Genomic DNA, 144,179 nt, shown 5'->3' on the forward strand with positions numbered 1-144,179 from the left:
TGAAATTCATCAGAGTTCGATGAGGTGGAATTTTTCTAAATCCCTTAACACACATTTTTTCTAAGTCCGTAAGAGAAGAAATTATGAGAGTCACGCCAGTCATGAATCATTCTAAGTGAGAAATTTTCAGAGTCTCCAAAGGTAAAATTTCTCTGAACCCGCAGTCATGATTTCAAATTCTCCGACAATGACACTTATTAGTTAGCTCAAAGCTCCATCCTTCTCTTCTCTGATTATGACAGCATAAGCACAATGCTGGTCTAATATTCGGCACCCTCCAAGTGGTGCACATTGGGCTCCGCTAATGCCGGCGGTATTTACTTTCAGGTTAATCCCTACTGAAGAATTTCAAGAGCATTTAAATTTCACGGAAATTTCACCAATGGACAGAGTCCAGAAACTATACAAGACTTTCACTGAAAATTTTTCCCTATCTCGCTACGTTCTCGAGATACTGGTTACCTGGGAAAGTTGCAATGAAGTGCCCTCTGGCTACAAACCATTGGTTTTTCTAAAAAAATGTTCCCTACAAACTATGCGTTCTTTTCACGAAGAATACGAATATGGAATAAAAAATAGGGGTTACCATTTGCAAAAATGAACTTGACCTTGGTTTGACCTTGAAAACAGGGTTCAAGGACATTTCGAGGTAACCATTCTATGACCCCCTTCAAATCTTACAGTTTTTACTACAGACTATTTTTTTCAGAATTGTGTCGCTCCAGAGATATCGGCCAGTATAGATTAAAATGGGACACCCTGTACATGTGGTGTATAAACTGGCATAAAGCACACTAACGGAAAAAGAATCGCAACACCAAGAAGGGGTGTGCGACATAAATTGAAATTGGTAGCCCGGTTTCTACATCCGAAAGATGATGTCTATTCCATTTTTGCGCTATTCGCATAACAGTGGTGCAAACAGCACCACTATGAGAATGCGAATAAGCTTCGCTTTAAATACACTCTATAATGGTATTGAATGTTAGTTACCTTTGAGATTGGACGTTGTGAGTTAATGTTAGTCAAGAATGTCTTTATGGCGACAAAGACGCTATTATCAATACCTCACTGAGTTTGAACGAGGTCGTGCCATAGAGCTACAAGGAGCTGGAATTTCCTTCAGCGATACTGCAGAACGACTTGGCAGGAATGTATCTGCTGTACACCATTGTTGGCAGTGGTGGTCACGAGAACGTACAGTCTCAAGAAGACCTGTCTCTGGACGGTCACGTGGCATTACCGAGAGGATGGACCACTGTGTTTGGTGAACGGCTCAGGTACATCGCAGCGCATCTGCAGCAGCAATTTGAGCAGTACCTGGCATCTCAGTGACCCAACAGACTGTTACTAATAGCTTACTTCAAGGAGAGCTTCGAGCCAGATGAACTGTAGCGTACATTCCACCGTCCCCAGGCCACCGACATTTGTGACTTTAGTGGTGTCAAGCGAGAGTACATTGGAGGGCAAGGTGGAGGTCTGTTGTGCTTTCTGATGAATGTTGATTCTGCCTCAGTGCCATTGACTGCCGTGCGTTGGTTAGAAGGAGCCCAGTTGAGGGCCTGAAATCAACCTGCCTGTGTGCTAGATACACTGGACCTTCACTTGGAGTTACAGTCTGGGGTGCGATTTCGTGTACAGCAGGAGCACTCTCGTAGTTAACCCACGCGCCCTGACTGCAAATTTGTACGTCAGTATGATGATTCGACCTGCTATGCTGCCATTCATGAGCAGCATTCCATGGGGTTCTTTCCAGAAATATGAAGCTTTCCCACGTGTCGCTTGCCAGCAAGCTCTACGAGCTGTCGGTGTGTTGCCTTGGCCTGTTTGATCACCAGATCTGTCTCCAGTCGAGCATGTGTGTGACATCATTGGACGACAACTGCAGTGGTCGGCACGCCACTTGCGGTTGGTACTGCTTCCTCCTGCGACTCATGGAACATCGCTGGCGAGCAAGGTGTTTAGTTAGCAAGCGCGAAGCAGGAAGTAAGTGTTCCGGCGTAACGACAAGCAACCGCACGAAGGTGAAGAACGCAAGAACAGAGAAGGCTGTGAGACGACGTCAGCCAATAGTTCGCTGACGAGGACCGCGCCACGACAGGAGTGGCCTCTAGTCGAAGACAATATAAGTGCCGCTACTGCCAGCCTCAGGGACACTAGAAGACACACACTAGTAGATCCGGACCAGAAGAGCCGTCATTATAACTGTTAGACTGAGACACGTGCTTTATATTAATTGCTTGTGTGGACATTGTCTATAGCGAAGGACATTGATTATTTGTATGCCGCCCATCGCTTGCGACAACTCGTTGGAAACCAAAGTTAAGTATTGTCAATCTACTTTATTGTAATAGCAACCATTAATGCTTGAACTGTTGTATAGCTATCCAAGAAAGCAGCATCCTTTAGGCACCCCATAAGAGACGAGTTGGCAGGAGCCCACAGTAAGGACTGACAGTTAGGGAACGGAGCCAGCGCATACGTTGTGGCTATAGCATCTATGTGTGAGTCGCACCCGATCAGATGCATGGGATTGGAGTACCAGCTGCCTTCTTATATGCTAAGGCGACCACAATTTCAGCAGGTTTCCTGCCGGAAGATTGTTCTATGGATATACTATGGAAGTGGCTGTACTTCATTGGTGCTCTGTAGTAATACTATTTTAAAGCTTGTGGAATGAGCATAATGCAGAAGCTTTTGTGGAGATGGTGATCTGAGGTTTTGCAAAACTTCGTTTCCTGGAAGTATCAAACTCCAAAAAGCTGATGCATAATGTGCCGAATTTTAGTTAGCTTCAGCTCACGTATTTTGCTGTGGTTTGGTCATGTATCAAAAGGTCATTCCATATTGGAAACGATGTAATGTGATGTGGTGACATTTAGCAAAACAGGCCCGTCTATCAGTGACGACATACGAGAAGACAATTACTGAAGGTACTTTCTTGATAAACTTCATCTAATCCTTCTCGAATTTCTACATTGCTAAGGTTGTAGTCTATTTTAACGGTGTTCAAATTAATATATATTTGGATATCGATCACCTATAATAGTTGAAGCTAGTGAGCTGTTACTAACTTGACTCTTAGGCAATATCTAATTGCATTAGTTGATTGCTGAGCTAACCATTGTTTTCTGCTTGCTATCTCTGAAGACAAATTTACTGGATGGTGCTAAAGTAAACCTCAGCTGGGGATTGGACAAAATATTGTGCTTCATTTAAGGGATCATTTTCATTTGAATTGTATGTGCTCATATGGAAAACTGAATAGAGTATGTTTCAGTTTGCTTAGACGATGTGATGCCATACTCATGTGGGGTCATAGAGAATTGTAATGGCCATCTTTTATGGCTTGAAAGCCATGTGAATGTTGACTATACATTCAGACTTTACATCCAGTTATGATTCTGGAATAAGTGTATCAGTATTTATTTTACTGGTTAAACATGAAATTTTTATATTTATCTGTTTACAATAAATATGATGTGTTTAAATTGGCACCGAAGCTCAATCAATCCCTCCACCCTTTCCTAAGTTCCAGCTTCCTGCTATACATTGATAGCAGAGCGAGCTCGATTGATTGAGTAGGGGTTGGGGTGTTAATATGTGCTACTGGCATTTCTAACTCGATTTACATTTTTCAGAATATCTGGCGTTATAAAGGATACAGCATGCCTGGGGTGTAGTGAACTTGTGTATGAGTTACAATGACGTGGATTAGCAGCCATGGGCATGGTACAAGAATTGATAAACCGATTATGTTAGCACAGTCACTTGCCAGTAACACATAAAATTACTGACCCTAATGAGGTAAGTTTGGCGGCAGCTGCTATTTGTGATGCATTGGTAGAGATGATTGATATTACTCAGAATACAAGCAGTTTAACACCTAGTCAGATTTGTAGGTTACATGTGCGATTTGATCACTATCAGGATAGAATGAGTGACATGGTTGGTGTGGAGAACGAATAGGTCAGGGGTTATTAGGATATGTTAATACCACGTTAGAATGGTTTTGTGCCAGTGGAAGTCCGGTAGCTGATACCATGACAGAAGGGACAATAGGGTATCTTAGTAATGAGAGAGGGCATACAGTTATCGAAAGTATGTTCGCTATGTTACAAAATCCATTACAGAACATGTTAAATCAGTGTCAATGTGGCAGCCGATTCAGTCGATCTGGTAGTTGAATTCTTGTATTTTATGTTAGAATATCAACACAGGGCATATGGTATGAACTTAACAGGTTTCGATGCCTTGAAGTTAATGGTGGTAATGGCAAAGAATAAGCTCCGTGAGGAAATGCTGCAAGCCATTCAACAACAGGAAACTTTGGAATTATTTAGAAGTCGAATACTTAGGTGATTCCAGCTTGAACTGGAAAAGAGGTTTCACTTTAAGGTTCGTGTGTGTATGTGTGTTTGATCAGTGAATGTGTGTGTGTGTGTGTGTGTGTGTGTGTGTGTGTGTGTAAGTAAGAGAGAGAGAGAGAGAGAGAGAGAGAGACTGGATTTTAAGTACAATGATTGACTTAAAACATTCTGTAGTAAAGTGCAACACATTCTTTGCGAATATACACTCCTGGAAATGGAAAAAAGAACACATTGACACCGGTGTGTCAGACCCACCATACTTGCTCCGGACACTGCGAGAGGGCTGTACAAGCAATGATCACACGCACGGCACAGCGGACACACCAGGAACCGCGGTGTTGGCCGTCGAATGGCGCTAGCTGCGCAGCATTTGTGCACCGCCGCCGTCAGTGTCAGCCAGTTTGCCGTGGCATACGGAGCTCCATCGCAGTCTTTAACACTGGTAGCATGCCGCGACAGCGTGGACGTGAACCGTATGTGCAGTTGACGGACTTCGAGCGAGGGCGTATAGTGGGCATGCGGGAGGCCGGGTGGACGTACCGCCGAATTGCTCAACACGTGGGGCGTGAGGTCTCCACAGTACATCGATGTTGTCGCCAGTGGTCGGCGGAAGGTGCACGTGCCCGTCGACCTGGGACCGGACCGCAGCGACGCACGGATGCACGCCAAGACCGTAGGATCCTACGCAGTGCCGTAGGGGACCGCACCGCCACTTCCCAGCAAATTAGGGACACTGTTGCTCCTGGGGTATCGGCGAGGACCATTCGCAACCGTCTCCATGAAGCTGGGCTACGGTCCCGCACACCGTTAGGCCGTCTTCCGCTCACGCCCCAACATCGTGCAGCCCGCCTCCAGTGGTGTCGCGACAGGCGTGAATGGAGGGACGAATGGAGACGTGTCGTCTTCAGCGATGAGAGTCGCTTCTGCCTTGGTGCCAATGATGGTCGTATGCGTGTTTGGCACCGTGCAGGTGAGCGCCACAATCAGGACTGCATACGACCGAGGCACACAGGGCCAACACCCGGCATCATGGTGTGGGGAGCGATCTCCTACACTGGCCGTACACCACTGGTGATCGTCGAGGGGACACTGAATAGTGCACGGTACATCCAAACCGTCATCGAACCCATCGTTCTACCATTCCTAAACCGGCAAGGGAACGTGCTGTTCCAACAGGACAATGCACGTCCGCATGTATCCCGTGCCACCCAACGTGCTCTAGAAGGTGTAAGTCAACTACCCTGGCCAGCAAGATCTCCAGATCTGTCCCCCATTGAGCATGTTTGGGACTGGATGAAGCGTCGTCTCACGCGGTCTGCACGTCGAGCACGAACGCTGGTCCAACTGAGGCGCCAGGTGGAAATGGCATGGCAAGCCGTTCCACAGGACTACATCCAGCATCTCTACGATCGTCTCCATGGGAGAATAGCAGCCTGCATTGCTGCGAAAGGTGGATATACACTGTACTAGTGCCGACATTGTGCATGCTCTGTTGCCTGTGTCTATGTGCCTGTGGTTCTGTCAGTGTGATCATGTGATGTATCTGACCCCAGGAATGTGTCAATAAAGTTTCCCCTTCCTGGGACAATGAATTCACGGTGTTCTTATTTCAATTTCCAGGAGTGTATGTGTGTGTGAAGAAATTTAATGGCGAGACTGAGCGACACTACTTGATAAACAAAATGAATAGTGAAGTATAAAACAATTATTTATGAGTATCGTTTTGACAGAGTGTTACGTCTTTTCTTTTTACAAAAAGTCGAAACGGTACAGTGTGTTGTTAAACTATATTAATCAAACTCTTTTGAGGCCAAAGGTTTGAAGTAATTTAAAGATAACAGAATTACTGAGAGTAGTATTCTTTTAGTATAAAGAGCAAATAATAATCAACAACCCGCCAGGTTAGCCGAGAGCGCTAATGCGCTGCTTCCTGGACTCGAGTAGTCGCGCCGGCCCCGGATCGAATCCGTCCAGCGGCTTAACGACGGAGGCTGGTGTGCCGGCCAGTCTGGATGTGGTTTTTAGGCGATTTTCCACATCCCACTAGGTGAATACTGGGCTGGTCCCCACGTCCCGCCTCAGTTGCACGGCTCGGAGACATCTGAAAACATTCGCACTATTCCATGGCCCAAATCCAATTAACCATGCCACCCTGTGTCATTGCGGGAAAAGGCGCAAGCAAAAGAAAGAAAGTAAATAATAATCAACGAACAGTAACACCATTTGTAATTTTGTGAAACAGAAACGGCAAATACCTGAGAGTCAGTGCCCACAGAGCTGGGTCACTAGAGAGCTGTGTTTCGGCCATAGCACTACAAAGCTGACATCATCAAAGAGCGTTCGGGCCCATAACCGTGGAATACAGGAAGCGAGAAGCAGGAGGCGAAAACGCTACACGTGTGTCGTTAATGTAAGCAAATTCCCAAATCTCCACTTTGAAATAAATAGAATGCAGTTGCTTATTATTTATTCTTCATGCTGGTCGATTTTTTATTCTATGAGTAACAGCAGAAATCATTGTGCTATTGCTGAATGCAAAAATGCTTCGTATAAAACTGTGGATGTCGTTTACCATCGATTTTCAAAAGAACTATATCGCAAATGGATGTCAGGCTGTAACAGAATTGAACCTGTTACTGTGAATAATGCAAGGGTTTGTTGAGATCATTTCCTTTCCGAAAATTATTAACGGGCATTAAAATGAGCTTTTGGAGTTTTCTTTGAATAGATAATCAAAGGGTGACTTATTACCCCATCACAAAAAATTCCAAATTGGCGTGGAGATGCATCCAAGGTTATCACAAGCACCAGCAAGGACAACGTACATGTAATTGCCAGATATTCATCCTCTTTAGAAACACGTTTCTATGTATTGTCAGCTTTGGAATTATTCGCCCATCGTTTTTTAATAGAGATCGGCAATGTCTGCTTTAGAAGCTCTAACTCCGGAGAAAATTGTATTAGATCAGTCGACCAGCGCAGGGGTAGTTCTTGACCCAGATGTTACTGCTAAACACGAAACACACAGATTAAAAACCAAGATGCAACTGCTAAGGAGAGAAAACTACGCTTTCGAAAGAAGTAACGGGGTCTGCAAGCCAAGTATTCGAAATACGTTGTGGGTAAATAGATGTGCTTCTATTACAACCACACGACTATCCTGCAGTTCGCAATTAAGTGCCCGGAAGACGGTTCATCGAACCACCTTCAAACTGTTTCTCTACGATTCCACTCTCAAACGTGGGAATAACGAGCATTTAAAGCTTTCCGTACGAGCTCTGATTTTTCTTATTTTATTACGATGATCATTCTCCCTATCCAGGTGCGTGCCAAAAAAATATTTTCGCATTCGGAGAAAGATGGTGATTGAAATTTCATGAGAAGATCCTACCGCAACGAAAAATGCCTTTGCTTTAATCATTGTCACCGTAATTTGCATATCATATTTGTGGCACTCTCTCCCTGTTTCGTGATAATACAAAACAAGCTGCCCTTCTTTGAACTTTTTCGATGACCCCCGCCAATCTTATGTGACGCGGATCCCACATTACACAGTAGTGCTCCAGAAGAGGACGGACAAGCAGCTTGTATGCAGTCTCTTTAGTAGATCGGTTGCATTTTCTAAATGTTCTACCAATAAATCGCAGTCTATGGTTTGTTTTCCCCACAACATTATTATGTGATCGTTGCAACTGAAGTTATTCGTAACTGTAATCCCCAGGTTCTTAGTTGAATTTAAGCCGTCCGTTGTGGCCGAGCGGTTCTAGTCGCTTCAGTCTGGAACCGCGCGACCGCTATGGTCGCAGGTTCGAATCCTGCCTCGGGCATGAATGTGTGTGATGTCCTTAGGTTAGTTAGGTTTAAGTAGTTCAAAGTTCTAGGGGACTGATGACCTCAGATGTTAAGTCCCGTGGTGTTCAGAGCCATTTGAACCATTTTTGGTTGAATTTAAAGCCTTTAGATTTGTGTGATCAATCGTGTAACCGAAATTTAGCGGATTCATTTTAATATTTACGTGGATGACTTAACAATTTCATTATTTTGAGACAATTGCTAGTTTTCTTTTGCAATAAAACGAGACTTTAGTCAGTGTTTCACACCAAGCCATATTCGACCTTGCATCGACAGTACTGTGGGTTCAGTCTCAGAGAAGCTTCTGGACTCAGATTACTTCACCGGCAATGACTGGATCTCGGTAGTATCCAGAGGGGGCTCGTTTCTCCGTCAATTGACTGGTTCATCAAAATAAACGAGTTTGAAGGGACATTTTGCAGTTTTCATGAGCGACATGTTGCTAAGTGCAACAGAATGATGCAAAAGATAATTTCTACAAAAATGTCAAACTTTCCCGAAATGCGTCACAAAGTGTTTTCTTCCTACATAAGGCCAAGAACCTTCATTAGAATAAGGCATCTGAACATACAAGCTAAAACAGGGAACATACAAATAACTTTCTGCGAAGAAAAATCTTCTGTGGGTTGCTTCGTGATCTTTCTGAGCTACCGTGAGTATTTATGAACGTAGTAAGGTGCTACAGCTCTCAATATTAAGTTTTTAAAGGCGGCTATTATTATAACATACAAGTGTTTATATAATAATTTTAGATTTAAGAGATGCTTAATAACGTGCATCCGCACTAAGGAGAGAATTCCGAGGCCCACGAGCGGAAGTCCGAACAATATTCCCCCTGACGTTGTACGCGTTAGCCAATAGCAGCGAGACACCCCTGAATGGCCCACAGGATTGTTTCTAGTTGCCTTGACGTACCAATGCAGTGTGCCGTAGCCATTGTGAATCTATTGTTGATACGTGTACGACGTTGTTCGTTGCAATTCACAGTGTTATTTACAACAGTTTACAAAAATGAGCGAAAATCCTGCACCTGGACCTCCAGGTCCACATACTCCAAGTACTCATACATGAAAAAGGAGGACTGTTATTCAAAGTAGTGTGAGAAAAGTGATGCTAAATGTCATTCAGCGCTGCGATAGAGAAACGAGACGGAAAATGCTGTTACACCCGCTTAATTAACTCTCTTAAAAGAGCAACGACGTATACCGTAAAAGCGAGCGCAGCATGAAAATGCCGAGGAGTTTTATGAGGACTTGTCCTGGCGAATCACGTGCTATCACTGACAAGAAATGGTAACTTCCAAGTCTTTTTATTTCTTTGCTGCGTAGTGTGCGTAAGATTGTTTGCTGTGTAATGTGTGTAAAGCACAAAAATAATTTACTGGGATAACCATTTTTCCATCTTCGGACAAACACTATAAATCGAATTACTAAGCCAATATAATCCATTAATCAAATTGATACTTCTGTTCCCTGTTACAGTTATACCAGTTTTACCTATTACCATGTTGTTAATCTGAGCTTCATTCCAATATCTTATTGTTGCTGTCAGAGGTACATAAAGGCGTAAAGCAGTTAGGACTTAACACACCTTACGTAGCAAATACAGATTTACACTACTGGCCATTAAAATTGGTACACCAAGAAGAAATGCAGATGATAAACGGATATTCATTGGACAAATATATTATACTAGAACTGACATGTGATTACATTTTCACGCAATTTGGGTGCATAGATCCTGAGAAATCGGTACGCAGAACAACCACCTCTGACCATAATAACGGGTTTGATGCGCCTGGGCATTGAGTCAAACAGAGCTTGGATGGCGTGTACAGGTACAGCTGCCCATGCAGCTTCAACACGATACCACAGTTCATCAAGAGTAGTGACTGGCGTATTGTGACGAGCCAGTTGCTCGACCACCATTGGCCAGCCGTTTTCAGTTGGTTAGAGGTCTGGAGAATGTGCTGGCTAGGGCAGCAGTCGAACATTTTCTGTATCCAGAAAGGCCCGTACAGGACCTGCAACATGCGGTCGTGCATTATCCTGCTGAAATGTAGGGTTTCGCAGGGATCGAATGAAGAGTAGAGCCATGGGTCGTAACACATCTGAAATGTAGCGTCCACTGTTCAAAGTGCCGTCAGTGCGAACAAGAGGTGACCGAGACGTGCAACCAATGGCACCCCATACCATCACGCCGGGTAATACGCCTGTATGGCGATGACGAATACACGCTTCCAATGTGCGTTCACCGCGATGTCGCCAAACACGGATGCGTCCATCATGATGCTGTAAACAGAACCTGAATCCATCCGAAAAAATGACGTTTTGCCATTCGTGCACCCAGGTTCGTCGTTGAGTACACCATCGCAGGCGCTCCTGTCTGTGATGCAGCGTCAAGGGTAACCGCAGCCATGGTCGCCGAGCTGATAGTCCATGCTGATGCAAACGTCGTCGAACTGTTCGTGCAGATGGTTGTTGTCTTGCAAACGTCCCCATCTGTTGACTCAGGGATCGAGACGTGGCTGCACGATCCGTTACAGCCATGCGGATAAGATGTCTGTCATCTCGACTGCTAGTGATACGAGGCCGTTGGGATCCAGCACGGCGTTCCGTATTACCCTCCTGAACCCACCGATTCCATATTTTGCTAACAGTCATTGGATCTCGACCAACGCGAACAGCAATGTCGCGATACGATAAACCGCAATCGCAATAGGCTACAATCCGGCCTTTATCAAAGTCGGAAACGTGATGGTACGCATTTCTCCTCCTTACAAGAGGCATCACAACAACGTTTCACCAGGCAACGTCGGTCAACGCTGTTTGTGTATGAGAAATCGGTTGGGAACTTTCTTCATGTCAGCACGTTGTAGGTGTCGCCACCGGCGCCAACCTTGTGTGAATGCTCTGAAAAGCTAATCATTTGCATATCACAGCATCCTCTTCCTGTCGGTTAAATTTCGCGTCTGTAGCACGTCATCTTCGTGGTGTAGCAGTTTAATGGCCAGTAGTGTATTACGCCAGACAGTTCTTCAAAATATCTCAAGCTTCTCTTAGCATTACCGTACCTTGACATTTCGTGCGTCGACCTCTGGGTGTGAATGAAGGCATGTAGCTGTGAAATACTCTGACAGATGTTTGCTATTACTTTCAAACCATTTTTAACAGAAGCACAACTGTAAATCGTTTGTGACGAGAAATGTAGTTTCACTTCATTTCCATGTATATGGTGCAGAATAGGCGAAGAATTACGAAATTCAGGCTTCAGTCAATGTTTTTAATACATGGGTAATTAAAGAAACAACTGAAGAATTTTTTACCCGTAAGAAGATTGTACCGACCATAAGTAAATTGTTACCTAACAAAAAAAGGCTGCAACTGGAGTGCTACCTCCTTCAGGAAATTAATAAAGCCATTAATAAAGGTCCAAAACAATAGACATTTACTAATCGAACGCCCAAATATTGTTCTGGCAGTCTCCCTTCGTAGCTAAAATAAGAAATGTCAGAGAAGCTGGGACCGAAATTTTCTACCTTGATGAGACATGGGTAGACAATAACACAACCTTTGGAAAATGCAGGCAGAGCCAAGGGAAGTAGTGGGACAAAGTTCATATGGCCCCACACTGCATTGTTGCCAAATTTATTCAAGATGGCGGATCCAAGATAATGGCAATAGGTGCGGCAATGTCACAGTGACGTCATGGTGTGTAGTTAAAATTTCGTTGGAGAAATAGGTCAACTGGGCTACATCCACTAACCTAACCCCCTCCCCTCCCAACCCCCTTTCCAACACCCCATCTGGAAATTGGTGGGAAAAGGACTCAGTGTATACTGGACTGCCAAATATGACAGATGTAAGCCTTTATTTTGTATGCATTGCTCCCCTCCCCTCGCCCATCAGGAAATTGGCGGGTAAAGGACTCAGTCTATGCTGGGCTGCCAGATAGAATGGACATAATTATGCATTGTTTAGTTAAATTATTTTAGTTATCACAGGCAGTAACTCACCATGAGGTTCGGAGTCCATCTGACCTAGTTCACAACACTATCACCAGAGAGCGCTATCGTCTCTCCCCTATCCCCTCCTGGGACGTAATCCAAGATGGTGGTATGGGGAAAATGGCGGGAAAGGGACTCAGTCTTTGTCTAGCTGCTGGACTGGGAGGACAGATGTAATTGTTTACTGTGTTCAATGGACGAGATGTCTGTGCTGGAGTAGAAGGAGTATATTACCATTTGAGGACTGCATCAATAGCAATGATATTTTGTGAAGATGAATAAGCTTCAAGAAATAATGAAGTTGGGACAAAGTTACGCTTCGAAACTCCCACTGATAAATGCATCTGCTGTAACCATAGATCATTTGATAAAAGTCCAGTCAGTCAGTCTTCCGAAGCGCAAGAGGCAAGACCTGCATCCGAGAGTCTCAGCGAAAAGAGAGAGAGAGAGAGAGAGAGAACTTTGCAGATGACACGAGAATATTTAAGCAATAACAAGTTTTATTCTGAGCAATACCAACACCTTCACACTTGAACACGGACTCTAGAAGAAAAAGATTGCGACATCGTCGTGAAGCTGTCCCAGAGACACTTTGCGCGCTTTTGTGTGAAGTACTCTTGGCTTCAAGCACAAGCTACTTCAGGAGTTACTAAATCCAATAGTATATGTCTGTAAATACACTTTCAAAAAGATCGCTGCACAGTAGTTTGCTTCAATTTTGCGTTGTATACCGCCACACTCGAAGACAGACCCTAAAAAATGATCGCTGCACACTTGTCAAACCACCCAGAGGCATCTCACACGCTTTTGTGGGAAACAGCTCCAATATTGATTTTACAAGAGAAAACGATGAAAGTTGGAAGTCGAAATAAATATCTCTGTAACTCTAAACAGGACGCTCACCGCTTCTTGAGTTTTAGTTTTAGCTGCCTGTTTGAAGGCACTGCCAGAGAGAGAGAGAGAGAGAGAGAGAGAGAGAGATAGAGAGAGAGAGAGAAAATTTTGAGTCATACAGCTACTGCGGTGTTCATCACTTTTCTGGAACCCTGAGTGGGCTTAGTTTTATATTTGCTGCTGCTGGAGACAACGACGTTATTTTTTCCTCACTTCTCGAATCACACACTGATGGGAAAAGCAGAACAATTACGCAAACAGAAATCGAAGCACTGTCCTACAGACGAGAAAAATGGCTGGAACTTTCGGTGACCGTCAGCTACTGGTCTGGAGGTGTTCTAAAGCCAGAGTGGTGGGTGGGGGACAGAATCCCACCAGACGTGGATGGTCTACTTGGATTCGTCTCTGAACATTCGAACAAAGAAGACATCAAGTTACTCTCAGAACTCTCCTGAGATACCAAGCCCCCCCCCCCCCCCCCGCCCCCCTCCACCTCTTTTGAACCAGTCTGTAGAGGTTTCTGTTTCTATGCACCACACAAACGATGTCTTGTGAATGGAGTATTCTGATTGGTGCTTACTGAATTTACCCACCAAACTGCTGCTGCTGTCGTTGTGGGAGCACTGTCTGTCATTTTCTGCAGACAAGACTCTCAGTGGCAAAACTATTTTGTGCAGATCAGGAACAGAAACATACAGCAGTCATGTTATGCTCTTCTCGAGTATGCTTCCGGATATGATCATCTTCACTGCATGACATTTCGGCGATCCATCTGGCTTCCATCCTCAGGTGCGATCTCTGAGTACACACTCACCCCGGAACTGAATGAACATCAGAAACTTCGGCTACTTTATACCCCGTGTACAGGCCACTGCACCTGCACGAGAGACCGAGCGAGGTGGCGCAGTGGTAGCACACTGGACTCGCATTCGGGAGGACGACGGTTCAATCCCGCGTCCGGCCATCCTGATTTAGGTTTTCCGTGATTTCCCTAAATCGCTCCAGGCAAATGCTGGGATGGTTCCTTTGAAAGGGCACGGCCGACTTCCTTCCCCATCCTTCCCTAGTCCGATGAGACCGATGACCTCGCAGTTTGGTCTCTTCCCCCAAACAATCCAATCCAATCCTGCACGAGAAGCGGAAGAGCTGCTCTTTGCGAAGCGAAGAATTGCAGCGCCGCCAGCGGTAGAAACTGGCGAAAGTGTTAAATCCCAAATTAAGACGTAAAGGGTCGAAAACCAGACAGTTGTTGTTTTATATTAGATAAAATAGAATTCCATATCTTGCTTAAAGGAAAACCTTTATCTCCATTGATAATGTCATCAGATAACCGTATTTCGATGGATTTCTCAATCACACAGTGCCAGTAACGAGCAGCCGGAGCAATAATTTGCGTCACTTTAAAAGACGTGTTATGCCCTTCATTGAGACAATGTTCGGCGACTGCAGTTTTTCCAAAAAAAATGGCTCTGAGCACTATGGGACTTAACAGCTGTGGTCATCAGTCCCCTAGAACTTAGAACTACTTAAACCTAACTAACCTAAGGACATCACACACATCCATGCCAGAGGCAGGATTCGAACCTGCGACCGTAGCAGTCGCGCGGTTCCGGACTGCGCGCCTAGAACCGCGAGACCACCGCGGCCGGCGCAGTTTTTCCAGGCTGGAGCAAATGTATGTGACGCTGATGTTCCACACATCGGTCACGAACAGTGCGAATAGTCTGTCCTTTCCACAATGACAGGGAATTTTATAAACTCCAGGCTTTCTCAACCCCAAATCATCTTTAACAGATCCAAACAGGGCTCTAGTCCTGGCCAAAGGCAAAAGAACACTTTTAGTATCATTGTTCCTGAGAATTATAAAAATTTTTGAAGTTCTTCCAGCAGAGTATAAAAGCAACTGATTTACTAGTATCCGTTGGGCATGAAGACAGCCTTAAGATGAGCAAGTTCCAGTGTCAAATTTTCGGAATCAGAAATGGCATAAGCTCTCCCGACTAATGTACATAGAACTCCCATGTGCTGATGTGGTGGATGACAACTCGTAGAATGAAGATAGCGGTCTATATTTGTGGATTTATGGCATACGCCATGGCCCAAGGTACCATTTTCTTTTTTGTGTACTAGAATATCCATCTTTTTCAGTTTCAGTCGAAAATTTGATGCATGGATGAAGTCAGTTAAAATGATCTAAAATCCGATTAAGTGCTTCCGTTCCATGAGGCCAAACAATGAAAATATTACCCACGAATCTCCAGAAAGATGTAGGTTGAAGAGAAGAAGTCCTGAGTGCGGTATCTTCAAAATCTTCCATAAAAGGATTGGCGACCATAGGGGAAAAAGGAAACCCCGTAGCTACACCGTCAGTTTGCTCAAAAAATACGTCATTAAATAAAAAATATGTCGATATCAAGGATGCTTAAGGACTCCATCGAAATACGATTATCGGATGACATTATTAATAAAGATAAAGGTTTTCCTTTAAGCAAGATATGGAATTCTGTTTTATCTGATATAAAACAACTCTCTGGTTTTCTACCCGCTGCATCTTAATTTACAATTTATCACTTGCCAGTTTCTACCGCCGGCGGCGCTGCAATTCTTTGCTTCGCAGTGGGCAGCTCTCCTGCTTCTCGCGCAGGTGCCAGTGGCCTGGACCAGGGGGAATAAAGGAGCCCCCGTTTTTGATGTTCGTTCAGTTCCGGCGTGATTGTGTACTCAGAGATCGAAACTGAAGATAGCGACCAGATGGATCACCGAAATATCGTCTAATAAAGGCGATCATATCCGGCAGCATACCTGTGAAGAGCATGAACATGTATGACGCCGGGAAAATCTATGGAATCATATTACAGCATTCATGTTCCACTGACTGTTAAACCCTGCAAAAGTGGTCTACACATCACGAAACATGGAAGTTGTCACCAAAGGCACTTCCTCAATTACACTGCCCTGCCATTGTCGAGCAAAGCTAGAATTTTTCGATACGAAACCCGCCAAACTGCTAGTGCTGTCGGAGTGGGATCACTGTCTGCCATTTTTTTCTGCAGATGGAATAACCAATTCGTATCCTGCACCTTACTAAATCATCACTTCTGCAGCCTACATACAGCTGTAGACCACCAGACTCTGGTACATATACCGCAAAGACAGACATATCTCAAAAAATTAAAAAAAACATAAGCACGTGCACTGTATGTAATCCTCGCAGCACTAGTTACAAGTCAACTGCCCTCGCGCACACACTGGCCCAACGCGGGACCAGAGCGCCCTCAGCAGACTGCGTTCAGTCTCTGAACTGTTGTACAAAGGCTGGGCTGGTTCCCCTGGGCACAAAGGCGTTACTGTTTCTGCCCCCAACCTGTTTGCTTTCTTATTTACTGTCATGCCATCACCATACTCTGGATTGCAGGAACACATGAATTTCCACATGGTTTGCCAGAAAATCATACCATTTACGCAATAAAGCACATAGCAATATCACTTACATATCAGTATCGCTTGCACAGTATAATTCTGAAGATAAAGAGTGGAAATTATTTCTTTAGAAACCCGGACGTATAGCGAGTTGCAGCGAGGTGGAACGTGCTGCAAACCACTGAGTAACTATAAACTTATCCCGTTGCAAAGATCTATATTTGAGAACTCGATAAAATAAAGGAAACTGGTAGTTCCACCCGAAAATTTCGATATCAGTGATATAGCAGATTCAAAATCATCCTTCTGCTTTACAAAGTCAGCAAAGGTGTTTCTGATATCTAGAGAACCAGCAAACGTTTCTTCCAGCTGTCTCCCACCATTTAGATGCACACAACACACACTACAGTCGATGTTCTCTCAACCAAATAATGACTGGAAATGTGAAGTAACGGACAACTGGACAATTTACATGGAAAGTAATAACTGTCCAGCGCAAACACACGCCCATATTGAATCTTCTCTTATTTCCATGGAGAACACATGCGACCACGGAGGCTGCTCAACACATACTATTATTTCACTTTTCACCCGCTTAGAGGACGACAGGGTGAGGTGAACTACATTCCTGAGCCCAGCCGGCTTTTGCAGTCCAGACGGCTCCCACCGTAAGCCGGAAACGTCAATCGTTTCGACGGCAGGCCACCGCTGAAACGCGCTCCTCGCACGCCACGCAGAATCGTCACAGGAAACCAGCCACATATATTTTATCACTGTACCTACAATTAAATATTATGATTGTAGTCTCAATCTAACGACATTCAACAATAAGCGAAGTATTGGAAATATCCCCTCCTGACTACTGTGACTCTGGAAATATAAATATCTATAGCATTCTTATGACAGGGCATAATTTTTAACATAAAAAAATCTTTCATGCTCGTTATGGCTATTGCAGTTTTCCACATCAAATCCATACCTTCCCCACCACAGGACGTAGTCATTTTCTTTGAACATCTCGGAACACACAAGAATTGGGGCAACCTGCGATCTACCCTAAAGTACCATTATCCAATACGGTGGCAATGACATCATCCAAGATGGCGGTGATTACGTCATCCAAGATGATGGACTTTGGTGAGAAGTTTGAATTTTGGCAGGAAGATAGTTCAATTGGGCTACCTCCACTAACCTAAGTCATCCGACCACCACCGCATCCTATGAACTGGCACCAAGTTTGAATTTTGGTGGGAAAATAGGTCAATTGGGGTATCTCTACTAACCTAAGAAAATGGCGGGAAAGAAAGGGCAGTTGAGCTACCTCCACTAACCTAAGTCACCTGACCACCACCTAAGTCTAGGGCCTGGTGGGGGAGGACTCAACCTGTGCTGGTTTTACTGGACACACTTAAGTTCTTTGTTTCAGAAGTCTGCATTCGAAGACATAATAGTATTCTATCTCTTCATCTACATCCATCGAGTAGAAATGTTTCTACACTATATAGGGCTGGCTGTACAATCTCTGGATAAATCCAGGGATAGCTAACCAAGGAATAGGCTAACAACAGGTTAACTGGCGTTGTATGATGCCAGTTTATTCCCCTGTTAGTTATATCTGGAACAGCAGTCCCATCCATTTAAGTTGGCAACAACTGAAGTGTACCTATGGCACACAATCTGGACACTATTGTTATGGTATCTCACCCTAAATGTTTGACGAACAGAAACTATTTCATATGTAATTTTGGCTTGTGCAGTCATCTCTAGCAGCTATATGTAATCTGGGAGGGAAGAAGAAGCAACTGGAGGTGTGACACCTTCACTGTCTCCTACTTTCATTTCTACAGTCATCTTAGTTTAGAACTGTCATTTTTGTTTTCAGAATAAAAATACCTGTACTCAAATGTGAAACACTTAGCAGAGTTGCAGATGGGGCTGCTTAAAACGTAGCTAGACAAGAACCAGAGAAGAGAGGAAAAACTGTATTCATTAAATAGATCATAAAGCTCAAAATTAGGGTCAGAAAATAAAAATTAAAACAAATAATTTCAGAATAAAAATATATTACTCTATATATATTTATTTATTTTCATTTAATTAAGTCATAGAACTGAAATAATGTTAAAAACTGTCTTGTACATGTTATCCAGTGTCATACACATCATTTTAGTAATCCTGCTGGCTGTACCCTTGCCAATACCAGTGAGGTCTCCAATGAACAGAAGGAAGTCACTAGAGGCGAAATATTTGAGAGTCTGGAGTAGCTGGTTCATTGGTGGAACAGACTCATTTCTGAAACAAAAAAGAGAATGATGTGAGACAACTGAAGAAAAATTTAAAAACATAACTTGCCGGCCACTCCATGCACTGTTGTGATTATGTAGCTTCAATAAGTAAAGATTCCTGTAAGATGAATGACAAGTACCTGATTACTTATAACAAAAAGCTAACAATTACTTTATAATAAATATAGACGTGGTTATGTGTATAATACTAACAACTGAGAAATACAACAGCTATCTGCTATAACTTTCTTTTTTTAAACAAAACTGATTTTCCTGTTAATTTTACTGTGTTAAACTTACCTTGAGAAAGCACAAATAATTTACATGTTTATGGGAATAATGCTAGGTGGTGGAAAACTTTGTTGCTCTGAAGCATTTCTCCTAGAAAAGAGTCACACACCTGATTCCACCCATAGCATGGAATGTACCTTTGCTTATCATTGTTGCAGTATTGAAGTCAACATTATCGAAAACGAACTGTGAGAGCGAATCATTTGAAATATTTGGTTTCCAGAACTGAACAGCAGAAGCCTCAAATAAAAGCCACAGTGCTATATGAAGAGCAGAAACCCACATTCGAGACAGTTTCAACAATGTTTTTTGATCCCACTTTACGAGATAAGTACACTACAAGACCAAGTTGCAGTAGGGAGATAAGTGAACGAGGCCTGGTAGCTGACACAATCACATGGGATATGGCTGTACATTTTCTAAAGGCGACTGTTCACGACCTTTCTTTTTTGACAAAACAACGCCCTTCACAAATTCATGTGAAGTGTCAGGAACCATGACATCAGCATTCTCTGTCAAGCCATTGATATCTGGATAATCGGCAATACTGTAAGGAGTCATTCTTATATCTTCACGTATGATAGCTGCTGCTGCTTCTACTATTATCTTTCTCTCATCTTTTTCATTAACAGCTCGTTCATTGTACTATTGATTCAAAAGTTTGTGGCCACTGCCACGAAAACATACAACTGGTGGTTTCTTTTTGGCATTCTGGCAGACAAGACCCCCCTCACTGAAGTGTTCAGTCAGTTTGTTTTTCAGAGTTTTTATAGTCACTGCCTCTCCTTCTGGGAGACATTCATAAACTTTCTGCAACAAATCGAGTAGTGAAAATTGACATTCCTCTGAACTATGTATAAATTTGCACAATTTTTGAAAAGCAGCATCAATGTAGATATCTTGAGAGCTGCCTCTTTTTCGAACAGAGGAGGGGTTCGACACTAATTTAGCATAGCAATCTTGATGATAATATTTCTGCAGCTACTAAACACAAAACACTACTGAAGCGTTTGGCAACCTTTCTAGCGAAATCATCATCGCATTTCTCTGTTTTCTCAAGCATCGTATGTTTCACAGTTAAAGAGCGAACTTCAAACACTCCACAGCGTTTGTGAACATATGAAAGTCTTTTTTGAAATTAATTGATAAGAGGAAGAGGATCTCAAACTTTTATCATCTGCTTATGCAACATTCTGATTAATTAGTTTCCTTATATTACGATCCTTAATATAATCACGTCAGCATACCTTATGCACTTCATTCAGTCCAGCGTTCTGTAGAAGATTATGAGCCCAATCCCTCCGTTCCTTGCCGGTACGTATCAGAGTTTCCAAGCCCTTCGTCGCTATTGATGTCTCTCCTTCCGAAACAGATTTACCACACACAGAACAGGTAGTAGGGTCCAGAATCATTGTTTTCTCAATCCAGACAAGAGAAATGAGAGTAAGATGAAGCACTTCATAACACCACAAACTGATGAATACTGTCACAAAAACAGAACTCTCTTCACTAATTTGACAGTTCACAACATTAAGACAACTTTACTGGACACAGGGTAGGAAGAAACGGCAGCGGCAGTAGTGGTAGGGGAGTTCTGAGTGAATGGGAAAGGGAACTTGACGTTTTCATTGTATTCCAGATTTCAATAATACTGATCACAAAAGAAATACCATTAAGTAGAATATATAGACACTTAACTATGCTTTTCGTTTAAATACTTTGCTAAGCAACAAATCTGCAAACTATTATGTTAACAGAATTCTGCTTCAATTCATACACCTCAAATACCATTCGTATAAATGAAAAGATGTGCAAGATCTTTTTCATGTACAGTTTTGCGAGGAATATATTTGCTAATAAGAGCTCTGTTCGAAAAATGAGCCTTTTTGGTTATAAATTTAAAATATGGTAGAAATTGACTTTTGGAGGGGATAAAAGGGGGACGCCCCCCACCCCCTACGAAGGGGGAACTTTTCTGTTTCTTATTGCTACACCCCATATGAGTATTTTCCTGAAGTTTCAAAACTTTATAATTTTTCCCCAATTTTCTGATTTTCTTACTAATTTGCCAGGGGTATTTCTTGTATTTAACTCTTGTCACAACTCTAAAAGACAATACTGCACTATAACATTCATTTCTGCTCATATGATTTCAATTGGTGCCGTACTGAAAACTGTGCAACAACGTAGAATTTGTGGCTTCCTGTGTGAATGGTAGCTCATGATGCCACAACAGAAAGTCACAAGCCGTGGTGCCACGTTAGATGTGTGTGGGAACCCAGCTTTAGCCTGAGTAAGCATAAATAGTTCACAGGCTTCAGTGGATAATGGGAGATGGGAGACAATGTTGTTGCTCTGAAGCATTGATGAGACTGTGATCCTAGCATTTTCACTAAAAGGCGGAAAGTTGTCCTGACACTGTTGCGGTGTTCACAAAAAGGGCATTCCCAAAAGAAAACAGAATGGAACAATATTTTTTGCTTCTGATGTAATCTGGCTGAGAGAAAACAGGACATTGCCATTTTATCAAAACGTTTTGCAACATGAGAAATAGATGTCTTATCTAAAACAGAAAAAGCTGTGAATATAAATAGTACACATAACTGGTTAGGTTTTTCGATTTGGTTACGTATGTTGTGGCACTTCTGCTAAATGAGACGAAATAGTCCTTTCCACTACTGCAACAATATTAACACACGCCAGATAAACAAGACTATTTTTGCACGAATCGTCATTTTAATGTGCCTGATTTACTTAAATAACACAATGGAATTTGCGAAGTACTGAAATCAAATGCATATTACTCCAAGCAAACAGTATTATTTATGATACAGGATACAGTTTCTCACGTACAAGACTGAAAAGACGAAGTACGGCTTCCTTTGATAAGCGAAATCTGGATATAAATTCGGGATCGGCGTCGTCTTAATTTATCCTCCTTCCTCATTCTTATGAACAGTTCAGCCAAAGTCTCGTCATCGCTGTCTGTATCCGTCACCAGGGGCGATTCTAGAAGTCGGTAAAAAGGGGGCTAATGGGGTAGGGGAGGCGGTTTGGAAGAATGGAATATCGCTTAACAAAAGGAGAATTGGGGTCCTCCACCGACAAATTAGTAAAATTTAGTGTTGCTTAAAGTAGTTTTTGATAACTGTTTTTAAGTTCAGGGTAAAAAAATGTGTATTAATAAATAGTAAGACGGCCATTTTAAGTTAAATGATATTTATTGGTTTTATCCAGTGTAATATGATACTCCATTGCGAGGGGGGGGCTGTAGCGCTCCCATAGCACTCCCCCCCCCCCCCCCCAACCTTGTCACGGCCCCTGTCTGACACTATTCCTGCCTTCTTCAAAACTTATTCCGTGCAATCCCCCTTTAAGTTCTATGACAGACCAGTAATCGCCGATTAAGTTTTCCCAAGTTTATTCTCCGGTTAGGCGTTATTCCAGCTTCGTACAACGTCTTTCAAGAGCTATTCCATCTAATAGAGCTTAACCAGCTGCTAAACAGAGATTGTATAACCGGCCCTATGTCTACATCTAGCACCCCATTTACATGGGTTCCCGAAACCGGATTTTGTAAAAAACGTAAACACTTCAAAATCGATTCTGGAAATCTGCTTGAAGTCGGCCTACCAATTCCGCAATCGATTTTAAATCCCATGTAAACGCAACCAGTTTTGAAACGTGCTTTTGCTGTCAGGTTTCGTCTTGTTTTTAAAAACTTTCGGTTAATATGGACCGAGTGGCTTTTTTTACTTTTCGTCTAACAAGAGAAATAGCGATTGAATAGTGAATAGTGTTTCATTCGTCTCATAACATACAATTTCTAATCATATGATTAGTGTACAGGAGATACGTCAAAAAATGGATAACACAACTTAGGCCTAATTGGTACAAAGAATTTTAACATTAATACAAACTTTTATTTTTCTTTCCTGCCTTTTGTGAAGGACAGCTACATATACACACAAGACTATGTGTAAATTTATACTGCTCAAATGTTCAGTTCATCCTTCATGAACTCCTCAGCAGTGTAGTAGCAGCGTTTGACAAGTATATCATATAGTGTCTCTAGGTTCATACTCAGAACACTCTTTCCTTTTAGCTTGTTATGAATTTTCATTGCCATATACTGAGGAGACTGCGCATATAGGTTTAAGCGATGAGTGGGAAGCATAAAATTGTCTTTGTTTCTCGTGTTATATGTGTGACTGAAATAGTTTTTCTTGAAGAACTCTAAATTGCTGTGTAGGAAGATGATAATATTATAGATGTTTAAGGAGGGAACTGTTAATAGTCGTTGTTTTTCAAATAATGGGCGACATGATGTCCTTGGATGGGCAGTACACATCTTCCTTATTATTCTTTTCTGTAACTTAAGTATGCGCAATATATTGCTTGAATTTCCCCAAAAAATAATACCGTACCTTACAACTGATTGAAAGTAGCTGTGGTATGCAATTTTCCTTGTATTCATGTTTGTTGCACCAGCTAATATTTGCATAGCAAATGCAAAGCTACATAATCTGTTTAACAGGTAGTCAACATGTTTATTCCAATTTAAATTTTTATCTAGGTTTAACCATAAACACTTCACAGAATCAACTTCTTCTATATCCTGATTTTTATGAGTTATTTTAATTTCTTGGGGCTTTGATTGTTTTGTTCTGAATTGGACCATGTGGGTTTTGGGGATGTTCAATCTTAATCCATTCTGTTGGAACCATGCTTCTAATTTCTTCATTGTGTTTATTATGTAGAGAGGGATGTTTTCTCACTCCTGGTTTTCAATTAATACAGATGTGTCATCTGCAAATAAAATCGATGGAGCATTTATATTGTTCGGTAGATCATTAACATAGAACAAAAACAAAATAGGTCCAAGAATCGGGCCTTGAGGGACACCTTGGGCTACTATTTTCCATTTTGAATACTAATTTGCTGCGTTTGATGAGACGATCAATCTTTGTTTCCTATTTGATAAGTATGAAGTAAGCCAACTTAGAACATTACCCTTGATCTCATACTTGTCAAGCTTATAGATGAGCAGTGCATGATTTACAGAGTCAAAGGCTTTTGTGAGATCACAAAAGATTCCTGCAACTTTATTATGGTTGTCTAATGATGTGGTGATCTTGTTGATAAACTTGTTAATTGCATCAATAGTTCTTTTGTCACGCTGGAAACCAAATTGGTTTTCCGTAATAATATCATATTTCTCCATAAAATTTCGAATCTGCATAGCAGTAGCATTTTCAAAGATTTTTGATAGGACTGGAAGGAGGGAGATGGGACGATAATTCCCCATATCCTCTCTTGACCCTTTTTTGAGCAACGGTTTTACTTCTGCATACTTCAGCACCTCTGGGAAGCTTCCTTGTTCAAAGGATTGGTTTATTATTTTAGATAGTTGGTATCCTATTATTTTACATACAAATTTAAGGACTTTTGCTCTAAATCATAAACTGTAACGGCTGTTTCCCAAACGCCATATGTAACTGAACTAGCAAATCAGGTTCAGATCTTAACATGTAAACACGACAGCGAAAAACGGTATCCGAAATTCGGTTTTCGTCTTTCGGAAAATGCACTGGTCGCATGTGAACGTAGTATAGGTACAGCAATAACCTCCATGAGTTTACTGATACAAGGAGGTGATTGTTATAACTTTGTGATATAGGGAGATGAAAGTCTTTGTGTATTGTAGGTTGGTTGTACATGCGTGGTAGTTTACGGTAGTGTGATAAGACTAAAGAAATGAGGGTTCACATTTGTGTGTTTTTAGTATGCAGTGCTATTATTTCTGTAATATCTGCATCAGTTTGTGAGAATTTACAAATAAGGAATGCGGAGAGAGCTATTGACTTAACTTCTCAATTAGTTAAGATTGGACATACAATTACGTTTGAAAACATCGGGAAAGTTACTTGTAACAGTTTTAAGTTTGCCATTGATCCAAAGCTGGCCCCAGGCTTTGCATTTATTTCTGCTCAGGTTCGTATAGTTCATCTGTTTCAGTTTCGTGTAAATACTGTGGAAATGTGTGATGCCGGTTGACAGCGTCCATGCCACGTAATCGCTGTTGCGCTGCTGTATCTTACGTGTTTTCTTAAAAGAATGTGATATGTTTTTCTACGTGGATGTAAATCAAAACAATTCAGTTGTTGAATTTAGTCCTCTCAGTTTTCGTTTCTTACACGTCACGTCACTGGTAGTCCCGTAAACGTAGAACCATGTGACATTAGGTACTTCTGATATTGTTTACTTTGTAATGCGTGTAAATCATTTTTAAGTAGTCACAGAAAAATGCGTTTCCAGATATATCATTTGATACAGCATTTATTTTTCATTGTGCAGCATTTTATAAACTGTGGTTGTATGGTTATGTACCGGTATGTTATGCCACAGAGATTTGAATTAACCATATGTGTATCATGCTTGTATATTTACCTCACTGAATGTGTGTTTACAACTGCACAGTGTAATCAAAGTAAACACAAGCTTCCTTTAACTTCGCACTGCGTGTTGTATTTACCAAATTATTACATTTCCATTTCGTGTTCTCACTAAATAAATAGTGTTTCTAAATATTATTTTCCTTTCACATGTCATTACACTAATGCAAATTGTCTGTTATTGAGGCTGATGCAACCTTCGCTGGCTGAAGCGTAGGAAGACACAAACAATATGATTGCTGTTAGTTTTATTAGGGTTGACATGGCGGCTCCATTTGCATCTTTTGTAGTTCATGTGTGATAATACATACATAAGAAGCAAAATACTTATCAGAGATTTTTCTACTATAAAAGAGAGCATTTCTGAGTTTACCATGCACTCATAGTTATTTATAAGGAAAACTGCTAACTACGAATTGCAGATGTTGGCTGTGGTGATTTTCATAGTGGAAGTAGAAATTACTGATTACTTGTCAGGGTTAATATGTCATACTGGTAATGACTTGTATCAAAATGGAGCAAATGTTGCTAGTGATGAATGTAGGCCCCAAGCTTTGTTACAAATCGTTCCTTTGCCACAGCTTTCATTCCATTTTCATATTCATTGGCTTCACAACCTCTGACCATTATTTTTACCCTCCAGCCTAACTTAGACCTTGGGCTACACTAAGTTAATTTCAATTTGGTGATGCAGTATCACAATCAATCTGTTAGTGCCAATGTGTGTTAATCCTTGATTGATACAAAACTATGGCTGGTTTGGCTTAGCCAAACCTTTAACCTAACATTTTTGCCTGTGCCTAGATTTTTATTTGAGAGTGCAATATGGAGGATTGAGACATAGTGATACATCCAGGTCATATTCATGTGCAGGTGAGAATTATGTAGACGGTGACTACTTTAAATAGGACGGTATATCTTGTATTTACCTATAACAGACAGGATCTGTCAGTTGCATCTCATCCTTCGTACATCTTGTGTTTATGCAGGAAACATTTAATGGTTCCAGAGTAAATCACATTTCTCAGTTCAGCATGTGCGGTAATAGAAATTTGATGCTCTGTCCCAGTGTTATGCTAGCTGTTATTTCATCGTAACTGCCTTGCAGAGAAGGCAAGACATAACTTTGCAAGAAATCTCTCTTGGACAGGTTGGGTAGTGCTTGATTAGTGCTCAACTGCAAGGTTCAGTGAAATGGTTATAATATCCATTTGGAGTTCTCATGTGCATCTAGGAGCACACTTACATGACATCCAGCATATTATAGGATTGCTTAATTGTACTGTATAATGTTCACATCACTATTTATGCTAATCAAATGCTGTTAGGTCTCTGTATATGTAAACACTGCAAATTACTGCAGATTTGTTATGTGCAGATAGTGAGAGATGTTGAGTGCACAGAACTCTTTGATTACTGAGTGAGGCTTGGTTTTCCTAGAGGTTGAGTGTGTGTGTTCTTTTTTTCACTTATTTAGGTATCGATATGTTGTGCAATGCTACTGGTTTGTGCTGACTGGTTATCTTTGCACAGTCCAGTGTTTGTAAACTGTAAACAGTGTTTAATTCTATCAGAAGTGAAGAACCAAGTGTGGTGGCTGGGTACTCAAGATACTGGACTCATATTTGAGACAAGTGGGTTCAAGTCCCCGCATGGCCATCTTGTCTTGGGTTTGAGTTATTTCTATGAATCCCTTTAACTGAAAGCAGATTGTGCGTACTTTCTTCCTCCACAATACTGCAACAGTACTAGTGTGTTTTCTGTCTCTAATGAACTTACTGGCAATGAGCTGAACACCTCTTAATAAGAGAAACAAAGAAACATACAGAGTTAGACATGATCACATTACTGTGCTCTCCCAATGAGATAAACTATAATAACATTGCTGGGGCTTATGGTGTCGTACAGTATCAAATGAGGGTAGTGTGCACCATACATTTTCAGCAGAACTAAGTATTTCTTAAGACATTAAAAATTCAAGGCTTAATTGCATCATGTCCTGTCTTTAGTTGCTTTTTTTCCCATCCTCCTCTGTCAAGTCAGACACAAATAATAGGATATTGCTTTTGATTAAGCCTCAGCTGGTTCCAGCCTATGTTCCGGCTCAGTTGGCCCAATACTCTTTTAATGGCATTCCTGTTGAAAAGAGAGGTTTTTGTTATTGTCATGGGCAAATTTTGTTTTAAAATGTTGAGCAATTTTACTGTTAATACCTTTAGCAAAATACTTGAAATGAGTATTGTTAGATCAAATTGTGTTGTGATATTTACTACTTAATGTATTAATCTCTTTCGCAATCGTGCAAATGACAGTAAAAATCAACTTTGCAGACACACAGTCAGTCACATTTGACATGCAGATCATGTACAAAAATAAAAGAGCCATGGGCAGGAAATATTGTAATACCTCTCACCTACAGTCTAGTTGTTTACTAAAATGGAGGAATACGGTAGGGTGATGCTAACAGATTTCCTGGGTGTACTAAAGAGCCTTAGAAAACCAAACTGGAACAAAATTGTGTTGCCTATTAATTGCTGACATTATTAAAGAAGTCGTTACAAATAAGCAAGCAAGAACATTGACAAATTTCTTGTGGATTACAGGGCACGGGGGCATTGTTTATAATGAGATAATAGACACTGTAGCAAAGTGAACAATGAACTTGCATGAAATTGTAAATAAAAGAGTTCCTTATCAACAATAGTGAACATAATCAATGAAAAAGTGAGAACCGACTGGCAAACACAATGGAACTCAACCGAGATCTCAAAAGGGGTACTATATAGCCAGCTGCAGCCTAAAATAGCATTATCCCTTTGGGGTACTGATTGGAATAGGAGCATGTTATTCATAACAACAAACACACGCTTAAATCGTGGAAAATACCCAAACAATCTGTTCTGCATAGGAGTGAAGGAATCTATGGTATGTGATTTATGCAATGGAGGGGAAGACATGAACCATCTACTACACTTGTGTACCAGATACAATTGACAACAAAAATCCTTTTCCAGCACATCGGTTAACACAGAGATTCCTCTTCCAACATCGGCTGCAGTGTTGTTGTCAACACAAGAGTCCACTAGTTTTAATTGTGATGTTTAGCCACTTAAGTATTTGTGACTTATGTCAACACTCTGTGTACATAATGTGTGAGTTTTTGTATGGTATGTTTTCTTTTATTATTATTATTATTATTGTTAGTAGTAGTGGTAGTAGTAGTGTGGTATAATCACTTGTAGTTTTATAGCGGTGAATGCATCAGTCATTTATTCATACTCCAAATATTTTTTAAAATAGCAATTCTCAAAGTGTATAATAAAGTAACTATTAAGAAAGATACTTTTTTAAATGTGATGGATGGCTGTATGACAGTGGCCACAAGCCAATACGGAAATAACGGTAGCGTCTGATCCCGCCCGTCTGCTTTGACCCATGACGTCACAAATATGGCGGAAACGACCATAAACCACGATTCCAATATGGCGCATATAAAGTCGTTATGTACACATTGTGAGGACGAAAATACATCGAAAAACAAACGCACACACACACTTTCCACAAGAAGCCTAATGACACTAACGGGACAAGCGCGGGAAATGGGGTGCTTTGGGTGGGGGGGCAAACTAAATATAAACAAATTTAGACGCCTTGCGTAGCTACAACGTGTAAGTGAAGAAGTGAAGACAGCCATGCATGAATACCCACCCACCTCCCCAGGGGTCGTAACCCCTGCAACCCATAGAAGATAAAGATGCTTCAGTAGCTGATTAGTGTTTTTTGTCTTTTTTTAAAAAAAAATCTCACGGGATAGAACGAACAGATCAGAAAGATAAATATAATAAACTAAAACAGAAATTGGAGGAAACAAATAATTAAAATAAGTAATAAGTGTTTTTAAATTAAAAAAAAAATCTCACGAGATAGAACGAACAGATCAGAAAAGTAAATAAAATAAGATAAAACAGAACTGGAGACAGCCACACTCAAACCAAACTCCGCGCTGTCATGACGTCACACACGACAACACCCTTACGTCACGGGTCAAAGCCGACGCTTCTGTCGACCTGCCAATACTAATTACAGAGGAGAACAAGCACATACGTGTAATTTCAAGACTACATTTTTATTTAGGAATTTGATACAGTTATTTAAAATGTAGTCTACAACTACACGATTTCTCTGCAATCAACAATTAAGTGCCTGGTGGCAGAAAATTCATCAAACCACCTTCAAGCTATTTCTCTACAGTTCCATTCTTGTACAGTGTGTGGGGTAAAACACTTTCCATACAAGCTCTGGCATATCTATTTTATTATGCTGTTCATTTCTCCCTATGTAGGTGGGCGCCAAAAAAAATTTTCATACTCTAAATAGAAAGTTGGTGATTTTGATCTCGTGGGAAGATCCTGTTGCAATAAGAAAAAACCTTCTGTTTCAATGATTGCCACCCCAATTCGCATGTCATATCCGTGGCACACTCTCCCAATTTTGTGATAACATGAAATGAGCTGCCTTTCTTTGAGCTTTATTGATTTCCTACATCAATTCTGTTTGATGAAAATCCCACACCCACAGCAATACCCCAGAAGAGGACGTACAAACATAGTGTTGTCAGCCTCTTTAGTAGATCTGTTGCATTTTCTAAGTGGTCTTCCAATAAATTGCAGTATTTGGTTCTCTTTCCCTACAACATTATATATGTGATTGTTTCAGTTTAAGTCAACCATAATTGTAATCCCTAAGTAATTAGCTGAATTCACAGCTACACTATGCACATGGGAATTGTCTCTCCAGCACATCCTGCGCACTCGCAATCCCCCTAGCCTAAACCACCTCTAACTTGTTCCCGTTGTCTCACCTTGCCTTCTCGCTTCTCTCCTCTGTCTGTACCACACCCTTCTCTGTCGAGATCCTGTATTGCTGTCTCCCACTACTCCCCCCTCCATGTGGGCATCCCCCCTCCCTCCCCATTCTCTCTCTCTCTCTCTCTCTCTCTCTCTCTCTCTCTCTCTCTCTCTCTTTTTCTCTCTTTCTCTCTCTCTCTCTCTCTGTCTCTCCTCCTCTTTTTCAAACCCTCTTCCTTATCTTTCCCCTACCTCTCTATCTTCACCTTTGTCTCCTTTTTTCACCCCTATCTCTTTTTGTTGTATTTTTTCGTCTCGTTGGGTGGCTGCAAAATCATCTGTACGTAGACTTGCCTCTTTCCTGCTATCCCCTTCTTGTGTCCTTCCCTACCCCATCCCTCACATCCATCAAGTCAGGTGATTGCTTTCAGTAATGAAGTATCAAAATTAGTAATGTTTCCACAAGGTGAGGTTGTTGTTGTTGTGGTCTTCAGTCCTGAGACTGGTTTGATGCAGCTCTCCATGCTACTCTATCCTGTGCAAGCTTCTTCATCTCCCAGTACCTACTGCAGCCTACATCGTTCTGAATCTGCTTAGTGTATTCATCTCTTGGTCTCCCTCTACGATTTTTATCCTCCACGCTGCCCTCCAATACTAAATTGGTGATTCCTTGATGCCTCAGAACATGTCCTACCAATCGGTCCCTTCTTCTTGTCAAGTTGTGCCACAAACTCCTCTTCTCCCCAATTCTATTCAATACCTCCTCATTAGTTATGTGATCTACCCATCTAATCTTCAGCATTCTTCTGTAGCACCACATGTCGAAAGCTTCTATTATTTTCTTGTCTAAACTATTTATCGTCCACGTTTCACTTCCATACATGGCAACACTCCATACAAATACTTTCAGAAACAACTTCCTGACACTTAAATCTATACTCGATGTTAACAAATTTTTCTTCTTCAGAAACGCTTTCCTTGCCATTGCCAGTCTACATTTTATATCCTCTCTACTTCGACCATCATCAGTTATTTTGCTCCCTAAATAGCAAAACTCCTTTACTACTTTAAGTGTCTCATTTCCTAATCTAATTCCCTCAGCATCACCTGAGTTAATTCGACTAAATTCCATTATCCTCGCTTTGCTTTTGTTGATGTTCATCTTATACCCTCCTTTCAAGATGCTGTCCATTCCGTTCAACTGCTCTTCCAAGTCCTTTGCTGTCTCTGACAGAATTACAATGTCATTGGCGAACCTCAAAGTTTTTATTTCTTCTCCATGGATTTCAATACCTACTCTGAACTTTTCTTTTGTTTCCTTTATTGCTTGCTCAATATACAGACTGAATAACATCAGGGAGAGGCTACAACCCTGTCTCACTCCCTTCCCAACCACTGCTTCCCTTTCATACCCCTCAACTCTTATAACTGTCATCTGGTTTCTGTAAAAATTGTAAATAGCCTTTCGCTCCAAGTATTTTACCCCCACCACTTTCAGAATTTGAAAGAGAGTATTCCAGTCAACATTGTCAAAAGCTTTCTGTAAGTCTACAAATGCGAGAAACGTAGGTTTGCCTTTCCTTAATCTTTCTTCTAAGATAAGTCGTAGCGTCAGTATTGCCGCACGTGTTCCAATATTTCTACGGAATCCAAACTGATCTTCCCCGAGGTCAGCTTCTACCAGTTTTTCCATTCGTCTGTAAAGAATTCACGTTAATATTTTGCAGCCGTGACTTATTAAACTGATAGTTCGGTAATTTTCACGTCTGTCAACACCTGCTTTCTTTGGGATTGGAATTATTATATTCTTCTTGAAGTCTGAGGGTATTTCGCCTGTCTCATACATCTTGCTCACTAGATGGTAGAGTTTTGTCAGGACTGGCTCTCCCAAGGCTGTCAGTAGTTCTAATGGAATGTTGTCTACTCCGGGGGCCTTGTTTCGACTCAGGTCTTTCAGTGCTCTGTCAAACTCTTCACGCAGTATCATATCTCCCATTTCATCTTCATCTACATCCTCTTCTATTTCCATAATATTGTCCTCAAGTACATCGCCCTTGTATAGACCCTCTATATACTCCTTCCATCTTTCTGCTTTCCCTTCTTTGCTTAGAACTGGGTTTCCATCAAAGCTCTTGATATTCGTACAAGTGGTTCTCCTTGCTCTAAAGGTCTCTTTAATTTTCCTGTAGGCAGTATCTATCTTACCCCCTAGTGAGATAAGCCTCTACATCCTTACATTTGTCCTCTAGCCGTCCCTGCTTAGCAGTTTTGCACTTCCTGTCGATCTCGTTTTTGAGACGTTTGTATTCCTTTTTGCCTGCTTCATTTACTGCATTTTTATATCTTCTCCTTTCATCAATTAAATTCAATATTTCTTCTGTTACCCAAGGGTTTCTACTATCTCTCGTCCTTTTACCTATTTGATCCTTTGCTGCCTTCACTACTTCATCCCTCAAAGCTACCCATTCTTCTTCTGTTGTATTTCTTTCCCCCATTCGTGACAATTGTTCCCTTATGCTCTCCCTGAAACTCTGTACAACCTCTGGTTCTTTCAGTTTACCCAGGTCCCATCGCCTTAAATTTCCACCTTTTTGCAGTTTCTTCAGTTTTAATCTACAGTTCATAACCAATAGATTGTGGTCAGAGTCGTCATCTGCCCCTGTAAATGTCTTACTATTTAAAACCTGGTTCCTAAATCTCAATCTTACCATTATATAATCTATCTAATTCCTTTTAATATCTCCAGGGTTCTTCCATGTATACAGCTTGAGGTTAACAGTTGAAAAGTATGTTATAAAATGCATTTTAATGCTCAGCTGTTTATTTGTCCAAAATGTTCAAATGTGTGTGAATTCCTAAGGGACCAAACTGCTGATATCATCGGTCCCTAGAATTCCACACTAACTAAATTATGCTAAGAACAACACACACATACCCATGCCCAAGGGAGGACTCGAACCTCCAGCGGGAGGGGCTTTATTTGTCCCATTAGTCGTCAGCAGTTTCAGGTATTAACGTCATCCGGGATGTTGGGTACAACAGATTAGTTAAAAGCATCCCGTATTCCTTTGAAGCTGACCAATATTGAAATTATCCAATGCAGTTGTACAAACAGTTTGTCTTAGAATACTTACAGTCATATCTTATGTCAAACAGGCAGACATCACAGGAGAAATAAGGTCATGCGTCTCCTGTGATGTCTGCCTGTTTGACATGAGATATGACTATCAGTATTATAAGACAAATTGTTTGTACAGTTGCACTGGATAATTTCGATATTGTTCAGCTTCAGAGGTATATGGGATGCTTTTAACTAATCTGTTGTACCCTGCATCCTGGATGATGGTTAATAACAAAATCAAGTAGATGACTAATGGGTCAAATAAAAAGCTGATGCTGAAAATGCATTTTAAAAACCCATCAATTAGTCTTGCCATGGCCATGGGAGTGCGCATTTGAGTATCTGGTTTTGTGTGTGAATGTATGTACTATTGCTGGAAAAAGAGCTAGTGTAAATGCTGTTTTCTTTTGTGTGACTGTGTTGCACACCTACATCCTCAGTGAATAGTTGCCTTTTCCTTATTTTACATATTGCTCCAGCCTTTACCATTGGTGTGCTTCAACATGTAACCGAAATTTGGTGTATTCCTTTTAGTACTTAAGTGGGTGACACCACACTTCACATTACTTAGACTATTGCCCCTTTTTGAACCGTATATACATCTTGGCTAAATCATATTCCAATTGGTTTTGATCATCTGATGACATTACAAAACAGTAAATGACAGCATCATCTGCAGGCAATATAATAAGGCTGCTCAGATTGTCGTCTAAATTGTTTATATAGATCAGGAACAGCAGAGAGCATAAACACTACTTTGGGGATCTCCAGATATTACCTTAGTTTTACTCGATGACTTTCCATCAGTTACTACGAACTGTGATCTTCCTGATAGGAAATCACGAATGCAGTTGCAAAGCTGAGATGACACTCCGTAGGCAAGCAATTTGATTAGAATAAAGAGCCAGTTACGTTTCACATGGGCCCTATCCTTTGTAGCACTACTTTCCTTTCTGTGCTGCATGTCTATCCTCCTATTCTTTTTCCCTGCCTTGGAGACTGAGTCATATGCCTTCTTTGGGAGACCAGAGTTCTTAGTGAAACTGTGTATGGATTCATCCTGTCCACCCATCTTTCTTTCTCTGTCCTTCCGTTTCTTACCCTTCCTCTGCTTTGGCATTTGAGGTCCAGCCTTTCCTTTTCTTCTTTTACCTCCTTGTGCATTCCTGAAGGCCAGCCCATGCCTTTGGCGCGTAAAAGGTGACTGGGTAATGCATAATTCCCAGCCCTGGAAATTACACATGTGAATTTTGAGAAAATGTAGGCCAAACGCATTAGACCAAACGCATAACCTGTGGCAGGGATGCTCCTGAGGGTGAGTGTCCACCTCTTCCCCTCACACTTATCAACTGCAAGTGTGATCATGCTGCTCCTTCTTGTGACTGTCCAATCTACCTCGGAGAGAGCCATTTGGGAGATCCAGCTGAAGGAAAAGGTTCCTACTCTCATTGCTCGGAAAATGTTGGCTAGCTGCAAACCTTGTACCCCATTCTCTGGCAATTATAGTAGAATTCTTGCTGCATCCCGACCTACGAAAGACATGGCTACGCAGACTTGGGAGTTCCAGTTTAGTGACATGGTTGTGAAATCATCCAGCTCCAAGATCACACCCTCATCTTCACCTGCTATGTGTGCACACCATACCAACAAACCTTTGCCTGCCCCAGCGAAATCGCATGCCCACAAACAGAAGCACGGAAATCCAAAAAGGAGTACTCCTGCGATGACTTTCTGTTTACATCTAGCCAGCCAATGTCTGGATCTGCACCTGATGAACACCAAGGCTCTAAGCAGTAAAACAAAGGCAAATGATCCTCCTCTTCTCCACCTTGATGTTCTTCAATGGTGTCACCACGTGATGCCTTCACCCGGCTGGCCATTGTTTAACAGGGACGCACTACCAATAACCAGTCCACAAGCCAACTGAAGGCGAATAACGACACCTCTGTCACACTAATGAACCAGGATCCTCCAGCCTCTGAATCTGGTTGTTGAGCACATTTGAATTCGGGCACTCAGCAGCCACCGTGGTGACTGCCTCCCTATTTGACCCATCTTCTGTCTATCATTGGATATGGTTATTCTCCAATTGAACATTCGTGGCATCAATTCCAATAGGGTTGAATTACAGCTCCTCTTGCGATTATATTGTCCAGTTGTTATTTGCGTCCAAGAAACAAAATTACGGCATCACAATCACTTTCACCTCCCACATTTCACTTCAGTCCTTTTAGACCTTCCACCTGAGGCGGGGACTGTGGCTCATGGGGGAGTCATGTTGCTCTTTTGAGACAGTGTTTAAAATCACACCATTTCCTTGCACACTCAGCTGCAAGCTGTTGCTGTATGTCTTTCCCTTCCGGGTTTTACCATCCCTCTTTGTAACATCTACTCACCCTCATCTTGTGCTGTCTCGAGGGCAGAAGTTTATTCCACACACACCTTTTCCCACTTTGATATTTCCATCTGTATTGCTCGACTTGGCCCTCAGGGGCTCAGCATTTGTTTGCTGAGTACGGGCTTGGCGACCTTGGGGTTCCTGGGCTGGGGTCTGGTAAGCGCCACCAGTCTCCTGCTACCGTAAGCTCTGGGCATGCTTCAATGACCACTGTATGATGCGGCAGTGGAACGTTGTGTGTCACAGGGAATGGGGATCTTTGTTTGACCATTTGGATCACGAGGATGGTAATAACCTCTATAAAAAAAACCTCAATCTCAAGGTGCACTGCATGCTGATGAGACGCATGGCTGTTGAGGTGGAACAGTCATTAGCGGGCAGCCACTGGGGAACCTACTGCACCTCAGTTGTATAAGGCTTACTCAGGCAAGCGGGGCTCTGTCTGAGTGGACCCTTGTTTCCCTAGCTGCTTGTGGGACTGAGATGGAAGCTTTGAAATCATCTTCTCCTCCCAGTGGGAACGGTGTACCGCCTGGGATTATTCACACCCAAGCCTCCAAATGAGTGAGGGAGGCTAGCCCTTGTGGTAACCTGCATCAGTTGAATTATAGTAACAGGGCTCAAGGAGTCATAAATCAAAAGGTGTTTTTGGTCATTTAGAGGAAGGAGGGGATGTTTGAAAAAGTCTCCCCCTTGTGTATCAATAAAGGCTTGGAAGGACTTGCGGCAAATCTGAATCCATTAAGCGGCTGCAGAATAGTTCCCTATTGGTCAAGACTAACAGGGCAAAGCAGGTGGAACTACTTACAAAGACCAAAAAATTGGGTGAATATGATGTAACTGTTGAACTGCATAACTCCCTTAACTCTAGCAAGGGTATGGCCTCATTCTGTGACATGACATGATGGATATCAAAATAGCTGAACTTAAACAGGAATGGCCATTACAGGGGATAGAGGATGTAGAGCAAAGAATGTGTAGGAATAATGGAGAAATTGAGAAGACCGCCACCTTCATTGTGATCTTTAATTCTCCAGTGTTGTCTGACCACATCATGGCAGGTTTCTTCCGACTTAGGGTTAGGCCTTATGTACCTAACGTGCGGTGCTACAAATGCCAGCATTTTGATCTCACAACTCACAATGCTGAGTTGCAGGGGTGAAGTGACCTGTGGGAAATGTGGAAAAGGCAGCCCATGAAGCTGGGATTGACTGTCCATCTCCAGCAGTCTGTTTTAACTGCTCTGGGGGCCACCCAGTCTGGAGCCGAGACTGCCCTGTTTTTGCAGAGGAACGAAAAATTCAGGAACTAAAAGTCACGTGACTGAAGCCAAAAAGGAATATAAGGTGACAAAATCTCACGTCTTTACCACTTCTTATGCATCCGTGGTGCTGAAACCTTTTCCTAAGGTCAACGCCTTGACGCAGATGTCATCCAGTGTACAACCACCCACCACCAGCATCTGTACTTACATGTGTACATGCCCAGGCAAAACGAGTAAGGAAGGAGCAATTGAAGCAGCCACCACACAAGAGAACAGCAACAGTTTGGTAGTGAGTGTGAAGAAGGCACACAACAAGCAGAGTGCCTCTCAACACCCCCTTTCCCATTCATCCTCGAATGGACAAGGTGCAGGGAAAGGCTCACGACATTCGGGTCAAAAGCTGTCCCGAGCACCATCAGACATCATTCTTTCACGTCTGACTGGTGAGAAGGGCATCATGGAGTTAGATGCCTTGGATCCAGTCAGCCCATCCCCTTTCCTTTGTTCTGCAAATGCTTCACCACTGTGGTGCACAGATAGGGTTAAATTAAAGCAACATAAATGAAATGGCTCCCATCCTGCAGTGGAACTTGTGGGGATTCAGGACGCATTTGGAGGAACTCCGTGTCATATCTCAGGGTAGACCACTGTGTCTGTGTCTCCAGGAGACTCATTTCCATCAATCACACACCCCTGTGACTTGAGTGGAGAGAGAGTTAGAGGAGGTGTAGGTATTTTCATTAGTACCAACTACCACTCCTTGCCTCTCTCTCTTATACGACTTTACAAGGAGTTGCTGTATCAGTGCATCATACGATGACAATATGTTCCCTTTACTTACCCCCAGATGACGCACTTGATGAAGATGCTCCTAACCAACCTTATTACACAGCGCCCCTCCCTTCATCCTCTGTGGTGATTTTCATGCACACAATGTGCTTTGGGGCTCTGCATCTACCTGACCCAGGGGTAGCCCAAAAGGGAACCACTGCGATGCATGCTTGGTAGAGCCGACTGGACACTTTATAGCCAGTTGGCCCAGTTCCAACGTCCGCAGCTCGTGGTCGTGCGGTAGCGTTCTCGCTTCCCACGCCCGGGTTCCCAGGTTCGATTCCCGGCGGAGTCAGGGATTTTCTCTGCCTCGTGATGACTGGGTGTTGTGTGCTGTCCTTAGGTTTGTTAGGTTTAAGTAGTTCTAAGTTCTAGGGGACTGATGACCATAGATGTTAAGTCCCATAGTGCTCAGAGCCCAGTTCCAACATTGTGCGAATGTCAAGGCATGGGTGGATCATATTTCCAAAATGATCCACCACACTGCTGCAGTATCCATTCCACAGTCCATGGGACAACAGAAGAGTCAATCTGTGTCTTGATGGAGTGCCGAATGCCATTCTGCTATCAGGACCAGGTGTGCGGCTCTGCGTAGGCTCAAGTGTCAGCCAGCTGCAGAGAATCTTGCAGCCTTTCAGGTGGCAAGGGCAAAGGGTTGCTGAATTATTCGAGAGACCAAGAAGAGGTCATGGCAAGAGTTTATGGACACCATTAATTGTTCCACCAAATGTTCTATTGTGTGGGAGACCATCAGGAGAATTTCTGGGAGAGGAGGGAGGTCCCTCTGGGCTGCTGTAATGGGGAATGGCACACTCCAAACCAATCCACGAGTCATTGCCCAGACTATAGCAGCATATTTTGCCACAGTTACTGCAACAGCCAGTCGGGATCCACATTTTCAGTGCCATAGAGCAGTTGCTGAGAGCTGTAGTTTGAATCTGATGAAGATTACAACTGCCCATTTTCCATTGGGAGCTGGATTCTGCATTGTCTGTCCCTTGTGACAACGTCCTTCGGTCACAAGAGGATCCATTACAGTATGCTGCGACACCTCACAAGGCGAAACAAAGATTTTCTCCGTCCACTTTTTAATGCCCTTTGGGAGTAGAGTCACTTTCCTGACTCGTGGTGTGAGGGAATTTTAATTCCTCTTTTAAAACCTAAGAAAGAGCGTACATGCCCAAGTAGTTACCATAGTGTTGCCCTCACTAGTTGCATGGGGAAGACCGTGGAGTGGATGGTCAACCACCATCTAGTCTCGATCTTAGAATCCAGGCAACTCCTTAGTCGCTTTCAGTGTGGGTTCAGGAGGTATCGCTCCACTTTTGGTAACGTTGTCCTCCTCGAGACAGCTATACAATAGGCTTTCCTACAATAGGCTTTGCAACAACATGTCAGTTGGACATTCGGATGAATGGGCACAGAAGAATGGTTTTAAGTTTTCCACAGGGAAGTCTGTGTGTTCTTTTTAACCATTCTTGTTCCATTTTAAACTTTCTTGAGTTGAGGACGAGGGACACTGTCCTTACTTTCAAAGGCACAGTGAGCTTTCTGAGCCTCATATTTGATGCTTAGCTTATATGGTTACCACATGTTGAGGACCTGAAGAAACGGTCACTTAAGGCTTTGAGTATGTTAAAATGTCTTAGCCACAGTACATGGGGAGCAGATAGGACTTGTCTGCTCTAGTTTGACAGGGCATTTGTGTGAGCTCAGCTCAATTATGAGTGCACGGTGTATGGGTCTGCGAGACCCTCGTATTTAAAGATGTTGAGCATGGTGCTCCATGAAGGGATTCGGTTGACCTCTCGGGCATTCAGAACAAGTCCCATACCAATTGCCATCTAGAGATGGGTGTGGCCGGTCTTCATGTGTTAACATCATGGTGGAAGCAGATTTCCACCTTGGCTTCTCCGGAGGCTCAGACTTGTTTTAGACTTGATGAATTTTAAGAAAGATCTGCATAAGATTTTACATTTCAATCTCTGTTTTTTAACATTTTAGATATGCGTGAGGGTTTCACAATAGTGTATGCTAATGGCTCCAAGCAAGGGGATTCCCTTGGCTGCTCTGTCGTGTTCCCTAACCATGTCACCAGGATTTGCCTTCCTGACGAGTATACCATTTTCTCAGCAGAGCTCCACCTGACCTTGAAGGCACTGGAGCAGATGCTTTGTATTCAGCACAAACAGTTTCTCATTTGCTCCAATTCCTGTAGTGCCTTACAATCGTTACAGAACCTGTACCCAGCTGAGGAGTTGGTCTGAATGATACATGACCAACTGTACTTGCTCCAACGGCAGGGGAAGCAGGTGTCACTCTGCTAGGCGCCAGGTCATGTAGGCATATGGGGAAATGAACAGGCCGATCGGGCTGCCAAGGAGGCCTAGAGAGGACGGGATGTGGCACACTGTCCTATTTTCTTGCAGTCTGTCATTTCTGTGCTACACAAGAAATTCATGCAGTTGTGGGATGAGGAATGGCTGATGGTGACGGTCAGCAAGCTGCGGTTGGTGAAGTCAAAAACCCAGTCATGGTGTTCCTCCTGCCAGTTGCTCAGGCAGGATGAAGTGACCCTCACGAGTCTCAGAATTGGGCACTACCCTCTCACACATAGCTTTTTACTATGGTGAGAGAGTCCCCCATTTTGTGATGCTTGTGGCATGCACATCTCCATCCACCATATTTTAATGGAGTGCATTTTATATTTTGATGCAAGGGCAGAAGCAAATATTGGTGGGGATCTGCCCTCTATTTTCGCTGATAATGAGATGAGTGTGACTAAGGTTTTAAAGTTTTGTGATGTGTCTGGACTCAGGCTTAAACTTTTAGGATGGAGGTTTTAGTGTGTTGCAGATTGAGTGGCTGGCTTCTCCATTTTTTAAATTTTTTTTTTTATTCTTGTGGTCAGCCAGCCACGTCCATCTGCTGTATTGTCTTAGCTCCTTATACCAATTTCTTCCTGTGTCGTTAATGTTTTACTATTGATGCAATACTTCGTTCCGTGGTTCTGTGTGGGTACACACATAGTTTTCCTACTTTTGTTACCTGCGTTTTACATGTTGTTTTATCTTCTTGTTTTGTATATTTTACTGACACTTGTCTCAATCTGTTTTCGCGCACGCGCTAAAGACCTTGCTGTCATGCACCCATACAAACATGTTTATGTCTGTGTCCAATGCTCAGCTTGCTCATCGTCTCAAGTGGTCCATTCTCTCCAACAAACACTCATGTGACTGTTTCCCCTCTGTCATTCGTTTGCTAACGCCTATCCCATCTGTTCGTCCAACTGGCAGCTTTCTGAAACTGACTGACAGCTCTACTCCTCACTGGCCACTTTTGATAACACAATTTCTCCTGCATTGATGACCAGGTAGAATACCTTCCAAAAGCTATCCTTACTGCCACGGAATGGTCCGTATGTCACACCTTTTCTCGCCACGATGTGCCTCCATTCCTGGTAGACTGAGGTATGCCATGTCACAATTCACACGTGGAGATGAGGTCTCAGTATTTTTAAATGCCGTCCCACGATGACAAACTGTATCCATTTCAAACAGCTACGTGCTCAGTGTTGCTGCGTTTTTAGGGATAGCATAAAAGCTAGTTGGCTTTCTTTTCAAAGCTCTTCTATTTTGTGGGGTAATCTCTGGTGGCTTTCAGGAACCACAGTTCATTCCCTGGTTCCTCATCTGACCATACCAAACAATGTCATTGTAGACCCTCTTGATATCTCCAACACCTTGGGATGATGTTTTGCAGACATTTCGAGTTCCATCCACTATCATCCTGCCTTTCTCCTTCTGAAACGGGTGGCGGAGGCAGTGATGATACCTTTCTCCTCCCAGAATTGTGAATGTTACAATACTGCTTTTGCTATGAGGGAGCTTAAACGTGCACTGTCTTCATACCGATCATCTGCTCTAGGACCAGATGGCATTCACATTCCAATGGTGCACCATCTATCTCTTGAGGGTCTAAGCTTTCTCCTCCATACATATAACTGCATTTGAACAGGTGGCATATTTTCCAGTCACTGGCATGAGACCATTGTCATTCCCATACCAAAGCCTGGTCTTTCTTTTAGCTTCTGTGCAATCTTACCCACCAGTAGCATCTGCAAGGTGTTGGAATATATGGAAGGGTGGCTGGTGTGGTGTCTTGAGTCTTGGAATCTCCTCACTAACAACCACTGTGGATTCCGTAGGCACCGCAGAAGTGCCAAACTGTGGCCATGTTTTTTCATTTGGAGAAGATGTATGAGACGAGCTGGAGAATGGGCATCCTCCATAATATGTACGAGTCAGGCTTCCAGGGTCGCCTGCCCCTTTTTAGCTAGGAATTTTTAAAATACAGTGTTTTTAAGGTACATGTGGGCTTGGCTGTGCCAGAGACTTTTATTCAAGGGTCTTTATGCTAGGGCTGTTGACTGACCTTTCTCCTGGCGGCAAGATATTCTCCTCAGTTGTTATGCGAGCCATCTGTCTTCTATGCGCGGTCACTCATCCTGTGCTCCCTTTTTTGACGATTCCCTTGACTGCCAGTATGGACTGCGCCCATCTTCTCTGTTGCCTCCCGCAGTTCTCTTTCATTTGGTGCTTCAATAGCTTTGGTTTACACTTCCTGCCACATGCCTCATGGGTGTGAGCTCCTCACTGCCCTGGCTTCATGCCAAGGTACATGTTCATTTTGGTCTCCATTCACTTCCTAAGGACAGTACTCCAGGTCTGGTGTATCGTAGCAGAGTTTCTCGCACTCTGCTCGCAGCTTGAGGACAATGTCTCCATCTACACCAATGGTTCCAAGACTGATCGTGGTGTCGGGTGTGACTTTGTACTTGGTGATAAACCTTTTCAGTATTAGCTTCCTGACCAGTGCTCAATTTTTACTGGGGGGCTCTACGTATTTTATCAGGCCACTTGGTACATTCAGCAACACAGGCTTCCATTTGTCATATCTACTCAGATTCTCTCAGTGCTATTCAGTGCCTTTGTGCATTGTACATTAGTACAACAGATCCAAGAAAGTCTCCACTCACTTACTGTGGTGGTGGTGGTGGTGGTGGTGGTGGTGGGGGGGGGCGGCACATGTTGGGGTGCTTGGTCACGTCGGCATACCAGGGAATGAGGCTTCTGATGCTGCTGCAAAGGCTGCAGCTCTCCTTTCTCGGTCTGCTAGTCATTCTGTTCCTCTGATGATCATGTTGCCGTCTGTCGGCATGTAGTATCACTTTGGAGTGCACAGTGGTCTGCTCTCCAGGGGAACAAACACCGGGATATTAAACATCTCCCAGTAGCATGGTCAACTTCCTCTTGGCCCTCATGTTGTGAGGAGCTCATTCTAGACCAGCTGCATATAGGACACTGTTGTTTTAGTCACCACCATTTATTAAATGGTGACCCTGCCTCACTCTGTGCCTACTGCTCTCAACCCTTGACAATGTGCCACTTTGTGATCCGGTACACGTTTTTTTAACTGTTTACATTTACATCTATGTTTGCCGTCTACTTTGTCAAATGTTTCAACCGATGACACGTGTTCTGTCGATCGCGTCTTAACTTTTTATTCACTGCAACGGCATAGTTGAAGCAAATTTGATCCCCCCATGGGACCCCCACTGTCTCAACAATGTTTTGAGACATTTCCCCTAGGGTCATCCTTGTCCTTAGAGGCTTCTCATTTAAAGTTGCTTGATTAGGTTTTTGCCTTTTTCGCCTCAGGTCTTTATTTAGTACTTGTTTTTTTCTTATGTTATGATATGGGCGCTTATGACCTTTGCAGTTTTCTGCCCTAAAGCAAAAAGAAAGAAATTATATAGTTTTCTGAGACCCTTTAACCAAAAAAGCTACCCAGTCCCCACTACACAGCTCCCACTTCCTGTCTGTAGTGGACTTCTGTCCTGTTAAGTGGAACCCGAAAACCCACCTTTCTGTCGCAAGTCAAAGAATCTGCAGTGTGCACAATCACAGAACCATCTGAGCCTCTGATTCAGACCCTTTATTCAGAACCATGCACACAGGTGGACTGTTTCGAACACATGAAACATTTTATTAGCAGTGTCTCATCCTTAGCCACATAAATTTTTGTTCAATCCATTTGGGTGGCCGAAAGAAGTTGTTCAATCACTTCTGTCAACTTACCCCAGTGATTCATGACCCTTATTTGTAGTGTCAACGAAACAGTACACAAAGGGCTACCACAATCAGCTCCATGTGCACTCTAGAAGCCTCGTGGTGACAATAGAAGTTCATTTAGGTGACTTTGACATCAGCCTAGGCACCAGGAGAGAGACTAGCTTCTCGTCCCACCCTTGAAAAACAGAAAGGATAATGTGGATATTTATGACTTGTCTACTGAAACAATTGTATTGTAGTGTGAAGGGCTGCATTGCTCCTGTGAGCTACATTTGTCAACTTCTTTGCCTGGTGTTGCACTGTCTGTGATCTTCAGATTCGACAGGAATCCTGTAGACAATGTAGGCATAATGTAACAAAGGCCAAATAACTATATTGTAAAATTTTTGCCAGAAAATATCATTCCATGCTTCATATCCTAATATTCCAGACTTCTGAGTATTCTAACTTCATGACCCTTTTCATAAAGCCCTGCATTTGTATGCATGTGTATATACATTAGCATTTCATTTCCAGACATACAGGATATTCAGTAACCAGCATTTGTGTTACATTGCTGTTCTGAAGATTGTTTAGAATATTTCCCAAAACAGTAATAATTGTCATTATTTTTTATTGCGTGCCCAGAATTGAGGCTTTGAGATAGATGTCTCATCGACAGAGTTTTGGTAAAAGACTAGCTCAGTTGGGAAAGCACGAAGGAAGAAATCGCCCATGGCCTTGCTGTAAGAAACCATAACAGCATTTATCAAAAGTGATTTAGGGAAATAATAATGTACAGAAAGTTCTGGTTGAGAATAACAAATTATTTAGGAATAAAGGAGACGACTCACCTAAAGACAGAAGCGCTGCCTCGTTGACAGATACCCACACAAAAGGTACAGAGCTTTACTTTGCTAGCTCTTGGGATGGAATTCCTTTCTCAAGGTGTAGGAGAAATGTGCGCGCGCATGCACACACACACATGCACACACCTGTCTCCCTGCATAGTGTGCTGAAGCCATCACATAAGCATCTTTCTTGTGATGTGCAAATGTATACTATGTTTTAAATCCTTTATTTGCAGCAGAATTCTTAGCAGTCTTTGCTTAGGAAATAACAGTTTTGCCATTTTGATTAGTTTTGTGTACTTTTGGACTGAAATTCACTCAACAGTACTTTTTCATTTTGAAAAGAATAGTATAGTTACAGTAGGGCTAAAATGCTACTGTGTTGACAGCTTCTACTAACTGTAGAGCATAGTCTCCAAATGACAGACACGAAACAAATGTAAAACCTATTCAAAGCAACAAATATTATAATGATCTCATATCACTAATAATCCTCAAAGCAGTTTTTATATCAAAGGTGCAACTCATGGTGCCAATACAAATTTCTTTTCCTCCCCCCTCCTTCTGTATAGAACATACATTTTCAATGTCCAGGGGGAACGATTTTTCAATAGAAAGCAGGCTGACATCACAGACAGATGGCTAGGAGCCCAGGTAATAGTCTGCACATTTCAGCAAATTCTGTAGATGAAGAGCTGACATTCCACTTCATGAATTTACACCACTCTAATCTGGTTGCTATGCATTCATCTATTATGTTATGTACCAGTACACTTTTTAATGCTGTTTTGCAGTCACGCTTGCGCTCCTTCACTAATGTTGGATGTTCATTAGCTGGGACATTGAACTGAGACACATTATGATTGAATGGTGTGAATGAGTTTCAGCCATGCAGGACTGAATTTTTATATAGCAGTTACTTTTTTAATGGCAAGGCTTTGTATCAGTGACCTCGAATGTACTGTGTACTTGCTATTGTAATATTTTGCTATTTTCCTGTGTAGCTGAAATAACTACCCAAGTATCATGTAATTCTTTACAGAGTGGGGATTCATCCAAAACTAGTCTGGGAGCTGTAGAGAATGCTGCAAAAGGAACATGGAACATAGCACTGAAGGAACCATTAAGTTCTGGGAAAACAGTGACTGTAAGTATGTTGTTATATTTTTTAAAAAAATTGCAGCATTATTGTATGCATTTTCTGTATGTTAGTGCAATTAAATTATGAGATCTGTCAGAGCTAATGTGATTTTCAGTGATGGAATGTGGTTTACTTATAAAACATTCTGTCATGGTAAGTTATCCTGTCTAATCGGCAGTATAAGCATTTTGGCTTTGTTATTTGGACATAAGATTGTTATTCTGCCTGTGAAATTTTGTTTGGTGTTCTTAACGTAGTCTAACCAGTCACTGTACTTGATTACTGAATGAATGTTGTGACTTATTCTGTTTTAAAATATTAGGAAATCGTATTGTAATCCTCCATGCGTATACCTCAAAGTGGATATGGTGAAGTGGAAAGAGAAAAAGGAAACATGGTCAGAACCGTCTTGCCAGTGGCATAATTTCTCTGCTCTCGTGAAATGTTTAAAGTTGAATACTAAGTGATTTCATTTGCAAGCTGAACAATTTGCTCTCTCTTCCCTCCCCCCCTCCCCCTCCCCCCTTGGGTTTATGAAATTATTGGTATTGATAAACAGTTGGTGGTTGTAAAATTAAAGTAGTGGTTGGATTAATTAGCAGCTGATATTACTGTTGTAATTTCAAGCAGAATTCAATTCAATACTGTAATAGTTCATGTATGAATTAAATTATTGGCATACCATATGAAAATATTCTGTTATTTTTCATTCATCAGCAATATGTGCACAGTTGTGATTGTGTCATGATGGACTCGTCAGTTACGTCTTTTGGCAGTACTCTGTGTGCTCTCTGCGAAGAGAAGATGAATTCAGTGTCGTCTCAGCATGTAGTTGCCTGTTCCAGAACTAAGCTGGGACTCTTTTTAAAGAGCTTGTTGTTCTGTACATGCAAAATGTGTGTGCGTATGCATGTGCACGCTTGCGATCACATGCTGCCCAAGGGTCTCCCAAGTACACAACTGAAGTTTCCTACGTGTGTTTGTAAAAACACGTTCACTGATCCAGAAACCCAACACAATCCTTGCAGCTTTTTATTTGGACGTTTACAATTCCTTTAGTCAGTACAACCTTACACAGACACCAGGCAGATTAGCAGCACTCGAGGTAGGATTATGGGAGTGCATGGTCAACTTTTTCCTTGAAAGAGAAGCTTCGCTTTCCCTGAGCCTATGTAGTTAATCAGTCTGAGTTTGCATTTTCTTCAGTGTGCATGCCTATTTATAGTTGGTACCCCACCTTCATGTTCCCGGAATTAACATTTTCCTGGCGTTTATGGCTTTTTTTATCCCATCAAATTTCCTATATTCACAATGTTAATTCGCACATAATTTTTCATTAACATATTCACAGTTTTCCCATGATTTTCACTTTCTGTATTGCATACGCACAGCTTTGCGATCATTGTGATCGTCATGACTCCTTCGCAAACACACATTTTTATTGTTTGGCCACTTGTAGCAGCACTGGTTGACACCTTTGCTCTCTCTGTGATGCTCTGTTTCTGTTTTAAATAATGAAGCACTGCACCAATTACATACTTTTTCATGCTTAGCTAGAAACATTTTGAGAATTTATTCTTGTTGTCATGTGCAAATATTTGCATAAGTATTTTTTGTGGTGTTGCACAAACAAACAGTGTGAGTGGTTGTTTGAATGTCTGTGGTTTTCTGTATAATGGAGGAGCACAATACCTTATAACCTCAAAAAGACGACTTCAGTGCAAGAGACATGGAACAAAATACCTATGTAAATATTTGCACATGACAATGAAAATAAATTCTTGAAATTCATCATGCTAAGCATGAAAAATATGCAATTGGTGCAGTGTTTCATTACGCAACTGGGGAATGACACAGTTCAGGCTTTCTAAAAACATTGATCTGATAAATGAAATTATGTCAAATGTTTCTACTTCCCAGACAGATACCAGTTCCAGTTAATTCAGTGGCTAAATGTAGTAAAAAATTCATATAACCTGTATTAGATATTAAACAAGTCCCTGACAAGTATTTTGATACCTGTTATATATCATATATCAACTTTGATAATGCAAAATCTATACATAACTTTTTACTGCTTAAAACGTTATTTCCCAAGTTTCGCATTTTCGTGCATTTTACACAATTTTTTTTAAAGTCCCTTGAAAATTGTAAAAACATTGTTTCACTGTACATTGAGAAAGTGCCTGTCAGTTTTGTTTGAGTGTACAAATTTATTTATGTTTGTTGGTGTTTAAAGAGAGCTACTAGTCACCACAAATACACCATGGGCACTCACAAAACCTCAGGATTGTGTCACACTGGACCATGTGGCATTTAATAGGAGTGGATTTAAAACCCCATCCATCCATCCAGTCTGAGATGATGTGAGGTGTCGCTTTACCATTGTTGTTGTGCTCTTCAGTCCAAAGACTGGTTGCTACAGTTTTATGTGCTGGTCTGTCCCCTGCAAGCCTCATCATCTCTGCATAACTGCTGCCAGCCTATGTCCATTTAAATCTGGTTACCGTATTCAAGCCTTGTTCTCTGTCTACAGTCCCCCCCCTCCTTACTAACATCTATTGCCAAATTGAAAATTCCTTTATACCTGAGTATGTGTCCTGTCAACTGATTCATTCTTTTAGTCATGTTGAATCACAAATTTCTTTTTTCCCAAATTCCCAAATTTGGTTCACTACCACCTCATTTATGTTTCAATCTACTCATATCTAATGTTCAACATTATTTTCACATTTTGAAAGATTTTATTCTCCTCTTGGCTGAACTACTTGCTGTTCACATTCACTTCCATACAAGGCTACATTCTAGACAGATACCTTCAGAAAACACATCCTATCACTTAAATTAATATTACATGTTAAGAAACTGCTCTTCAGAAATGTTTTTCTTTCTGTTGTCAGTCTGCATTTTATAGCCTCTCTACTTTGACCATCATCAATTATTTTGTCATCTGAATAGCAAAACTCATCCAATTCTTTTAAGTGTCTCATTCCCTCAGCATTGCCTGATTTAATTCTACTACATTCCATTAACCTTCTTTTAACTTTGTTGTGGTTCACCTTATCATCTCTTTTCGAGACACTGTCCCTTCTGTTCAACCGCACTTCCAAATCCTTACCCATCTAGCAGAATTAAAAGGTCATCGGCAAACCTGAACATTTTTATTTCTTGTGCCTAAACTTCCTCCTTGGTTTTCTTCGAAGCTTACTCATTGTACATACAAATTGAATAAAATCGGGGCTAGGTTACAAACCTCTCACTCCCTTCTCAACTAAGGCTTCCTTTTCATATCCTTCAACTATTACAACTGTAGTCTGGATTCTGTGTAAATGTAAATAACCTTTCACTCCATGTATTTCTTCCCAGCTGACCGATGACCAAGCAGTTTGCCCCCCCCCCCCCCCCTCCACCCTTCTCTTAAACAAACTAACCAACCATCCCAGCTGCCTTCCAAATTTCAAAGACCGTAGTCCAATCTACACTGTTGAAAACTTTCTCCAAATCTGCAAATACTATAGATACAGGTTCGCTTTTTTTCAACCTATCTTCTAGGATAAGTCATAGGATCAGTAGTTCCTTGTGTGTTCCTATATTTCTTCAGAACCCAAGCTAATCTTCAGTAAGGCTGGCTTCTACTAGCTTTTCCATTCGCCTGTAAATAAATCATGCCAGTATTTGCAACCATGATTTATTAAGATGTTTAAGGGTATTTTCCCTGCGTCATATATCTTACACACCATATGGGAAAGTTTTCTCGTAGCTGGCTCTCCCAAAGATTTCCATAATTCTGAAAGAATGTTGTCTATTCCAGTAGCCTTTTTTCCAGGTCTTTCAGTGCTCTGTCAAATTATTCCCACAGCATTGTATCTCCCATCTCATCATTCTTTTTCCATAATATTGTCCTCTAGTTAAATTTCCGTTAGATAGGCCATCTTATATAGCTCTTCCATCTTTCAGCTTTCACATTTTGTCTTAGTACTGGCTTGTTATCAAAGCTATTGATATTTGTATAGCTGCCGCTCTTTTTCTCAAAAGATCTCTTTAAATATCCTGTAGTAGGCACCATCTATCTTTCCACTAGTTATGCATGCTTTTGCAGCCTTGCATTTGTCCAACAAAAACAATCAATTATTGATAAAATTATTTAATTGGATAGATAAAAAATCTACTCACCAAGTGGTGGCAGAAGACACACATAAGGCTATTGTGATTGGCAAGCTTTTGGAGCATTCTGCCTGAAGAAGGAGCCACTGGCTCCGAAAGCTTGCCAATCACAACAGTCTCTTATGTTTTTGTCCTGCCGCCACTTAGTAAGTAGATTTTTTCACACACACACTACACCTTGTTGTTTTTACGTATATGAACATCTGCCGCCTTTCTTGTTTCATGTCTTGAAACTACCCATTTGTCATCTGTTGTATTCCTTTTGCCTGTTTCAGTCCAGCATTGCCTAATGATCTCTCTGAAACTTTCGGCACACTATGGTTCCTTCAATTTATTCACCTCCCATATCTTTAATTTCCCACCTTTCTGTGATTTCTTCAGTTGTAATCTCCAGACCATAACCAATCAGTTGTGGGCAGCATCAACATGTCTCTCTTGGAAATGTCTTAAAAGTTTAAAATGTGGCTTCAAAAACTCTGTCATACCATTATATGTAATGGTCATCCAGAAAGTAAAGCCGAACGATTGCACATCACTCCTGGCACTGATCCCATTTCAGCGTGAGCCGAGTTTTGTTGCTGAGCAGGAATGGAGGTGCCCACTGAAAATCCTGCCAAATGCAAAAAATGTGGTGTCATTCATTCAATCTGTGGGGAGTGCATACCAAGAGGAGAAACAATAAGTTCAGAGACATATTGTGAAACTCTTCATCGACTTCAGCCCACCATACAAAATGAAACCTGGAAAGTTGTCAGCAAAGGTGCATTTGATTCATGAAATTGGGTGGCCACGTGCATCAGCATGAACATAACAACTATTTCAGCACCTTAAGTGGGAAATTTTTGAACATCTTCCTTTACAGCTTTGACTTGGCAGAAAGTGATTTTTGCTTATTCCTGAAACTAAAGAAATTTTTGTGTGTAAAACAGATCCCAAACAAGCAGTGACATCCTGGCTCAAATCATTGGTGGTAGAGGAGTACGACATGGGAACTGAAAAACTGGCCCAGTGGTACAATAAGTGCCTTGACAGCTATGGCAACTACATTGAAAAGTAGAGTAAGGCACTGTAACTTTAAAGTTATGTGTTGCTATCTTTCATTTTTGTTTAGTTATGCCAAAATGTTCTTTACTTTCTGGACAACCCTTGTAAGCAGTCTGAAATCATCTAGTGTCCCCAGGTCTCTTCCACATATACAAGCTTCTTTCACAATTTTTAACCCCAGGATTGTCAATGATTAATTTGTGGCGTGTACAAAATTCTACTGAGCAGCTTCCTCTTGCTATTTTTTCTTCATCTTTTTCCTAGTACCAAATTACAGTCACCCATCACAATTAATGTTCGTATACTTTAACTATCTGAATAATTTCCTTTATCTCATCATACAATCTTTCAGTAGCCTCATCTGTGGCGCTAGTTGTCTTATAAACTTGTTCTACTATAGTGTGTGTGTGCTTATATCTTGGCTACGGTAATGCGTCTACCATTATGTTCATAATAGCTTACGTCATTTAGGTTCTCTTATTCATTATTACTCCTACATTACCATTATTTGGTTTTGTGTTGATAAAGCTATACTGACCTGACCAGAATTCTTGTTCTCACTGCCACCTCACTTAACTTGTTCTCACAGTATCTAACTTTAGCCTCTGTGTCATTCCATGTCAAATATCCTAATTTTGGAATGTTTTCCTTCTTGACTATTTCAGAATTCTGTAAAATTTTATGTGAAGATTCCTACATGTCCCTAATGAACGTTGGTGAAGTTTAACATTCATTGAAGCAATACTGGCTGAGATAAAGTCACTTGTTTGCCTCCATGTGGAACTTCATGAAGATTAAGCGTAAATTCCTGACAACTGTGAGCTGTTATACCAGGCCATATTTTATTGAAAGATATGAAATGTGACAGTCTTACACAACTTTGTTTTCTCTTAAGATTTATTTGGACCAGAATTTTACAAGCCATATTCAGCCAGAAAATTTTGCGCGAAATTGCCCGAAAATGTCGACACCCAAAAAAATTTCAAAGTTTGGCTGCCTAAGGCTATCACAGGGATTAAAGGTATGGCAGTATGAAACTTGGCATGTAGTAACCTAACAACACAATGTTCTTGAATTTGTAGTCTCATTGGTGTACCATAAAATAAGTGCAAAGTTGTAGATTTTGTAAGAAGATCAAAAATGATGTATTTTCAACCATATTTTGTAAAAAACTGCATCCTATAAAACTTTCCAGACTGGCCTCATTAGAAAGACCAAGGTTGTAACCACAAAAAGTGTATTTGATTATCCAATGTGAACTAACTGTGCTAGAAATTTGAAACAAGTTCAGTACAAAGTTTGTGGTATGAAAAAAAATTGTAAACTTCAGTTTCTTGTATCGCATAGAGTGAACACATGGTAAACATGAAACTTAATGTGCACTAGCTCAGTAGTACAGGCTTCAAAACCACTCTCATTCGAAACAACCCCCACCCCCACCCCGAGAACAGTGGTTTTAATTTCCAACATGGGCTAACAGTGCTACATAAGTTATAATTTGAGGTAAAATAGCCAGAAAAAATCAAGCTGCGAATAAAGTGTTAACATTGGCTTTTTATATGTCATTGGTTAAGGGCATGGTAAACGTGGAACTTTGGACACAACTGCTTAGCAACAAAAGGTTTTCCAAATATAAAATATCATTCACATACTGCTTCCCAAGGTTGTACGATGACAGTTCAAACCTGATTTTCGTAAAAATTGCAAAAATAGTTCACATTCGGTGTACTTTTAGGAAATCTGTTTCCTGTAATTGATTTCAAACTAATTCCAACATGCAATAACAATACCTAAAACTGATGGACAAATTTGAGTAACTGTACCATGGCAAATTTCAAAAAATGGGAACTGCTGTGTTGAGAAGTTTAAATTTAAAATTGATATTACTTGCTGCCTATGAGAGATACTCATGCAGATTTGAGAATTGGAGATAAGGTACTTAGCAAATGGCTTTGTGAGCAGACGAAGCCTTGCAACCCAAATGAAGAAATGGGATTACACGCCTGGGAACATGGATGAAGAGCCGACCTGTGGCTGGTATTGCACAACCATCAAGCATGACCCCAGGGACTGGGTGTTTGTGTTGTCATCATCATCATCATCACCATCACCATCATCATTTGTGGCAGTGGCTTGATTGTACTGTGTAAAAATTAGGACTTTGTACGGGTGCTGATGACTGAGCATTTGAGTGCTCCACAAACCAATCATCATCATCATCATCATCATCATCATAAGGCATGATGCCTATGAGCAATAGGGTTGCTGGTTCATGTTCTTGAACCAGTAGTGTCAATGTCACCCTGGACCAATGCAGTATAGTGAGATATTACTTGTCATTTTAGAGATAGAAACAACATGCAATGAAACATGGACAATCCTCCATCATTTTCAGATATTTTTAGTGCACTGCATGCACATTGGAAAATCGAATGTGATTATCTGACTGCTTGAAAACGTTGTCTTTCCAACTGCGATTCCTTTGAAATCTATTACAGAAAAGAGATTTACTAAAAGTAGACTAAATGTGAACTATTTTGGCAATATTTATGAAAATCATGTTTGTACTGACTTTGCAGAAATTTGGAAAGCAGTAAATGAATATTCAAAATTGTTAAAGCTTTTGTGGCTACTTATTGACAAATTGCGTATTGGCTTCTGTCTCAGGTTCGTCGGCTGATGTTAGTTTGATGATTTTACTGATGTTTTGCCAGCACAAGTAGCTGGCATTGTCAAAGCTTCGTCCTCCATTACTGATGGTAGACTGGAGTTGAGCTCACTGCTGCAGATTATGTGAACCTGGCATGTCAACATCCAAGGGCTTTTCCGTGGTCAATTCCGGTGCAGTTCTTCCCTTACTACCTGCAACAGTCATTTGCTACAGCACAGGAATCCAGGATCCTATCTTGTTGAAACTATTGTCATGTTTATGTACTTTTATAGTTTCTCTGAACAAGCAGGTATGATTGCACTTCTTTACAGCAAGAATTTCCATGTCGGTGAATTTACTATGTGGTTGCTCTCACACAGCGCATGCTTCACCATGGATGATTTCTCCACCTGCCCCAGCCTACAATGCCACTTCTGTTGGTTGATTCAAAATGGTTCAAATGGCTCTAAGCACTATGGGACTTAACATCTGAGGTCATCAGTCCCCTAGACTTAGAACTACTTAAACCTAACTAACCTAAGGACATCACACACATCCATGCCTGAGGCAGGATTCGAACCTGCAACCATAGCAGCAGCATGGTTCTGGACTGAAGCGCCTAGAACCGCTCGGTCACAGCGACCGGCTGTGTTGGTTGGTCATCCAGACATTCCAACAGAGACTGTTCTGCATATACATGGTATGCGGTATATTTCCCTTATTGCAAGCGGGTGCCTTTTCTCCTATCCCAATCGGAGACACTCATTGATCGTGTTTGTCAGTTAATAAATAGTCTTTATGCCTTGTTTGCTCAATATACAGCTGATTCTGTTCATCACTCTGGGAATGTATGACAGAAATGGCGTACCTGACCTTTCTTTTCCGATATGTCACTTCAATGAGTGTTTGATTCTGTGACACACCTTATTTAACTGGTGGAGTACCCATTGTCACTCAGAATATTTTCCAGGTGTTGCATGCCATGTCCAAGGTTCTGCGGCTCACATGGGCACATTAATCATGCGTCTTTTCTGGCTCGAGTGATGATTTGACGGTTTGTGCAGGTATTGGTCTGTGTATGTTGGTTTTTGATACATGCTATGTGCTATCCCTCATGACCAGCATTTTTTTGAGCGCTGATGTTTTAGGGTGATTTTGCGTAAAAATTTTTGACCTAATACGCCTTGTAAAATTCTTTTCGCTATTTTTCTTGAGAGAACACATTAAGTTGTGCAAGGTGGCCAAATTTCATGTCTTTCAACAAAATATTGCCCACTATATAACGGCTCACAGTCACCAGAAATTCTCTCTCTCTCTCTCTCTCTCTCTCTCTCTCTCTCTCTCTCTCTCTGCCCAAATTCATGCTTGGAGTCAAAGAAGTGACTATATATCTCGGTCAGTATTGTTCTGATGAATGTTAAACTTTACTAGTGTTCATCAGGGACATGTACAAATGTTCACATAAAACTTCAACAAGATCTGTGATAGTTAAGCAGAGAGGCCTTGGTGAGTTGACATGGAATGACCCCTATCCATTTCCCTACGTAAGTTCTCTAGCCTGCCTACACGACTAAACAATCTAACATTCCATGCTCTGACTCATAAAATGTCAGATTTATTTATTTATTTTTCTTTTTTTTAATGACATTGTCCTGAGTAGTCCCTGCCTGGAAATCCAAATGGGAGAGTATTTTACCTCCAAAATATTTTATAAAAGAGGATGCTGTCACCATTTAACCATACAGTAGACTTCACACCTTCAGGATAAACGTAACAGTTATAGTTTACTATTGCTTTCAATCATTCACAGTACCCACACAACAAGGCCAAGATGACAAGTTTTACAAGGCCACATTAGTAAATCATCCAGATTGTAAAGAGTTGTACAGGTTGTGTTGGCGTTTTTTGCCAGCAGGAATGTATTTAGAGACACAGCAAACTCCAACCGAATATGTGGGAGACCATTGCGCAAAATGTGAATGACTGACCTTACAGTTTCAAGACTCTCTCTTCACAGCAGCATCTAACAATGTAATAATTCTCTGGTCCACACTTTAGTGTTGCCAACCAGAAAAAGGTGGCCCTCATTTCACATTTCATGCTGTACACCTAAAATACACATGCGTAGCCAATGTGCGCTTAAATTTTTAGTTTAAACCAAGAGCATACAGATTACAAATTGAAAGCTGCATGTTTTGATATATACTGGTAGAATTTATGGGTTTTTACATCAGCACGAAATTTGAAGTAGAATTCAGTGGTGATATTGGAGTTGTTTCAGTGGATAAACATTGTTTGAATGTGAATGTTGGCTATATTTCTGCTGATACACTATTTACTCAGATTCTTTTGACGTAATCTGAATGAGCTCTACAGAACAAGAGGCAAAGAAAAATCATGTGGATGGTTTGTTCTCTTTGTGTGTGTGTGTGTGTGTGTGTGTGTGTGTGTGTGTGTGTGTGTGTGTGTGTGTGTGTGTTAGTAATGTGGTTGCTTCCCATGTGATGACAGTTTTATATGTTATAACTCAGTGATAATGTACATTTCAGGTGGAAGTTGAGACAGTGTTCACACACCAATTGAAACCTCACCCAGCTTCAATATCGCAGAAGGAGAAGCAACTTGTACTGTATCATGGGAGCACTGTTCTTTATTCACCGTATACTGCAATCAAGCAGACAACAACTGTTACCTTGGCATCGAAAAACATAGAAAGTTACACAAAACATAAACCAGTAGCAGTTTCTGACAATGTAATAACTTATGGTCCATATGAAAAAGTCCAGCCTTTCTCACAGGTGTGTACACACAAACTGATATGAATTACTTTTTGGGAGAATGTTGGAAACTTATTATATTTTGTATAATGTTTGTTCCGAGTGAACTCAAATGAAAGTAATATTAAAGTGGGAAAAAATGCAGTTCAACCATCACATATTGTGCAAACTGGATACAAATGTTGACCGTTAAGGGTCTGAAAGTTATTGTTGATTATAACACACCAAAATAGCAAACTCTTTCTTACTTTACTAACATAAAATACAATATGTGCACTTATGTGTAATATTAAGTACAGGTATAATTTTTCTATAATGTATTTATACACACATTTACATAAGCAAACAACTAAGTCCTACTGAGATATAAAAAGTGCTATGAAGGTTGTATACATGGAAGAATCCTGGAGATACTAGAAGGCATCAGACAGATTATATAATAGTAAGACAGAGATTTAGGAATCAGGTTTTAAATTGTAAGACATTTACAGGGGCAGATGTGGACTCTGACCACAATCTATTGGTTATGAACTGTAGATTAAACCTGAAGAAACTGCAAAAAGGTGGGAATTTAAGGAGATGGGACCTGTATAAACTGGCTAAACCAGAGGTTGTACAGAGTTTCAGGGAGAGCATAAGGGAACAATTGTCACGAATGGGGGAAAGAAATACATTAGAAGTAGAATGGGTAGCTTTGAGGGATGAAGTAGTGAAGGCAGCAGAGGATCAAGTAGGTAAAAAGATGAGGGCTAGTAGAAATCCTTGGGTAACAGAAGAAATATTGAATTTAATTGATGAAAGGAGAAAATATAAAAATGCAGTAACTGAAACAGGCAAAAAAGAATACAAACGTCTCAAAAACAAGATCGACAGGAAGTGCAAAATGGCTAAGCAGGGATGGCTAGAGGACAAATGTAAGGATGTAGAGGCTTATCTCACTAGGGGTAAGATAGGTACTGCCTACAGGAAAATTAAAGAGACCTTTGGAGAAAAGAGAACCACTTGCATGAATATCAAGAGCTCAGATGGAAACCCAGTTCTAAGCAAAGAAGGGAAAGCAGAAAGGTGGAAGGAGTATATAGAGGGTCTATACAAGGGCGATGAACCTGAGGACAATATTATGGAAATAAAAGAGGATGTAGATGAAGATGAAATGGGAGATACGATACTGCGTGAAGAGTTTGACAGAGCACTGAAAGACCTAAGTCGAAACAAGGCCCCTGGAGTAGACAACATTCCATTAGAACTACTGATGGCCTTGGGAGAGCCAGTCCTGACATAACTCTACCATCTGGTGAGCAAGATGTATGAGACAGGCGAAATACCGTCAGACTTCAAGAAGAATATAATAATTCCAATCCCAAAGAAAGCAGGTGTTGACAGATTCGAAAATTACCGAACTATCAGTTTAATAAGTCACAGCTGCAAAATACTAACGTGAATTCTTTACAGACGAATGGAAAAACTGGTAGAAGCTGACCTCGGGGAAGATCAGTTTGGATTCCGTAGAAATATTGGAACACGTGAGGCAATACTGACGCTACGACTTATCTTAGAAGAAAGATTAAGGAAAGGCAAACCTACGTTTCTAGCAATTGTAGACTTAGAGAAAGCTTTTGACAATGTTGACTGGAATACTCTCTTTCAAATTCTAAAGGTCGCAGGGGTAAAATACAGGGAGCGAAAGGCTATTTACAATTTTTACAGAAACCAGATGACAGTTATAAGAGTCGAAGGGCATGAAAGGGAAGCAGTGGTTGGGAAGGGAGTTAGACAGGGTTGTAGCCTCTCCCCGATGTTATGCTATCTGTATATTGAGCAAGCAGTAAAGGAAACAAAAGAAAAATTCGGAGTAGGTATTAAAATCCATGGAGAAGAAATAAAAACTTTGAGGCTCGCCGATGACATTGTAATTCTGTCAGAGACAGCAAAGGACTTGGAAGAGCAGTTGAACGGAACGGACAGTGTCTTGAAAGGAGGATATACGATGAACATCAACAAAAGCAAACTAGGATAATGGAATGTGGTCTAATGAAATCGGGTGATGCTGAGGGAATTAGATTAGGAAATGAGACACTTAAAGTAGTAGATGAGTTTTGCTATTTTGGGAGCAAAATAACTGATGGTGGTTGAAGTAGAGACGATATAAAATGTAGACTGGCAATGGCAAGGAAAGCGTTCCTGAAGAAGAGAAATTTGTTAATATCGAGTGTAGATTTAAGTGTCAGGAAGTCGTTTCTGAAAGTATTTGTATGGAGTGTAGCCATGTATGGAAGTGAAACATGGACGGTAAGAAGAGAATAGAAGCTTTCGAAATGTGCTGCTACAGAAGAATGCTGAAGATTAGATGGGTAGATCACGTGACTAATGAGGAGCTATTGAATAGAATTGGGGAGAAGAGGAGTTTGTGGCACAACTTGACAAGAAGAAGGGGCCGGTTGGTAGGACATGTTCTGAGGCATCAAGGAATTAATAATTTAGTATTGGAGGGCAGCGCAGAGGGTAAAAATTGTAGTGGGAGGCCAAGAGATGAATACACTAAGCAGATTAAGAAGGATGTAAGTTGCAATAAGCACTGTGAGATGATGAAGCTTGCACAGGATAGAGTGGCATGGAGAGCTGCATCAGACCAGTCTCAGGAATGAAGACCACAACAACATGATTGTTTTACAACTGTTGTGACTGAGACCCATGGTAAGTCCTGTAGCTGACATTGGAGCCAAGTCCTGTTTCATGGTTCAGTAGTAAAATTTTTATGAGGTTAAAAAAAAAGTGGGTAGCTGTAAATAAAAGATAAGTATTTATATAAAAAAATGTCGTATTAGTAAAAGTTACATATGCGTATGGTTATTTTTTGGCATAAATCAACAAAATAATTGAGACATTTGTTATTTCTGTGAACAAGCTTTTCAATTCTCTCTTCATAAAATGTTACAGCCAATGCATTGAAATGAGTTGTGACGTTATCTTGATGCTCCTCATTAGTTTGAAAGTGCTACCCTCCTAGCCACATCTTCAGGTCAGAGAAAAGATTGAATTCACTCAGCACTAGGTTGGGAATGTATGGTGGGTAGTTGAAAATGTTCTGATGAATTTGCTCAAGAACCCATTGGGTTGCACTAGCACTGTGAGAATGAGTGTTGTCATGGATAAGAACAATTCGAGAAGCCCGCATGCCTCTTATTTGGTTTCGAATGGCTTTCTGCTCATTCTTTGCTGAATTTCTGCTGAATTAGTCCCTTCTGCTTCCAAGAAACAAACAACAGATCTCATCTCCAGTCTGAATTCATTGGTGGCAATATTTTTATGAACGGGGTATTGGAAATCTTGTCCACAGGTATAACAAATGTCTGAGTCATTGTGTGGTTATGTTGAAGAGTAACTATAAGTGTACATAACTTTTAGTAATAAAATATTTTTTATATACACTTGTCTTATATTTATGCCTTGCCAAAGGTTAAAACAAATGTCATAGAAAAAATAAGAGGAGTGTAGATAATACTAAATACAAATAATTGTGTGTACTGTGTCATAAGATGATGCAAATTTCATGTTTAAATTGTGTTTCCCTAATGTTTGTGTATGTTGTATTTTTACTTTACAGGATAAAATGATAATTCACTTTGAGAACAATGCTCCCTTCTTGACAGTCACAAACTTGTTAAGAACGATTGAAGTTTCACATTGGGGCAACATAGCAGTTGAGGAAACAATAGACCTGCTTCATACTGGTGCTACTCTGAAGGGACCGTTCTCTCGTTATGAGTACCAGAGAGAGGCTCAGAGTGGGTTGTCGAGTGTAAAGTCGTTCAAGGTATGAAGTGTTCATGGTTTTCTATGATGTAAGAGTAAATGCTTAAAAGCCACTGTATGTCTCCAACTATCACAACTCCCCAAAAAGGTAACATGAAATGTCATATATCTTTAACAGTTTGTCAAGTATTTCATTTATCTAGTTTTATTCTGTGACACTGAATTATGCCCTGATGTATATTATTCATTATTACTAGAATTTATAAGGGAGAATTATATTTATTTTACTGTATAGCTATATATGCTAGCTCTCTAAACCATGCCTGGCTTACATACATTAGTTTTCCATGTGCTGATGATAGTATACAAGCTTATAGAAAGATTTTTCATTAATGTACATTGTTGTATCCCATGTTTGTAAGGCATCAGAACAACTACCAGTTTCTCGTTATATTGTGATCTGGACAATGAGGTTTCGCACACTCATTTTAGCTGTGGATACGTGGATGTTGTCACATGGCTCTGTCAGTTTTTAGGGCAGATTGTATGGTTGGATGAAACATGAATTAATGCCTATCATTCCGTCAGAAAATACGGTGAATGCAATAATCTCTGTGAACAGGTAGTGTGTGTAGGAATTTAATACAGAACTACACACCTGTTGCTGCCACAGGTATACTGCACGTGCAGGTAACACTGAACTGACATCGTCCCCCCCCCCTTCCCCACAACCTTCCCCCCCCCCCTCCCTCATGCTCTGCACTGTCATTTTGGTATTTGTATTTAGGTATCCAGTATTATCATCATCATCTGTCTTTGCACATGGAAACTATTAAAAATGAATGTGAGTTGCATCATTTTTATTGTTCCACTATCACTCAGCATAAGGGTAGGATGGTGACAGCACTTCATCTGATGTGTTGCCTAAAAAACTGCCAAGATGTATTTAATCATTCCACTTATTTTCCTATTGGATGTCATGATTTAGCTCTCTCTCTCTCCCCCCCCCCCCCTCTCCCTCTCCCCTCTCACCTCTCCCCTCTCCCTCCCTCCCTCCCCCTCTCCCTCCCTCCCCCTCTCCCTCCCTCCCTCCCTCCCTCCCTCCCCATTTCCCCCCCCCCCTCTAGGTGGGTAACAATGCTAATGGCAATTTGCATTAGTTCTTCAAACTGTCATGATGTGTTGGAATCAGTTTTGTCTTTAGTTCTGTCGCATTTTCCTGTAGTGTTGGTCATTTTCATACTTGCTGATTACTTTAAACCTAAAGCTCCTACTTTATAATATTCATTACTCACACTGTTATAGACCTATGGGAGCAATTATTCATGTTTAAGAAGTACTGTTTATTCTTCAGACGGCACCTAACATTTTTCATGTACATGTGCTCTTTTGTACCCCTATCATGCTTTTGTGTCTCTGTCATAGTTACTACAGCTTTGAGACATCTGGTTAGGAATGACATTCAGTGATAACATAAAAATGTTACGCTCTCGGATTTTTAGACAGAGCAAACAACATGCCAACAGCTGTGGATAAGATGGAAAAGATTCAGAAATACGCATTGTCAAGAAGAAGTTAGATACACTAAATAGGAGATTCAACAAACAGTGGCACCTTTCATCACAGGGATGCCTCACAAATTCCAATGAGAGATACTACAAGAGAAATGTCATGCATCTTGGAAAAGTTTGCAGTTGGAATTCCTGGAGCATACATTCTGGGAAGAGTTGGACAACAAATTATTTTATCTTGAAAAATGGCGACAAGAAAATTGGAGGTAATACATAGGTGTACCATCAAAAATTTGTGGCTGGAATAGGGAACACTAGAAAAAATAGTAGTACAACACAACATTGTAAGCCACCCCACGCAGAAGGTGTGCGTTGTTGTGCTCTACATGTAAACACATTTTGTGAGATACACGTATGCTACATTGTTCATCTTTGGCATGCTAAAGTAAAAGGAAACACAAAACCAGGTACATTCAAAATACTTGCACTTCCTGACATCGAAAACCTAGGTCCAAAGTTTGACATAAAACTTAAATGACTTTATCATGTTATCTGTGTCAAAACTTGTGCGTATATTGTGATATATTGTGTAGTACTATATTGTCAATTGTAAATTAAAATTGTGCTTTTAGAAGCTTTTGACCACTGTATTCTCTTTCAAATCCAATAGTTCTCTAATTTCATTATAAATTTATTTGAAGAAAAGGTATGTTTTTGAGAATTTTCAGATGCTAGCAAACACATATTTTCATAAGTTACTAGTGTTGTATTTAGTTTGTTTCATAGTGAATCAGCATTAATGATTTACAGTTATTGTAAACAACTAATATGTTGTGTCATATTAGTCATCTCCTTTAACAGGAGTGTGTATTGTCTTTACTTATCACACTGCTGCAGAATTTGTTAGTGACTACAATCTGAAAATTGTTTTGGAGAAGCAGTAGATTTTGGACCAAATTTTTCTGTTGTAGTAATAGATATTTTGTTTTGGCTGAAAATCGCTTCAGTTCCAAAAAGCAACTGCCAATATTTGCAGCATATCAACCCATAAATTAAAGGAGAATCAACAAGCTTAATTTAAAATTGTTTATTATTATTCTCAAAATATTGCACCAGGCACAATGCAGCCCCATTGTGTTTGCTGTTCTCGGGCAGAGGACGAGTTAGTTGCTCTTCATGAGCAGCTGGAAATTGCCTCGACTGCTGTCAAGCGATTGGAAGCTGCTACGAATGGATGTGTTTGGAAGGTTACCGAGAGTTATGTACCAGATATACAAAAGGTACCTCAGGTGCTATCCTCTCCTGTAGATACTGTCTCTTCTGCAGGAAATGTACCTCAGGTACTATCCTATCCTGTAGATACTGTCTCGCCTGCAGGAAATACAGGATCTACCACTACTTAGCCACTGAATTGTGAGTGGCATTGTCAGTGGTAGGTATAGGCATCCTGTACAGAGGAGACAAGAGACCAAGGAGAAGTCAAGGTGTTACATCTATCCCCCTAAACAAGTTTAAGGTGCTGTCTTCCACAGAAACCGACAGTGAGCCATTGTGACACATGCTGTGTCCCTTGTCAAGGATGCGAGTGTATTAATCATCTGCAGTTCGGACATTCAGCTAGTAATGTAACACCTTAGGGAAATAGCAGCAAGGGGCAGGAAGGGACACCATGTGCACTCAGTCTGTATGCCCGGAGACCTCATTCAAGATGTTGAAGAGGTTGTTGTAGCAGCCATTGAGGAAACAGGGTGAGACCAACTACAGATTGTGGCACATGTTGGGAGGAACAGTGCCTGTTGTTTAGGCTCCGGGGTCATACTTGGATCATTTCGACTGACAGAAGGTTGAGAATACCAGCCTTGATTGTAGAGTTTCAACAAAGCTCACAATCTGCAGCATTATCCCCAGAACAGATTGAGGCCCACTGGCTCAGAGTTGAGTGGTTGTGTGAGAAGTTAGGTTGTGATGTCCTAGACATCACTTGAGCTGTAGGGCTAAAAGTGGTATGGTCCTCCTGAATGGGTCAGGTGTGAACTGCACGTCACAGGATACTATCTAAGTAGCTAACTTTGCACTAAGATGGCTTTCTATCAAGTCCAGATAATGATAGCTGTAGGAGACACCCAAATGTATCAGTGTGAGATCCAAAGAATTGTCCTCTCACAGGCAAGAGTATTAAAATCATAAATTGAAGCTGCATGCAGATTGTTTGTACGAGACTCAGTATTAGGATTGGGTGTAAAATTGTAATTGGATTCTTGTAACTACCACCAGCCTCTCCTCATGATGTACCCAAAACTTCAGAGAAACCTTCAATTTGCTTGCACCTAAGTTCCCCAATTGTTCTGTAATCATTGGATGAGACTTCAATCATCCATTAGTCAATTGGGATAATTACAGTTGAGTTAGTGTTGGGCATTACAAAATATTTTGTCAAACATTACTAAATTCCTTCTGTGAAAACTGCCTAGAAAAGATAGCTTGGAACCTTACTCCTATTGGAAATATATTAGATCTAATGGCTCCAAATAGATATAATGTCTTTGACTATGTCCATTTTGAAACTGGCATTAGTGACCAAGAGGCAATTGTAGCAATAATGATTACCATAATACAGAGGGCAACGAAATCAAGTAGAAAAATACGTATGTTCAGTAAAATAAGTTAAGAAGTTATAGTAAGGTATCTCAGTGAGGAATTCGAAACTTTTAGCACAGGACAGGAGCATGTAAAGGAACTATGGCTATATTTTAAAAGAATAGTAGATTATGCACTGGATAGATATGTGCCCAGTAGAACAGCTCATGATGGGAGGGACCTTCCATGGTATACAGTCACTATAAAGAAACTTCTAAACGAACAGAGGCTACTGCATCATAGTTGTAAAAGAAAGTATGGGACATAGACAGATGTTGAATGAAACACATTTGGCTGTCAAGAGAGCAATGCGTGAAGTCTCGAATGACTACCATAGCAGAATATTGTTGGAAGATCTCTCCCAAAACCTAAAGAAATTCTGGTCGTGTGTAAAGGCTGTTAGTGGCAGCAAAGTTAGTGTCCAGTCACTCACGGATGAGACAGGAACTGAAATTGAGGGTAGAAAAGCAAAAGCAGAAATGCTTAACTCTGTTCTCAAATATTCCTGTACACAAAGGAAAACCCAGGATCATTGCCATGCCACTGAAAAGATAAATGAAGTAGGTATTAGTGTTGGTGGCATTGAGAAACAGCTGAAATAATTGAAACTGAACAAAGCGTCAGGGCTTGATGGAATCCCTATCAGGTTCTGTAATGTATCTGCTACTGAGTTAGCCTCTCTTTTAACTATAATCTAACATACGATCAGTTGAACAAAAAACCGTGCCCAGTAGTTGCAATCAAGTACAGGTTGTACATGTCTACAGGAAGGATAACAGAAGTGATCCACAAAACTAGCGCCCAATATGCTTGGCATACATTTGTTGTAGAATCTTAGAGAACATTTTCTGAGTTCAAGTATAATGAGGTATCTTGATTAGAATAACCTCCATGCCAACAAGCATGGATACTGAAAACAACATTCTTGTGAAATTCAACTCTCACTTTTCTTGCATGATGTACTGAGAACCATGGAACAAGACAATAAGGTAGATGCAGTATTTCTTGATTTCCAAATAATGTTTGACTTGGTACCAAGCAAAATTTATAATTGGATTAATGGTTTTTTGATAGGGAGGACACAACTGGATGGAGAGTCATTGACTGATGTAGGAGTAACATCGGGAATGCCCCAGGGAAGTGTGTTAGGACCCTGGCTGTTCATGTTGCATATTAATGACCTTGCAGACAATATAAATACTAACCTCAGGTTTTTTTATGTTGTTAATTTTATCTATAATGAATTACCATTTAAAAGAAGCTGCAAAGATATTCAGTCAGGCTTGTACGAAATGCATATTATCATAATGATAGCCCGTGTAGTTACTTTTTTTGTTTATTTTTTGATATTGGTTTCGAGCATAGCTCATTTTTGAGCAATGTGCTGCTCTATTGTAAATGCTATTCTTATATTTGAGACACGGGACACTGATTCTACTGCCACTAACAGCCTTTACATACAACTAGAATTTCTTTGAGTTTGTGAGAATATTTAAACAATATTATGTTACTATGGTGGACTGTCGTGACGCTGGTAGACATTTCATACAGTTTATTGAGGCTGCAGAACAACACACAAGAGAAATATTCAAAAAACTGACAGCTTGCTTTAAATATCCAGAAATATAAGTTTCTACACTTTACAAAATGAAGAAAAAGAACTTAGTATCCTACAACTGCAGTACCAATAAATCACAGTTGGAATCAGCAAATCATACAGATTCTTTTGTGTACCACTTTCTACATCTACATAGATACTCCGCAAGCCACCATACAACGCATGGCAGAGGTTACACTGTACACCACTAGTCATTTCCTTTCTTGTTCTACTCACAAATAGTGAGGGAAAAATTACTATCTATATGCCTCCGTATCAGCCCTAATTTCTTGTGTGTTACCTTCGTGTTATCCTCTTGATCCTTACTCGTAATGTACTTTGGCGGCAGTGGAATTATGTGGCTGTCCGCTTCAAATGGCAGTTCTCTAAATTTTCTCAGTAGTGTTTCTCGAAAAGAACATTGCCTTCCCTCCAGGGATTCCCGTTTGAGTTCCCGAAGCATCTCCATAACACTTAAGTGTTGTTCAAACATAGTGGTAACAAATCTAGCAGCCTACCTCTGAACTGCTTCAGTGTCTTCCTTAAATCTGACTTAGTATGGATCCCAAACACTTGAGCAGTACTCAAGAATAGGTAGCACCAGCATCCCATATGTGGTCTACTTTACAGTTAGACCACTCTTTCCTAAAATTCTCCCAATAAATCAAAGTCAACCATTTGCCTTCCTTACCACAGTTCTCACATGCTCATTCCATTTCCTATTGCTTTGCAACATTATGTCCAGCTATTTAAATGACTTGACTGTGTCAAGCAGGACACTAGTAATATTGTATCTGAACATCACAGGTTTGTTCTTCATGCTCATCAGTACTAACTTACATTTTACCACATTTAGAGCTAGCTGCCATTCATCATACCAATTAGAAGTTTTGTCCAAGTCATCTTGTATTTTCCTACAGTCACTCAACTTCGACACTTTACCGTACACGACAGCATCGTCAGTAAACAACCACAGATTGCTGCCCATCCTGTCTGCCAAATCATTTATCTATATAGAGAACTACAGAGGTCCTATCACTCTTCCACGGGGCACTTCTGACAATACTCTTGCCTCTGATGAACATTCGCCGTCGAGTACTGGGTTCTTAAAAAGTCTCTGATCCACTCACATATCTGTGAACTTATTCCATATGCTTGTACCCTTGTTAACAGCCTACAATGGGGCACTGTGTCAAATGCTTTCCAGAAATCTAGAAATATGGAATGTGCCTGTTGCCCTTCAGCCATAGTTCACAGTACATCATGTGAGAAAAGGGTAAGCTGTGTTTCGCACGAGCACTACTTTCTAAATGCATGCTGACTTGTGAACATGAGCTTCTCAGTCTCAAGAAAGTTTGATATATTCGAGCTGTGAATATGTTCAAGGATCCTGCAGCAAAGCAAAGTTAGGGGTATTGGTCTGTAATTTTGTGGGGCCGTTCTTTTACCCTTCATACATACTGGAGTAACCTGCACTGTTTTCTTCCAGTCACTTGGAACTTTGCGCTGGGGGAGAGATTCACGATAAATGTAAGCCAGGTAAGGGTCAGTGCTGTAGAGTACTCTTTGTAAAATCGAATTGGGATTCCATCTAGACATGGTGATTTGTTTGCTTTCAAATCTTTCAGTTGTTTCTCTATGCCAGGGATGCTTATTACCATGTCATCCACATGGGATTCTGTCTGACACCCAAATGACGGTTTGTTTACACGATTCTACTGTGAACAATTTGTTGAACATGAAATTTAAAATGTCGGCTTTTGTTTTGCTATCTTCAACTGCCACACCAGACTGCTCAACAAGGGATTGAATGGAAGCTTAGCAATTTTACTTAGGACCAGAATTTTCATAGGTTCTGTGTCAGATCTTTTGCTAAGGTGTGACAATGGTAGTTGTTGTTTGCTTCACACATACATCTTTTGTCAGATGAACGAACCTCTACTAATCTTAGCTTGTCATCATTTGTGTGTTCTCTTTTGAAACGAGAGTGCAACATCCTTTGCTTCCGCAGCATCTTTCGAATTTCATTGTCAAACCATGGTTGATCTTTTCCATCCTTTATCCACTTACTAGACACATAACTCTCCAGACCATAATTTACAATCCACTTAAACTTTGCCCATAATTCCTGTACATCCATCTTACTGTAACTAAGTGATGTCAATTCGCTGTCTAAGTGAGATGCTAACAACTGCTTTATCTGTTTTATCTGCTCTGTCTAGCAGAAACACTCTCCTGGCCTTCCTGACTGATGTATTAACTTTTGTAATCATAGTTGCTATAAAGACATTGTGATTGCTAACCCCATTTCTATATTGATGTCGATAAGTTCCGGCCTATTTGAACCACTAGGTCTAAGATATTTCCATTGCGTCTGGGCTGCCGAGCTATCTGCTCAAGACAGATTTCAGAAAACATGTTCCAAGTATTTTGCATGACTGTCTGTCTGTAACCCCACAGTGAATCCATAGACATCCCAGTCTATACTCGATAGGTTAGAGTTGCCTCCAACTAGTATTGCGTGATCTGAATATTTACGTGCTACTGACCATAAACTTTCTTTGAATTACTCTAGAACTGTCACAGCGGAATTGGGTGGCCCTTAAAAACATCCAACAATTAACGTGATTTCACCTACAACTGTTATACGTGACCAGATAACTTCAGTGTCGCACTCAACTTCGACTTCAATAGAGCCAGCATTTTTGTCAGTTGCAATAAACACTCCACAACCTTTGGCGTCTAATCTGTCTTTCTGATATACGTTCCATGACTCGCCATATTTCTCGGAGCTTCCCAACTCAGGTTTCAGGCAACTCTCGGTCCCAAGAATGAGTGCGGGAACTTTACTGGAGAGCATAAAATTTATTATGAATACTTCGATAGTTCACTGATAAAATTTCGACAGTCGAATAAAATTTCGACAGTCGAATAAAATTTCGACAGTCGAATAAAATTTCGACAGTCGAATAAAATTTCGACAGTTGAATAAAATTTCGACAGTCGAATAAAATTTCGACAATCGAAGTGTCTTAAGTATTCTGAATGCTGTCTGTCTTCCCTTGTTGCATATTTGCAGGTGAGTGTTCATTAGAGCACCTCAAACCACTGTCTAATGGTAAAAGCCATTAGATGCACTCCACAAGTACTCTGCTACCCGAGTAGCTGCTTCCTACAAATCCCCACATAATGACATAGGTTTAGGCATCTGCAGCAAAGACTGTCACAGAGTTGATGACGACCCTCCACTTGGCTCCAAACCAAAGGACCCCAATCAATTCAGGGAACTTTGTAGGGATGTGAAATGGAATTATGATACAGTCTGTCATAGGTAAAGCTGGTGGCAGACTTTTATTGGTGGAATACTAGGAAACTGCAGTCAGTCTACAAAGAAGATTGCTTACAAATCATTTGTGCGACTCATCCTAGAATATTGCTCAAGTGTGTGGAACTCGTACCAAATAGGACTAATGGGGATATTGAACATTTACAGAGAAGGGCAGCATGAATGGTCACAGGTTTGTTTGACCCCTGGGAGAGTGTCATGGAGATGCTAAAAGAACTGAACTGGCAGACTCTTGAAAGGATAGAACTTAATCATCCTAAGAAAAACTACTTTCAAAGTTTCAAGAATCAGCATTAACACTTAACAGTACTGATCGTTTTAAGTAACTGCCATTACCCGTGAACTGTTCAAAATATTTGGTTTCTTGGAAGCTATAACTAGTGTGGAATTTCAAAACATTTCTAGGTTTATTGGACTACATATTTTGTCATTGCTGTTGTTAAATCTGAATCCACAGATGAAACTTCGATTTAACCCTCTAACGGTGAGGTGAAGTTTCCTGACATAAACGGTAAGGTGGGGTTGGATCAGACCCCACCCTCCAAATATGGATTTTTCGGGGTAAAATAAAAAATGAATAATGGGAAAAAGTTTTATTACCAGTTAAACACACATAATATTTGTTATAACAACAAGTTTTTTTATTTTTCTAGTCAATAAGTAAGAATATAAAGTACTTGGAAAAAAAATAGGAACTTGATTACAAAAAAATACCTTAATAGAAATATTCTCTATAAAATTATTGAAAACATAGTAAAAATCAATAGATTCAGTCATCAACTAGGAACTTGAGTGCTTTAGAAATTCTAAAGATAGGAACTAAATGAGGAACATCTCTTACTAATTGTAAAAAATAATTATAGTGTCAGCAGTTTCGAAATATAGAGTTCTCAATAATAAATGTCTTTGTACACATATTGTAATAGGAACAAATAATAAATGTATAATGTTATCCTGGAAATGATCACATACAGCCCTGAAAATACATATTTGACACAATTTATCACATCTCAGTTTCTTTACAGCCAGGGCATATAATAACTTTATGTTTCCCACATATAGAATGATTACACTTACTACAAAAAGCATTCTCCTTCCTATCTTTTGATCTGTCACAATAATCACATCTTCTTTTCTTTAGTGGCTGTGCTTGGGTAGGCTTGTCTAATTCGATTGGTTCTTTTTCTAAAAGTTTTCCAGTGGACAAACGGAGCTCACAGGGAAGATGTGTGTTAGTCAACCTCTTTTCCATAAGAGGTTTTGTCAAAGAGACCGCAAGATTTTTGAGAAATTATATTCTCGCTCATTTGGAAAGCTGTACATTTTGCTATTGCTTTTTTAAACGATAAAAATATTTATAGCTGCGATGTCTAAAATAGCATAAAAGTACCTCATGGGCCATCTTTTCAACTTTCTTTTTCTGATCCTGCTGTGGCAAAGCATATGTAATACATCGACCCCTCCTTTAGTTAGATTGTAGAACTCCACAATTTCAGGCTTATTTGATCTTTCATTTATCTCTCCAGAGAAGTGCATAGACGATATCAGTAAAACTTTTTTATTTTTCTTTGGGGTAAATGACACCAAAGTTTTGTCGTTCTGATACATAAATGTTGGAGAGCCTACTGGAGCAGAAAGCGGAGCCTACTGGAACAGAAAGCAGCATTGATTGTGGTATTTGCAGTTTGTTCCTCCTCAATGCACCTACAAATGTGACTTTCTTTTGGTGGAGGGCATCAGTCACCTCCAGTGAGGAGAACCAATTGTCTGCTGTAATGTTTGTATTAGAACCCCCTGATAGATTCCGTCAGGTGCAAAACATACTGGGCAGGTAAAGGCAAATCTCCAGGTCTCCTTTTTATTCTGTTGTCCTTGCCGGTGCATGGAATGCCACGCAAAAAATATAATGTCCTCGCGTTGCATAGTGACATTATTTTCAACCCATATTTGTCAGGTTTCGATGGGATATATGTTTTGAGTGGACAGGCATCCCGAAAACTCAGTAGAGTCTCATCTACTGTGACATATTCAGATGGACTATAATTTTTTTCACTGTTAGATTCAAACATGTTCCACACATCTCTGAAAGCCGCAAATTTGTCGTTGATTTTTCTGGCCTCTCTGGTGGCTTTATCATTGATGCAGAGGTTTTTTAGTAGAAGAAATGGAAACCTTTTCTTGCACATAGTGCAATGGAATACCGGAGGTCCATAGGTTGCTGAGAACATGTCGTCTACACTAAGCATAGAATTTTTTAGGACACAACGCATCAGCCCTTTTATTTCAATGCTCTCTGTTTGTGAATGAAACCACTGGACCGTATTGTACTTTTGTCTAAATTTTTCGATTTCAAGATTTGTGTACAAAACAATTTTTTCTATAATTTTCTAATCTATAAATAACAAAAATATTTCCAATTCACTAGTGACCCCCCCTTGCTTCCCCACGTGGACCAGGGAGATGAGTGATAATATTTGACACTGGTGTCCTAGAAAATTTTGAATGGATGGGTTTGTTGGGCCATATTGTCTCTAAGTCTTTATCTAGCTCAAAATTTCTCTCATCATCTACATCTGACTGAGAATTATCAAACTTGACTGCTCCTGCTGCACAATGAAATACATCATCCTCGTCATCAGTATTAGATAATACATCGTCCTCGGTTTCTGAACAGTTTTCTGCATCGATATTGTCGCCGTCCTCTGACTCAGCCTCCTGTCGGAGAAACTCGTTGTGTATCTCCTCAGGAGTTCTAAGGAGTTGATGTGCCATTTTAGTAAGATACTAGAAGAGAAAACAAAACATAGATGTAATATAAACATCAATATGGGGTTGAATCCTCCCCACATAAGAAACTAATAAGTGTGACGTAAACAGTAAGGTGGGGTCGGATCCAACCCGAGCGCGGGTAATGTAGGTTTCGGATAGAGAGGGTAGCTGCAGGTCACTCACCAGACTGACGTGGCCTCCTTAGCGTTCTTGGGACGACTGGCTGGTAGGGTAGCTGGAACCACAGTGCTCTCAGAAAAGGGAATGGGGACTTATAACCAAAACAGACTTGCTGGGGTCGGATCCAACCCCAACCTTACCGTTAGAGGGTTAATAGTAGTTATTATAGAAAGAAATTGAAAAAGAGTTCTGGTATTCAGGTACATTCCCTGGTAAACAAACATGTGATATTTCTGTTTAAATTTCTTTTAGAGCCAATTCAAATCTAAAGAAACACACAGAACACAAGAACAAAGCAAAATTTAGCATTCATAGTGGAGCACAGTGTGATATAAATTGAGACATGGACAGATACACAGTTCAACATTACAGTCACTGGAATCATATGCTTAGATTGATTTCCTGGTGTAACGGTAGGAAAACCCTTCATAACAGTAAACTGTGAAAATAATGATAGGTGTGTATAATCTGGATCATCATTAAATATTTTTTTTCTCATCTTTTGCAAACTCGTGAAGGACTCTGTAAATCATTCACTCCAGACATTTCTCTTCTTCACTGCACATTTTGAACACAAAATCAATACGAAAGCGCACAAAACACATGTAACAGAGAGAACTTAAATGTCAGCTAATACCTGCGAAACAAGAGACAATAACAAAGGTTTCAAAAACTATGAAGTCTGCAGACCTGACATACGGTTGACAGCGCAAAATCATAACAACTGGTGTGACGTAATATTAAGTTTGCCACACATCCCCATTTCCCACAAGTGATCTAATATTGTGTCAGCCACTCACTGAGATGATGGAACTAAGAATATACTAAAATTGCATAGATATCACTCCTGTAAGTATCATGAGAACTAGATCAGGTTAATTATAGCACTCACAGAGGTATTTATGCTGTCATTCTTCCTTTACTCCATACATCAAAAAGCTAATAACTGTTACAGTGGGATGTACACTCTGCCATGCACTTCAGTGGTTTGTAGAGTGGAGATGTAGATGTAGATGTATCCATCACCTCACATTGTAAGGTACCTTGCAGAGTACAGATGTGGATTTAGAGGAGGATGAAAGTAGGGTAGCTGAATTCAAAGGGAGATTACAGTGTTCTGCTTGATGTCTGTAAACTGACAGAACATCTGTATTTCTGAATCTATTGCACCTGTAAGCATCATCATGTATGTAGAAAAATCCTCAATGTGACAATACCAACATAAATCACCACCAAAGGTTACTATGAAAGTGATAGTATTAAAGCCTATTGACTGCACTATGCGAGACACGGTGACAGTGTCTCTGGTAATGTATACTTATGGCACATTCAACATTTCAGGACTTTATTTGCAGTATGTAAATTCATACGTGATAAACATTTATTGGCCAGACATATAAATGCATTAACAACTGTTATGTATTATTTATTATTAATTTGTTGTTGGAGTACATTTTGAAGCATTAGGCAGGACCTTCAAACCTATCTTAAAAATAGTCCACCTGATAATACCTAAGCATACCAAGGCATGAAGCATTAATGTAGCCTTTGCAGATGTGGTGGCAACTAACTGAATGAGATAATACTGAAAGGAATGATAGTATCTGGAACTATTTTGATATGCATTTTTTTTACTAGTGATTTACATCTGGGCAGAAGGATTGTAGAGATTATATTGTGAAACTAGGATTATTTCAAATATCTCCAGGAGTGAAATGTTATACTGGTTGTCAGTGTTGTCTGTATTACTTACAGATATGGGCATTTTAACAGTACTTCTGCATTTCTCTGTGGTGTTGTACATATTGCTTGTTTTAAAAATTATGCAGGTTAGAGATGGTAGTTCCTTTTTGGAAATAAAATGACATCTGAGTGAGGAAAAAGAATGCAATGATTTGGGGGATATAAATTTGCACTGCTCACACTTCCACTCACTATTTAAATCATGACTGAATCTGTAGTTTCAAAATGTTTCAGCAATTCCTTCACCAGGGTAAATAGAATGATGCAAACTGTTATTTCTTTAGTTCTATTCAGATTAGCTATCATGTCTGAGGTACTAATACTAGAATCTTATCATTAGCAATACATCTTAAGAAATTTTTTAAAGAAATAGAATTTCACATTTGCCTTTAAATTTGTATGTTTCAACACTACTCCCAAGTAATTGTTGCCATGTGTTATAACTAGATACTGCATTTCTGTCACAAACGGAAGTATGTATGAAACAACAGTTCAGTAAAATGGTTGTAGATGTAAAATTTCTCAGATATGGTGAGACACACAATAATTTTAATTTTCTTTAAAAGTAAGCTGCTTTGGGTGAATTGCCAATTCTTCCTCAAAGTAAAAAATTATCATTTCAGACTATTCTTCCTGCTGCTGCAACAGATGCATACTATCGGGATGAAATTGGAAACATTTCAACATCCCACATGAAAGTATTGAGTGACTCAGTGGAACTTGATCTCAGGCCAAGGTTCCCACTATTTGGAGGATGGAAGACACATTACACGATTGGCTATAATGTGCCAAGCTATGAGTATTTATACAACTCAGGTACCTAAATATTACTCTGTGAATAACATCCTGTTAAAATGCCACATTATACATCTTTTACTGATTGTAGGGGCTGCTTGACATTAGCAGTCACTCTAGAAATGAATTTCATTGCAGTGGTTTTGCAGTGATACTGCAATAATGCCTATAGTCTTATATAAGGGAATTTTGTGTTGCTAATGCCAGCCTGATTATTTTTATGTAGGTGTACCATATGATAGTTCCTTATCCAAGGCCACTGTCTCGCCATTCCATTTTCTTCCTACCTTAGTGAGCTCTGTTGATAATAATCTTACTATTGACAGTACTTTAAAGAAAATCCATGTCACTCACACTGAATGTGAATTCCTTAATAGCTTTATACATCATCTGCATTCTGTTCAGCTTATGATACTCATAAACAACTAAAGAACCATTTTTTTTAATTTAGCATCTGGATTGCTTAATTCTAATGTTGAGTTCATTTTCCTTTTTAAATTTTAGGTTTAAATTTTAATGTACATTTCTGTTGAAATGCATCACATGAAGCTAAAACAATGTTTTGTGCTGCGTTTCAAGAAATTTTGCTTATCAAGCAACAAGCAATGTTTGTGGGTTCATATTTGCTTCCCCCCCCCCCCCTCTCCCCCCCCCCTATCCCCCCCTCTCCCTCTCCCCCCTCTCCCTCTCCCTCTCCCTCTCCCTCTCCCTCTCCCTCTCCCTCTCCCTCTCCCTCTCCCTCTCCCTCTCCCAACTCCCCCCCTCCCCCCTCCCCCTCCCCCCTCCCCCTCCCCCCACTCCTTTTGGGAACTCTTTCACTGTAAACTTGCAGTTCAGCAAGCCAACACTAACCAGTGGCTGAAGGAGACATGGACTGTGGGTCTCAGGGCTGCTCTCTCTCCCTTCTTCTGTTCCAACACTCACAGCAGATAAGCCCTCATTAAAACTTCAACTGCCAAAATTTTTGAAAGAGAAAAAGAAGATACCTCTGGAGAAGGCTACTCAGTTGATCCCAGAGGCACCATATTCCCCAACACCATCAGACTCTAAACTGATGTTGTTACACCACAACCAGTGAAAGACAGTGATCCTGGGGTGTGGCCTGTCCTGCTGGCCCCTGCACACCTAACCAGGATACCCTCAGAGTGATGATCTAAGCTCTTGACTCGTCCTACTATATCGCTCCTGGCCCTGATTTGATTCATAATCATACGATCCAACATGTGTATGTTATTCAAAAACTCCATCTACTCAACTGTATTTGGCTAGAATGTGTTTTTGCTTCACAGTTACAAGAAAGTATTATCATTCTAATCCTTAAACCAGCCAAAAACCTATCTGTCAACAGCTGCAGACCAGTTACCTTATCAATGTGCTCTACAAACTGCCTGAAAGGCTTAGCCCACTGATTATGCAGGGTTCTTGAATTGAGGAGCATTTTGTCCCCCTATCAGCTCTACTGGGAGGACGATCCAAAACTGACCACCTGGTTCGGTTGGAAATAGCAGTGTGACAGGCTTTTTCTAAACATCTTGTTGCAGTCTTTTATGACCTACATAAGGCAGACATCACCTCTTGATTCCATCACAATTTGCTTATCCTCCATAACTGGGGCTATCAAGGTGCTCTACAGATTTTTATTCATCCATTTTTATCCCATTGGTTGTTTGAGGTTAGAGTTGATACATCATTCAACTCCTCACTGGCCGAATGGAATGGTGTCCTTCAGGGCTCCATGCTGAATGCTACTCTCTTCCTCGTACCATCAGTGGGCTAGTGACCTCTGTCACACCACTGGTTGTCCCTGCTCTGCAGGTCAACGACTTTTGCTTGTGATGTATCTCCCAATCTGTCACCTTAGCTGAACACTAGCTCCAAGGCACCATCTGAAGGTCTTCCATTAGACCCTTTCCCATAGCTTACAGTTCACTCCTGCGAAAACGCGATTCATGTTTCTATCATCGTACTGCAGTCCATTCTGATCCAGAACTCTACTTGGGTACAATATGCTGTTTTGGATGTTGTTATAGAGTCCCAATTTTTGGGACTCCTCTTGGATAAAAAGCAAACATGACCGTGTCATATTCTTCAACTAAAGACTAGCTGCATGCAAAAGGTTAATACTCTGTGCTTTCTCGGCCACACTTCGTTGGAAGCAGATGACCCACCTTACCCTCTATGTTTACCAGTCCCTGGTCTTGTCCGGATTGGACTATAGGGGACATGTATACAGCTCAGTGGTACCTTCAGCTTTGAAACTGTTGCACGCAGTCCATCATAGTGGAGTAACTCTGGCCACTGGAAATTTCTGGACTACTTTCATACATGGTCTCTCTTGCTGAAGCAAGGAACTTCTGTCTTCAGTTCCAACAGTACAAACTTTTGTTCCCATACATAATCATTCTACTCATCAATTCTTTTTTAATACAAGGGACTTTGATACTCTCATACCCTCCCTCAGGCGGGATGTTGGAATGAACCCTGAGGCCCTCTGCGAGACCTCTGCTTAATCTGCTTAGAATGTGCTTTCCGTGTTTTTCTCCATATCACTCCTTGGTTAGTACTCGGAACATAAATTGGGACCAATCTATTTCAAGAACGTAAAATTTCAGTTGGCCCAATGACCTTCCACCTTCTGTTCCTCTCGGTTCTTCTTTAGTATCATGGTGCTGGTGTTATTTACACTGATGGTTCAAAAATTGTGGATAGGACAGAACATCCGTGTACATCTCCCAGCAGTCAGAAACAACATTTATTTATGGGAATGTGTAGTGTTTTTATGATAGAACTGATAACTGTTAGTAGAGCCCTGTGTTTTATTAAACAGGCCTCCTTCAACTGCAATTTAAGTTGTTGTGACTCAATAAATATTTCTGGGATATTGATCGAGGTTACTCTTCACCCTGTGATATCTGCTAGTTATGACCTTCTCTCTGATCTTTGTTGTACTGCCTTGTCTGTTGTCTTCCCCTTTGTCCCAGGTTTTGTAAATATCTCAGGGAATGAACTGGCCAATCATTTGACTAGGCGAGGGATTACTCTCACATCATTTGCTTTTATGGGCCCAGGTGCAAGTTAGCAGGTGCAAATAAGACCTCTCCTTCCATGGAGATAGAATAACAGGTGGGCTACTGCCCCATCTAATAAACTCCACACTAACAAGGACACTACTGCCGCATTACATCTCTTTCTATCCCTACCAGAAGAAAACCACTATCCTATGTTGCCTCCATATCAGTCATACCAGGTTAACCCGTAGTTTTTTATGTAATGAGCCACCTCCATGTTATGGAACCCTACATCCTGGTGGAATGCCCCCCCCCCCCCCCCAACGCGCACACACGCATGTCCACACACACACACACACACACACACACACACACACACACACACACACACACACACACCTCTTGGCTCTCCATGCTAATCATGATCTTCTGGATTCTTTGCCTCTAATGGTGGCAGACAATTCATGGCAGTTGAACTGGTTCTCTCTTTTCTCAATGACAACTGTTTTTCTTCTCAAATATAATAGAGACAACATCCACTGAATACAGGACCTGGTGGATCCTTAGCCCTATCTCTTTTGCCAGCTTGCTTTGTCATCCCACTTTTACTCTGTTTTAATTGCCTTTTGATGTGGTTAGCCCCTTTTCTGCTGCACCCTGTTTTCTGTTTTAAGGTTAGCATGCCAATGAATAGTGGTTGCTGTTCCCTCTTTAACATTTTAGCTATAATGGATTGGGAGTGGGGCAGTTGTGGTAGGGATTGTCCCCATTTCAATGCAGAGCCCCAGGGACACTCGCATGGCCCTACCCGCCCAATGACCTGATTATTTCTCTCACCATATTATTTTATTGTTGGTCCAACTTACACACTCATTATCTTTTTAAGCCTTCTCACCTATACTATTACGAATCTCCTGGCTAGAAGACCTGTTGCTCACGCCACAGATGAGCCTTAAAAGGCCCCTTGCTTGCTCTGACATATGTGCCAGCCTGGGTGATACACTTTTACTTATCTTTAAATTACTTCTCAGCTTTCAAGATCTCAATTTTATTACTCTTACATACCTTCATAATTTGACCAAGTTTCTGGCAGTCATCATTAACCCCAGACAAACTACCTCATGACTTAGTGACTGATGGCCTTGCTGTTTTGTCCCTTAACACCTGCCCACAATCTTTTTACCTTTTTTAAGGAACAATTCAAATTTTTGTATAGCTTTCATATTCTCTTCCGTAGTAGTAAGCAAAAGATATTAATGTGTCTTCAAAAATTGGCTTTGTCATGTTTACAAAATCAACGAACTAAATCTAATAAAGCAAATTGGTGAACAAATTTTTGTCATAACTTATATAAACAGTGGATTTGTACTATTAGAGAAACTACTGATTAGAATGTGAGCTGTGTTGATAATATTTAAATTATTAGTAAATGTGTATTTCAAATAACCATTACTTCAACATCTGACCTTGTATAGGCTGAAGTTTGCCAACAATCTTTTGAGAATGAAAACATGGTCGAAGTAGGCTGTAATCTGTTTATTGGCCATGCAGTTGGCTAATTTCAACTATGGGTCATTTTCAGGCACCTGTTGATATGTTCAGAAATGGAGACATTGGTTTGTACATAAATTGTCTACAAGCTCTCATATATACATCTACTTCTTAACCCAAATTACTTACATATTTTAAGCTTCATGCTTCATTTCACATTCTGTGTGTTGCTGATACATGTGGACAGGCATACATCATATTTTTGTGTGCATGTGGCACAAGAACAGTACAATAGTGTACATGATTACGTCCATTAGCCGAAACAGAAAGCTGCCATATCATAGTATAAGTACAGTTGTTATGGTATGACCAAAAAGGTTTAGAATCCTATCTGTGGAGGATCAATAACATTAAGTAGGCTACTGGTGCATTACTCACTGGCATATTATGTTTGTTATTCTCACATGTCCTATTTTATTAAAAACAGAGGACCGAAACTCATACATTGTATGCTTCACCACATTAACATACAAAATTGTGGTACAAAGTCTGAATTACAGAAGATTATGTCAGGTCTTTTAATGAGATGTGCCAGTCAGTCTATGAAGTAAAACAATAGGAATTAGCAAAAATATGTCATGTGGTACATTTCAACCAGTGATAGATTATATTTCCCTTTATTGAATACTTCTCAAATTTACACAACTATTACACAGCTCTGTCAAAACTATAATGTTGATGATTATCAATTCTGGAACATCCCCCAATGTTCACCCCCTTTCACTCCCTCCTACCAGCCCCCCCCCCCTTCCTACACACACACACACACACACACACACACACACACACACACACACAGAGAGAGAGAGAGAGAGAGAGAGAGAGAGAGAGAGAGAGAGAGAGAGAGAGAATATACCTGTACATTCAGTAACATCATTATCTTAATGTACTGGATCCCTTCACCCGTAACTATAATCCCGTCTTCCCCAAATATTTATTAAATTTATTAATTTTCTAATCTTTAAGAATTGTGAATTGTATAATACTTTTATATCTAAAGGCCCAGACTTTTATTAAGATTATAATATTAACTTACCTGTACCGTTTTTTCTGGGATTAAAATGTCCACTGTTCCTCAATTATTCATTTGAGCTGTGTTATTTTGCCTGCATTATTATTTTAGTATTTTAACTTCTGGGTGCCTTTACTTTTACATAAGCAATTCACATATATATAACAGCTACAAAATAGCTAAATTCATGAGGAGAAGCAGTGTTATAATACAGGTAAAATAACCTAGCTAAATTTAGATAGTAAGATAACATTATGAGCTTACAGAAGTTACAGTATTGTATATGGAAATCACAGATCTTTAAAGTCTGTGAACCAAGTGAATAATTGTCCAGGGCTATAGACGTATAAGTACTACACAATTCAAAGTTCTTGATGATCTTAAAAATAAATGAATTGAATAAATGTTTAGGGAAGGTGGGTTTATAGTCACAGGTGGAGGAACCCTGTACATTTAAGATGATGATAATATTAAAGTACAGGTATAGTGTGTGTGTGTGTGTGGGGGGGGGGGGGGGGGGGCTAAATTATCTATAATGAAAGGGATGTTCCAGAGCTGAAAACCATCAATATTATAGATTTGGTAGGGGGAAAAAAACTGTGCACTTCATGCATTAGAAACAGGTGTTCGACCGTGCATTAGAAAGATTTGTACATTTTCTTTCTTACAGCACTGTAGCACCATATAAGTGTTACCATATTTACCTGAGTATAAGACAGCTCCCTCCCCTCTCTCCTCCCTCCCCCCCTTCTCTCCCCCCCCCCCCTCTCTCTCTCTCCCTATCTCCTTTTTTGAGAAAAATTTATTTTTTAACGTCTTCTGACTAATTAGATTTACAAACTTCTGTGGTGTATGGGATCTGTCTAAAAAGCTAACATTGCATCTCTTCTAAATTTAAGCCATTTATTGGTTGTGTGCATTTTGATAATACACAGAGAAATAAAATGAACAAAAGAAATTGTTAAATTAATTTTTATCTTCACTGTCTTTTTTGTGTGCTTAGTCTCTTGTCTGTGGTGACACTATTTTTAATCCTCATCCTAACAGGACAGCTGTGGAACTAATTTCTCCATTCTCACAAATATTTGGCTATTTCTTCTAAATATGTTGTCATTTTGAGGTTGTGGTTACTGTGGTACCCAAGAACACAGCCGTTTTTTACACACATAGCGAATTTCACTTCTATACTGACATGAGAATGTTACAATGTGTCTTACTTCCAAACATATCGTCTGCCCACCACTCTTTCATTGGCTGTGTGGAACCAGCAGGTGACATATTCCCAGTTGTCGCTGTCATATTTCATAGTGAGTGTCGACAACATTGCTGTACGAAACACATAAGTAAGCCACTGGCACCATCTAGACTTTTTGCTTCTCCTGCCAACATATATGCTATTGTTGAGATTTGCCCAAATTTGAAGTCAGTTCGATTCCGAGTGCAAATGGATTTAGGCAAAATGCAGTTTAAATGTGGTATACATTCATGAAAAGCCAAAGTAAGCAGAGTATATATTTTCATGGTTGGCTGCACGACGAAATTTTTGCCTGCTCAACATTCCCATCCCCACATGTATAGTAGCTTTCGGTCAAGCTGGGTCTCCGTTATCTCTCTAACTTTCTGTAGCGCTGTGCTTGAGCAACAGTGAAACATGGACAGCAATGTCTTCTAGGTTGCAGGTCATATGTGCAAACAGCAACTAATACATAAATAAAAGATGGCAGTCAGTATTCAATCCAATTATCAAAGTTTAGATCGTCCTGCAATCTAGTAATGTCTGTTGGTACTATCTCCATAACAGGTCTTCCCACTGTAATCTCTGTAATCTGTTCTTGCGACAACAGTGACAGTCAGTTTAATATGATTTATTTCATTTGCTAGACATTTCATTCTGTGTTAATTTTTCCTTCTCATTTCATCTCAGTGTCATATTGTCCTAAAGCAGATACAAAGTTGTTAACAATTTTCTCCAGTTCTCTAATACATTTACAGTGACTGAAATTCTCGTTTGTCAACCCGCTTGTTAGTTTCTCATAACCAAATAAAATATTTTCATGGGCTCAGAATCAAGTAATGATTTTTGAATGATAAGATTTTTGTCTGTGATTGTTACCTTTACTTAAAAAACAGTATAAATTTATGTATGCAGTATCCATACATGTATGAGAACTATCGCAAACCTGTTCAATACAATAAAAGTTTGTAAGTTGGTAAAATTTAATGTTATTTCCTCTTGTGTTTTACAAAATTTTCAATTTTTAAGCAGAGTTTTTTTTATTGTAGCACTGGCTATACAGTTCATAGTTTCTCATGTATCTCTTGCACTAGTGTAGCAAGTCAAATGTCACATGATTAATCGAGCAACATGTTGGGTCTGTGGATCCCCACAAAAAATTAATTTTAAAAATATGCCAACATTCATTTTTCATAGCATAATTATTTTTGCGAAGTGTTTACGTCTTATTACTAACTGAAAACTGTACTGATGAAAAAATATATTTTAATTTCTAATTTCAGGAGATGACTATTTGCTGAAAATGCGTTTTATAGACCATGTTTTTGATGATATGGTTGTGGATGAAGTGACAACCAAGGTCATACTACCTGAAGGATCACATAATATTGAAAAATACACTCCATATCCCGTAGAAACTATGCCGGATTCCCACCACTTTACTTATCTGGATACAAACGGGAGACCAGTAATTACGTGGCGGAAGAAAAATTTAGTAGAAAATCATATTCAGGATTTCAAGGTTAGCGTTAATTTTATTGGACACAAATTATATGTAGAACATTTATTCCCATATTTTTGCTAGTCTTGTAGTTCTCCAGCGATAAAATTCATTGTACTTTGTAGTGCAAGGATACTCGAGGCAGAATTGGCAAATGTTTGGATAACAGAAATAACTCTGTGAACTGCTATAAGTCATCTGCTCCAAATATGAGTGAAATTTTGCACATGAAACCATCTTTAGTGTGAAAGACATACATTTTTTCCTAGCACAGATCAACCCAACATATTCGGTTACTTGAATAATATGTTTCCTGGCCCCTTTTTCCTGCCTTTCTGGCTTTCATAGGGACACTATGATGTCATTGAGGGTTATGTGTAATCTTTAAACTATTGATTTTTGACACCTTAATTGGACCTATGGGATTTGAATCCCACTCCTTCCTAATACCATGCATTTATAGTAAGTCAAGGAGTGAATTTCCTTTTCTTTATCACATGAATGTCCCAGCCTTCCTCTCATTTTCATTTTTCCTGTTTCCCTATTGAACTAGAGTGGTGTTTTTCCCCTCTAATGTCATTTGCTAACACTGCACGATATTTGGACTGACAGGAATGCCGGAAAAAAAAATTAAGTCTACATTAATGTTAATGCAAAGCTTGCTTCATTTGTGTGGCCCTAATCGGTGTTGTTGTTTCCAGCTCCAGTACAGATTCCCACGTATATTCATGCTGCAGGAACCTCTTCTTGTAATTGTGGCATTTTACCTTCTGTTTCTGATGGTGATCATTTACGTGAGAATAGACTTCTCCATTTCAAAGGTAATATTTTAAAATTTAGGAAGTTACACGATATAATGATGATCTGGATTTTTGTTTTTTTTTTTTTTTTTTTTTTTTTCTTTTTTTTTTTTGTAGTGTGTGTTAGGGCTTCAAATTTCATAGTTTAATTATGCACTGAGTTAACTATTTGACATTTTATGTCTTTAACAGTGGTATATTAACTCACACTCTGTTCTTGCATTATGGAAGTGTTGGGATGTATTCTTACTATTCGAACATGCAGCACAGCTGAGTGTGAGCTTCAGAATTATTTACATTAGCTCATTTCTTGTTTGGTTTTTAAAGTAGTAAATCAAAGTAAAGATAAGCAAAGGAACAAGATATTGCTAATATTTGGAGGATATAATTATTTTGCTAATTGTGTAACAAAGTCATCAACATGTATAAATATTCAAGTGATAAAATTTTCAGAGCAAATATTGTGGAAGTGTGTTCTGAAACAGAAAATGGAAGGGATTACATTGTGATTTGGAGATATATGTAACAGCAGCATAAGCTGTTTTGGCCTCCATTTCTACATTTATTAGTGTTCCTTATAGCTACAAAGTACAAACTGGGAAATTACTCATCAGGGTCCCTTTCTCATCACGTGTTGCATGTGTACAGTCAATCTATGGTGTGCATGTTGTGACGTGTGATGTCAATGGTGCAGCAAACATTCTTCACAGATTTTGGCTTGTGATTTCTTTGGACAACCGTGTGATGAAAGTGGACATCTATAGTGTATTTCTTAATGAAGAGAATATAATCCTTCCTGAGAAGTTGTACAAATACAAAATTCATCATTTTGAATAAACTAACACTTATTCCTTATGGTATTAGGTACCACTTGAGGGTAACAAATTTTCTGTGCTAACACCTTGTTGTTTGAGCTGTCATGTTGAAAGTTAAATGTGTGAATAATAAGTAACAGGTATGAGTGCATATCAAGAAGAAGTGCAAAATCATGCATATTTTGTAATTATAGAGCTTCCCTCTGGTCATACTTACACATTGGGAAGCCTGTGATAACAGTACTCTGAGTAAGTTGGAGGTTTAAATTTTGTCCAAATCCAGAACAGAGAAATGTTAGCTGATGGCCGTGTATAATGTGGCTGTGCCCTGATGAATAGAGATGTGGAAGATGTCAAAAAACTTGTCACAGTATAACAGTTGTTTTGGCTGTATTTTTGCACAGCAAAATCCAAAATTTCTGTATTGTTTTCTATTATTTAATGAAGTTTTATTGGGCCTTTTGCATTGTCAGGTGGTACTAACCGTTGTCATTACTTACACACTGTGTGTGTGTGTGTGTGTGTGTGTGTGTGTGTGTGTGTGTGTGTGTGTGTGTGTGTCATAGTTGTAAAGTCTTTGAAGTAATTTTTGTGAAATAGTGTTTTTAAATTTCATGTTGAGACAAGACAACTTTACAGTACTAAATGGTAAGCTTTTCAAACAAAAAATTGTGTGAAATTGTCAGTGTAATATTTGTACCTGTTAGCATACCATTTCCGCTTCATTATTTTTGCAATAGCTACTTCCAGTCTATAAAAAATTGCTGAAACCTGTGAGCTCAGTTCATTGAGCTCTGATGCACATGGCATAAATTAATTCACATTCTTTGGTGTGTGTGTGTGTGTGTGTGTGTGTGTGTGTGTGTGTGTGTGTGTGTGTGTTTTGCTTTATTTATTACTGTAACTTCTTTAGTTGTGCAATCTAAATTAGAAATTTATGTCATAGGATGAAGTGAGCGAAACTCGGATGAGAGTTGCTGGTTACTGTGAAAAAGTTTTAGCTTACCAAGACAAGCGAGCACAAACTTTTGCACGTTATGATGAACAGTTAGCCAAATTGAAAACGACAAAAGATATAAATTCCTTCCAGGTCAGTAACTGTTCTTAAAATTTTATAGTCATATCCTCCCAATTTTTTCCTACTATACTGTAATAACTCATTGTTGTAAGATTCATTCCTGTTTCTTCATGCTTTTGGCAACATTAATGATAAAATAAAAGTGTGAGTGTATACCTGTCCTTTTTCCCCCCTAAGGTAAGTCTTTCCACTCTCGGGATTGGAATGACTCCTTACACTCTCCCTTAAAACCCACATCCTTTTGTCTTTCCCTCTCCTTCCCTCTTTCCTGATGAAGCAACTGTGGGTTGCAAAAGCTTGAATTTTGTGTGTGTGTTTGTGTTTGTTGTTGTCTCTATCAACGTACCAACACTTTCGTTTGGTAAGTTACATAATCTTTGTTTTTAGATATATGATAAAATAAAAGTGTAGATTTAATGACATTTCATGCCTCCATTTCGCTATGTGATTATTAATCATGTTTAGGTGATTACTGGTCTGGTTGTGGTAGTTAAGTTACTAGGAATAACCAGAACACTGAATTGATTGTAATTTCATCAGAAATTTGCACTGTCTGAAGTATGGTGAGAAATTCTGGGATGGAGCAGTATGTAAAATAAGAAGAAGGGAACACTCAGGTATAGCATATCGATGCTTGGAGCACAGAAACATGTAAGAGAAAATGACAGTCCCACTAGCTTTTGAGCACTAGCTCTCTTTTTAGCAAAAGTATGCACAACCACACACACACCCGAATGCACACTCCTGTGGCCACTGCAAGTTCCTGTGCTCCATACATTCATCCGCTAAAGGCGAGTAGTTGCCTTTCCCTTATTTTACACATTCTATGTGTAGTTAGACCTCACAGCTGACATTTGTAATACGCAAAGTGGAAAACAATTAAAGTCTTCTACATTGAGGTGACAAAAGTAATGGGAGAGCGATATGCACATATACAGATAGCAGTAGTATCGTGAACACAAGGTATAAAAGGGCAGTACATTGACAGAGCTGTCATTTGTACTCGGGGAAATAAACAGACTTTGAACATGAAATAGTAGATGGAGCTAGATGAATGGGACATTCCATTTCAGAAATCATTAGGGAATTCAATATTCAGAGATCCACAGTGTTAAGAGTGTGCTGAGAGTATCAAATTTCGGGCATTACCTCTCACCATGGCAACACAGTTGCTGACAGTCGAGAGCAGCAGCATTTGCGTAAAATTGTCAGTGCTAACAGATAGACAAAACTGCTTGAAATAACCACAGAAATCAATATGGTACATACGGAGAACGTATCCGATGGTGAAATTTAATGTTAGTGGGCTGTGGCAGCAGACTACTGATGCAAGCACCTTTGCTAACAGCACGACATCACCCGCAGTGCCTCTCCTGGGCTCATGACTATATCGGTTGGACCTGGGATGACTGGAAAACTGTGGCTCGGTCAGATGAGTCTCAATTCAGTTGGTAAGAGTTGATAGTAGGGTTAGTGTGTGGTGCAGGCCCTCAAAGCTCCGGACTCGAAGTTGTCAACAAGGCACTGTGCAAGCTGGTGGTGGCTCCATTATGATGTGGGTTGTGTTTACATGGAATAGATTGATCATTGACTGGAAATGGTTATATTCAACTACTTGGAGATCATATGCAGTTGTTCATGGACTTCATGTTCCCAGACAATGGTGGAATTTTTATAGATGACTGTGCACCTTGTCACTGGGCCACAGTTATTTGCAAGTGGTTTGAAGAACATTCTGGACAAACAGAGCAAATGATTTTGCCACCAATATCGTCTGAAAGGAATCCCAACGAACATTTGTTGGACGTAATTGGGAGATTGGTTCATGCACAAAATCCTGCACCAACAACACTTTCGCAAATATGGACAGCTATAGAGGCAGCATGGCCCAATATTCCTGGAGGGGAGTTTCAGTAGTCTGTTGAGCTCATGCCACATTGAGTTGCTGTACTACGCTGGGTAAAAGGAGGTCTGACGCCATATCAGGAGGTATCATATGACTTTTGCCACTTCAGTGTAGTATGTGGCAGAGGGCATTTTGTGCAAACCACAGCAGTTTTCTGCTGTATTACATTCACATACACTGAAGAGGCAAAGAAAATGGTACACTTGCCTAATATCATGTAGGGGCCCTGCGAGCATACAGAAGTGCTGCAACACAACATGGCAAGGACTCGACTAATGTCTGAGGTAGTGCTGGAAGGAATTGACACCACGAATCCTGCAGGACTGTCCATTAATCCGTAAGAATAAGAGAGGGTGGAGATTTCTTCCAAACAGCATGTTGTAAGGCTTCCCAGATATGCTCAATAATGCTCATGTCTGGGGAGTTTGCTGGGCAGCAGAAGTGTTTAAACTCAGAAAAGTTTTCTGGAGCCACCTCTGTAGCGATTCTATATGTGTGGGGTGTCACATTGTTCTGCTGGAATTGCCCAAGTTCATCGGAATGCAGAATGGATGCGAATGGATGCAGGTGATCAGACAGGATGCTTACGTACATGTCAACTGTCCGAGTTGTATCTAGATGTATCAGGGGTATCATATCACTCCAACTGCACATGCCCCACACCATTTGTTATAACGTCAAGTTGAACACACACATTTCCAAACGACACATCAGATAAAAGTCACAGAGCAAGTTGACAAGCAAGATATGTGAACACGGTAACATTCGAATGAGCACTGAGTCCAAGTCTAGCGGTCGCTGGCTGGCTGGCTGGCTGCTTAGGTGGCGTGGCTGCTGCATGGCTGGCAGACAGCGCCGCATGTAGAGGATGCGCGTAATTGCACGGCGGCACTTTGAATGATCGGCGAGTCACAACACTTTTTCCCCCCTTTGAAATTTTTTCACTGGTCTTGATGGAGGTGGCCTGTAGATTGCTAACGTCCATAGGCATTGTTTGGCTGGCCATAAAGTCTCGAGGAGGAGGCTTCCCGTACGGATGGAAGTGTCCCCAATGATAACGGGTCGAGATGACAGGAGACGTAGGGGTCGAATCTGCTGGGGCCCCGTGCACCAATCTGCCCATTGTGGCAAGCCCAGTTGATATAACAGGAGACATGGCCGATGTGTCAGCGTCCGTAGGAGAAGGGGGCGAGTAGATTGGCTCCGACAGATGATGGTCATCCGGTTCCTGCATGGGCACGTCTCCTGGTGGCGTCCGTTCTTGTACTGGCACCGAGATGACAGTGAGGGGGCTGCGTTGTGAGTAATGAGAGATGCCAAGATCCCGAGCGTCAGGTAGAGCCGAAGGTGGTGTAGCAGCATTCGGAACAGGCGTTGCTGGCACATGCGGCCAAAGCTGGTCCGAATGATGCACTGCAACACCAGTGTCCATCTGGATTTCATACAGGCGTCGGCCACGGTGTCGTAAGATACGGCCCGGACTCCATTTTGGCCACCTGCCATATCCCCGTACCCAGACAAGGTCGTCTGCGGTGAACTGGCCAAGCGAAGGCACCCACGGCCGTGAGGTGGAAGGCTGCAGAAGAAGAAGTAGCGTGTGGGGCTGTCGGCCATGTAAGAGCTCAGCCGGGCTGTGGTCGCCCATGGGGGTGAAACGGTAAGAAGACAGAAACTGGAGAAGTGCATCATCAGCAGCAGAAGAGGTCAGGAGTTCCCGCATCTTAGCCTTAAATGTGTGGACCAGTCGTTCAGCCTCACCGTTTGATCGTGAATGGAATGGAGGTTCCGTGACATGCATAACGCCGTGACAAGCACAAAAATCCGCAAAATTGGAAGAGGCAAATTGCGGACCATTATCAGTAACAAGAGTAGAGGGAAGGCCTTCCAAGAAAAAATGCGGGCGAGAGCACTTATGGTTGCCGCGGTGGTAGGCGACGTGCAACGGACAATGAAAGGAAAGTTAGAGTAGGTGTCAATTACGAGGAGCCAATAAGTACCTACAAAAGGTCCCGCGAAGTCAGCATGAATGCGCTCCCAGGGCGTCTCAGGCGAAGGCCACGGTCACAAAGATGACTTCGGGGCGGCGGCCTGTGATGCACAAGGGCCGCAGGCAGCGACCATGTGTGCTATTTCAGAGTCGATCCCAGGCCAGTACACATGACGGCGTGCTAGAGATTTTGTGCGGGACACACCCCAGTGCCCTTGGTGAAGGAGGCACAAGACCGAAGCACACAAAGACGCAGGTACCACAACACGCGGCTAAGCATTGTCGGTGGAAAGGAGGAAAACACCATCCCTAGCCATGAGGCGGTAGCGCAATGCGTAGTAGTTCCGCAACGGGTCAGAAGCCTTAGCGGACAAACAATCTGGCCAACCCTTCTGAATACAGCGTAAAACCCGGGAGAGGGTAGGATCAGAACACGTAGCCGCTGCCAGCCGGTCCCCTGTGATGGGGAATCAGTCCACAACCCGCTGCTCGGCAACATGCAGATGGAAACACAAAAGTTCGTCCTTATCGAATGCCAGATCAGGACCCATGGTAAGGCGAGACAGTGCATCAGCATTCACATGTTGAGCCGTCGGGCGGAAATGAATCTCATAATGGAAAAGAGACAAGTAAAGAGCCCAACACTGAAGGCGGTGTGCAGTCTTGTCGGGAAGTGACGACGATGGATGAAATAAGGAAACAAGTGGTTTGTGATCCGTAACAAGGTGAAATTTAGATACATAGAGAAAAACACCAAACTTATGAAGAGCATAAATAATGGCCAAAGCTTCTTTTTCAATTTGAGAATACTTTTGTTGGGCATCCGTGAGCGTTTTGGAGGCATAAGCAATGGGTTGTTCACAGCCGTCTGAAAAACGGTGCGCAAGGACTGCACTGACCCCGTATTGAGAGGCGTCCATGGCAAGAACAAGATGTTGGCCAGGTCGATAAGTAGCCAGGCACGTGGCCTGTTTCAGCATAGTCTTCAATTTCTGGAAAGCCGCATCACATGACGCGGACCAGTGAAAAGGTACGTTTTTATGCAACAGGCGATGCAGCAGCTGAGCCACCGAAGCAGCAGACGGTAAGAACTTGTGATAGTATGCTATTTTCCCCAGGAAGGCCTGCAGTTCCTTAACAGATGTAGGGCGAGGAAGGGCATCGATCGCAGCGACAGTTTGCTGAAGCGGACGAATAACATCCCAACAGAGTTGAAACCCCAAGTACGTGATAGATGCCTGAAAAAATTGTGATTTCTGAAGATTACACTTAAGACCGGCAGTCTGTAAGACATGAAAAAGTGTGCGGAGATTCCGAAGATGTTCTTCAGTGCTGGAGCCAGTGACAACAATATCGTCCATGTAATTGATACACCCAGGGTCAGGGAGCAATAATTGTTCCAAGAATCGCTGAAAGAGAGCAGGGGCACTAGCAACCCCGAATGGCAAGCGTTGGTATTGATAGAGGCCGAAAGGCGTGTTAAGGACCAGAAACTGCCGGGAGGCAGCGTCGGGAGGAAGTTGATGATAAGCTTCTGACAGGTCAATTTTAGAAAAATACTGGCCTCCAGCAAGTTTAGTGAACAGTTCTTCAGGTCGGGGCATAGGGTAAGTGTCGATGAGGCATTGAGCATTTGCAGTGGCTTTGAAATCGCCACAGAGACGAATATCACCATTTGGCTTAGCAACGACAACGACAGGAGAGGACCACTCACTGGAAGTGACAGGAAGCAAGACCCCTGAAGTAGTGAGACGATCCAGCTCCCGTTTTACCCGATCACAAAGGGCCACAGGAATGGGCCGAGCCCGGAAAAACTTAGGCCGAGCAGCGGGTTTGAGAGTGATATGAGCTTCAAAGTCGTTTGCACGGCCTAACCCAGGAGAAAAAACGGACGAAAATGTCGTTGACAAGGAATCCAATTGAGCATAAGGAATAGCATCAGAGATGATATTGACAGAGTCATCTATGGAGAACCCAAAAACGCGAAGGGCATCGAAACCAAAAAGATTCTCTGCATTACTCTGGTCGACCACAAATATGGGAACAGTGCAAACGACGGATTTGTAAGATACCTCAGCATTAAATTGTCCCAAGAGAGAAATATTCTGTTTATTGTACGTCCGTAATTGCCGAGTGAAAGGTGATAGGAGTGGAGAACCCAACTGAAGATACATCTGAGAATTAATTATAGTGGCAGCAGAACCGGTATCCACCTGCATGCAAACATCCCGACCAAGGATTTGGACAGTGAGGAATAACTTCCCTGAAAGAGAAGAAGTGCAATTGACAGACATCACAGAATCAGAATCAGCGTCATGTTCATGAACATCATGTATGCGGTCTGATTTGCAAACGGAAGACACATGACCTTTCTTTTTGCAATTGTGACACACAGCCCAATGTTGGGGACAATCCTCGCGTGAATGTTTCTTAAAACACCGCGGACATGAAGGAAGTTGCCGGGGGTTTTGCTGCAGTTTCTTAGCGGGTTGTTTACGGTTAGGCCGAGGCTGCGCGTGGGAGCGCACTGCGGTAACATCGGCCGGCCACGCATCGTCAACAGCGCACAGAGGTTGTATTTCCCCGACATCACCCCATGCCTCTATTTGCGCCCCAGTGGCGCGAGAAATTTCAAAAGACTGCGCGATGGAGAGGACTTCATCTAGAGTCGGATTTGCTAACTGAAGGGCACGTTGCCGAACTTCTTTGTCGGGCGCCGACCGGATAATAGCATCCTGTACCATGGACTCGGCATAAGATTCTTTGTGAACGTCGGAAACAAATTGACACTTTCGACTGAGGCCGTGAAGTTCAGCAGCCCAAGCGTGATAGGATTGATGTGGTTGTTTTTGACAACAATAAAAGGCAACACGAGAGGCTACCACATGCGTTTGCTTTTGAAAATAGACAGACAGAAGTGAGCACATTTCAGCAAAGGACAAAGACGCAGGATCTTTCAAAGGAGCCAATTGCGACAACAACTGATACATTTGAGGTTAAATCCAGGAAAGACACAGAGACTTACATGTTTGTTCATCCATGACATGAAATGCCAAGAAGTGCTGTCGAAGACGTGTTTCATAATCAGACCAGTCTTCCGCCGTCTCGTCGTAAGGAGGAAAAGGTTGTTATAACGTCAAGTTGAACACACACATTTCCAAACGACACAACACATATAAGTCACAGAGCAAGTTGACAAGCAAGACATGTGAACACGGTAACATTCGAATGAGCACTGAGTCCAAGTCTAGCGGCCGCTGGCTGGCTGACCGCTTAGGTGGCGTGGCTGCTGCATGGCTGGCAGACAGCACCGCATGTAGAGGACGCGCGTAATTGCACGGCGGCACTTTGAATGATCGACGAGTCACACCACCATTACAGAGCCTCCACCAGCTTGAACAGTCCCCTGCTGACATGCATGTCAGTGGATTCGTGAGGTTGTCTCCAGACCTGTACACGTCCATCCTCTTGATACAATTTGAAACGAGACTCGTCAGACCAGGCAACATGTTTCCAGTAATCAACAGTCCAAACTAGGTGTTGATGGGCCCAGGTGAGGTGAGGTGTAAAGGTTTGTGTCTTGCAGTCATCAAGGCTACACAAGTGGGCCTTTGGATCTGAAAGCCCATATCGATGATGTTTTGTTGAACGATTTGCACGGTGACCTTGTTGATTGCCCAGCATTGAAATCTGCAGCAATTTGCAGAAGGATTGCACTTCTGTTACATGGAACGATTCTCTTCAGTCATTGTTGGTCCCATTCTTGCAGTATCTTTTTCCGGCTGCAGCAATGTTTGTGATTTGATGTTTTACCGGATTTCTGATACACTCGTGAAATGGTTGTACGGGAAAATCCCCATTTATTCGCTACCAGGAAAATGCTGTGTCCCATCACTCGTGCGCTGACTATAACCCCATGTTCAATCTCACTTGAATCTTGATAACCTGCCATTGTAGTAGTAGTAGTAGTAGTAGTAGTAGTAGTAAATGATTTAACAACTGTGCCAGGCACTTGTTGTCTTATATAGGCATTGCCGACCGCAGTGCCGTATTGTGCCTGGTTACATCTCTCTGTATTTGAATACAAATGCCTATACAAGTATTTAGCGAAGGAAGAAATGTCTCCATAAACATCCTATTCTCTCTCAACTTAATGTCATTATTCCTACCTGAGTTATATGGTAGTGGAAGCAGATTTGTTACACAGTGTTCTGCTAGTAGTGGTCCTCTGAATTTACCCAGCAGGGTCTTCATGTCACCAACATTCCCTTTGTTTCAAAGATTCCCAGTTATGTCCACCAGTCATCTCTGTTAACTTTCATATGTGTGTAACCATTACAATACAATCCTTGCAGGATCTTTATAAATTTGTCCACTGTCTGCTGTCATACCTACCTGATAAGGACTCAAATCACTGGAGCAGTATTCTAGAACTGTTCACAGTAGTGTCTTCGTTGTACATTTTCCTTTTCATAGCCCTTTCAACAAATCTAAATTTTTCTTTCACCTTCTATGTTACTGTTACTTTGTATTTTTCCCGTTAAATACCTTTGTTATGGGCATTATCTTGCCCTTTTCCACATTTAGAGAGAGCTGCCATCCATCACACTAAGTGGAAATTCTGTCCAAGTGTCTGCATTTTCAGGTGATTGCCCAGCAACAGTAATTTTCCTACACTAAGGAAAGTGATACTGTAGTAAGACAGTGGACTTGCATTAAGGATTACAGCAGTTCAAATCACCATATGGCCATCCATATTGTTCCATGGTTTCTTCAAATTGGTTAAGCCAAATGTTGGGACGGTTCCTTTGAAATGGACACAGCAGATTTCTTTTGCCATCCATCCTGAACCTGAGCATGTTCTCCATCTCTAATGACCTCGTCATTGAGAAGACTTTAGACCCTAATTTCACCTTTTTTTAAATACATTTCTGTAATTGAAAACACCTTCAGTGAACTGTTTGATAATACTGGTGTGACCCTACGTAATCAGTTGTTGAAGTATACTGAGAATGTCCGTGGTCCTATTACACTTCCTTTGGGGCTCACTTGATAAAATGCTGGATTCTGTTAGTGAAAAATTCACAGAGCCAATCTTGGCTGTTAGTCAACAAGGTGATGCAGTCTTCAAGACTCTGGAAATACAGGAAGACAGATTCTACATGTTGACCTACGTTTATTGTTTGCAGTATATTTGGTGTTTCACTTGAGTGGTTTATTATTATTATTATTATTTAAGTTGCTGGTTAATTTTTTGAGAGAAACTTCTTTTTCTCCAATAACATTGTAATTACACAAGCTGCGACATTGTCGCGAATAAAACAGTGACCTGTATATACAATAAGTTTCCTTTAATTTACGTCTATGGTCACAGACTTTTTGTTAACAGATTACCGGTTTCGGTTGATAATGACCATCATCAGATCTGCAGCAAAAACTGAGAAAAAACATAAATATACTCGCAGATTGGCTACAGCTTAAAAACAATACATAGATCATAATGAAAGTACTTTTGACAAATATATGCATTTGTGCACTTTTATGTATGAAGAGGCATACCTGTTTTATAAAAACAACATCCTAATGTACTGCAGCCATAGTGGCCCCGTCAAATGTTAACTGCAGAATCAGCACCAGCATCGTCAAATATATATAAATGACATCATATGCACGGGTAATGTTGTCAGTAGCACTACTGTTCAAAACAAGCTGCCGTACAGTAGCTACAAGCTGTTTGTGTTGTAAGTTCACCAGATGTCGCTAATGTCGGCATACACTAGTTTTCAATAATTAATTGCACAGCAAAAATAAAGGGGGATACAATAGTTGATGTCTGTTATGAGCTCATAATGCACATAAGGCATTACAGTAATAAAAAGCAATGAAAAAGAACACGACAAAAATAAGATCGTTAAAAAGAGGAATAGTTAAGAAACAGTAGTTGACATATGCTCTAGTGCCAATATTCTAGAAAATGACATAAATAATGAACACCTTTGACAGTGCACCGGATAATATAAAACAACTATAAAAGAAATCGCTAAAGAAGCCACAATGAAAGAAAACATAGTGTTGCACATAATCAGCGCTCTCTGTTAGCGTTAACACCAGAATTCTGCATAGGCCAGAAGTGGTTGGAGGAACGTGATGGCCAGAGGGCCCCTCGTACCTGCGGCACTGCGTTGCAAGAAAAGAATGATAAAATTCTGTAACAGTGCATGACCCAACTTATCTGGTTAATGCAGTCTATGAAATGAACAGAGAAGGAACAAGGAAACACTGGAGTCATGTGTAAAACATATGAAAACGAAGTAATATATGAGGCACTCAGTACTAAATGAAACTGTCAACAAACTATAAATAACAGAGGCATGCAGTGATTAGAGTAAAACATGAGTGCCTCACGCATTACTTCATTTTATTACGTTTTACGCATGACTCTAGTATTTTCTTGTTCCTTCTCTGTTCATTTCATAGACTGCATTAACCAGATAAGTTGAGTCATGCGCTGTTACAGAATTTTATCATTCTTTTCTTGCAACGCAGTGCCGCAGGTACGAGGGGCCCCTCTGGCGGTCACGTTCCTCCAACCACTTCTAGCCTATGCGGAATTCTGGTGTTAGCGCTAACAGAGGGTGCTGATTATGTGCAGCACTGTGTTTTCCTTCATTGTGGCTTCTTTAGTGATTTCTTTTATGGTTGTTTTATATTATCCAGTGCACTATCAAAGGTGTTTATTATTTATGTCATTTTCTAGAATATTGGCACTGGAGCATATGTCAACTACTGTTTCTTAACTCTTCCTCTTTTTAACGATCTTATTTTTGTCGTCTTCTTTTTCATTGCTTTTTATTACTGTAATGCCTTATGTACGCTATAAGCTCATTACAGACATCCACTATTGTATCCCCCTTTACTTTTGCTGTGCAATTAATTATTGAAAACTAGTGTATGCTGACATTAGCAATATCTGGTGAACTTACAACACAAACAGCTTGTGGCTACTGTACGGCAGCTTGTTTTGAACAGTAGTGCTACTGACATTATTACCCATGCATATGATGTCATTTATATATATTTGATGATGCTGGTGCTGATTTTGCAGTTAACATTTGACGGGGCCACTATGGCTGCAGTACATTAGGATGTTGTTTTTATAAAACAGGTATGCCTCTTCATACTTAAAAGTGCACAAATGCATATATTTGTCAAAAGTACTTTCATTATGATCTATGTATCGTTTTTAAGCTGTAGCCAATCTGCGAGTATGTCTATGTTTTTTCTAATTTTTTGCTGCAGATCTGATGATGGTCATTATTGACCGAAATCGGTAACCTGTTAACGAAAAGTCTGTGACCATAGATGTAAATTAAAGAAAAAAAAAATATAATGCTTAAAATATGCTCTAGTGTTCTTCATCAGAAGGATGTTAGTGATATTTGCCTGTAAATTTGTGCATCCATTGTTTGAAACAGTAATGAGTTTTGGAAACGTGTGATCATTAATCTAAGGCCTCTGATGCTGATTACCCTTTTTGACAAGAGTTTGCAGTTAGATTCATTTCAGATATAGCTAGATCTAATATTTCTGCTTGAAGACATGAAATCTTAGACTTTGCTGCAATTACTTGACAGTTCACAACTAATATTTTTACTTTTTTACTCTTTGTAATTGCTGCCTGGTTTGTTGTATTTTGAATTCTTCTGAGCCTGTAATGTTAAGATCTCTTGTAAGGACATTGTATGTTTAGTAAGCCGATTCTTCTAAGCCTGTAATGTTAAGATGTCTTGTAAGGACATTATATGTTTAGTAAGCCAAAACGCTGCTGTATTCAAAGACTTTTTATTACAATGTTATTTTTTTGTGCTCCATGGCTATTATCAAGCTCTCTGCAAATATGGAATTATTTGTGCACATGTCTGTGTCTAAATGTAACTAATAACAATTTTGTATGTATAATGTGGCACTTACTTCCAGACAGTATTAACAATGTTTTATGGGCAAAGTACCATGACAGATTAATACAAAATTATTATTAGTTACAAGTAGACCCAAATATGTTCATAACAACTCCATATGTTTGCAGATGCCTTGATAATGGCCATGGAGCTGAAATAAGCCTATAGCATAAAAATTATTATTAGTTATTGTGTTAATCTGATGGTAGTTTTCTTCTGGGGTCTTAAGAGTTTCACCTGGCATATAAGAATAAATAAATAAACGTTCATTTGACACACACTCTGCCACTCGAGCGCAATTCATTTCTGCTCTATGCTGCACACTTGATCTGTCTGGAACAACTTTAGTTGGTGGTGGCGGTGGCAGCATTTGTTGCCTTCACTGGTTCAAAGCAGGCCTCCACATTGGCCTGTCCTGTACAAGCCTTTTCATCTCTGCATAACTATTGCAGCTCGTATCCATTCGAATCTGCTTACCGTAGTCCCTTTTGTCTTGCTCTACAAATACCCACCCCCCCCCCCCTCTGCACGCGCGCGCCCACACACACACACACACACACACACAAACACAAACACAAACACAAACACTTGATTGACTACAATTGCCAGTTCCTTTATGCCTCGGGATGTGGCCTATCAAAGGGCAATGGATTCCTTGTTTTAGTCCAATAGTACCTCCTCATTACTCATTCGATGTATCTGTCTAATGTTCAATGTTATTCTTTGGCACCATACTTTGAAAGCTTCTATTTTCTTCATGTCTGCACCATCAGTGTTTCAGTTCCATACAAGATTGCACTAAAGACAGATCCCTCCAGAAAACAACTCCTAGTATTTAAGTTTGTATTTGCTGTTAATAATATTTCTCCTTTTCAGAAATACTTTTGTTACTCTAATCAGCGTGCATTTTATATCATCTTTACTATGATCGTGGTCACTTACTTTTGTGCCCAAATAACAATACTCATCCAATACTTTTAGTCTCATCTTTCGTAAGCTGATGCTCTCAGCATTACCTGGTTTAATTTGACTACATTCCACTATCCATTTTTTAAACTTATAATCTCTTTTGAAGGCAGTATCCATTCCATTCAACATATTTTACAAGGCCTTTGCCATCTCAGACAGAATTTTTGACAAATCTCAAAATTATGATTTCTTCTCCCTGAACATTTTCTGTTTCCATGTTTTTAATTCGTTTTATTCATAACTTGGTCAGTGTAATGTAGGCCAAGGAATCTACAGCTGAGATCATCAGTGAACCAATGAAATGTCTGGTTTAGACCTTCCACTCGACTCCCCCCTACCACAACCCGGAAATGTAGACATCTTAATACGTTATTTTAACACTTCTTTTCGTCAGAGATATTGGTAGAGTGTACCGGTGTGTACTGCCACAAATCGAGCACTGCTTACAACTATCAGCCACTTCTTTCCCTTCTGTAGCTGCCTAGATTTCAACCGTGGATGTACCACTGCTCAAGGAGGAAAAGCAGTGTCCATTGGCTCCGTCTCAATATCAGCAGAAGGCAGTGCCTAAAACCTGTTCAACATCAGTATGGGATTTTTGTTTTGGCCATTTGCTACATACAAACTTCCCTACGAAACAACTTCAGATTTAAGGGCATCCTGCCAGCCACCATCAGGTGACTGCTTAATATTAGTCTGTAGTTCTCTGCATATCACTTTTTCAATAGCAGAAGCTGGTAGGCTTTGTATTTTATTGCAACAACATTAGGCACCCCCCCCCCCCCCTCCCTCCTACAATTCCATCACTGGTGAATCTTGCAGGTATATGAAGCCTGTTAGCAGGTAGCACTGCTGCTTCCAACTATTTGCAAACAGCTGCCAGCTCCCTGATCATAATCCTGCAAATGCCACAATCTGTAGCTATATCTGCCTCTTTATGTAGCTGTTTTAAGACAAAAAGAAGTAAGGAAACCAAATGAAACATTAATTGCTGCTTACTTCCAAATAGGAGCACACAAAAAACTAAACAAAATGCATGCACGAGCTTCAAATTGTGGCTGCTGAAAGTGTTGTAACTAACAAGAACCGATGCTTTGGGATCTCCTGCTCTACATTTGGTACTCACTTGATACTTGACTGACAGTGTAAAGTGTAAATGACATGTTGAGACTTTGAGTTGGTAGATGAGGCACACAAACAGAGAGTGTAATTAGTAGCAAGCTGTCTATGAAAGGCAGGAGTTCCAGGTTCGATTCCTGCTCTAACATACAATTTTAGCTTGTCAAAAAAATGCTAACTGTAATCACTGTTCTTCATTCATAAGATGAAAAAAATGTTACATTTCTTTTTGGCACATACTAAAGTCCTTGCAGAACAACTTGATCAGCTTTGTAGAAGCTAAACTGATTGACAAGCACGCAGTTAATGCCCCCTATGCTCTGTTCCGTACTGTGACAAAAACTTCGTGGAAAATCCTTCAAGACAACGAATGTAATGGAAGTAATTGTTTGCATACTAGGCTTTCTGTATATTTGAAGTATGATAATATTCCGCATCACTTTGCTGTGTAATAGGTCAACAGACATCATCTTTTGAACAGAAATATTATTTTAAGGGATGCAGTAGGACCTAAACAAGAAATTTGCGCAACACAGTTTGGATTGTGTCAGACACTACAGGTTACCTTGATATTGCTAGATAAATGCTTGGTAACAGCAAATATTTACAGTACACTTCAGGCATTTAATATGAAACTGATAAAATGGGGGAGTCAGGTGGCAACTCCTGAAGAACAAACCTAAATTGATATGTAGTTGTTTGTCTAGTTCTGCAACTGATACTTATGATTAATTCAAAGATTTGAAATAAAGAAATTTGTGTCATTTAAAAATTTCCTGGCATTTTGAGTGTTGCATAATAATTTCAGCAAAACGGCTGGATGCCCATAATTTTGTGCCACAGTGTTTTGATCCATTGTCTTCTGACTAGTGTTTGATGCAAACAACCTGGGCCCCTGACACTCAATATTTATTGCACAATAATGCTGCCAATAAAATCTGGAAAAGTGCTAGGTCAAGAACAGCACAATAATATTGACACAATATTTATGCCTTCGTAGTGAGCATGTTCGCACTTGATAATGTGGCACTCGTATGTATTACAATTGAGTTTCTTGCCTTCTCGCAGAACACAAGCAGAAATTATGCAGAATGGATTAAATAAGTCAGGAAAGCTTCCAGTAAACATTTCAATGGACCAGGGATCTTTCATTGGAGTATAGATTCATAAAGTACAGCAACAACTAATTACAAATTAAACAAGTGAGCTGTGTAATTTGCCATGTGCATGTGCTGTTTTCTATGTACTCGTAGTTCTATGCCATAAAAACTGTTGCAAACAATATATAACGGTTATTTACTGATTACTAGTTGAAAAATTGTGTCATCATATGTCCATGATGTGACAACAGTTGCAAGGAAATAAAGTGTGTGCTTACTGGACAGCTGAACAGTTCTTATTTGCCAATTCTGAAAACTGCTACAAGCAAAATAAATGTTATTTACTTTTTCTCTTCTTTATGAAAATTCCTTTGGGGTAAATTGCAGTATTTTTAAGACCCCCTTAAGTAAATTGTGTAAACTTTTAGTCCCGCTGTCAGATGCTCAATATTATTGTGCAGTACTGAATATTGAATGTATGAGGGCCCCTTAATCCTTTGACTGCTGCAGACGAGTGAACTACTCATGCTCTGCTGCTCCCCAGGTACTGAGGACATGTTTAAACACGATCTCGCAGTTGTCCTTAAGGGCTATTGATGTATTCTACATGTCCCAGTCCGCCAACCCTTCCACTGCTGTAGAGGAGTTACTTCCATATCTCAGTGAATAAAAAGAAGTTGAGTGTTTGTCGTACAACACAAGTGCCTCTTTGCATTCCATCCTTTGCAAAAATCTTATTTTGATATCGTGAACCGTAAATGAAATATGACGATTGTTATGACCACGATTCCTGATGTGCTGGGGCAGAACTGGGCGCACTGTGTGCAACCATCCTTTGGATATAAAAATGAATATCTTGAGAATGAAATGTGATATCATTGTGCTCTCAATTTTAAATAAAATTTCAGTGTGTTATCTACATTTCAAACACAGCAATGTACGAGCTCAAATCACTTTAACTTGAAGTTTACTCAGTACTCTACTCATAACAGTGTGTGCCATTATCCTCTTTTTTGGTATTCCTTTGATGCAACTGTATTTCATGCTGTATCTGACAAGACATATTTCCATTTTCCATGAGCATATCTCCATCTGAGATGATGTAGGCTTGATTGATTGTCATTTTGAGAAGGCCCATTGTCTTTGCTGGGCGGTGGCAACTAGTGTTCAAGAGTGTCTTAAAGAATTTCCCTTTTCTTTTGCAGTTAAACAACCACTGCCTTCTGCTATTCATTTGTTGTCCCCATACAAATTTTCTGTTTTATTGTCATCCTCCACATTTTGTAAGCTCTTATGTGTTAAACAAAATACTTTCATTTCCAGATAACTTGTTTCCTTACTCTAAATATAGCAAATTACTGTCAAATCGTTATTTTTTTTCTGGATTGATAGGTGAACAAAGAATAAATTCTCAAGTGTAAATTACTGTTAACTGCAGCTTCCTCACATCTTTTATCGCTTCCTTTATCTGCACTTCTTTTTTTCCCTACATATGTAGCATGTGTTTCTCCTGCACTCCATTGCTCCGTCTATTATGGAACAGCAACTTCTGAGTGCTTTCAGTCTCCAGACCAGGATTTACAGGCTAACCTAGTCAGTTATCCACATAAGAGAAGCTCTTGATTTTGTAATAAAAAATTTTCTGTTTCAGAGTGCAATGAAAAGTATAAATCAAGAATATAAGGCACAAACATCAGCCATTGCTGAGCTGTTATTGAAACTGAAAGATGCACCAGATATTGCTGAAAAGGTTTCCGAGCTGCAGAAAGCAGACAGGTAATATATTTTATACTTAACTGCTAAATAGCTTGCATGTAATGACTGGAGGAAATATAATGAATCTTGAATTCAAGCCAGACTGCTGAATTTCAACTTGGCCATTTCTCTATCAAAAATGTTTCTCCCAAATGCAGAATAAAAAGAAAGTATTCATGCTTGCATGTACACTGTCCTTTAGAAGAGACAAACATACTCATATCTGTTTAATTCAAACAGGTTACTTCAAGCCAAACAAAAGTTACGTGGCTAGTGCAGCAACATGAAGTGTGGAAAAAATATTTCTCTCTAAAGGCAATTCAATCCTATATATATTTTTTATGGTTCATGTAATTCTTCAGTGTAAACTGCAAGCTCACTTCATTTGTTTTGAGTGGAATGGCAAATCAGTTTGTTAATTAATGCTGTCAGTCAACAAGGAACCTTATTCCATAATTTTTCAGGTGTGCATTTGGGATATTTTTAATTCATGTTTTGATATTTCAGCTGATAACCTTTAAAACTTTCTCAAGATGAGTTCTCGCAATAACAGTGTTACCTCTGATGCTTGCAAGTTTAATCTAAAGTGTGTAAAGTGATTTAAAAACTTGCAAGCAACTATCTTGAGAGTGGCTGAAAGGTTGTCAGCCAAAATATGGGAACATGAATTAAAAATATCCCAGACACACACCCAAAAAATGATGGAATAGTTGCTTTGCTGGGAAAACATCAAGAAATATGTAACGAAAAACCTTTCCACTGAATCCACAGTGCCATACATTGTTAAAGCTTACTATCGGAGCAACTTCAGAAGCCTCTGGTAAACTTTTCGTAAAACTATGACTTCTGCTGGATGAAATAATTTTGTTTCAGCGTGTAACAGGTAAAGTAATGTAGGGGGAGAATTGGGAAACCAGGAGAAATACTGTCTCACCAACAGGAAGCAGAAAGTAATTTTGGAAGCTGTGAATTACAAACTGGACATAGCTCTCGCACCAGACTAGGATGTTATTCATCATGGAGTCTCACAAGGTTCTGTTCTAGATACTTTATTGTTTCCAGTTTATGTTAATGATTTGTCTGAAGCTGGGATGATGAGTGCAAATTTGCTATGTTCGTAGACAACACCAGCATTTAACTGACTTTCTGTTAGCTCCATTTTTGCCAACCTAAGCAAGACAGATTTTATGCAGTTTCAGTCAAGTCACAATGATAGTGGAATTTGATTACCAGCAATTGCAGGGAGTTGATCACATCATATTCCTGAGCCTTCACTTAAGTCTGCAAACTGAACTGGGAACATCACATACTTCAAACTGTGAAGAGATTGAGCTTTGCTGCTTTTGGATTAAGAGTGCCTTCTCATATTACAGTGCTCTCTTCAATACCAAATTGTCTGAAAGACAGCGTATTTTGCATCTGTGCACTCCATCATGTCATGTGAAATTATCTTCTGGGCAAACTCTTGTCTTGTGCAAAAAATCTTCATTGATCAGAGAAGTGCGATTACAGTCATTCATAGAGTAAGTCTAGAAGCCTCCTGTTGCAAATTGTTTAATTAGCAGGGAACACTTACTGTTTCTTCTCAGTACATTTTTCTCTCTATTTGTGTCCTTATAAAGAACCCCACTCCTCTGAAAGCATCTAGCAGTCCGAGTGCATGACATAAAATATAAGAATGACTTAGACTACCAACCAAAAAAATCTGCCTCTCGTCCAGTGAGGTGCTAAGTATGCTGGTGCAAAAAATTCCAACTTTCTTCCCACTGTGTTTAAAATCTTAAGGACTGGTAAATCCTTTGTCAAAACTAAATGTAGCAAATTTCTCTTGAACCACTCATTCTACTATGTTGAGGAATCGGTGAATGAAAGATATAGCTATAATTTTCATGACTGTCAAATGTTAATAAAATTATTTTACATCTAGTGTATTCAAAGTTTATTTAGGATTGAGAACTACAGAGAAAGTAGTTGAGTGAGGTTCACGAGAAAGGTACGGCACAAATTCAGCCAATACTGTGAGACCTTCAGCCGCAGAAACCATCTGCTGTTGTCAGACATTCATGGCCCACTGTATAACACTGCCTGCTTGCTCTGTGCTGAAGTTCGAGGGGTCTTGCTGTCCTGTGGGATCATTTGTTGCACACTGTTTTTTGTATGTTTTCATTTTTTGCAATTGTATGGTTAATATTGTATCTGTCATCACTATTTTGTGTTGTGTGGTACTGAACAATGTCGGAAGCAGGTTCATCAAATGTTATTCAGTGTAAATCTTCATCATCTCTCTCTTCATTAGGAGTTGTCATATGAGATCACTCAAGAAATAGCTCACATTTACATGCCTACGCTATCAGCAATTGGTTTTGATAATTCTTCCAACTGTTTTGTTGTTGTTGACGTCAACAAGATGCCTCATAATATGTCAGACCAAGAGGAGGAGATGATAGGCTTGATAAATACATGGATTGGACAGAAATGTGGAAACACGAAAAACACAACACAACATTAAGTCAGTCTCAAGTAAACATTTAGTGATGTTCGTAGGTATAACAGTAACAGGTCATACATTATGTCTTACAAGAAACAAAATATAAGAGAATACTGCAAGAACATCAGAATTTCGTCAAGCCCACTAAAAAGCATATACTAGTAATGTAGGTTACTGTGCACATAATGTCCATCCAGATTCACCATAAAGTAGGTTACCTGGTTTTATTCCTTTAATTGTGGTTTTTGGTATGCCAGTTTTGTTGGGGTATTTTCTCCTGATTTATTATACTACAGCATCATATATGATCTGTTAGTGCAATACACATGAGAAAATGAAAATTAGTACTTGAAATTAGGCAAGCAGTCGAAACTAGATAATTATGTAGAATGAAACACTTTGTTTTAAATGAATTGATAGTCTCAGTGGAAAAGAATGAGTCCATATTATTATTATTATTATTATTATTATTATTATTATTATTATTATTATTCCCTTCCTCCGTTAGCTGGGAGAGCTGTTGCACTGTATACAGTCACCTTTGTGGCCTTTGCTCTTTGGAGATTCTGGATGAACTGCCACTGACTAGTTGTATATGTTGGAAACCGCTATTGGCCTCTGGTCACATACCTTTTGGCTTCTCAGGAATAACTGAAACTGGGAGAATCCCCTGCGTGAAAACAACTACCGCTCTGCACTGATGATGACTGGTCCCAATTGTTGCTCAAATTGACCTAGTGCAGCTCTTCCACAACTCACTAATGCTAGTTCCATCTTTTTACACTGAATACTCTGTAAGTTTGTGCACGTTGAGTGAAGTGTTCACACGTCTTCTGTGTGAGGTGTGGCAACTCTGCTTCATGACTCCACGCGTTCCTTCAAAGATGTCAACCCTAAAGTAATTTTGAACAGGCTATAGAAAAGGTTACTTTCATCCAGTCACTGTATAGTATGATATTTGTATTGTGTATATGTTGCTGAAGTGATTGGTCAATAGTATGATAACTGTTCCTATCAAACTTTTCTTAGAGGGTCATCATTAAAGTGTGAATATAATAATCATTTGTTTTATTTGTGGTATCTATTTGTAAAACTGTTGAGTAGTAAACTATAATAAAATTTATATGTAATCATAATATTGGCACACTCTACAAAGGGCGTTCAAAAACTTTTGCACAGTCGTCTCTAATTTATTTATTTTTTGCAGGAGGAGAGTGAAGTTTTTTGTGAACATACTTGGAACATTTAGCTATGCATAGAGCCTACTCAATGTAGCCTCCATCAGCTGCAACGCATCTGGCCCATCATTCTTTCCATGATGTAAATGCACTTTGGTAAAATTCTGGGGATTGACTTTTACACCATTGCTTGACACAGGAAATGAGGTCTTTCTCACTAACAAATGTTTTACTGTGCAGGTGGGCCTTCAGACGGCCAAAGAGGTAAAAATCAGATGGAGCCAAGTCCAGACTGTAGGGAGGATGAGGAACAATTTCCAACCCATTTTCCTGACTTTCTCCTGCGTCATAAGGGCTGTATGGGGTTTGGCATTGTCATGGTGTAGTCTGGTGAGCTGACCCTGAAGCTGTGGTCTGCGGGTCTTCATGGCATGTCGCAGCTTGTCCAATGACAAACAGTAATGGTCCTGGTTAATTGTGGAGCCAGGTTCCGAAAAGTCAATGAAACTGACGCCACACTGATCCCAGAAGAAGGATGCCATCACCTTTCGGTCTGCTGTCCGTGAAAGTCTTGGTTTCTTCTTCTGAGGGGAACTTGGATGACGCCACTTCTTGGATTGGGTTTTGCTCTCGGGTTCAGACAAAAACAGCCATGTTTCATCCTGGGTAATAACGCCATCAAAACACTGTTTCCACTCTTCAGTAAGTGTCTTATTGAGACCCGCGCACACATACGTCCTCAGTGTTTTCATTTCCCTTGTCGATAATCTAGGCACCCAATGTGCACAGATTTTTCTGTACCCTGGTGACTGTACTAGTGATACCACACTACCCAATGACAAACGAGTCATTTTGGCAAGCTGTCATGTCGTCACTCATCTGTCATTTTGGATGATTTGTTCAATGGTCTCATTCACATCACTCACTGCCGTCGATGGTTTACCTTATCGTGGATTGTTCAGTAGAGAGAAATCACCTTCTTTAAACCTCTGCACCCACTGCTGGACAATGCTGCGATCCACTGTGTCCTCCCCATAAACAGGGAGCAACTACCTGTGAATCGATGTGGCAGAGTCATCGCCGGTCTTGAAGAGGAACTCCATCACCGACTGTTGTTGCAACCTGACATCTACTTCACGGTCCATTATGGCTCACCTGTAAATAAAAGAAAATACTTTTATACACCAACTTATAGCTAAATGTTCCAAGTATGTTCACAAAATATTTCATTCTCCTCCTGCAAAAAATAAAAAAAAATTAGAGATGATTGTGCAAAACCTTTTGAACGTCCTTTGTACATTTGGGGCTGGCTCACCACTGTAAGAATCTGATTTCCAGCACTGGATATATATCAGAAATATTAGTTTTCACATCAGTCGTAGTTCTTGTTTGCAGATATTAAAGGTCAGGAAAATAAATAAAAGTGTACATTTGCTCTTGTTCAGTCAGGTGACTCCAGCAACATTGGTTTTAAGTCTTGATCTGCAAAAGAGTTATAGGTGGTTGGTGTAGCAATCATTTAGTTGCAAGGGTACAGGTAGAGGAAGACAGTTGTTTCATTCAGACCTTATTTGAATATGATAACATTCATGATAGTAGTCTTACTTCCCTGTCTTTCTGTACACAATTCCTAAATTTTTGTCCAGAGTGGTTTCCTCGTGATAAAATTACTGTCAGTGAGAGATGCTGTTACAAAATAGTAACTGGGGTAACGTAGATTGTAAATGGGACGTATTAGTGTCTTTATTGTGACTGTATTTTATGTTACAGAAGTTGTGATGCATGCATAGGGATTGACTCTGTACTGAAGTATCTTAGAGGTGGACATGCAGTTGTGCTTGGAATTTACACGACAAGATTGGTGTGTTTTACTGGAGAATTAGCCACCTTATTTAACAGTATTTGCACTTATTTGCAAATCTTACATGCAGATATTTGAACTAGTGCTTTCTAGAAGAGTAGAATGTGCTGAATGCTTAGATGTCTTCCACACAAAACCATCTACATACACGTTTGTGCTCCATAAGCCACCTTGTGGGGTGTGGTGGATGGTACATCTGGTACTACAATCATTTTCCCAGTTCTCTCTTCCATTTGTGAATGCTTTGCGGAGAGAATAACTCGCTAGATTTCCACATGAGCTTTAATTTCTGATTTTTTTTTTTAGTCATCTATTTCACTATCCATATGTGGGCAAAAGTAATATGTGTCCCAGTTCTTCTCGGAACAGATATGCAGAATTTCAGCAATAACTTCCTCCGTGACATGCAATGCTGTTCTTGTAGAGACTGCCGCTGGAATGTGTTGATCGTCTGTGTAACACTCTCAGGCCAACTAAACGATCCTGTGATGAAATGCTCCACGCTTTGTTGGATCTTCTCTCTCTCTCTCTCTCTCTCTCTCTCTCTCTCTCTCTCTCTCTCTCTCTTCCTCTTCTGTTTTACTAAATCTGGTAAGAACCCTGGACTGATAATCAGTTCTCAAGAAACAGTTGAACAAGTGTCTTATAAGACACTTTTTTTCATGAATGAATTACATTTACTTAACAATGTGGGAAAAGATAGATTGCTACTTAACTGTAAATATACCATGCTAACTCTCAGATTTAGCGGTAAGAGAGTGCAGTGGACAGCCAACCAAAAATTGAACACAGATGTAGCATGTAAACAGGAAAAAGGTGTACTGAACTGTGAAAAACAGGCAAAATAGAAACAGTAAACTGTTGAAGAATAAGAAGCGCAATGTAAAGCAGGTGTGAAGAGAGATGGTGTCATGGTTAAGTGGTTATGGTGTTGGACTGCTAAGCAGGTGTGATGTGTTCAGACCTCCCTCATCAGCGGTGTTTTTTTCCATTTCGCTTTATTCAAATTTGTGTCTGTGTCATGGTGTAAGATCCATTTGCAACATTGAGGCGTAGGATAGGATAGGAACCAATAATGGCAGCTGATTCAGCACAACTACTACATTAGCAGTTGAAAGGAAGTGGCTTTCGAATGGGGGACCATAAACATTTGATGACAAGGCGACAAGTCAACCGAATCCTCCACTGGAAAATACAGCTGGTGTGTCATACATGACATTAGTGACAGTAGGTGTGTCATATGATCGGAATCTCTTAGTATGCACTAAATTTGTACATCTGGTAAGTGAGTGAGATACACCTCCTTGCCTGATATAAGTGTTCGTATGAATGTGAATGTGATCACTCCCAAGGAAATGATGAAAACTTACAATTTTTCACATAATCTGCAACAAATGGACTCACATCTGTGCTCTGTCAAAACACATGTTTTTAACATTTTTGAAGTTGTGTTCCATTTTGGGAGTCTTGACTCTTGAATTCCTTTTTTGTAACATATTCACACTTTTTTATTTGTTGTTTTCATTTCTGTGGGACATCCATGTGGTATCTCGCCTGCTCTCACCATTCATCACATTTATTTACGACACTAATGTATTCTTACCACATGACTCGTATTCTATCACCAAAGTGTAGTATGACAACTGCCAAGAGCAGTTCTACCCAATAGCGGAGGTTGAGAAATTCACATCTGAGATCAACGCAGAATCATAATAGCCATGGTTTAGATCTTCCACTCACCTCCAAACCAAAGTACTGCAATTGTTTCTGTGAATGATGCTGCAAATAAAGAGCCATGCTTCCACCCTGTGTATGACTCTCCACCAATTCAACCAATTGTCTAAAGCAACCAAGGATGGCCACAGAAGCCAGATGGCACACATCTTTCCTGCTGATACAAGATACTACTTGCAGCAGGTGCACCCAGTGCATTCAATAGTCACTGGCAGAGCCTCCTCCATGTCCCAGACAAGATCTCCCGGCAAGCATACCGAGTGCACACTAGCGTTCTTTCCTGACCTGCCTGCTATTTCTCTGAGGGGCTGTAGTACCCACCCAATGACCAACAAACACACCCTCTGTAATTTTTTAGATTTAGCAGGAAAGTTGGCCACTGGCCCAACAGATGAGGTATTCTATTCTGCCTCTGAAGTACTTGTATTGTCAACAATGGGTAGCCTCTCATATTTGTTATGATGAGGCAGCCGTGAGGGCTGTACCCACTCTTGCCCTCAATCTAGTGATGACCAAACCCAAGACTGTCTGGCATCCACTTTTGAGTGAAGACAGACCGATCAAATGTTGTGCATTTGGAGTTGCAGTGACAATGGCATTATTAGGGGATTCCAATAGCACCATAAGTGTTGCAGCCTTCACCAGTGGTGTTGTAATGTTGCTGCAGCTTAATAACAGCAGCTTATAGTTGTTTGCAGACAGAGGCCACACAGGCACAGTCCCTATCCATTTCTTTTAAAGAAGAAAACAAAAAGTGGCTCTAGCATCTTCAGATGACAGTGAAGGTGATACTACTAAACATTTATTAGTTGATTTATTTATTTTGCTGTTAAGTGAGAGTGCAGTGGTTTGCACACTGGACTCATATTCAGAACAGCAGTTCGCATTTGCATTCTACCATCTAGATTTAGGTTTTCTGTGTTTTTCCCAGGCAACTAATGTTGGCTGAGACGGTTCCTGGAAGGGTGACAAATCCAGTTTCCTACCCCATCGTTCCCACTAATGCGAACAAGTGCTTGATCTCAAATGATATTGGTGGAATTGTAACTTTTGATTTTCCTTCTTCTTTGAACTGACAGTAATAATATGCAGTGTTCAAAATTATTTTTGAACAGGTAATAACAGTGCAGATGGTTCACAAAAAGAAACTGCATAACTGTGTTGAAGGTATTGTAATCACCACAGTTTTGTGTGTGTGTGTGTGTGTGTGTGGCAGGGGCGGGGAGGGGGGGGGGGGGGGCAAAAGGTTGTTGTACGGGTGAATGTGTTATGTTACCAATGTAATGAATTGACTTCTCTTTGAGAGTAAAATATATGATTGCAGTCATATTTATTTGTGAATATCACTTTGTGCTCTTGTTCCTGTCACCAATGACCACAAGATACCTCCCCCTCTTCAGTGAAAGGAGACTTTGGACCAGGACTGGGCACGAAAGCTGCAGGCCTTATGGATCACAGGCACATGTTCAGGCCAGGTGCCATGACAGCACTTGCAGCTTGTTTACAGGAAAAAATTCCAGAGCAACTTAAGCTCCTCTGCTCATCATGGGCAAAAAACATGCACATATTTTGGCTTGTAGTTTTAGTCCATTCAGTTTCAATATGTTGTAATATGTTTTTAATTTCACGGGCGCAAATGGTACATAAACACAAAGTATTGAGCAAAGGATACATTATATTTGTTAAATATGTATAATATATTTCATTCACTCTTACACAGAAGTGTGAAGTTCCAAACAAGCCGACTACGTGCAAAAATAACAAACTTTTTTTTTTACATCAGTATTTGCTAAGGTCATTTTGTTAACATTATTGCATTTAGAGTGAATCTGATGGTTATCAGATAGAAAACTCAATTCTATGAACATTAGTGAGAGTATTCCTGGGTTTTGATTCCATTAATTTCATCACTGAAAAACTTTCGCACAAATATACGACTCCAAACATTCTGCAGGATCGAACAACTATTTTAAACAAATGCAGGAACTGTTCATAAGGATAGTCCTTGCCGAAGATTTTCAGATTTTATTCCTCACTATGTAACTACACTGAAAGTTGATTAGCTCCATTTGAATTTCAGGAAGTGCTTTTTCAGTACCCTTTTCAAAAAAATGTTAAAATCAAATTCAAACACATTTAAGTCCCTAAATCTACTGTCATTGATTTCTCACAGAGCTTATAGCCCTGGAACAAATCAATCGAAATGTTCATTCAGTGTCTCCTTTTTCAGTTTATATTTGCGCTGCAAAGTTGTGCCCAGGACATTCAAGTGCTCTCTCAAGATCTAATATCCATCGATAAATGTTGACCTCTCGTACTTTCTTCCATGTTCTATCCATGAATAGTACTGTGTCTTTACATAGGTTAAAAAAATTTTTTGAAGACCACATCTCTGCACAGCCAGCATATTGCACATAAATAAGGCACACCACCACCTTCACAGTTGAGTTGTGTCTGTGAAGATGTGAGTTACTGATGATTCAAATTGTTCAGTCTTGAGTATGTTAATTTTCTTTACAACTACGCCCATAACACCATTTACTTTTGTGCATTTTGCCAGCATATTAATGTGCTGTAGAACAGTGTATTGGTGATTTAGTCCTGTGACGCCAGATTTGTGACCAAAGATCCAATACAGTCAACAAAAGGTTTTTCCATGGGAAGACCATCTTTGTCAGTTATGTTTTCTAAGCGAAACGTTCCATTGTGAGCCGTAGCTGTCACTCATCGAGATCAGTAAGAGGAACTTTTGCGCCAAGTTAAAGCTGGCGTCAACAGCTCTCACTAAAGTAGTAAGTTGAGCAGCATCAGGTACATAACTGCTTTTGTCCAAAGCAAGGATGGAAATACCAAATCATTATCCTTATCTTTCAACTGTGCCTCCACATTTTTCAACTCAATACAGGCCGTGTTACTGCACTAGCATCAGTTTGAAACTAGAAATTGGTAGATGTTTTATCTATTTCTGTATGTTTTGTTTTATTTTTTCATTTGGTCTGTATTTTGTCACTGTGAATGTGACTTTATTCAGTACACAGGAAGTTTGAATAACACTACCTGCAGTCATATTCTTTTATGTTTTGTTAGATTATGCAATGCATTTTGCGCTCTGTGGGTGCATCTTCAGGTGCAAATAGTCTAATACATAATTTGCATTTGCTCTTCAGTGACATGAAATGCATGTTCCTGTTACAAGAAAGTTAGATGTTATGTTTTGTATTTCATGAGTCAAGTGCGGAAAATATGTGAAAAATAGTGGAACTTACTGAACAAATAAGGAAGATAATTTTTAACACTTTGAGGTCAGCATACATTGGTTTATTCTTTCTGTCATCACACGTCATGTCACTCAATGCATACATTTGTTTACACGTTGTAAAAACACTTCGCAGATTTAGTTTAACCTTACTGAGCAAGGATGAAGTTTATGCTGTATCAGGTTAAACTACATTGCTGGAAAAGGAAAGTGGTACACCTGGAAAGAGGACGTCGATTTTGCTCCAGTGGCATCAGATGCTACCTGGAGGATAATAAATGTACTAAAAATGGTTTTATCATCATTTGCCAACATATAGTGTAGTGTCGTAACTACCAGAGTGCCATCTGTGTCTACCATTGAATAGGGAATGCTCACAGCCAGATGACTCAGTGTAGTGCAAACATCTGAAGCAAACAGCCAATCATATCACAGAGATGCACTCGCGCTTCCTACAGCCAACAGCATGAGATGAAGTAGGTCAAATTGTGGCCTTCCAAGTGATGGAATGCTCATTTTGGAGGATTGTCACACAAGATAGACGTGCTGCGTCAGTTGTGCAACGATGCTGATATGAGTGGTCAGGTGAACATTCTCACATTTGTATACTAGGTTCTGGACATCTACGCAGTGCAGACACTCACCGGGATTGTCGTATTGGAAGGGCAGCAGTGGCAGATTGTGCAGCTACCACAGCACAGATGAGAGGATTTGTGAGCCAGGTGTGTCAACACAACCGGTTGTTAGCAGTGGCACTGTGGGCATGCACACCTTTAGCCCATCTTCCACTCCACCACAGCATTGACATGCATGGCTTGCTTGATTGATACCATCGGAGGATCACTTGGAAAATGAAATGGTGCGCCTGGTTTTCAGTGATGAAAGCAGACTCTGCCTGCACGCACATGATGGCTGTTTGCATTTACAACGTACATCTCATGAACACTATTGTAGAGTACATTTGTCCAAGACACACTGGTCCCACCCTAAGTCTTACGGTTTGGGATGTTAAAAGCTGCAACTCTTGTTTTTCTGCAGGGAATGCTAACCAGCACTTGGTACTTGCAGAGTGTTGTTTGACTCATTCTTTTGCCGTTCTTGCAACAGGAATATGATGTGTTGTTCCAACAGGATAATGCTCACCCAAGACTACCCGTGGAACTCGACGTGCAACAACTTCCCTGGCCAACACAATCTCCAGACTTGTCTCCAGTTGAGCATGTGTGGGATGTGATGGGGCAGAAGTGATTCCTGTGACTCATCAATCAACAATTCTTACAGAACCAGGGTTAGCCAGTCATATAGTGATCAGGTTTCGCAGGCATGGAATAATGCACCCCAGGACAGTATTCACTGTCTGTATGATTGACTGGATTGCAGAGTCAGTGCCTGCATTCCTGCTGCTGTAGGCTGCATCACTTGCTTGTATGGGTGTTTCAGTATGGGTTGATACCTAGTACCTCAAACTGCTTGTGCTGTTGATCTGTAAACATAACCGTTTCATGTACTCCATATGCACTGTTGCAACAATAAATCTTTACTGATTTGGAAACCTCTAAGAGGGTGTACTAATTTTTTTTTCTGGCAGTGTACTTCTGTGAAGCGAAGTGTTTTTAAAATGTGTAAACAAATGTGTGGCTTGAGTGACGTGACGTGTCATGACAAAATGAACTAACGAATGTTTGTTGACCTCAAAAGGTTAAAAATGTTCTTCCTTGTTTGTTCAGTAAGCTTATCACTGTTTGTTCACCATTTTTCGTATGTTTTCTGAGCTTGAGTCATAAAATACAAAACATAACATTTAACTTTCTCATAAAAGAAACATGGGTATCATCTCTCTCAAGCTTGTGTAAATTAGGTATTAGACAATTTGCACCTGAAGATGACTCACAGGTTCCAAAGTGAATAACATAATTCAATAAAACGTAAAAAATGTTGTGACTGAAGGCATTGTTGTTCAAACTTTTCATGTATTTCTCTATGAATAAGACTGAAGGATGGTAAATAAACCTTCAGTTATCATCAAAACTTCTGGTAACTTGTAATACTTTGTTTTAGTGTTTTGATCATGATACTGTAGATTTCTACCTTTGAAGAACCTGTGTCTTGTATAAGGTACTTTCGTCTGTTAAAATGCACGTGATTGGACACACTGGATTTTTTTTTTTTTTTAAATGTTGACAACTCCACCATTTTGCCCATAACTGCTGTGATGGCTTAGGGAAAAGACAGGCAGGGACCCATGTTTTGTTATTTTTTTTACTTTCCCTTAGGCTGCCTTTGATAGCATTCATCATCTTCAGTGATCGGACTGTGTCATTCACATCAGCAACCACAGCATGTCATATGCCAGTTGTAGAGTTTCATATGTCAATCAGACATTTGAAAAGAAAATGCAGACTATAAGTCAATATAATGTCCTGTGACAGAGCACAGCAATGCCGGAAACTATATTCAACAATAAAATCTCTACCAGTGGGTCAAACCGTCGACAGGAGGAAGTGAAGATCATGGGCAGTAGAATGTGAATATTTATAGTCATTATTTTAGGAATATTTGCACTGAGTTTTGAATCTCTGTTATAATTTGTGATGTCAAGCTTGTATAAGAAAGTGTTCATTTGCAATGGAAGGAAAAAAAATCAGTAATAACTCGTGTTTATATTTTACAGGCAATTGAAGGAGCTTTATTCACAGCATCAGAGTCTCTATGTAGATAAAGTGATTCCTGGAAAATCAACCAGAGCTCAGATTGATACAGAAAATCAGATTAATAAGAAGAAAGAAGAATGCATTGAAAAAATAAATACTATTGTTAAATCTCTTCAGTGAGAACTTACATATACCTGTGACACATGAAAAAGACTGTTTAGCGTTTAAATGAGAAAGGATTAGCTTTGTTTCAAGAGAGGTTTCTGTTGAATGGGAACCACTCTAAAGAAAAATATAGGTAATTGAGAAAGACTTTGTGTAATTTTTTTGTCAGAATGTTGTATTTTGCTCAGGTATTTGCCTTCATTGTGCAATGTGGACTTTTTTACATTAATTTTCATGTATAGTGGTTTACAGTTTTGTTTTGGGCAGTTGTAGCCTGGCAAAGTTTGTGCTTGGAAGGAAAATGATGTATTTTGGAAATACCTGACTTGTAGTTTGCACCAGGTATATTTGTTCCAAATTCTTTGGTATTCCTTCTCTGGTAAAGGGAATAATACAGAGTGAAATAGGTTGTACATGGTGTTTAATTTTTTCCTGAATACAGGAATAACTCCATCTGATTCATTCCAAAGCTCAGTGTTAGCCCCTTCATCGGTTAGGCTCTATCTGGGATGTTCCACTGTTTTGTATATGTTTGTATAACTGCACAAAGAGAGTATAGATATGTAAGGGGACTGGAGTGTGATAATATATAAGTGATAAGATGTGGAAGATTTGCTTTCGTGTTCAGCCACATTGGCATTGCACTCCTCCAACATGAACTATTCACAGTACAGCTGTTCTGCTTCACATCTCTGACTCCTTAGTTGTACCATATTAAATTAATCTGTAAGAATCTGATCACTAAATTTGTTTGTAATGGCACTGAGTGAACAGTATATATTTACACTAGTAGTTATGTATAATTACACACAAATTTGATGTGCTCTAGACTTTTACTCAATGGTACACAAATTTGGGGAGGAGAGATAAGAAACAAACAGAATACACTCAGAGAAATGAAAGTATCATTTATTCAATCTCTAAAATACACTGAGAGAACTTTTGTGGCATCTGACCATCCTATCTGTGGCCCTCTACACTTAATTTTGGTGACTGCTTTAACAACTGTAGCCTTACCCTAGTAATTACTTTTGGCAGTGAAGTGCAGAACAAGTGGAGCGTTGTAAAATAGCCAGCCCACAAGAAGTGATATGCAACTGTTATGCAACACAACCTGTTACTATATTTACTCATGGCATGGTAACAGGGGGCACTACATAAACCTGATTGTTGTTGATGCAGGAGGGGAAGCTGGCTCACCATTAACATTGATGGAAAGATGTCATCATCCCTATTGTAAGCTAAATGTCAAAAGATACTTTAATACTACTATAGCTCATGAAGGATCAAAAGATGAGTTTAAAGTGTGATTTGAAGACCACAGAATTTTCTTGAAAGTCCGGAGATGTAAAATATATCAAGTTTGTGCTTCTGGCAAAGAGCTGTTCAAGTGTCAGAAAACATGTGAGGAAAGATAAGCACACTCATGTCACATACCTGCAATAACCATAGATATTGGTAAGTATTTCACTTATCGGAAAGATATGTCTTCCAGATGATATGTTAGTTCTAAGCACCTTACTGTGTGCATACTGGTTGAGAATATTGGAGACATGTCTGGATTCTATAGGCAATCACAGTCCCTCCTCCCCCTGTACGTATTAACAAAATTGTACTTCCAACTTTCGTGAGAATGGTCATTCAATAAGAAGAGGTGTGTGTGTGTGTGTGTGTGTGTGTGTGTGTGTGTGTGTGTGTGTGTGTGTGTGTGTGTGTGTGAAGAGTTATCTGTTATGCACAGAGGAATGTGAATAGCCCACTGTGTGCATGCCCTCAGAAATGGACAGTCTGACGTGTGGGCCACAGACAATTTTGGGATAGTGTAATGTGACACTATGCTTATCCTGAGCCCAACTGTGATACCAGTGGCCACTACAAGTTCTCACAACATCTCATTCATATGACTTGTCACTTTCTTCCTTGCACCAGGAAGTGCTCTCAGCATCACAACAGCTATGCCTGCTTCAGTTGCTCATAAAACTGGTAACAAACTGTACTACTCTGGGTTACAGTCTCTTATAATCATTTTTTTTTCATTTTTCTGTGAATATCTCTGTCACAGTCTCCTTGTATTTGTGCTCTTTGGTAGAGTATGCAAGCAACACAAAACCATTGAAAAACAAACATATGTGGTGGGTAAAAACACCAAATTTTGTACGCCTTTTATGTTGTGTTCACACAGTGAAAAAGGTGGTGGTTTGATTATGTTACACAATACACGTAAGGAAAGATAAGCCGCACTTACGTCACATACCTGCAATAACCATAGATTTTGGTAAGTACTTCACTTACCTGAAAGCTATGATCTGCCAGATGATTTGTTAGTTCTGAGCACCCTATTGTGTGGAAACTGATTGAGAATACTGGAAATATGCCCGGGTTTTACTTACAACCACAGTTCCTCCTCCTTCTGGACTTTTAACAAAATCTTACTTCCAACCTTTGCAAAAATGCTCATTCAGTAAGAAGAGAAGACAAAATTATGTCTGGGAAATTTGATCTGCCATTTCTTAACAACTCTGTTGAAAATATGACAGATCGAAAACTTCCAAAATCTGAACACAGTTTCACAAATGTTCTTCCAGATATTGAGGGTCCATCAAAACATTTTGTTTTTTTCAATCCCACAATCACTGGAAATGAGCCATCTTCCACCACTATAAGCTGAATTGAGAAATGGCAGGCAGTGTAATGGTAAAGTGAAAAGTCCCTACCAAGCGAAATTTGTCTCAGAGGTTGATTTTAGTGATGTCAGAATAGGAGTTAAACATGAGAAGATGCAAATTAGCCATTTCATGTCTTTTCTGCCCCCCCCCCCCCCCCCCCCCGTACTTTTTTAAGCTTAGTGGGTGCTATAGTGAATAATTTCATCCATGTTCATAACCAACAATCAAATTAGTAGGCAGTAGGAATATAATTCTGCTCATACTTAAAAAAGGCACAATTGCAAGTTACTGTTTAAAGTAATGCTGACAGATTCCGTGGACTGAGGGAACACCAAAGACACCTCTTACAGGGCCAATCAGTAACCTCTCCCCTTCTCATCTCTCTCTCTCTCTCTCTCTCTCTCTCTCTCTCTCTCTCTCTCTCTCTCTCTCCCTCCCTCCCTCCCTCCCTCCCTCCCTCCCTGTCCCTGTCCCTGTCCCTGTCCATTCCGTCCTCTGTCTCCATGTCCATCCACTTTCCCCCATCCTGATCATTCACACCTCCCTATCTCCTTTTCTTGTGGTGCTGTCTTGTTGGTGATGTACACAACTTCATACACAAAATGGAAGTTAGTTTGATGCTCAATTTACCTGTGGCATTGTGAACTACATGGTGCTAAATTGCTCATCACAATCAGTGATGGCTGAGTTTGTGTTTAATGAATTGTGGACTACCCAGCACCCAATAGGGTGGACGACTATCGACACAAAACAATAGGTAATGTATTACACATTCTTTGCTCTGTGTGAGTGAATATTTCATTCCGTATTTGTTAGCATGACTAGCTGAGCAATCGATGTCACCTGGGTATTGTATGTATGTGTGTGTGTGTGTGTGTTCCAAGCTTCTATTAGTCCATCTCCTCCTCCGCACACTATCTGTCCATCTCCTCCTCCTCCCTCTCTGTCCATCCCCTTCTGTCTCTCCACATTACCTCTTGTACCCAATAGGAGGTTGCTGGTTCTTACCCCACAATATTATTATTATTATTATTATTATTATTATTATTGCCTGATAGTAGTATGTGTACCAAATTCAGTTGAAATTGATCAAGGGGTTTAAGAAGCGCTTTTTGCCCATGGTTTTGCCCACATATGCCCATCTCACATATATTTAAATATATCTACACGTAGCTCACTTGTAACTCTAGTGATTTTTGTCCTTTAGTTTGTTTCATGCGACTCAATATTTATGACGTCACATATCCTGAACTGTGTGTTGTATAGTGTTATTATTTCGTTGGTACATTTAGCGGTATATGTGGGTACAATCTGTAAAATATGTTCCGAATAGATTTAGTAGCAAAGAAGTAACAAATTTAAACATCATGCATGATGTGACAGTTTTACTGCATGAACAGCAAAAATGTAGTAAGCGATAAAAAATTTTCCTTTCACCTTTTTGTGTGATTTTCAGTGAGGAAAAGGTTTTGCGTTTAAGATTATGTATAACGTGTGTTGCAAGTTACTAAGTGCTCTCATTCTCAAATAATGGATGAGTAAAATCTGGTTATTTGCAAGTCTTGGGCTACACATCTTTTTTCACTCCCATCCCTGCCCCTTTCAGAGGTAGGAGGTTCTTGCTCCTACAGTCATTCATTCTGGACATTTAGTGATATGTGTACAAAGTTTGGTTGAAATCCATCCAGTGGTTTAGGAGGTGAGTTATATTTGAAGGAATGTACAAGTAAATAAAAAGTCAAACTTGGCAACTTGTATGTGCTAACATGGAACTTTAGGTGCACTCTACTAACAAAGCAGGGTAGTTTAACCTTGAAAAATTATTGAAAAGAAATCTGAAATAATCTCATTTGACAGTGGTGCCTGTTCCAGCAATTTGTTCACACAACCCTGTTGTGCAACTTCCAGTGAATATTGGCTCTGCAGCCAAAGTGCTCATTATCCTGGAACAGTATGTTTGTGGTCCCAGTTCTGTATGAACTCTTAAGATAGCCATCCCCATCTGAAGCAACGATTAACTCAAGACAAGTCTAGGAGACCTTTGGTGATACAATCCTATATTTTCAAGACCCCATTGCTCCAGCTTTACAAGTACTTTGTGTCAAAATAATTGCTTGAGCACACTCAGTGTCAGTGTTTGCCTGTCCACCTGCACCTGTAACAAAGTAAGATGGCACCTGTTGTGATAATTAATAGTAAGAGTCCCATCCAGTGCACTAAAGTACTTCAATAGGAAGATAGATTTTTAAAAAAATGTTTGTACAAAACAGTACATTCTTCTCCAGAGAAGGGAAAGATTTCTACAAGAGGGGGAACTGGACATCATAGTTTACAGGTTGTCTTGGTGGCAGTGAGGAGTCTGTTGTGGACCTTATAATCAGCAATAAACAGCCAGGTACTTCAGTAACTCCTCTACTAGTTATTGAGAGATCCTCTGCTCGGTGTGAAAAATTCCTTTCCTTGTCCTTTGTGATATGGCATGATGCTAAATCCTAACCATGGTCATGGCGGATATCCTTGTGCTTTCCTCATTGTGTGATGCATAATCCAAATTATACAACACACAATAAACAAGGACTGAATAGTACTGGTAACATCACAGCACATTGATATGGAGGTTATTAGCCAGCTGGAGTAATTTTTGACACAAGAAATAGACTTAGCATTTGTTTCCATGGAAACTTTCAGAGTTTTGATTTTTGGACAGTTGTTGACCTACATTACTCTGAACTCTTACCCTAATTTATCTTTGTGAGGATTTCTAGAGAATTTGCAAGGAATCAGTTGGAAGTGGTGCAGTGTATGTTAGTAGTGTTCCTTTTCCAGTCTAGAGATCAGACCTTGGAATCTTTCTAAATGCAATAAAATTGTACATAGCTTATATGTGAGGAATTGTACAACTGATTAGTTAAGGAAATCTTTATTGATGGACCTGAACTAAGTCTTGATATGTAAGTGCTGTAACAATCTTATGTCTATTCATGCACTCAACAAGTTTAGTGGTGGTAATTCCTAAATATAAATGTTGTACAGTGAATACATGCAAGTTAGTAACTGTAATACTTGGTTCCACAGCCACTTATGTTAGATGTATCTGTGTCAGGAGGGAAGGGGGTAAGTGGTGGCAAGTGGGCGGGTTTTACGGTGGGAAAGATTGCAGGTTAGAAATGTTGGGTTAGGGCTAATGTTACTATTGTTTTCTCAAACTTATCTTCCTTTTAATGCAATTAATGCAATGGTCACATATAAAAGAAATGTATCTAAAATAAAAAAGGAAAATAAAAGTACAGCATCCTTTAAGAAAGCAGTCTCTAGTCATCCTAAACTAGATACCATTTACATAAATACCATAATTATTACTAAGTAAACTGACAAACGTTCTTGATCAAATCATGTGAATGAAAATAATAAGTTATAAAACTCAAAAATAAAAGTAATACATATTGTATCTTTAAATTCTGAGATACTAATGATCCTAACCAAAAAGTCATTACTAAATGAAATGTGGAAACATGTGGAAGCAAGAAACGTAAGCCTCAAAGTACAACTGTAACAAAAGGAAAAAACTACAGATTAAGAGAGTAAAATTCAAAAATATGTCCAATTTAGCTAAAATGATAACCACACCTGCCTATTCTACATCTGTTCGTGAATATGCAGTTATATGTTGTTATCCACACAAGATTATCAGCTTGAGAAAAGAAACTACCCTTTAATGAAATCATTAACGAACCACCTCTTCACCACTAACACATAGGCAGCAGTGTGCAGTCAAAATCATGTACTCTGGTACTCCCAATTCACAGATGTAGAAGTCACATAGACTTTCACGGAAAACTGATATAACGCATGTCACCATCTTAAACTATCTGTTTGGTTTCACTTGATTTTTAAGGACTTAGCCTTCTTTCTCTTTAATTCCTCTCCACTTTCCTATCACCATCACATATTTGTTGCACATTTAAATCACTTAATGGATCAGTGAGCAAAGTTGTAAAAGCATGGGACCTAGTGCAGTGGTCATTTGAAAGCCGATCAGAGAGGATTTGAATCTTTATTTACAAAGCACCTGACGATAGAAATTTGCAGAAATGGGATCATTGTGATAAAATGTAAACAATTTACATAGCAGTGTACCTGGCTATTATTAAAAAATAATCATGTCATTTAAAGACATATTTTGCACTGCGAGCCCCAAAGAACAAAAGTTCATCATAATGTTTTTCATTTATATGTATATAATGTATTTTTATTTGGACCACCTCCAACTCCCTCTTTGCTGTGCAACAGATTCCAGCTCTGATTTCCGACTCATATATTGTCTACAACATTACCATGATACTTTCAAAAACTGAGCAAGTCTCACTAGTGCCTGAAACTATCCGTGGTCTCACAACTAGAACTGAATGAACTTGTAAAGCTTAGCTCCCCTTTCGTTCCATTCACTTCCAGCTTTTCTTAAATTGTGCCGCACCTTCTGCACTTGACAGATACTAACAGTTTTTTCAGCAAAACTCTCAATGTTTATGCAAAAAAAAAATTTCTCAACATCGCTATGTTTAGTTCTGAATCAGATGAATATGTGTGTGTGTGTGAGTGAGGGGGGGGGGGGGGGGGTTATCCGAGCATGCCCTACAATGAATCTTAAAAGTGAGAGGTAGGAATTAATCCATTTCATATTTGGCTAAAATAAATTTCATTCCTCTAATCATGTTAGGGAGGTTCACAGTGTAAAACATAGTCCCTTTCATCAAATGACACTGTATTCACATCTTACAGCTAAAGCATGAATGACTGTTTATTTCTGATTTGAAGTAAATAACTGATAGTGCCTTAGTTTAAAATTCTGCTGTCATCTCTTTGGCGTCTTCTATTTTACCTTTTGTGTCATTATGCATTAAAACTTGCGTGACGTGTCACCTCAATATTTCAAACTCATGTTTCAATGCTAGACTTTCCCACAGATTTTGTCAGATTATTGTTTCATGTAATCATCAGAAATTCTATCATATGTGTTTCCTGCTCCTTGTTACTTTCAGTTGCCACTACCAAAAATGGGTGATGCTCTCTGTTTCCTCTGTTGTTGTTATTTATACTGCACAATACATTCAGAATATCAATCTGAAGCTTACCTATTTATCCTTACTTTTGTGCCGCACTCATAACCTAAAGTATTTTTCCCACTTTATCTGTCCTGCCCTTACGTCTCTCTCTCTCTCTCTCTCTCTCTCTCTCTCTCTCTCTCTCTCTCTCTCTCTCTCTCTACTGACTGAGGTGGCACAGTGGTTAGCACACTGGAATTGCATTCAGGAGGACAACAGTTCAAACCCATGTGCAATAATCTTGATTTAGGTTTTTCATGATTTCCCTAAACTGCTTCAGGTAAATGCTGGGATGGTTCCTTTGAAAGGGCATGGCTGACTTCCTTCCCCATCCTTCTGTCATCTGATGGGACCGATAACCTCGCTGTTTGGTCCCCTCCCCCAAATAAATCAACCAACCAACCTCCTCCCCCCCCCCCCCAACACACACACACACACACACACACACACACACACACACACACACACACACACTCTGAGATGACAAAAGTCTTCGTGCAAGAGCCCCTCCCCCCCTCACTTGTACTAAACCTCCAGAAATGTCTCAGTTCAGCCATGAGTCCACAGATGGTGGTATAAGTGGCATAGAGTATAGCTGGCCACACTTTCCCAGTTGAGTTTTACGATAATTAAGCCAGCCTATCCTTGAACTGACTTACTGAGCTGCCACATAGGAATTCTTCCTACGTGTTATGTGGAGATGCTCTTGTAGTTTTATGTCCCCTCGCAGAGCCATATCAGCTCTGTCGGACTCTGAAAGTGCAATACAGCTGTCTGTGTTTTAAGTAATGAAGCGGGAAGAAGGTTTTTTTTGTGCAAATAATCTGTACATAGGATGCCATTGTGTTGTGTTTATTTAAGAGACACTGTAAAATGAACTTGTTCACACTGATTATTATCTAACTAGTAATGGTTGGAAAGTATGGTCTACTGCATGACTAGTTCAAAAGAAATCCTATCAACGAATCCGACTATGGTGCACAGGCTGTAACTTGAGCGTACAATCAGTATAGTTCGTATAAGGTTGTTCAGCTTCAGTTATGCCAAAGTTATTCATTTATTTATTAATTTCAACATTTCCTGGCTTCGTAAAATTACTGCACAATAGTATCTATGACCCGTAGACTCCTCCTAATGTCTGAATGGCAAAAGGCAACTTTTGTCAGCAAATTTTTATTAATAGCAGTTACTTTATTTGCACCAGGAAGATGTGCTTCCCCAGGTATCTCTTTGCTGACATCATGAGCGATTTCTGCACCCGCACCTCATCCCACTGTTTCTGAAAGTATCAGATGGCCAACTGCCTCTACTAGCTAGCGTGGGAACCTACTGTTCATTCTTTACTCCATACGTACTGTAGTGCCGAGACATTCACTTCACATATGTAAAATAGCAAAACTGGAAATAAACTAAAATGCATTCTTATCTGCAAGTAAGGGGTACCTTACATTGCGATACCTCCTACCTCCTCCTGCCTGGTGTAGTGCAGCAACTCGATATGACATGGACTCAATGAGTTGTTAGAAGTCCCCTACGGAAATAGCTGTCTATAATTGTAAAAGTGTTGCTGACGCAGAATTTTGTGCACAAACAGATTTCTTGATTATGTCTCATAAATGTTCAGTGGGATTTATGTCAGGCGATCAGGGTGGATTTGTCATTCGCTGAAATTGGCAAGAATGTTCTTGAAACTAATAGCAAACATTTGTGACCCGGTGTCATGTTGCATTGTCATTCATAAAAGTACCATACGTGAATGTCTGCAGATGATCTCAGCGTAGCCGAACATAACCATTTCCAGCCAATGATGGGTTCAGTTTGACCAGAGGACCCAGTGCATTATGTAAACACAGCCCACACCATTATGTAGCCACCACTAGCTTGCTTAATGCCTTGTTGACAACCTGGGTCCATGACTTTGTGGGGCCTACACCACACTCAAACCCTACCACCAACTATTAACAACTGAACTTGGGACTCCTTGACTGGGCTATTGTTTTCCAGGCACCTAGGATCCAACTGATACGGTTGCAAGCCCAGGAGAGGCACTGCAGGCAATGTCATGCTTTTACCAGAGGCACTCGCGTCAGTCATCTGCTGCAAGAGCCCAATAATGCCAAATTTCAAGACACTGTCCTAACAGGTACATTTATCGTACATCCCACATTGATTTCTGCAGTTGTTTCACATAGTGTTGCTTGTCTGTGAGCACTGACAACTCTATGGCAGGTGGCAGTTGACGCTGAATAACGAAAAGTGTGAGGTGATCCACATGAGTTCCAAAAGAAATCCGTTGGAATTCGATTACTCGATAAATAGTACAATTCTCAAGGCTGTCAATTCAACTAAGTACCTGGGTGTTAAAATTACGAACAACTTCAGTTGGAAAGACCACATAGATAATATTGTGGGGAAGGCGAGCCAAAGGTTGCGTTTCATTGGCAGGACACTTAGAAGATGCAACAAGTCCACTAAAGAGACAGCTTACACTACACTCGTTCATCATCTGTTAGAATACTGCTGCGCGGTGTGGGATCCTTACCAGGTGGGATTGACGGAGGACATCGAAAGGGTGCAAAAAAGGGCAGCTCGTTTTGTTTTATCACGTAATAGGGGAGAGAGTGTGGCAGATACGATACGCGAGTTGGGATGGAAGTCATTAAAGCAAAGACGTTTTTCGTCGCGGCGAGATCTATTTACGAAATTTCAGTCACCAACTTTCTCTTCCGAATGCTAAAATATTTTGTTGAGCCCAACCTACATAGGTAGGAATGATCATCAAAATAAAATAAGAGAAATCAGAGCTCGAACAGAAAGGTTTAGGTGTTCGTTTTTCTCGCGCGTTGTTCGGGAGTGGAATGGTAGAGAGATAGTATGATTGTGGTTCGACGAACCCTCTGCCAAGCACTTAAATATGAATTACAGAGTAGTCATGTAGATGTAGATACAAACACCACTGCTCTCAATCATTAAGCGAAGGCCCTCAGCCACTGTATTGTCAGTGGTGAGAGGTAATGCCTGAAATTTGGTACTCTCAGTGCACTCTTGCCGCAGTGGATCTCGGAATATTGAATTCCTTAACAATTTCTGAAACAGAATGTCCCAGGAATATAGCTCCAATTGCCATTCCACGTTCAAAATCTGTTTATTCCCGTCATGTGGCCATAATCACATCGGGAACCTTTACACATGAATCACCAAAGTACAAATGACAGCTCTGCCAATGTGCTATCCTTTTATACCTTGTGTGCATGATACTACTGCCATCTGTATACATGCATATCGCTATCCCATGACTTTTGTCACCACAGTGTATATACAGCGTGACAACTATTGAACTATACGAAATAATATCATTGTAATTTTTGAAAGGTTTGCGTTAGGACGTCCAAACTGCATGGTTGGCTGCTAGGCATGATGGGAATTAGTATGTGCTGTACAGTTTGGTTTAGTGTCGAAGACCTAGTTTCATTTGTATGGGTTCATCAGTGAGCAAAATTGGTGCATTTGGGGGACTGAGACTCCACATTTTGCACTTGAGAAGCCTCTTCACTCTCAACGGGTGACTGTGTGGCCTGCAATGTCCAGTCACGGAATAATCGGTGCGATATTCTTTAATGGCATAGTTACTACCGAATGGTACGTGAAGGTTTGGGAAGGTGATTTCATCCCCATTACTCAAAGTGATTCGGATTTCAACAAGATGTGATTCTCGCAAGACGGAGCCCAACCCCATTGAAACGGGAGTATGTTTGATGTCCTGGAGGAGCCCTTTGGGGACCGCGTTCTGACTCTGGGGTACATACAACTCCTTCTTGTGGGGCTATATTAAAGACAAGGCATACGGTGTTAACCCCAAAACCATTGCTGAGCTGAAAACAGCCATTCAGGAGGTCATCGGCAGCATCAATATTCCGACACTTCAGCGGCCATGCAGAATTTCGCTACTCGTCTGCGCCACATCATACCAATGATGGCACACATATCAAACACGTCATGACCTAAATCTTTTTACATGTTGAATAAACTGCGTGCACACCATAGTTTGTAACTAATTTACATTTTTTTTTTCATTTAGTCCAATAATCGTCTCCTTGTATCTCTTTCCCACTTCTGTCTCTTTTTCTAATATATTTTACTTTCTCTTCTCCATTTTTATTATTTGAATCAATTTGGCTAACATCTCTTGAATATTTAGCTGGCTTTTCCCCCCATTTTAGTTGTTTCCTTTGCTACCATCCAAAACTGCACTGAAACAGAACAGGTGTAAAATCTCTCTGCTACTTGTTTTTAGATTTCCTCTGTAACCTGGTGAACCCCAATACATACTCCAGTAGTCCACAGCACTTTTGATAAACAGTATTATTGACGGACCCAAACCAATTTTTGGCACTGTTGCAGGTGTCATCTTCAGTTTGACCTGTGAGACTGTGTTAAAATAGGGAACAGAAGGGAATTATCCGACTTGTCATGTCTGAATCTGCCGAGATTTGATTGTACTCATAGTTAACGTCAGTTAAAATCCATATACTAAATTTCAGCAGCCTATGTAAATTGGAAGCTACCTAAAAAATCATTGTCGTAAAAAAATACTGTAGCCTACGTTCGTCCGAACATTCACCCGGGAATTGTAAAAACTGGAAGGAAATCGGTAATGTACTTTTCGAGATTTTTAAGAAAGAATTGTCTTCATATACTACTATAGATTTAAATAGTGCAGACATATAGCTAACACTTGCTAGTACAGACTGCAAATCCACTTACTGCAAAAAACGTTTATACCCACGAAGAATCTTAAGAGTTATAGTGCGATGTTTTATTATCAGTTATCTCCGAAAGAAATGTGAGGAACTAAAATTCGTTATAGAAGTGGTAAGAAATACGTGTTAGTAATGAAAAGAAAGAAATTCCATTTATTCGTTCTGAGCCTGAAATACCTAAGTGGAAAATCGAAGTTACAGATCGTCGTTAGAGTCGATTGTATAGTATATTTTACTATTCAGGAGAAGAATTAACGTTTTTCCAGCTGGTAATATTAAACCCGTTGTTACTGAACTAGTGTGTGTAGTATCTCTGTATGTCTGTGAAGAACACTATCGGCGCCGACGATTCCCACAGCGTACGTAATTTTGTACACGTAGACAAGTTACTCTTGTGGTGGAGAAGCAGCTGCCGACTCCGACGGTTGCCTGTAAAATTCTTGAAATATAAGAGAAAGAAAACTGCTATAGGATCTTCTCGAACTGGAACGCTGCCATTCGCATTTGGTCATTCGATGACTGTCTGCGAGGGAAATGAGTTATTTTTATCAGAGAAAACTTTCTCTATGCTTTGACCGTGTGATAGAAGCAGGTTCTACCGTAAACAGCGATCACCAAAGGTTAGAAGTCCTATACAAGCTTGTAGTGCATAATATTTCCTCACAGAATCCTTTGATAACAATTAAATACACGCAATTACCTTCTAAATGCAACAGACTGTATTCTGGCCGTTACTAAACTCCACATTAACATTACATACTGCTTGTGAATCTCACAACCACAAATTATATAATATGTCGGCTAACAATGACCGTTTCATTGTACACACATCCTCTCGTTATCCTGTCTCATAACAAAGTCCCGTCGCATTCCCATTTTCTTACTTTTCTTTGCTCGCCATGGAGCAACGCAATGTGAAGGAATAAATGTTTCGCTCGCACAAGTGAAACACACCACCTCTCGATATATATTCACTTTGAACTGATTACAATAGGAAGGTCGTTGAACAGATCACTTTATTCGGCTAGCACGGGCCAAGGGATATTACATGCCCCCCCCCCCCCCCCCCCTAGGAGCGAATCTTTGCATCTTTTCGGGAACCCACTCTGTACTGGCTGTATGCAACCGTCTATACTCCTGGTTGGACTACGTATACCAAACACCGTTGACAATAGGCGATTGGTAGGGCTGTGGCATTTTTAGATTTCGGACCTCCCCATCTGGGCAAAGCCTCCACGAGAAACCATAGAAAACCCGGAGTGAGGTCAGCCAACCTGGTTTCCGAAACGCATTTCGCATTTTAGTAGTTTTAACTGAAATTTCTTAATTTAAAATACAGTCTTCTTGTTCAGTTTTTTCACATTTAGATATTGCAGAGAAGCTGGGTGACGTCGGTCGATCTCGTATGGAAGCTGGGCACTACAGGGCGGGCTGGTCTCGAATGATGACACTCTCCCCACGACTGCTACCGGGATGCGTAGTCAATGTATCGGGATCGGGTTGTCTCTCGTGGTGGACATGAAACAGAATGACCAGTCTGAGCCTTCTGACCCCTTACTCTGAATTTCTTCTCGGCCCTGAAATTGTTAGTAGATGGCATGCCTACCATGTTTCTGCATTGGCATGATAGATTCGGATCGAGTTTCTCTTTGTTCAATTTTCACCATTCTTTCACATTTATAACACTTCTGTTAAATGTCACTGATTTTATATCCTATTTTCATCGAATTACACCATGGATCAGTCTCAACACGATATGAATTCTTATAATGTTCCTAATTATGGTGCATTGTTTGTATCCTATCAACAGTGTAGCCTGAGCTCCCAGTTGGTGCACATTGACAGCGCAGAAAGATACGTATATAGCTTCTTTTCTGTGTTTACTTCGTAGATTCTTACTTAAATTGCGTGTGAGTTTCGTATAGGAGGTTTAATTTCGAGTTTTAGTTACTGTAATCGTAAATTCAGGCAGATTGTAGCACAGTCGTTAGGCATTTGTACAGTTTAGTTCATACATTCTTTGCGTGTTTCCCTTGCGTTATCTAGGCACGGACTCGTGTTTCAGTAACTGTTGTTCAACATCGATTAGAATGGACAGGGACTGTGATTGCTTGTTCGGATGAGGGCTGAGTTGGCATCCCTTTGCTCACAGCTGCAGGCGGCACTGACTTCGGTCATGAAGCTTGAGGCTGTTGCCAATGGGCACCACTGTGGGGAGCCGGACTTGGGTATCACGGGGATGTCAACCTCATCCCGTCTGTCCCCAGATCGGTCTGCCGCTGTAGTTGCCCCAGTTGCTGCCCGCAGTGGGGCAGAGCCCTCGCCTGTCGTTGATTGGGAGATCGTTCCAAGGCGTGGCAGGTAGCGAAAGACGTCTCCGGAGGCTGATCCGAAAGCCTCCCCAGTGCGTCTGACAAACAGGTTTCAGGTACCGTCTCTGGCTGAGCCAGATGCAGCTGCCTGCCCTGTTTCAGAGGATGATTCTCAGCCTTCAAGGTCTGGGCAATCGCAGAGGGTGGGCTTATTGGTAGTTGGGAGCTCCAATGTTAGGCGCGTAATGGGCCCCTTAGGGATATGGCGGCTAAGGAGGGGAAGAAATCCAGTGTGCATTCCGGGTGGAGTCATTCCTGATGTGGAAAGGGTCCTTCTGGATGCCATGAAGAGCACAGGGTGCAGCCAGCTGCAGGTGGTGGCACATGTCGGCACTAATGGCGCGTGTCGCTTTGGATCTGAGGAAATTCTCTCTGGATTCCAGCGGCTATCTGATTTGGTGAAGGCTGCCGGTCTTGCTTACGAGATGGAAGCAGAGCTCACCATCTGCAGCATCGTTGACAGAACCGACTGCGGACCTTTGGTGCAGAGCCGGGTGGAGGGTCTGAATCAGAGGCTCAGACGGTTTTGCGACCGTGTTGGCTGCAGATTCCTTGACTTGCACCATAGGGTGGTGGGGTTTCGGGTTCCGCTGAATAGGTCAGGAGTTCACCACACTCAGCTGGCGGCTACACGGGTAGCGGAGGCTGTGTGGCGTGGACTGGGCGGTTTTTTAGGTTAGAAGGCCTCGGGAAAGTACGGGGTGGGCTGCAATCTCAAAGGGTGCATGGCAAATACAGGACGTGCTTGGATCAAGGAACAGTCGGAATTGTAGTTGTAAATTGTTGTAGTTGTGCTGGGAAAGTCCCCGAGCTTCAAGCGCTAATAGAAAGCACAGAAGCTGAAATCGTTGTAGGTACAGAAAGCTGGCTAAAGCCTGAAATAAGTTCTGCAGAAATTTTTACGAAGTCTCAGACGGTGTTCAGGAAAGATAGATTAGGCAGAATTGGTGGTGGAGTGTTTGTGTCTGTCAGTAATGGTTTATCTTGTAATGAAGTCGAAGTAGATACTCCGTGCGAATTGGTATGGGTGGAGGTTATACTTAACAGCCGAACTAAGTTAATAATTGGCTCCTTCTACCGACCCCCAGACTCCAATGATATAGTTGCTGAACAATTCAGAGAAAATTTGAGTCTCGTAACAAATAAATACCCCACTCATACGGTTATAGTTGGTGGGGACTTCAACCTTCCCTCGATATGTTGGCAAAAATACTTGTTCAAAACCAATGGTAGGCAGAAAACATCTTCCGAGGTTGTCCTAAATGCTTTCTCCGAAAATTATTTGGAGCAGTTAGTCCACGAACCCACGCGAATTGTAAATGGTCGCGAAAACACACTTGACCTCTTACCCACAAACAATCCAGAGCTAATAGAGAGCATCGTGACTGATACAGGGATTAGTGATCACAAGGTCGTTGTAGCTAGGCTCAATACCGTTTCTTCCAAATCCATTAAAAAAAATCGGATAAAGTGTCACTAGAAGCCTTCCTAAGAGCCAATCTCCATTCCTTCCGAACTGACTATGCAAATGTAGACGAGATGTGGTTCAAATTCAAAGATGTAGTAGCAACAGCAATTAAGAGATTCATACCTCATAAATTGGTAGGTGATGGAATTGATCCCCCATTGTACACAAAATAGGTCCGAACGCTGTTGCAGAGGCAACAGAAAAAGCATGCGAAGTTCAGAAGAACGCGAAATCCCGAAGATTGGCTAAAATTTACAGACGCGCGAAATTTGGCACGGACTTCAATGCGAGATGCCTTTAATAGGTTCCACAACGAAACATTGTCTCGAAATTTGGTAGAAAATCCGAAGAAATTCTGGTCGTATGTAAAGTACACAAGCGGCAAGACGCTGTCAATACCTTCGCTGCGCAGTGCCGATGGTACTGTTACCGATGACTGTGCCGCTAAAGCGGAGTTATTGAACGCAATTTTCCGAAATTCCTTCACCAAGGAAGACGAATGGAATATTCCATAATTTGAAACACGAACAGCTGCTAGCATGAGTTTCTTAGAAGTAGATACCTTAGGGGTTGTGAAGCATCTCAAATCGCTTGATACGGGCAAGTCATCAGGTCCAGATTTTATACCGATTAGGTTCCTTTCAGATTACGCTGATACAATAGCTCCCTACCTAGCAATCATATACAACCGCTCGCTCACCGATAGATCTGTACCTACAGATTGGAAAATTGCACAGGTCGCACCAGTGTTTAAGAAGGGTAGTAGGAGTAATCCATCGAACTACAGACCTATATCATTGACGTCGGTTTGCAGTAGGGTTTTGGAGCATATACTGTATTCAAACATTATGAATCACCTCGAAGGGAACGATCTATTGATACGTAATCAGCATGGTTTCAGGAAACGTCGTTCTTGTGCAACGCAGCTAGCTCTTTATTCGCATGAAGTAATGGCCGCTATCGACGGGGGATCTCAAGTTGATTCCGTATTTCTAGATTTCCGGAAAGCTTTTGACACCGTTCCTCAGAAGCGACTTCTAATCAAGCTGCGGGCCTATGGGGTATCGTCTCAGTTGTGCGACTGGAGTCGTGATTTCCTGTCAGGAAGGTCGCAGTTCGTAGTAATAGACGGCAAATCATCGAGTAAAACTGAAGTGATATCAGATGTTCCCCAGGGAAGCGTCCTGGGACCTCTGCTGTTCCTGATCTATATAAATGACCTGGGTGACAATCTGAGCAATTCTCCTAGGTTGTTCGCAGATGATGCCGTAATTTACCGTCTAGTAAGGTCATCCGAAGACCAGTATCAGTTGCAAATCGATTTAGAAAAGATGGCTGTATGGTGTGGCAGGTGGCAGTTGACGCTAAATAACGAAAAGTGTGAGATGATCCACATGAGTTCCAAAAGAAATCCGTTGGAATTTGATTACTCGATAAATAGTACAATTCTCAAGGCTGTCAATTCAACTAAGTACCTGGGTGTTACAATTACGAACAACTTCAGTTGGAAAGACCACATAGATAATATTGTGGGGAAGGCGAGCCAAAGGTTGCATTTCATTGGCAGGACACTTAGAAGATGCAACAAGTCCACTAAAGAGACAGCTTACACTACACTCGTTCGCCCACTGTTAGAATATTGCTGCGCGCTGTGGTATCCTTACCAGGTGGGATTGACGGAGGACATCAAAAGGGTGCAAAAAGGGGCAGCTCGTTTTGTATTATCACGTAATAGGGGAGAGAGTGTGGCAGATATGATACGCGAGTTGGGATGGAAGTCATTAAAGCAAAGACGTTTTTCGTCGCGGCGAGATCTATTTACGAAATTTCAGTCACCAACTTTCTCTTCCGAATGCTAAAATATTTTGTTGAGTCCAACCTACATAGGTAGGAATGATCATCAAAATAAAATAAGAGAAATCAGAGCTCGAACAGAAAGGTTTAGGTGTTTGTTTTTCCCGCGCGCTGTTAGGGAGTGGAATGGTAGGGAGATAGTATGATTGTGGTTCGATGAACCCTCTGCCAAGCACTTAAATGTGAATTGCAGAGTAATCATGTAGATGTAGATGTCACCGCTTGTCCATGGGCACGCACAATTACACTGCACTTATAGTTCGATAACTTTATACATAATTTAATCAGTCATCTATTCCCTTATTTACAATGTGATATTACTTTGCTTGCTTCACTGGAAGTCCATTTGCTCAAATGATACAGACATTTGACCACTAATACATGGTAATTTCTCGCTAGCATCCGAATATAACATAGCTTGGCCACCGTTAGTTTACCTTTTACATGACACTTAAAATTTGGTTATATAGCAAAGGTCTACGTAATTGTAGTAAAGCCAACCACAAGATGACATGCACACCCCGGCTCTTTGTTGTCTAGTATCCCTAGAAAAATTAATCTGCCTTAGCATACTTCTCAGACGGTTGCGTGAAGTTCATTGTCCAGAGTTATTTGGAATCATTTCATGTCAAAATATATATTTTTTTAAATTTGTGGTAAGTTCCTATGGGACCAAACTGCTGAGGTCATCGGTCGCTAGACTTACACATTACTTAATCTAACTTCAAGTAACTTTCTCTAAGGACAACACAAACATCCATGCCCAAGGGAGGATTCGAACCTCCAACGGGAGGAGCCGTGCGAACTGTGGCAAGGCTCCTAGACTGCACGGCTACCACGCGCGGCTCAAAATATTTGCTTCCAGAAAGTACTGACTTCATTCTGGGAATAAACACAAAAGTTATTCATATATACATAAAAGTATACAATCAGCATCAGCTTTCCTTCTGTGATTCTGCTGAAAATAAACATCAATACACTTACTTATCTAACTAAACCTACCTACACCTAAAAACTCAATGAAATAAAATCTCCTTAATATATACAATCTTTACTGGAGGCTGGACTAATGATGAGGATAGAGTCCCCTCACCTTTCCCATCACTGGATAGGCCAACAGCTATGCCCCAGGATGTGGAATCCTTATTATTTCAAACGGTTCAACAAATAATAATTGCTATTTCTTGTTCCTCTTCTTCAATAAAGATGCCTGTGGATGAGTGCGCAAAAACACACTATAAGTTTGTACTTTCTTTAACTTATTGTCATATTTTACCTTTCTCCGTCCGGCCGTTCCGGCCATGTTCACTAAAGCCAGCTTAATCTTTTCTTCCCAAGTCGGCTTATCATGTGGTACATTTGGTAGACCGTTCACCTATTCATTCCTTTCTTCCTTTTGAAACCTCAATTCCTCTGGTTTAGGTACAACTAACAGCGGACTGCAATATAGGCTAACCGATGGTTCTATCAGGTCCCAGTTTATCATCCTGTTTATTTCTTCACTCACAGATTTCTTCAATCTCCACGGAATTGGATGTGATTTATTATAATGCTTCTCATGAGAAAACAACTCCAAATGGTACTTATATCCCTTAATAATTTCTGGCCTTTCTTCAAAAACCTGGATATATTTCTCCAAAAGATCTACCAACTGATAATTTTGTTCGTTTTCCAGTCCATCAGCTTCCTTTTGTCTTTTCTTCCACTTGTTCTGCTATCCCCATTATCTTGATTTCCTTTACCTCTTCTGTACGTTTACATCTCATTTCTTTTCTAATGAGCTTAATACTATGCCCAGGACAGTAATTTCCAATGCTCCTTTCTTCCCTGATCAGATCAACTTGTATTTCTCCATTATCACAAAAACTGATTCACCGGACGAGAAGTCTATTTTTAAGTCCTTCTCCCTCATAATCTCTAATCCGATGATACAATCAAATGGTTCAAATGACTCGGAGTACTACGGGACTTAACTTCTGAGGTCATCAGTCCCCTAGAACTGAGAACTACTTAAACCTAGCTAACTTACGGACACCATACACATCCATGCCCGAGGCAGGATTCGAACCTGCGACCGTAGCAGCATCGCGGTTCCAGATTGTAGCGCCTAGAATCGCTCGGCCACACCGGCCGGCGATGATACAATCTTCTAATAATTTTTGAATTACTAGGAACACGCATCTTCTCGCTGTATTTCCTATTCTTACATCTAGCAAAGTTTGTATCCGGACTGGTTGCGAGCGCGTACCTAAGGCTCCAATGATATTACAGTTTCGAATCCGCAACGTCGGTAACTCTGTCTTCTGGGATAACCGTTTAAATAAAATCCGGTCGGATTCAGTTTAAATTTCTCCATCTAGCCAGTCTGTTGTTGTCATCAGTTGCTTCGACTATGACCGGTGCATGTTCTCGCCAGTCTTGATTATTTGTTCAAAAAATGGTTCAAATGGCTCTGAGCACTATGGGACTCAACTGCTGTGGTCATTAGTCCCCTAGAACTTAGAACTACTTAAACCTAACTAACGTAAGGACATCACACACACCCATGCCCGAGGCAGGATTCGAACCTGCGACCGTAGCAGCAGCGCGGCTCCGGACTGGAGCGCCTAGAACCGCACGGCCACCGCGGCCGGCGATTATTTGTTGACCTTGGCCTCCCTTCGTATATGGTTTGATTACTCTGTCCTTGATTTCTACGGTCATTATACACAGGATTGTACCTCCTTTCAAATCGCCTCTGTCTGTTTATGTTCGGCTCACAATTTCTTCCATTATTGTGCTGTTCCATACAGTTTGCTCCATTGCTGTAACCATTATTCATTTTGGTTCGATGTGAATTATCCATTTGTCTTCCATTCATTCTTCCGTTATTACTGTTATAATCTGTCTGCATATTTTCTATTTGACATGATTTATTGTAATTATTTCTTCCTATTTGTTCCTCCTGTAGCAAATAGATTGAATTCAGATTATCTTCTGAGACATGCAGTAGTTTTTCCCTGATCTCCATCGGAAACTGAGCTTTGATGATCATTATCACACTTTTGTGATCTATTTGTTGATGCTCATATCTTGATTTATTCAAATATTTTCGAAATATCTCCTTAAGTTCCCTTTTCGGTAAGAGGTTTCCTGGTTATGTACTTCCTTCTTCAATCTCTCCTGAATGCCTCTCGACCAGTATCTATTTAGGAATGCCCTCTCAAATTCCTCGTATGTGTGACACTTGTCTATTATGGCAGTCACCCACAGACTATCATCGTTTTGGACGTATCCTGACACATATTCGATTTTCTGTCCCTCAGACCAAGCTCGACCCCTCTGTAGCGTTGCGCAGTTGGAGATGAGCCGCCAGCAGTGGTGGATGTGGGGAGAGAGATGGAGTTTTGAAATTTGTAAGACTGGATGTCATGTACTGCTATATATATTATGACTATTAAGGTAAATACATTGTTTGTTCTCTATTAAAATCTTTCATTTGCTAACTATCCCTATCAGTAGTTAGTGCCTTCCGTAGTTTGAATCTTTTATTTAGCTGGCAGTAGTGGCGCTCGCTGTATTGCAGTAGCTTAAGTATCGAAGATTTTTGTGAGGTAAGTGATTTGTGAAAGGTATAGTTTAATGTTTGTCAGGGCCATTTTTTTGTAGGGATTATTGAAAGTCAGATTGCGTTGCGCTAAAAATATTGTGTGTCAGTATAAGCACAGTCATGTATAATTTTTCTAAGGGGACGTTTCATATGTCGACCCTTAGCTGAAGATACCTCACTGGAATCTTCTGATGTTTTCTTGTAGTTTGTGTAATTAGTGTAGATTTTGTTTATTGCTAGCGCGTAATTGTAGAGAGAATCTCCTTTGTAGTTGCAGTTGTACAGTAAAACAGTTGTGGCATGTATGTAGATTTGCACCAAGTATTTCGCAGCTGCGCTTGCAATTAACGAGATATTATTTTCAATGCTATGTTAATGTGTTTTCTTATTTTGCTCTTCAAATTGTAGTTTTCTGTGTTGTCGTGTGAAATATTGTGACAATAATGGCGTGTGAAAAACGTAATACTAGGCTCCAAAGTAAACTGAGAAATGACAGTGAAGACGAAAGGAGTGTGTTAGCGCCACCGTGTAATGAATTAACAAATGTTCAACATAGTAATTATGTAATTGTGCATAGGGAAATGGAGCGGGCGGCAAGCAATGGTGTAGGCAGTGAAACAATTAGTGAACAGGGAAGCATTATCGATCGATCGCTCGGCAACAGCTCGCCTCAGGAATCCGAAATTACAGGACACAATTTTGCAGATACTGTAGATTCGGGTTTTGCGTCCTCACCGTTTTCTCATATAAGTCAAGACACATTTTCTGCTTGTCAAAATGTGAATGTTGCCGGTGCAAATGCACTGCCGAAATGCGTAGAGGAACAGATTCCAGACACTAATGCATTGTTATTACAGTTAATGCAACAAATGGGACAAAAGCTACAAAAGTTAGACACAACGCTCGAACAAAATCAGAAACAAATGGGACAAAATCTTCAAAAGTTGGACACAATGGAACAAAATCTTCAAAAGTTAGACACAATGGAACAACACCAGAGACAAACACAGCAACAGTTAGACACAATGGAACAAAATCAGAGACAAACACAGCAAAAGCTTCAAAAGTTAGACACCACACTTGAACAAACACGTGAAGATTTAACTACTGAGTTACATAACATTCAATCGAAATGTCAAAAAGTCTGTAATGAAGTAAAAACACAAATTTGTGAGCATTTTCAACCTATTTTTTCGCGGCATGAAAATGCATTACAGAATCACGAAGCAGCCATAAAAGAACTGCAAACCATTGTTCATGAAAATCATGACACCTTGCAAGCTAAAATTGACTCAGTTGCATCTACCGATTCGGTTACGCAACTTGCAAAAACTCAGGAAAACTTAAAGGACACAGTAGATACTCTGAAACTTGGTTCAGAAAAACACACTGAGGAAATAAGTACACTATCGGAGAAAGTAGCCGAACTTTCGGATCAGTTCACTAACTTATCTACAAAGGTAGATGATGATCTGAATGACACAAGACCTGTAGCCATCACTGACACAGAAGAGTATGAACAAATTAAGAAATTCAAACAAAATCAGAATCAAATTAAAACGCAACACGAAAGAGAAATCCGGGAAGTACAAGATCAGTTGGCACAAGTAATACAAAAATTTCATATTTCAGAGCACACTCGCGCTCCGGTACGGGAAGAGGGACATAGAAATACGGAACAAGCACAAAATAATAACACAGGACATTTCGGAAATTATGAAAGAAATTGGCAAGGTGCACCGAATTTTGAAATGGAACCGCCGAAACGACGTAACATTGACCGATATGCGACTCGCCGACGTGATGATTTTGACTATAAGCTGTTCATTACTACACGTAAATTCAAAACATTTAAGAATTCTGGCAACGACATTCATCCACGAGCATGGCTTCATCAATTCTCTCATTGTTTTCCTCCCAACTGGTCATTGCAGCACAGATTAGAATTTGTGTGTGGCTACTTAGAGAATGAACCAGCTGTAAGAGTGCGATCGGTCATTCACGATTGTCACAGTGAAGGAGAATTTTACCATGCCTTCCTCTCAGCATATTGGTCTCAAGCTACACAAAACTGAGTAAAACATAGCATCTCCCCCTGCGGGTTCGGGGGTAAGAATAGGCCCGCAGTACGCCTGCCTGTCGTAAGAGGCGACTAAAAGGAGTCTCAAACTTTTCGGCCTTCTGTGATGGTCCCCTCTTGCGTTTGTCCTCCTTTTTTTTCCCCAAATTTCCGTTGTTAGTGCGTGCCATTTGGGGAAGGACACCTTACGTGGTGTTTTTCTATTGGTCCATCATGCTCCACCATCTTGCATGTTACCTATTGTCGTGTGGGGGGGGGGACTACGCCCAACATCTTCTGGGTTGTCTCCTTCTCGCCTTGTGCGCACTCTTCTTCTTAGCGCCCACGACAACTGTGGATCCTTTCAACTCCTAAAATCCAGCACGGTAGCCAGTCCGTTGTGGTGGGGTCGTCATGTACCCTCTTGGTGGTAGCCCCCTGACCACGCAGGGATCGCACTACAGATGCCAGAGCTGTTTCCTCCCCATGCATGCCAAGGAGTATGTGCCCATCTTGTCTGGGGCACGGGAACTCCGGGCAACGGGATATCGGCCAGGTACCCGTTGCTTTGGCTGGGTGGCGCCCTTGGGGAGAGCCCTCGTTCGGAGTAGGTGGCATCTGGGCGGATGTGGCGCAATGAAGCGCAATAAATCACACCAAGCTGGTGGTCGCACGGCCACCAGCATCTCTAAGCGAGGTAGAGTAGACTTTGATGCTGAGCAATATGACCCTCAGTCGTTCCCCTCGTTGGCTGCGCCATGGGAGGGACGCCGATCTAGTGCCAAGCGGGAGCCTTACATACCACAATACCTTGTCTGCAGCAGGACTGATGGTGACTCCTTTCTTACGATGAAGCCTCTGTTTCTTGTGGAACCCCTGGAGGATAAGTTTGGGGAAGTGGCGGGGTTGTCTAAAATGAGGAATGGGTCCATCCTCCTCAAGACGTTCTCCCCAGCCCAGTCCCAAGCGTTGCTCTTGTGTGATAAGCTGGGTGATGTCCCTGTTACCGTCACTCCCCACAGTAGCTTAAATATGGTCCAGGGGGTTATTTACCATTGTGACCTCTTGTTACAATCCAATGACGAGCTGAGAGCCGACTTGGAACGACGTGGTGTACATTTTGTCCGTCGTGTACATAGAGGACCCAAGACTAACAGGGTGGCCACCAGTGCCTTTATCTTGGCCTTCGAGGGTACTGTATTGCCCGAGAGGGTCCAGGTAATGGTTTACCGTTGTGACATCAAGCCATACGTCCCTCCCCCAATGCGGTGCTTCCAGTGCTGGAAGTTTGGGCATATGTCCTCCCATTGCCCATCCAGCGCCACATGTCGAGATTGCGGACGCCCCTCTCATCCCGATTCTCCATGTGCGCCTCCGCCTGTATGTGTCAACTGTGGGGAGCACCACTCTCCATGCTCGCCGGATTGCCCTGTTCTTCATAAGGAGCGGAAGATCATGGAATTTAAGACTCTGGACCGGCTTACTTATCGAGAGGCAAAACTGAAATATGAAAGGTTGTATCCTGCTTCCATTCGAACATCTTATGCTGCAGCCACGTTATCGTCACCTACGCGAGCGACGGTTGTCGCCTCATCTGTGCCGCCTTCAGTGGGCCCTCGGGGCCGTGTATCTCTGTCTGCCCCCCTCATGCCTGGGGGCAAGCCTTCCTCTGTTGCCCCCTTAGCAGTTGGGGGCAAACCCTCTTCTGTCGCTCCCCCCACGCTTACTTCGGGAGTGACATCTGCTCCACACCCGGGAGGCTCGATCCCTCCCCCTCCTTCTCCGCCGGCGTTGCCTCCGCCGGTTCCTCTCTCACGGAAGGGGTCCCTCGGGGCTCTCCCTTCCTCCGTTTCTTCTCCTACCCAGCCGGATGTCAGCCAGTGGCTGAAGGTTCTGCCACCTGCTGGTCGTAGGGCTTCTGCGTCGTCATCGGCCTCCGATGCTCCTTCAGAGAAGCTCTCCCAGCCCTCTCACCCTAAGGGCCGACGTGAGAAGAAGGAACGGCATGTGTCCAAGAAGAAGGACGTTCCGGCGGTTTCAGCACCGCCTGCTGTACATAGTCCTGGCTCCGGGGATGAGGTGGAGATCCTCGCCTCTGCCGCGGATCTCGCCCTCACGGAACCCTTGGGGGCCTCTCCTATGGACTCAGCTGACTCTCCCCCGGTGGCGGCAGTTGGCTCTGAGGCGCTGTCTGCCTCTTAGTCGCATTCACGCCCTCCCAGTCCCTTCCTGCTTCCATTCTCCAATGGAACTGCGGCGGTTATTTCCGCCACCTGCCTGAGCTCCGGATGCTTCTGAGTGTTTCCCCTGTTCTCTGCATTGCTCTTCAGGAAACTTGGTTTCCAGCAATGCGGACCCCCGCCCTTCGCGGTTATCGGGGAGTTGAGCTGCTGGCTCAACTCCCGCCACCTTTGCTGCTTCTGGGCGATTTCAATGCCCACAACCCTCTCTGGGGTGGGACTGTCTCCGATGACCACAGTCGGGCCGTGGAGCATGTGTTGGCTCAGCTCGACCTTAGCCTCTTGAACACCGGTGCTCCCACGCATTTCAGTGTGGCCCATGGCTCGTTCTCGGCCATCGATCTCTCTATTTGCAGCCCTGGACTTGTCCCATCCCTCCACTGGGGAGTGCATCCTGACCTGTGTGGTAGTGACCATTTTCCCATCTATTTGTCACCGCCCCATTGTCATTCTTCTGGGCGCCTGCCCCGCTGGGCTCTCCACAGGGCTGACTGGCCGGCTTTTACTTCCGCTGCAACCATTGAGTCTCCCCCACAGGGTGACATTGACGAGGTGGTCCGTGTTTTAACCACGTCCACCATTTCAGCAGCCGAGGCTGCCATCCCTCGTTCTTCTGGCCTCCCTCGGAGGAAGGCTGTACCCTGGTGGTCGCCGGAGATTGCTGAGGCTATTCGCGACCGTCGGCGGGCTCTCCAGCGTCATAGGCGGCACCCGTCTCTCGAGACCCTCATCGCCTTTAAGTGGCTCCGTGCCTTGGCCCGTCGGCTTATTGCATGGCGTAAGCAGGAGTGCTGGGAGAGGTATGTCTCATCCTTGGGCTCCCATGTCTCCCCCTCGCTCGTGTGGCCCGGATCCGGCGGATTTATGGATACCAGACTCCTATGGGTGTCCCTGAGCTCTCCTTGGACGGCGCTGTCTGCACGGACGCTGCCGCCATTGCTGAACGGCTTGCCGCGCACTTCGCTGAGAGCTCTGCGACTGCATCTTATCCCCCTGCCTTTCGCTCTCTAAAGGAGCGAGCCGAGCGGACGCCGTTCTCATTCCACACGCGTCGTTCTGAAAAATACAATGTTCTTTTCAGCGAGAGGGAATTCCTCGCTGCCCTCGCCGATTGCCCTGATACAGCACCAGGACCAGACTGCATCCACGCGCAGATGCTGAAGCATCTCTCCAGGGACTGCCAGAGACACATTCTCGCGATATTTAATCGCATTTGGAGCGAAGGCGTGTTCCCGTCGCAATGGCGAGAGGGTGTTATTGTCCCCGTCTTGAAGCCCGGTGCGGACCCACAGGCGGTGGACAGCTATCGTCCCATTACCCTCACCAACGTTTTGTGCAAATTGCTCGAACGTATGGTGGGGTGGCGTTTGTGTTGGGTCCTTGAGTCGCGCGGTCTTCTCGCTCCATCCCAGGGTGGCTTCCGTCGGGGCCGGTCTGCAGCGGACAATTTAGTGCGGCTGGAATCTGCTGTCCGTACGGCCTTTGGCCGACGTCAGCATCTCGTTGCTGTATTTTTTGATCTGCGGAAGGCGTATGACACCACATGGAGGCATCACATCCTTGCTACGTTACATGACTGGGGTCTTCGTGGTCAGCTCCCGGCTTTTCTTCAAACCTTTTTATTGCACCGCTCTTTCTGGGTGCAAGTGGGTGCCGCCTCTAGTTCATCTTATATGCTGGAAAATGGGGTCCCGCAGGGCTCGGTGTTGAGCGTCTCCTTATTTCTCGTTGCCATTAATGGTCTGGCTGCAGCCGTGGGGTCGTCGGTGTCTCCTTCTTTGTATGCCGACGACTTCTGCATCTCCTTTCGCTCCACGACTACAGGAGTCGCCGAACGC

General features: G+C 41.0%; 1 protein-coding gene across 1 annotated transcript; it reads left to right on the forward strand.

Moving 5' to 3' along the window:
• Positions 1–24,796: 24,796 nt before the first annotated feature.
• Positions 24,797–116,644, forward strand: LOC124722387 (dolichyl-diphosphooligosaccharide--protein glycosyltransferase subunit 1). The gene is made up of 10 exons (XM_047247560.1): positions 24,797–25,112; positions 46,041–46,145; positions 56,547–56,795; positions 60,379–60,588; positions 74,934–75,126; positions 83,194–83,432; positions 84,113–84,232; positions 85,973–86,116; positions 102,795–102,919; positions 116,087–116,644. The coding sequence occupies exons 1-10, from the start codon at positions 24,876–24,878 to the stop codon at positions 116,244–116,246; spliced, it is 1,782 nt and encodes a 593-aa protein (XP_047103516.1). The 5' UTR covers positions 24,797–24,875; the 3' UTR covers positions 116,247–116,644.
• The last annotated feature ends 27,535 nt before the right edge of the window (positions 116,645–144,179 follow it).

The sequence above is a fragment of the Schistocerca piceifrons genome, chromosome X, assembly GCF_021461385.2.
Source record: "Schistocerca piceifrons isolate TAMUIC-IGC-003096 chromosome X, iqSchPice1.1, whole genome shotgun sequence".
Lineage (NCBI taxonomy): Eukaryota > Metazoa > Arthropoda > Insecta > Orthoptera > Acrididae > Schistocerca > Schistocerca piceifrons.

What these genes read in the sequence shown, in the direction of transcription:
- LOC124722387 (XM_047247560.1), top strand. Translation starts at nt 24,876, where the DNA reads ATGAGGGTTCACATTTGTGTGTTTTTAGTATGCAGTGCTATTATTTCT. An exon ending in AAGTCCAGCCTTTCTCACAG is followed by an intron (nt 56,796 to 60,378) that starts GTGTGTACACAC and finishes TTTACTTTACAG; the next exon opens with GATAAAATGATAATTCACTT. An exon ending in ATCATATTCAGGATTTCAAG is followed by an intron (nt 83,433 to 84,112) that starts GTTAGCGTTAAT and finishes TGTTGTTTCCAG; the next exon opens with CTCCAGTACAGATTCCCACG.